Source organism: Scomber japonicus, chromosome 17, assembly GCF_027409825.1.
Source record: "Scomber japonicus isolate fScoJap1 chromosome 17, fScoJap1.pri, whole genome shotgun sequence".
NCBI lineage: Eukaryota > Metazoa > Chordata > Actinopteri > Scombriformes > Scombridae > Scomber > Scomber japonicus.
Genome location: NC_070594.1, coordinates 14533380 through 14659698, shown reverse-complemented (window position 1 = coordinate 14659698; position 126319 = coordinate 14533380). Strand labels below are relative to the sequence as shown.

At 41.0% G+C, this 126319-nt stretch overlaps 5 protein-coding genes across 5 annotated transcripts; 2 read left to right on the top strand and 3 right to left on the bottom strand.

Annotated features, from left to right (window-relative positions):
- Nucleotides 1-12018: 12018 nt before the first annotated feature.
- Nucleotides 12019-13483, bottom strand: rhov (ras homolog family member V). Its single transcript, XM_053337345.1, has 3 exons — nt 13279-13483; nt 12885-12943; nt 12019-12504 (listed from the first exon to the last, which is right to left on the bottom strand). The coding sequence occupies exons 1-3, from the start codon at nt 13481-13483 to the stop codon at nt 12058-12060; spliced, it is 711 nt and encodes a 236-aa protein (XP_053193320.1). The 3' UTR covers nt 12019-12057.
- Nucleotides 13484-14556: 1073 nt separating this feature from the next.
- Nucleotides 14557-20915, top strand: vps18 (VPS18 core subunit of CORVET and HOPS complexes). Its single transcript, XM_053337341.1, has 9 exons — nt 14557-14939; nt 15087-15228; nt 15426-15517; nt 15780-16030; nt 17099-17452; nt 17616-18878; nt 19103-19312; nt 19549-19785; nt 19979-20915. The coding sequence occupies exons 1-9, from the start codon at nt 14846-14848 to the stop codon at nt 20273-20275; spliced, it is 2940 nt and encodes a 979-aa protein (XP_053193316.1). The 5' UTR covers nt 14557-14845; the 3' UTR covers nt 20276-20915.
- Nucleotides 20916-21846: 931 nt separating this feature from the next.
- ino80 (INO80 complex ATPase subunit) lies at nt 21847-57751 on the top strand. Its single transcript, XM_053337340.1, has 36 exons — nt 21847-21872; nt 23608-23799; nt 24066-24223; nt 24458-24525; nt 24619-24765; nt 24863-24983; nt 25144-25349; nt 25464-25517; nt 25657-25860; nt 26039-26243; nt 26530-26597; nt 26679-26900; nt 27245-27325; nt 27754-27849; nt 28753-28812; nt 28957-29099; nt 29916-30000; nt 30140-30257; nt 30441-30526; nt 32447-32614; nt 32816-32943; nt 33218-33285; nt 33453-33546; nt 33734-33950; nt 36300-36440; nt 37053-37278; nt 45411-45538; nt 49967-50061; nt 50592-50664; nt 51224-51382; nt 51507-51609; nt 51710-51798; nt 52208-52363; nt 52903-53074; nt 54943-55158; nt 56147-57751. The coding sequence occupies exons 2-36, from the start codon at nt 23648-23650 to the stop codon at nt 56353-56355; spliced, it is 4716 nt and encodes a 1571-aa protein (XP_053193315.1). The 5' UTR covers nt 21847-21872; nt 23608-23647; the 3' UTR covers nt 56356-57751.
- A 3742-nt stretch (nt 57752-61493) lies between these two features.
- On the bottom strand, nt 61494-63351 carry chac1 (ChaC, cation transport regulator homolog 1 (E. coli)). The gene is made up of 3 exons (XM_053337346.1): nt 62708-63351; nt 62519-62554; nt 61494-62384 (listed from the first exon to the last, which is right to left on the bottom strand). Exons 1-3 carry the CDS (start codon nt 62876-62878, stop codon nt 62001-62003), a joined length of 591 nt encoding a protein of 196 aa, XP_053193321.1. The 5' UTR covers nt 62879-63351; the 3' UTR covers nt 61494-62000.
- Nucleotides 63352-69250: 5899 nt separating this feature from the next.
- dll4 (delta-like 4 (Drosophila)) lies at nt 69251-79046 on the bottom strand. The gene is made up of 11 exons (XM_053336583.1): nt 78629-79046; nt 78224-78484; nt 77776-77833; nt 76837-77100; nt 74711-74771; nt 73294-73424; nt 72912-73081; nt 72603-72822; nt 71425-72157; nt 70899-71007; nt 69251-70395 (listed from the first exon to the last, which is right to left on the bottom strand). Exons 1-11 carry the CDS (start codon nt 78680-78682, stop codon nt 70390-70392), a joined length of 2067 nt encoding a protein of 688 aa, XP_053192558.1. The 5' UTR covers nt 78683-79046; the 3' UTR covers nt 69251-70389.
- Nucleotides 79047-126319: the final 47273 nt, after the last annotated feature.

Sequence of the window (126319 nt, the reverse complement as noted above, 5' to 3'; positions counted from 1 at the left end):
AAAATGCAGCAGCTAGGCTATTAACTAGGACTGTCCGTAGATCTCACATCACTCCTATTTTAGCCTCACCACTTTTAATCACTTATGCTACTAAGCCTTTACACTATCATGTCAACTATGTTTTTTAAAAAGGTGCTTTATAAATACATTTTTACATTCTTACTTGTCCACAACACTCAAAATGTATCCAATCACTTCTCTGTCCAAACCCCTGTGTTACCCGTTAGTGTATTAGAAACTGTAGTGACAACAATTTTAATACAGTATATTTGTTTTTTATAGTTTCACTAACTGACACATTACAGTACAATAGTACATGTGCTAATTTACATAAAACAGTATCTATTCATGTTCAACAGTGCTGAGCCTCCTCCACACTAAACTATAATGTTTCTTCATTAATGACAACAGTGCAGATAAGACAGAGCTGCTGCCTCTTGGGTGGCATGGCAGAACCGGTCTTGCCACAAAAGATCACTTATCAAACTCTGGAACCTTTTTGGTAACGTGACCCTAAGGGCATAGCTGCTGCAGCTCATTGAGGAAATATAGGAAACCATGCATGTGCAATTTCTCGTCCTCACTGATGTTATTTCCTTCCCAAAAAATCCCTAACTTCTATTTAAATGATGCAACTGCTACAGAGTCCATAAATCAAACCAGGATGTGCTCTCACCAATATTTAATTTTGGCCTAGATTTTATATTTCATTATCTCTGCATCATTACTTCTCAGTGACTATGGGATACAGGATCCCACCCTGATAAATTACTCTAAGGTGATGTCCTGAAAATGACCTTGCCAATAAATTTCAGATATGTTTTAAGGCTTTGACATGTATATAATCCATCAACCCTTTAAATAAAGGAAATGACATTGTGTGGTTTGGTTTTAGACATCTCCAGTCAGTGTGATTGTTTTTTTCTTCAGAGGAAGACTTGTTCATATTTGCTCAGAGACCAGTTTCCTCCCTGGTCAGGAAAGTCCGGCACTTTGTCCTCCTTCAGTCTTCTCATAGAGGACAAAGTTGAACTTCAGTATCGAGGTTGCCAAAATGTATTTACACAAGCTTACCTGAACCAGCCTGCCTGTCTGCTTTAAACCTTTAAAAGATATAATAAATACAAGGTGATTATTGAGTTTAACTTCTGGCACGGTGACAGCCAAACTCCTTCCTTTTTTTTTTTAAACCAACCTTAAATGCATCAGGCAGTTAAAATGCTTTTTTATTTGCTTTGTTTTGTTTTAAAAACTACAATGAAACTGACTCTTCACAGGCCACGCCCTTTGCACGGTCACCTGGTAGATGTGAGGTAAGTGAGACGAACTTCTTGTCAGACCAGCTGGCAGCAGATAAGAGAGCGAGAAGCTTGCTCTACTGGTCTGTCAAGAAGAGTTGACAGCAGGGAGAGCTACCTGAAAACACACATCCGTTTTCTCTGTTTGTTTCGAAGGGGGGAAAAAAAGCTCTGCCATGGCCACAAGTGTGTATGCGGGATTATGTGCCATTGTGTTTGTATAAAAGCAGGTCTAAACTGTCATATTCAAATCCTCTGGTCATCTTTGTGTTGTTACAGCAATGCTTCTTGGTTTTAGAAGTTTATAATTTGATTGTCCCTCTTTTGTATGTGTATGTCTCATCATTACTTATTCCCACACTCATATTGTATTGCTGTTTGCCAACCCCTTAATTTCTTCACTCTAAGTAGTGCTGGATTGTCTGTAACCAGTGATTGAGCCAGAAAAGTGGTTTGCATGAAACTTTAAAGGCAGAAAATAGAAAGGCCATTAATAATTTTTATTATATCAGTGATGAGATTTTATTGCTTTTTCTAGGACATGGTGGGGACTCCCATCTTTAGCTTTGGTGTCAGTTATAATTATGAATCATCCCAGCACTGAAAAACTACCTTCAGATGGTTACTGACGTAATTATAGGCCCATTCCTTTGTGTCTGTTAATAGATATGCATGCACAGATAATGTATGTCAAGGAGAAGTATGCCTGCTCTGTAATCAGCTGTTACAGAGATGTGAATTTTGAAGATGCTATGTCACTTGTTCAGAAATACCCCCACATACCAATGGCACATGCTACACACGCGAAATGACATCATCTGTAGCAGACAATGGAGAGGATGAGTGAGGATTAGAATATGATGGAAATCAAAGATAGGATTAAGTCTTCTTGTGAAAATGATACAATCAAAATGTCTTACTTCATTGGAAAATGCAACACAAGAATCACCCACATAAATCTACTGTTACTTTTATTGTTCGGTTAACCCCTACCTGTATGAGCTCTTAGACATCCTGGAACTTTTCTCATGGAACATAAATAGCTGAGATTTGGGGAAATAAGATTGAACTGGATAGTGCCTTTATATCACTTGATTAACAATGTACCTGGCATTCTCAGTGAAGGACTCATTCTCTAGAAAATGATGTGGTTTCCCCTGGAGGCTGTCTGACTGTCCTAACTCCACTTAAGCCCCACAGCAAGTTTCTGTTGCATCATGACTACATGACACATCCACACTTCCTTAGAAAACTCATAGATCTTAGCAGAATGGAAACCTGTATCTAAACAAGTATCATATCATTGGAACTCCCCATGCACATACAGTATATTCAAACAGGTACTCGTCAGTCCCAGCAACATCTGTGAAAATCAAGTGAAAAATCAAAATCATCCACTGCACACTGAATTGACTTTACAGTGACTTTATTAGGAACAAGCAGTGCGTTTTGCCTGTAGCTTCTTCAGGTTCACTCAACAAAAACCTGAAGAAGATAGATAGATAGATAGATAGATAGATAGATAGATAGATAGATAGATAGATAGATAGATAGGTAGATAGGTAGATAGATAGATAGATAGATAGATAGATAGATAGATAGATAGATAGGTAGATAGGTAGATAGATAGATAGATAGATAGATATACTTTTATTGATCCCAAGCTGGGAAATTACACTGCAGCAGCAGCATTTCACACAGTGACGATAACAACATATAATATAAGAATATAAAGAACAAACTATACATAATAAAATAGCAAAATAGCAAAAGCAAATGAATAAAATAAATAAATAAAATGTAATATACAACAACATATACAACTAATTGGCAGTGTTGATTTTAGTGCAAAGTAAAAAGTGTGCGATGTATGTAACTGTGTGTAGAAAATAAAGTGCGTAGTGACTGTAATTTTTTTTTATCTGTTATTTTAGCTGTTATTATACAGTGTGATGGCAGGAAAGAGTTCTTGTAACTGTCCCTTCGACAGCGGATCTGTAGCAGCCTGTGTGAGAAGATGCTCCGCTGTCCGTCCGTTGTGTGATGGAGAGGGTGCTGGTCGTTAGTGTTAGCGTGTTAGCGTGTTAGATTTCCAGTCCAGTCTGTTGTCAATCAAGAAGCTACAAATGAAACATCACACTAAAGTGAAACATCACAGTAAAGTCAGTTCAGTGTGCGGTGGATAATTTAGATTTTTCAGGTATCATATCATATTTGAGGACCTCTCACAAGTTATTAAGCATGATTTAAAAAAGGTTGAAAAAACAAACAGCTGGGGGAGTTGGTCTAGTTGAGGAGTTTTGCAGTGTTTCGCGCTGCTGCACTTCTCTGTCAGTGTTAATCTACAGCTTAAGCTTCTTCTTCTTTTTGTAAAGCAAACAGTTGTGGTCAACAGGCCTGGTTTATGTTACTGCTGCTATGTTGTTGACATGGAATAAATTAACACTGTTTGTGTAATGTCACAACATGTACACCATGTTCTGCAGAACTGTGACATACCCTCTTCAGCTGTGTCATGCAGATCTTTTAGAGACTTTGGTAACATAAACACATGGAAATGCCAACTCATCCTATCCAACTGTTTCCTACTCTGGTTGCACATGTCCTAAATTTATGATCTCAACTAGAATAGTTAAGGGTGTAAAACGTTATGATTATGTGTGAATCAGATCATTTTCACTATACAACAATGGTAAAAAAAAAAAAAACCCAATTAAGTAGCCTATATTTATATTATTTTATACATTTGTAGTGAAAATTGGCTCCACCTCAACCAACTACAGTGAAAATGCTGCTCACACATGAATGCATCATCTTTTAATAGTCATAGAATATAAATACTGCTTTAAGTACATTTTGCTGATAATACTTCAGTACTTTTACATTGTTGCATTACTACTTTTACTGAAAAGGTCATAATACTTCTTCCACCTCTGCTAGGCAGTTATGGTTTGGATGTAAAAACCTATCATCAATGGAACGGGTCCTATTAGTCTGGTTTCATGATTATATTTCTTTATTGTTTCCTAACACTGAGAGGTCTGATGATGCTCAAAGTTACTGACTCATATGGAAGTAAACCCACAATTGTCAATAAAGGTACTCCCGCTCCCCCCTCCCCCTTCCCAACAAAGACACACTCCTTTGATGGTGACACAAACAGGCTGAGTAAGCCGATTTACTGTGCAGTGAGTAATCAGACAGCAACCAGTCACTCTCTATTGAACAAGTCCAGACACACCTTATCGCTCTCAGGTTGACGGAGACACACAATAACTATTGTCATGAATCCATTACACTACATCATGTGTTGGGAAATACTCGTCTGAGTCTGCCTGTCCAAATGTTGGGGACAATGTATGTGGATGAATATATGTGTGTGCCTTTTACATGTATACGTGCCCATATAGTATTCCTATTCTTATACATCATTTAACCGTGCACTATATATGTTTCTACAGGTGTGTGTGTGTGTGTGTGTGTGTGTGTGTGTGTGTGTGTGTGTCTGTTGTGTTAACTTGCATCGTGCCCTCACTTGCTTCACTGCCACCATGTATGTTGTGTAGATGTCACAACACCCCTTACGCCACTGTGAGAACACCTCACCCCCTTGATTCCCAGACGTGGACACACCCAATGAACAGACTCACAACCAATCAAATCCCACACTTCTCATATGCAAATGATATTATATTAGTCCTTCTTGGTTAACTGTCACTTTTCAAAAAAATAGAAATCAAAAACAGTTTTCATGTTGAAACTGTCCTCAGCTTATCTGCACACTCTGTCTCCGGCTTGGCTACGGATTAAGATGCAGGTTGATAAACAGCATGAAACCAAAATCAGTATCCCTGCCAGGGAGCTCTATTTACTTTGATATTACAGCATGCTGTTGAGTTATTTGGGACAACAGAGAACCAAAATTTACAAGATCAACCAGTACATCTTAAACCTAAATACTCTAATATTGGCCCTTTCTTTTTATCTTACCCAACCAAAATAATATTTTTTATTTTTTTATTTTTACGTAATCATTATACTATTCATGTAATTATTTTCTGGTCTTGTTCTAATGAGATCAATCTTAAATGTAGACAATCTGAATCAGCAAAAATCTGCAGACCAGTAGAAAGAGCCTATCCTGTCATAAAGGAACAAATCATTAAAAGAAACTTTTGTCACAAATACGCTTTGCAGCTGTTTTAACCCACAACCAATGTGTATCTCACACTTCGTAATGATGACGAATTGTAACAGTCCCCACATCCCCGGGACCAACACATTCAAGGCTTCTCCTGCTCACTCTTTTAATACAAATTGGAAGAAAGGTGTTAAGATTCCTGGTATAGAGCTCCCCTCCTGTGTTCTAGAAAGATAATGCAGTCGTTGACTGGCAATCTTCAAGAGAATGGGTCAGCAGATGTGTCTCTCAAATAGGACAGTGTGTTGATAAGATTGTGACACCTTCAGTGAGTAAACCATCACTCAGACTTTTGTCAGATTATGTCAGAATCTGTTTATTCGCCATGGGAGTGAGGTCGAATATACAGTGGGTCTGGACTTGATCGTTTCACAATGGAAAAAATGCAAATAGTACTGAGCTAGAGTGAATAATTGACAGTATAATTTGATAGAATTACCAAATTGTATTTTTTATGTAGCCTTTAAATATGCATCTATATTCTAACATTAATTAAACAATAAACTTAATCTATACCATGTATTTATTAATAATGTGCAACAATAAAGTCTGTATTTTCTTCCCAGCACTTAACAAGTAGCTGTTAAAACATCTCTATGAGGTGAAATTATAATTTGCCTCTTTGTAACAGACAATCATTTGTGTTGGCACATTTGTGTTGCTGTGTTTCTTCAACTATTTTCTCATTTTAGTTCTTAAATCTTGTGCTTAATGCAGGTCACATTGTATGCTGTTTGCTGCTGTATGGATTTTATTTGTGACTTGTGTTTTTATTGCATATTTGCTTTACTGTACCTAGCCTGCCAATCACCTCAGCGTACTGAAGACCATTAACTGATTTATGTAATAATGTAAGTGTGAAGTCAGTGAAAGCATATGGAAATAAGTATACAGTACACACCAATGTTCTGCTTTCACACCACAAAACACAGCATTTCACAGCTCGAGTATACATTCGGGTCCTGAGCTGTGGGCTGCTGATAGTTGTCTGAAAGTCTGCAGGTCGTCAGTAACATAATGAGATCGGAGACGGTCTGTTTGAAGTGTTAATTACATGATCGTACCCTGAATGCTAAATGAGCTCTTCACTTGCCTCATCTCAAAAGATGCATGCAATTCAGCTATGCACTACTTTGATCATGTGTGCTCATTGACGGTCATTCTAAAGTCATTATTTGTCTCTTGATGACTGCAGATTAAGATAAAGGTTAGGTAGACAACATACAATAAAAAAAACAGCATCTGATAATGCTTTGAATGGCTCAGGTGTATTTCAAACCCGTGCAACTGACGTTGAAGAGTCCAAAGACAAAAGCAGGCAAAGGCTTGTGATTATGCACTCCTATCATTTGCAAGTGTTTGATGTTGTTTGCATATTTACCTCCTGTGTATTACTCAACTGCATGAATGACAAGACCAGCAGATTTGTGGAGGCGAACGAAAGCTGTTGACTGGGACAGAAATAATCGTTGTTGCCTCCAGGCACAGTCACAGTCAGGAACTGAGGCGATTCTCACTGGCTCTGCCTGACATCGAAACTGACAGTTTATGTTTTGACAGAAATAATGGGAGGTTTTTTATAAACAGCTTTGATTGACAAGTTCATTATACTACATACAAACTCCAGATGTAAATTACATGGGAAATCATACACAATTGACATGGCTTTAAGAAATAATGTACTTTATTGTGCAATATAACCACTAAAGTATTAGGTTGCAGGTAAACTGCAAAAGAAGAAACATAATTCATATTATTGTTTCACGCCATAATCTGCATTCAACCTTATATTTTGACACAGTCACTTAATCTCAGTCAAATGCATCTGTCAGAGATTCTCAGAAACACATAAATCAGCCAGTAGGGAGTGGGAATACAACAATAACAACAACAAAATCATAATAGATTTTTTTTTTTTTTGGACTGTGTGAAACAAACATTGTGAGTGGTGCCAAGTCTTCCTCAAAGAATAACTGCTCTCAAACTGCCAATTTGGATGACCGCGAAGCAGCAATAGTGAGCCAATAGGCTTTTGTCCTCACCCAGGCAGACCTGTCGGTGCACCTGCTGATTCCCAGGCCTCCTTGCCAATCTTCGAACTACAGCGAAACCCAGAGAGGGTGAAACTGGCCCAGAGCCAGAGGAAGAGCTGGTTGACTACTCCTGACACAATTGCTAAAAAGCATGGGATCCTAGGAGGAGGACCAGCCCTTGGTGTGGAGATGAGAAAAAAAAAACAGAGATGACTAACCATGAGAAAAAGGAAAAGTTCACTGCTTGTAACTCCTGGGAACCCAAAACCTGTCCGACGTAGCCTTCATGATTGCTCAATGGGAGCACTATGACTACACAAACTGTTTCAATGTCTGTTTGCATCATGAGTGAGGGTACAACCAAATGGATATAAGATTTTTTTTTTCTTTCTTGTATCACATTTTTCAAAAGATTTTGCAAAGCATCTGTGTTTTGTTCCAGTGGAAGTCATAAATAAGATGTGACATTCAAGTGTGTTTCTTAAAGCAGTCTCACGGCCTGCCTTGACCCAGGGCTGCCACCTTTCAAGATGTTAATAACCATTGCGCTGCTGACCTTCACCTGCCCTCACACAAACCTGAGCATCCCTCAACTATCTGCAAAACACGTACACACACACACGCACACATGGTTTAAGGCTATTTCAACAAACTTAAACTGCACCTTTGACTCCTTCTAAGCCATCAAAACAAGGATTTAAGGATGCGTCTGTCCACATTTAGACGATATTTCCAATAAAGCCGACTTAATTTTGCACATACTTTCTATTAGACAGGACAACATCGTACTCCCAGATTGCTAAAAATCTGGGAACATGGTAACATTGCTACAGTTAAGTCTGATAGCAGGAACGACAAAACCTGTATGATCGTGGTTTTTTTTGCCCCATTCCTAGATTAACCAATGTTATTACTGGTATAAATAATGGCCAAAACTACAAAAATTAAGTTCTGATAAACCCAAATGACTTCTTACAATGGCAATAGCTTACAGGTTTGTTTTCTATCGGAGCAGCTGCCAGTTGTTCTTGAAAAGTATGCTGATGAGAACCGTGACAGTGAATCCTAACAGTAAAGTTGCATGTCCTCAAACTTAACCAATGAGCTAAAAGATGCTAAAACACTCCATAGAGCTGAAAGGTACTTCAGAGTCGGGTGATAATTTTCTGTGGGTTCATCACTACATCAGCAACACCTTTCACATTTCACTTAGTCATAAGTATATATTAGAAATATTCATAAGACCAGCATTAAATCCTGACATACACTTGTGATTTTCCTCGTAGTATTGCAGTTGATCTAAATTCTGGTCAGTCATGGCTAATACCAACTAGTCCCTGAAATCAAAGTTCATCATGGGTCCACTATTGTCAACGGTGTCAGATGACAAAACACTGGCCCTTCTCTGCGACCTCTGCATATGAGGTCATTAGCCCAAGACGTAGGATGACCTTATTGATAACAGCCGTTCAAACAGGACCTTGACAAATGACTGTGTGATGGATGGCACACACTAATGGCAAACAGATTGCTGACGTGAATTTGTGTTTCTTTATGGCCTTGCTCATCTGTGACTTACACACCCTGCTTTGGCAGTGTTTTATTACTCCTTTCCACTCTTTTTTTGTCTCTCTCCCTGTCATGTTCATTCAGATTTGCAATACAAAGAATCCTCTGTGTTCAGTGTTCTCCAACTCAGCTTGAAATGAACTTTTATAGCCCCTTTTCACTGACTTTTCATAGTCACACGTCAGTGATGTTGTTGAGTTTCATAAACAATATGCCTTTTCCATTGATGTTATACACCAGTACATTTCTAGTGTTTATTCTCAATGAGGAAATCTGACTCAATCAAGATATGTCTTCAGGTCTTCTGAAAAGACACAATCAGCCACATCAATCAGTCACAGCACGGCACTGCCAAACCCCATCAGTGGTCATGTGGATTGCATTAGAATAGGTCGGCTGGAGGCACAGCTGGAATCCAGAGGTTATTTATCATATGTTTTGACTGAATGATGGTTCAGGAAAAGTACCTGGAGTGGCAATGAGGATTATTCAGACTCCCTGTGGAGACCAGTGTTCACTGCTTCAGCACTTCCGGTGACTCTTTTAAAAAACTCTTCCCTGAATGTAAAGTAGCCTCCGCTATCAGACATGATAAGTGATTGGTTGTGAATTGAGTAGTCATAATATTGCAAAACATGCTGTTCTAAAAATATACATAACACAGGGGCAATAATTTGCACTTCATTTATTTGCATCACATCACTCTGACATGTAAAAAAGTCACACAGGTTAGAGCAGAAGATGGTCATTTTAAGATAAGTGACAGTGATACAAAATATAACAAAAATAGTTTGTGGAGTACAAGAATGCATTTAAAATGTATGTCTTATATAATATTCCAAATGAAAAACTTGACAAATGAACTGTTTTGACAAACAGAATAGCATATACATGAAGATAACTTCCACAAGAAGCATAGTAAAGTCTTCTGGTCTCGTCACTCAGGGTGAAGTCAGATAATTTGGGACATCAGGTAAAATGGGACGAATAAGGTTTTAGATTTTGAGCTCTTTAAATATCAGCAGCCAAAATCACCAAAAATGGTTATAGGAATTTGCATTTTATCAACATTTTGATTTATAATCAAAATATTTTCACAATACCCTTTACTTTTTATAGGAAAGGGTTTTGAGAAACCATCCCTTTGCATTAGGTAAAAATGGGACAGTCACAAATGGAACAAAAAATGTGGCTAAAATGAGACATTTATCTGCTGATTTTAGGCTACCAGGCATAACATCATGAATTACTAGGCTATTGTGTGCCATATCATATCTATTATTGTCATATCACAGGTTATAGAACATTGTATTTCATTTTAGCTTGTTTTTTAAAATGGTTAAATTCTTTCATCAGTTCAGTCATTAATTCATTACATCTTTTTATTTAACCTAACTATTCATTAAAAAAATGAAAATTGTAGGCTAATTAGACTTGCGAGGAAATTAGGCTACAATTTTCACATCATCTGAATTGAAAACAACCATCATTGTTTGTGCCATTATATCTTACCAGCTGTCCCATTTTACTTGAACGTGTCATTGGATTGAGGTAGGGGTTTTTGATGTGTTTGGTCCAAAGTTTCTAATGTATTTTACTTGGCAACACATGTTCTGTATAGACATATAGCAGAGATCCATGACAAGTTTTGAAAAGGAACAATTAAGGTAGTCTTCAAGACTTTAGGTAGTTTTCTTGGTAACATACCAAACAGTGTTTCAAATGACCTGACTTCACCCTATAAACATTTGTGTACCCACCAGATATTATGACACTATAGTACAAAATATGATTTTTTTTGCACAAATGTCAGAGGAACAACATACTTTGTAAATTACCATACAGTTTCAATCAAGCAGAGGCTGTTAAGTATCCTCTAACTGTACACACTGGGCTATTGAGGAGATAAAGAGTGTATTGAGCACATAAACAAAGAAAGGCAAATCAAAGCCAAGACTGGTGGTGGTAGTGGGAGAGTCTGCAGGGTGGAAGTCAACACTCCTGCAGTGCCTGCTTTTACAGATGCAGATTGATGAGAGACAGTAACAAAAAGACAAAGATTACTGCTCTCCTGCAAGCTTCCACCTCAAACAAGAGGATTTTCAAACAGGTCCCTGTGTCAATCTGTTGGTTAAGATGGAGGTTACACATTTGTTTCTGGTTTGTCACTAACAAATCATCCAGCTGTGCTTCTTTTTCACGATTGTAAGCCATCTGATAAAATTCCACTTTAAAATCAGAGCTAGAGCTGATAAGACTGTCAGATGACTAACGTGGAGATCTGTAAGACACCAACCCAAACCAGCCAGGGGAGCTTTCACATACAGGTAAGAATGTGACACTTAGCACTGCAACCTGAACTTGCAGCTGCTGCATATAAATAGGCTGGTGTAGCCAGAAAGCAAAAACACAGTAGAGAAGTAGCTAACGCCCATCTGCTCACACAGCCCTCACACTTTCTGTTTCTCTCTTGCTTGCATTAAAGGCTGCAGTTGGCAGCAAAGCACACTATGCAAATTTACAGCATTTACATGACGGCCATGATGGTCTTTTTTTAAATGTGTGCTCATCTGATCTATTCTCCCCCACAATTTCTCCCTTTCTCCTCCACTAGCTCAACAGTGGCTATGTTCTTCTATTGACCTAAAACAATCAAACATTTCAATGTAATGTAAACAACGCTGCTGTCCTGAGTTATTTCTCATAGTTTGAAACCAGACCCTGGCTGAGACTGACCCAGAGTCCTCTCTGCAGTCTCCACAGATGTTAGTTCCCAATGCTCACTGTGCTCATATCTTGTTTCCCTTGCACCATTTGGCATCCGAGAGTAAAGTAAGCCAAATACTTAGCAGGGAAGGATGCAAAACTGCAGATCGGATCGATGGCATCAAGCGAAAGTAAGACTTTGAAATAAATTAAAGTTCTGTCCATAACCCACAGGGTTAACAGTCTGAGTTCAGACGAAGCAGAAGAACTTCTTCCAGCTGCACCTGGAGAAAGCTTTAGTGCGTCTGTCAGAGGACCTCCTCTTCTTGACCTTGCGGGTTTTGCTCTTGATGGCTGCAAAGATGGCTGCATCAAACGCCTCTTTCAAGTTCTTTTGCGTGAGTGACGAACACTCTATGTAGTCTGTGGCCCTGATCTTTGCCGCCATGCCCCGTGCCCGTGAGCTCAGAACTGGTTTGACATTAGATTGGTCCAGGTTAATGAGGACGTTCACATCCAGTAAGAGGTCCGACTGAGTCCCAACCAGAATAATTGGCGAGGATGGATTATAAGCCCGGATCTCTGGAACCCACTTCTTGGTGATGTTGTGAAATGAGCTGGGGTTAACCATGCTGAAGCACAGGAGAAAGACGTCTGTGTGGGCATAGGAGAGTGCTCTGAATTCATCAAACTCTTCCTGAGAGGAACATGAAGACAAGAAAGTACGAGTTAGTGTCAATCAAACTGTGACCAGGAATGATCGAGGAATGAGTGGAAAAGTCTGACGAACTAAAATGTCTAGATAAGATCATTCATCAGTCAGGGTGAAATCTTGTTACTGAGTCACAGATAGAATGAAGATAACACGTGACAGGGTTTGTATCTGCATAGTTCATCACTTATACTATTTTAAAAACCAGAAACCATCCCATATTATGTTTATAATTTATGTAAAAAATAAATGATGAATCACTACTTAAACACTTGTAAAAAAAATAATAATACTGTAAAAATTGCCTACATAATTTCTTGAGAAAAAAAACAACAAATATTTAACATACAAACTAAGAGTCTTACCTGTCCAGCAGTGTCCACAAGTTGAACTTTGACTGGAGATCCTTCTACTTGGACCTGACCTGTAAGAAAACAGTTACCAGTCAGTTTCAATCAGACATAACATTAAGTTTCAAACAGCAAAATGACAAACACACATACATTAAATCAAACACATACACATACAGTTAAACCCTAATATCAAATTATTATGTGGCAATCAAGTGTCAGAAAGCACATTTTATCCTCTGAATGTTTTCAGAGTAACATATTATGGTATCATATTATATGGCTATAAAACTTGTAAGCATCATTACTTATAAGTCCCTAATAAAATCGGTATTATCCCCACACTAAAAGTAAAGTAGCAGAATGCAATATTTAAATTCATGTAGGCTACTTGTGTATGATCACTTACCGGAAAATACATCAAAGCCAGTTTGTTTGTACTCTGTTGGGTATCCATTGGAAGTATAGCTCACAATCATACTGGTCTTCCCGACGGCTCCGTCTCCGACCAGCATACAGCTGATGACGCCGGGCTCGAGCTCATCCTCCCGGGTGAGCCCGCAAGCAGAGGGGACTCGGGACTCGTGGTAAAAGTAATCCATGTGAGGTGGCATGTCGAGCCGCACATTAAACTTCTGAATACAGACTTGCAGCTGCTGTCTCTGACCTCTGCGAGACTGAATACTGAGCGAGCTGAATAGTTGTGCGTCTCCTACAGCCTGTCTGTCCTGCTCTGGCTGACATGTGAGGTGCGACGTTTTAGGGCAGGTAGTGATTTGCATAGACACACCCACCGAGAAAAAAATAAAGAAGAGTTTACTAGATAGGACTAGGACTAGGACTAGATAGATAGATAGATAGATAGATCATGTAATTGTCGGTGCATTTTATGGATGGGTTCACAATTTTTTAAATCGGTCATAAAACAATAGTCAGTTTTTTTCGTGTGTGGTCTAAATAACCCCTCCTGATCATAATGGACATCTTAAGGCTTTATCACAATGTACTTATATGATGTGGACCAAACTCCACAGACCTCCTTGTGTGCAAAAAAGTTTATCTGCAGCTAATATGAAGTTTCAGTCATCCAAATTAGACAAATTAGCTATATTTCAACTTTACATTCTTTTTAGTGCCTCTTTTAGTTAATATTGCCATATTGAAGCTCAACGGGGAAGCACTGTCTGGGGATCCACAAAGAGGAACTTTTATGCTATAAAGACTGTCATACATCCACTTGGTACCCATTTTACATTGAAAGCAAATTTGAAGGGGATATTTTAACAGTCAATATTAACAGGGGGAATGATTACAGCAAGGAAAACCTCTTTCAGTTTTTACATAGACACCTGACCCTTGTGTTTAAGAATTAAAACGTTGTGAACCTATAATTTAATGTGTATAAGAAGTATTGAGGTGCAGCTAATTTTAACTTTACAGGCTATATGGGTAGTTCTTATATAAATGTGTATATGAATGCAGTTCAGGATTAAATTCACTCGAGTTAGTGGTGAGTTATATCTCACCACTGTTTATTTGTAATCCAACTTTCTTTTTAATTAGCTATTAGTTCATGACAACACCGCTCACTCTATATTTGGGCAAACTGCGCCCCCAAGCGCCAGAGATGAGCGCTACATCAAATGTGATCACATGATTCATGGGTCACCTGATTGTCATGGTCCACCCTGCGTTGTGCACTCGGAAGCTATGCTAGTTGTTACCATGAATGATTGAAATTTCATATATTCCCGTGTTTATGCATGCTGCAGTGTATTTTTGTATCTCTATTATCAGCACAGACGCAGGTGAAGAGAGGAAAGACGCTGGTGAGTGAGTCCTGAACGGGTGCAAGCTGTGATAGCTGGTTAGCTGGTTAGCTGTTTAGCTATGTCGTCTTAGACTGTCCGCCTGTCTCCTGGAGAGTGAATTCATTTTCGGGTATCGACATTAGTTAAAGAAGGGAACTTTCAACTATGGCTTCAATTCTCGATGAGTATGAGGACTCGCAAAACACCAGACAAAGTGCGCAGCGCCTTTCAAGTGCCAACATTGGGATAACACATTCAGGTAAGACGGGGGGCTAGGTCCCCTCCCAGAAGATGCTGTGTTTGATTAGCTGCATGCAACGATTCTTAACATTTTTATTAGTGTGTATTAAATGGTAACGCATAATGAATAATGCAGCCATCTTGTTGACTTGTTCCCTATCGTCAGGCTTTGTGAATGTGAGACTTGAGGAAGAGAAGCCAATATTCAACAAGCAGAGGATCGATTTTACACCACCTGAGAAGATAAACCACCTGGCAGTGTGCAACAATCAGCTATGCATGAGTCTGGGGAAGGACACCCTGCTGAGGTAAATAACACTATCATAAGCATTGAAAACACTGATGGGTCACTAGTGTTTGTATATTTATGATTGGATTCGTTGTAGTTAATGACTACCATTCACTGTGTTTAGTACTCATCAACTGTTAACTATTGTGTATTGAGACCTCTTACAGAGATGTTAAGGGTGCTGATAGATGTGTTTTCATGCTCTATCCCATCCAGGATTGATTTGGCCAAACCAGATCAACCTAATCAGACTGAATTGGGAAGAAAAGATGACAGTAAAGTGCACAGACTGTTCCTGGACCCCACAGGTGAGTGAGGCTGCAATGTTAGTAAGTTGGTTGATCCAGATTTTCCTCCTAAAGCATAGTCCGGAAGCTCCCTGTCGGCTCTGCCCTGCCCTCTATCATCATTTTTTATTTAATTATAATATAAATGAGTGAGAGCAGTAACAACAGTGCCACAGGCCCTCGAATTATGAGCCTAATGCAAGATTTATGACTTTACTGTCATGTCATGTTATTACTTATTAACCACAACAGCTATGTCCTCCTCCATATTTTCCCACTGCAGGCTCCCATCTGCTGATCAGCCTGACCACCAGTGAGTGTCTGTACCTCAACAGGAACACCCAGAAGGTGCGCAGTCTGTCACGGTGGAGAGGCCACCTCATTGAGAGTGTGGGCTGGAACAAGCTGCTGGGCAACGAGACCAACACAGGACCCATCCTGGTTGGCACCAGTCAAGGCAACATCTTTGAGGCTGAGATCTCTGCAACTGAGGGAAGTCTTTTCAACACCAATCCAGACCAGTACTTCAGACAGGTCAGAGCATGTGTAATCACCTTTAACAATCAGTGTTTAGTATGTGCTCCATGGAGACATTTTATTATTGTGCCATCACTAGATTGGTTTGATCTTTGTTAGCTAGTGTCAGCACACAGTTTATCATATTCATAACTGTGGTTTTGACTGTTCTAACTACAACAATATTCCCCAGTCATCTGAATGTGCAAAACTTTGCACTTAAGACTGCAGATGTTGTTTTTACATTTATTTCTATCTCTGTGGAACATGTCAGGCTCATCCATATGGCTGTATTTAAAAATAGTGACCCACATGTTTTATTTCTTCCTCTTCCTCTGTAGCTCATTCAGAACGCTGCAGCTCGAGTTTTAACCAGAACAAAGAGATCAGAGCACATTACTCCAGTTCTCAAGTCTTTACACTGGCTCCCAGTCAGCTATAGAATAGATTTTAAAGTTCTGCTACTGGTCTACAAATCACTGAATGGTCCAGAATACATGAATGCAATGTTAGTAGAATATAAACCCAGTAGAGCTCTGAGATCTACTGACTCAGGTCAGATAGTTGAGCCCAGAGTTCAAATTAAACATGGTGAAGCAGCTTTTAGCTGTTATGCTGCACACAACTGGAACAAACTACCAGCAGAACTGAAATCATTTTTAAATCCAGGTTAAAAACACTTCTCTTCTCCTGTGCTTATGATTGAGCTCTTTTAAAGCACTTTACATTTTAATCTTTCATTTGCACTGTATGTCCTTTTATTGATTTTTAAAGCAACCTTATATTTAATGCTCTATTCTAGTCTAGTTTTTATTTTATTTTTCTCTATTTTTCTGTACTTTGTTTTTTATTTGTTTTTAATTGTATGTTTTAATGTTTCCATGTTTCTACTATTATTGGTTTTTAGTTTTATTTTTAAAATTGCACATTTTTATGTTTTTTGTTTCCAATTCTCACTGTTAAATGTTTGTTTTATGTAGCACATTGAGTTGCCCCTGGGTATGAAATGCCCTATATAAATAAAGCTGCCTTGCCTTGTCTTGCCTCTTTGCATGCAATTAAACAACACTTCTTCTCCTGAGGCAGGTCCACTACCTGGAGGAGGATGGGAAGCCAGCACCAGTCTGTTGCCTGGAGGTTGAGCGAGGTCTGGAGAACAAGTACTTCATCATCGCCACAACCCGCAAACGCTTGTTCCAGTTTGTGGGTAAGGTGGCTGAAGGGTCAGAGCAGCAAGGCTACAGCTCCATCTTCAGCCAGAACCAGGACCTGCTGCCCAGTTTCCAGGAGTTCCCAGCTAACATGGGCTACAGTGAGATCACTTTCTATACCTCAAAGCTTCGCACGTCCCCCAAAGCATTTGCCTGGATGATGGGTAATGGAGTTCTTTATGGGCAGCTGGACTACGTCAGGCCTGACTCCCTGCTGAGTGATGTGCAGGTAAACATCTGTGTGTGTGAAAGTTAAAAGACAATACACAATAATAAAAGACAATAATATTTAATTCTACCCTCCCTTACACTCACTTTGGTTCTCTTTATCTTTATGTTTCTCATAATTTCTCTGTGTTTCCTTCCCTGCTGTCTCTGTCACAATCACACAGGTGTGGGAGTACACCCCGGACATTGACCTTAGTAGCAACAAACCTATTTCCATTGTGCTGACACAGTTTCACTTCTTGCTCCTGCTTCACGACCGAGTTAAGGCCATCTGCACTCTGAATGGACAGGTGGTATATGAGGACGTGTTCCCAGATAAATTTGGTTCCCTTAAAAAGATGATCAAGGACCCTGTCGGTGGGTTGGTTTGGATCTACACCGAGCGGGCAGTCTTTCGGTACCACATCCAACGTGAGGCCAGGGACGTCTGGCAAATGTACATGAGCATGAATAAATTTGATCTGGCCAAAGAGTACTGTCGTGACCGGCCTGAGTGCATGGACATGGTGCTGGCCAAGGAGGCCGAGCACTGCTTCCAGAACAAGCGATACCTTGAGAGTGCCAAGTGCTATGCGCTGACACAGAACTACTTTGAAGAGATAGCGCTCAAGTTCATCGAAGCCAAACAAGAAGAGGCCTTGAAGGAGTTCTTGCTGAAGAAACTAAATAATCTCAAACAGAGTGAGAGAACACAGATCACCTTGCTTGTCACCTGGCTAGCAGAACTGTACCTGAACCGGCTCGGTCTCCTGGAGAGTGACGGGAACACCATCATCTTCCAGGAGACCCGTGATGAGTTCCGCCAGTTCCTCAGCACCTCCAAGCACAAGGAATGCCTGTTTAACAACCGCACCACCATATACGACCTGCTGGCCAGCCACGGTAACGTGGACGACATGGTTTACTTCTCAGTCGTCATGCAGGACTATGAGAGGGTGATATCCCACTACTGCCAACATGACGACTACAGTGCTGCTCTGGATGTGCTCTCTAAGCACTGTGATGAGAAGCTTTTTTACAAGTTTTCCCCAGTGCTTATGCAGCATATTCCCAAAAAAGTAGTAGATGCCTGGATTCAGATGGGCAAGAGGCTGGACCCAAAGAAGCTCATCCCAGCTCTGATGAACTACAGCCAGATGGGCAGCACCCAGCAGATCAGTGAAACCATCCGTTACATGGAGTTCTGTGTGTACGAGCTGACTGTGACTGAGGAGGCAATCCATAACTACCTGCTGTCTCTCTATGCCAAATACAAGCCGGACTCTCTGCTGTGGTATCTAGAGCAGGCAGGAACACATGCCTCAGAGATCCACTATGACCTGAAGTATGCTCTCAGGCTGTGTGCAGAAAATGGCTATCTCAGGGCCTGTGTCCTGGTGTATAGGATTATGGAACTGTATGAGGAGGCAGTGGATCTTGCTTTGCAAGTAAGTCATGTATGTTTTGGGTCAGTATTGTATTTAAATCAATACAGTTTAATTGTAAAACATATTAAAAACAAGCAAGCATAAAATCTGTATCGATTTAATCATATATGGAGTAATTATTCTGGATTATTGTCAAAGTAATCTTTAAAAGAAACCCAACTAATTGTAATCATTGATGAAAGTTGACAAGTGCCACTAACTGGGTTTGTATTTACTGTCCATAGGTAGATGTAGACTTGGCCAAGTCATGTGCAGATTTGCCTGAGGATGACGAGGAGCTGAGGAAAAAGCTTTGGCTGAAGATTGCCCGGCACGTAGTGCAGGAGGAGAAAGATGTGAAGAAAGCCATGAACTGTCTGTCCAGCTGTAACCTGCTCAAGATTGAAGACATCCTGCCATTCTTCCCAGACTTTGTCACCATTGATCACTTTAAGGTTTGTAACAGAGTGTTTCCTCACCTTCACATTAATAAGGGAAAAACATGAAATAAATAAAATATAGGTCTACTCTTTTAATCACTTTATTGACCAATCAGGTGAGTTCAGATGATAGTCCCTTATTGATACCAGGTATTAAATTCCCATTCAGTCAGTAATGATATATGTAAAGATTGCTTAGTGTATGGTAAACATTCAGATCAACTTACCTAATCATCTGTTTGGGTTTTTAGGAGGCTATCTGTAGCTCCCTGGAGGAGTACAACCAGCACATTGAGGAGCTGAAGCAAGAGATGGAGGAGGCCACAGAGAGCGCTAAACGTATCAGAGAGGACATCCAGGAAATGAGGAACAAGTATGGCGTGGTGGATTCCCAAGAAAAGTGTGCAGCTTGTGACTTTCCACTGCTCAACAGGCCCTTCTATCTCTTCCTGTGTGGACACATGTTCCATTATGACTGCTTGTTCCAGGTAACTGTCCAAGGCTGCTTCCATACAGCTTTTTCACTAGTGGTAGGATTGAATCATCAATATATGCCTATTTTATTTTACTAAAAAAATACTAACTAACTGTTTTAAACTTTATTTAAATTGTTTTTTTCAAAGATGTTACAGCAGTGTGATAATAATTCCCAAATGCCCATTTTTTTCTTCCACCTTCTAGGAAGTGACCCCTCAACTGTCAACATATAAGCAGAGTCGTCTGGAGGAGCTGCAGAAGAAGCTGGCAACATCCACGCAGTCATCCAAGTCTCGCCACCGGGCAGCAACCAGGGACGATGGAGACACTTCCAGTCTGGGGAAAGGCAACGCAGGCACTAGCCGCGAGCAGATAAAATCAGACATTGATGACATCATTGCGTCTGAATGCGTGTACTGCGGTGAACTGATGATCAAGTCCATCGACAAGCCTTTCATTGATCCACTGAAATTTGAGGAGGAGAAATCTAGCTGGCTATGAATGAGGCCTCCCCTTCTCTCACTGTGAAAAGACATGTCAGCCCACCATCCATATGTCAGTGAAAATGCACCATCCGTAGGACAGATCCCTTTAGAGGATACAGACATCCACCTGATTGCCTGCTGGTAGTGACTACTACTATAAACTGTATCAGCTTCAGTTATTCTCTACAGAGTGCACTTATTTTGTTGACAGTACTTTAAGCTGCTTTTAAGATCTTTGCACTTTGTATGGGAGCTTCTAGTGAAAGATACACAAGTCTACATTGTGGGCAATGATACAAGACAATATGGTAATGTAAACTGACGCCAGGGTTGCACAGTGCTCACACGTGCCTGAACCTATAATTATAATGATGATTAAAATGATTTGAAAGCTCAAATCGGATATAACTGCACTATACATCTATTCACTGCATTAGATTATGCTCTTGTTTGGTCCAAAAATGAAACATGCACGTAGACAATATCTGTTCCTCAAAGCTCAGCTCAGCATCTCCACTCTACTGCTCTGTGTTTATCTAAAAAATCAAACTGGGTAAGATTAACAAACTCTACATGTATTGACTGTTTTGCAATTCAGTTCTGTTATATTAAAGCTTGTCAGTTCTGATCACTCTGGTTGTTAAATGTGTAATAAATATTTAACAAAAAAATGTCAGGTCTTTTTAACCAGTTGTAATGAGAAAAACAATTCATCAGTTTCTCAGAATCAAAATCTGCAGCTCCTTGGAGGAGTACAACCAGCACATCTAGGAGCTGAAACAGGAGAATGAGGAGGAGAAACACATTAACTACATACATGACAATACTAATGCAGCACAAGTGAAAATGATGTGTTGAAAGAGTATAATCTGTGCAATACAGAGATTTAGCAAGGGGGGAGGTTTGGGTGTCAGCTTTAGGCCACCGTGACAACAAGCATGATTGTTTGGATCCCTAACAGCTACATGAATCTGCTGGTGTCATATAATCATTACCACTGTGAATGTTAATACATTTATATAAACAATTATATATATATTAAGGAGTTTACTGTCAACATATATGTATATGTCTTGATATAAGATAATGTATTTTCCTAAAATAATTGTCATATTTCTCTGTGGGTGTCCAACTACCTCACTTTGTCATGGATGTACAGCAGCTTACCTAAAACGGAGTTCCCTTCTGATGACGTAGGACGTCGCTCGGTAAACTTCGCCATGAGCAGACACTATTAATCGACTTCGGAAATCATAGACACATTTGTAGTAGTTGAGCATATGCGCCCTGGTACGCCATCATTTTTCACAGTGTAGTTCACTGCATGAAAAACAAATACTGCTGGCATTTATCGGCTGAGTCTTGTCTCCGGGGACGTCAAAGAGCAAGCGTCCCTCTCTCTGGGATTGATTAAAATGCCTGCTCCTTGCTGTACCCTCGCCATGGCGTCGTGTCTCTGCTCTCTCAGTAACAGAAAGTGGCCGCCTCTCCGCTGCTGCTGCCGACTCAAAGCTCACAGACTCGCTCGGCGCCTCAAACCGCCATTTTGGAGTCAGAGAACAGAGAGTCGGCAGCGGCGACGAGAGACGGCAAAGGGGGGACACGGGGCCGAGGTGAGAGACTCCTTGGTGGTTGTTATGGCGAAGGAGCAACGGGGGGAAGATGGCCGGGAGGGAGAAAGAATTAAAACATGGGGATCATTCGTTCACCAAGGCGACCGAGTCCCCGCTCGGGTCCGCAGCGAGGCTACCAGAGGCGCGGGCAGAGGGCCTTGCTACGGCCGCGACGCGACTAGCCAAGCTAAAGAAACGCTATTAAAACCAATATATCTTAATAGATTGTTTAGGCAGGGAGGTGGTGGCCTTAAAGAGACAGGGCCGATTTGAATACTTCATATTAATGGTGTGAGAGGACGTCTGTGTCAAAGCGTCTCGGTGTTTCATATGCTAACCATAATGATGAAAAGCTTAGAGGCGAGTTAGCAAGGAAGCAGTCGCTCTGGTAACAAAGGCTCTAAAGGATTAGGAAAACGACCACCGACGCTCTTTTGATATCATTAATTAGGTTTACTGGAAGCAGTAAACTGTCTGTGTGACCCTTGACTATCATTGATGGTAAACTAACGGTCGTTAGCTTGCAAGCTAAAATAGCTACAACCCTAATGCATCATCCAAGGTGGCTAACGCTAGCTCGGATTTGCTAACTAGCTAGCTCACCTTAACATAGCGACATGATAGCGACATAAATATGTTAAGATTGGCACAGCTTTCATCCCCCCACCCCCCTCATTAAAAAAAACCCTTCATGCTCTTGTATGACTTTAGTTCTTGCATCTTCACACACGTGATGTAGTGAACTTGTCTCATAAAAGTCAAGTAAATATGTAACATAAAGAGAAGAGTATTGACTGAAGTTTATCATGCAGCTGTCAGAACAATCACCTGTGCGCTTAAAAAATGACACGCTAAACTCAAATTTGTGTGTAATTAAACTATTTACATTTGAATATGTCTAGTTTGACTCGTTATTAAACTAAAGTGCCATGAAAATTGTATGCAATGTAATGGCTAAACTTACATATTTATTGTTTATGATAAAAACAAGATTGGGAAATTAGGGGGGGAAATGAAGCTATCATGCTTTAAAATACACTTAATCTCTCTCTCTTCCATCCAGTACAATTATCTTAATAAGGAACTTTGCACATTATAAGTTAAAGTAGTAGTGTGCTTTTTGATGTTTCATGTATGAACAAACTGACAAAAAATTGTTTAAAAATCATTAGCACTCCACACTTTGTCAGTATTGCACAATAATCAAACTCATAATAAACAGAACCTATAACACATCCATAGAAAAACTTTATTATTGTCTTTTGGACATGTGTTTGTGACTGAGGATTTCTTTGTTTTTTTGTAGGTTTTTTGACCTTTGTCTGACCATTAATCTTGGAATCAAGAATAATGACATTCTTTACTGGGAAGGTAGGTCCACTATATACATATATCATATGATACACAGGGCCCATACAGGCACCAGACTCAAAGCCCAGCCATTGGAGGAGAGCAGCCTGATATTCTGTCTAAATGGCTATTTCATTACCATAAGAGGATCTGAGACATAGATGGTAGTAAAGGGGTCTAGAGCCTCCCATGAACAATTTCCAAATCCTTTGAGTGGCATGAACCTTCATACTTAAAATTCTGGCTAATATTAAGGTGCATTACTATAAAACATCAGGGCTATTAGTTGTCTTATAGTCTTCTGTGCTGCTTTTTCTGACCATCTGAACCATCTGCGTGTCTTATTTCATGTCTCCTCTACCCCTCTCCACTTGTCTCCCTTTAGTAAAAGTTCCTGCCCAGCTGGGCAGAGGTATCCGTGCTGTATGGCGTCAGGGCAGGGTGGCCGGCTGGATGCTGGAGCATCAGGGAGCTGTGGCCTGGCCAAACCTCTCTACCTGCAGCGCTTGGAAAGATCCCTGAGGTTGGATAGCTTCCTGCGCCACACTGCCGCAATCTTCAACAGAGACATAACCAGGTACAGGCAAAGAGGGTTGGGGATGTACACACACTTGTTGCTCTTAGACACAGATTTATTTCTGGTCACATTATGGATCAGTTTCAGTAAGCGCTCAAGTTGAAAGACAGCACTTGTTTGAATGTGGACAAGCCACGATGTAATTACATTGTATCCCACATGAATGCAGTATTTATTCAATCACACTCATCACCAAAAAGAGGAATAAAAATATACAGAATGAAACGAAGAACACTGGGCTTACAGCTACATATTTCATGTTCTAGTGATGACAGTGATGACAGCGATGGTGCACTGGGAACAGGCCTTTCCCTGGACCCCTCCACTCAACATACAGCTTTGACAGTGAAAAGTGAGTCATGTGAGCAAGGGGAAGGGTTGGCAGAGGGTAAGCCCCTCAATGGAGTTCTTCTGCAAGGTAAAGGTAAGATATATCCATCTCTCTTTTTGTACTTCTTTCTGATCAGTCTGCCTTTGTCACCAAGCCTGTGTCATGCTCTGCTGAAATACTTTCATTTCTGTTAGTGACATAATACTAAACAAGCACACCCCGTTGCTGCTATTTCCTCGCTAAAATAGATACGATTCGTAAACATTCATCCGGCAGTCTTCGTCAATCTGTATATGTGATGATTTACCCTCTCTTTAAAATCCACAGACCAAAAGGCAGATAAAACAAGCCTCTACAATTTCTCAAAGCTAAAGAAGAACAGGAAATGGCTGAAGGTATAGAACATTTTACTATTGTGTTCCTCTTCCTTACACACCACTACACATCTTCAGCTTCTTTTAACCACATTCCTCCTCTGTCTCATGCAGAGTATCCTGTTGAGTGACGACACCACAGATTCGGACACGGACTCCGATGACTCCGACTTCAGTTTGTCCCGGGAGGAGCTGCATGACATGCTAAGACTACACCGCTACACCAGGCAGCATCAGAGCAAATTCCACAGTGACCGCGAGGTACACATGCACACAGAGTTAAATACAGCACTTAATGATATAGAAAATCCTCCTGATGTATTTTTGTCTGATTTATTTTTGTCTGTCTCTTCTACAGCTTCACCAGTACCAGTTTTACAGCACTGGACTCCTCTCCACTCATGATTCCTTCTATGAACAACAGCGCCATCTACTGGGCCCAAAGAAGAAGAAAATCAAAGATGAGAAAAAGTTCAAAGGTAAAGACAAAAAAAAAACATCAACATTTATCAGGAATCTTTTGCAGTCATGATCATGTAAGTGCAGCAAAGCAAAATAATTGGGTAATTACTGGAATAGCTGGCAAGATTAAACATGTGTTATCTATCATTTGTTATTATTAATTTGTTTATCTCTTAGCCAAACTGAAAAAAGTGAAGAAGAAAAAGAAACGGGGAGAGGGAGATTTTCTGGACGAGGGGCGGCCTTATGTCACTAAGATCTTCGCAAAGTTTTCCCACGATGCTCCGCTGCCCATGGTGAAGAAGAAACATCTTACCGTTGAGCAACTGAATGCACGGAGACGCAAAGTGTGGCTCACCATCGCCAAAAAGGAGATCCCCAAGGTTAGTACGCATGGACCGAGAAAGAGGTCAAAAATGATTATTGTTTTTAAGTGTTCTGTACCATTTTTCCAAGGCTTATTAGTCTCAACTGTCCTATTTATACTTATTTTGCAGACTTTTAAGCAGAAGACCTCTGCTAAGAACCTTGTCTTGACCAATGCTAAAAAGGTAAGTCACAGTACCATGGTGTTTAATTGTGTCAAAACTTTCTGCTGATGCTTGAAACTAACTCTTTATTTCTTGATTATGAAAGACTAAATTGAAGCTCCAGTACAACATTTCAGCTGGTTTTGTTTTTTTTTTCCAGTTGGCTCACCAATGCATGCGAGAAGTCCGACGTGCAGCTATCCAAGCCCAGAAGAACTGTAAAGAGACGTTACCTCGGGCTCGCCGGCTCACCAAGGAGATGATGCTTTACTGGAAGAAATATGACAAAGTGGAGAAGGAGCACAGGAAGAGGGCAGAGAAGGAAGCCCTGGAACAACGTAAACTGGACGAGGAGATGAGAGAAGTAAGTAGAGAGGAAGGTGTTGTCTTTGGAGCCACCTCATTTAGCCGCACATTTTTCTCGAGCAATATTTTCATGCCACGATACATGAAAACACAGGTTTTAGAATGGTTGGAATGTAGGCTATATTAACCATCTGTAGCAGTGATATTAAGCATTTTTTTGTCTTTGTCTCTTGCAGGCCAAACGTCAGCAGCGTAAACTGAATTTCCTCATCACCCAGACAGAGCTGTATGCTCATTTCATGAGCGGTAAAGCCACCAAAGGGGGTCCAGGGGGAGACGCAGCTCAGGAGGAAATTCTGAAAAAGCTTGAAGACTCTGGGGCGCAGAGACAAATTGACATCGGAGGAGGCGTTATGGTCAATATGGGACAGGAGGAGTATGGTATGAACCGCTCATTCAAGTTTATTCTGTAACTGGAGCAGAGCCAGTTAATTAGTGAAAGTTGTATGGCTCTACCCACTGAGTCACTTTTAGGGATTGGTAATGACGATTATTTATAATTAATTTTCTGATAGTAATTATTAAAGTAGTAGTAAAGCAGTATTTTCTTTTAGAATTCCAGTGTTTCTTGCAAATTTTCCTTTACGTGTAGGGTGATGTTGAACTGGATTCTATGGTTTTATGCACAAACTGACTGTATATGATGTATATGATGATACGATTTCAGATAGTGAATACTACAAGTCCCAGGCCTTGAGGAACGCTAAAGAAGCCTACAAGATTCATCAAGAAAGAGTAAGTATATAATTCAGGTCTGATTGCACTTCCATATACAGACAAACTGCCCCAGTCTAACTACCAAATCTCTCCCTACAGACGCGAATGTTTGACGAGGAGGCAAAGGACAGCCGCAGTGCATCTCTCCATGCAGCTGTTGCGTCGTTCTCAGGCGCCATCTCCGGATTTGGAGAGAGCTACAGCCTTTCCAACCCATCCATACACGCAGGCGAAGACATTCCTCAGCCCACCATCTTCAACGGCAAGCTCAAGGGTTACCAACTCAAAGGCATGAACTGGCTCGCCAACCTCTATGAACAGGTACCACTGTCCATCTCTGAAATGAAGGGTCCATCGAGCTTCCTGGGGGGAATTTAAAAAAAAAATCTGTAACCCTTAATGTTTCTCATAGTTGTTTGATGTTTAAATATAAAAATTGCATCTGTTTATTTTGTGGCAAGTTTGAAGTGCTAAAAGAGTTTCAGTGCTAATGTTTTAGTCAGGCTACACTTATGTCATGGTATTACAACTCCCTGGAGTTTCTTATAGTTTTACAGTTATTTCAGAGTGTTTTTTTGGCATTCAAGTGATTCCATATTATTTTCTTATTTATATACATTGACTGATTTTTATTTCCTCTTTGTGTTTCTCTCTCCTTTCTGTAGGGAATCAATGGAATCCTGGCAGATGAGATGGGACTTGGGAAGACAGTCCAGAGTATTGCCCTGTTGGCCCACCTAGCAGAGGTGAGAGAGCACTGGGCCAATGGGTTTCACTTCCAAAAAGCTTTGTGGAATATCCAATTGTCTTTGCTGTTGTTTCTGACAAAGGAAAACATCTAACCCCCAAATTCTTTGTGCACCTGCATCCTTTAAAAGAGTCCCTAGTTTCTGGCTCTTTGCAGGTGTTGGAATATTTCATTGAATGAGTCATATGACTTATTTCATTGTTATGAAAAGCTGATTTGCCCGCTCTTTAGATCTCTCTTTCTCTCATCATTCCAAAGGGAGCGAAAGTAGAAATCAGGGGAAATGGGAGCATTTCAGTGTTGAAGTATCGCTGACAGGAAGATGCATGCTGTGTTCCTCCAGATCTTCCTGTTATTGGGTGCTCACACAAAGACCACCTGTTGTTGCGGCTGACCGTGTTTTCTCTTTTCTGTCTCCCTGCACAGAGAGACAACATCTGGGGTCCATTCCTGATCATCTCTCCCGCATCCACGCTCAACAACTGGCACCAGGAGTTCACCCGCTTTGTGCCCAAATTCAAGGTGAGGATCCATGACGTTACTGAGTGAGCACGTCAGCGGAAACACCTGTGAAAAACACGTATGCAGGAATACTGGCGTCCTCATTTCTACTGTTTACTGGAGTCTTTTTCACTGCTCTAATAAACCCAGTGCTGAGTGGCTTTTGTGAGAAATGCTGAGAAACAATAGAAAGCAAACACACTCAGGATAAAGTGCTCAGAGATGCAAACATTTTTAGAACTGCTCATTAGAGGGCAGTATTGTATTAGGATAGTTGTAGCATTGCCTGGTTTAAAAACGTAAGAACAAAATTGTTCCTACTTGTGCGTGTGTCTGCGGGGCTTTGGAAAAATCTTTTTGCATGCTTTTAATCAACATTTGACAGGCTGTTGTAAGCTAAACACCATTTATCAAACACATTAGTCATGCTTCAATGCACACAGATGCACTCATGCACAGTATAATATGCTTAACTCCATGTTGTGGTCAGCACTCAAGTATGCCCACTTTCTCAGCTAGTTTAAAACAAAAATCAATTCCAGTCTGTTTTGCTAATGAAGTGTGAAAAGACCTTATTACACAATTTGAAGATAAGCTTCCTGCACACTCAAAGCAAGACTGACTGAAAACAATGGAATAACAGCTGGTGTTGATAGATGTAATGATGTGTAAAACATTTCACATCACACACTACATCAACAGCTTTTGAACTGAAGCAGTGATTTATACATGATGCTGTGCCTAAATATTTTCTCTGGGAACATCAGTGTAGCTCGGCATGAACGTAAGCGATTTGGAAGAGCTGAGTTTGAACGTAGATCAGGGGAAATTGATTCATACAAGTGCTGACATCGATATTATTGATTTTTCTGGATAGAGACACTTTTTCCTACTTGTTTTTAACTTTACTGTTTTGTCCATCAGGTGTTGCCATACTGGGGAAACCCTCACGATCGCAAAGTTATTAGGAAATTTTGGAGCCAGGTAAGGAGAGAAATGAAGCTGATGATACATTGTCACAAATGTGGCAGTGTGTTGTGTTGTGTTGTCAGTAAATGTTTTTCTCTCAGTTCTTTTCTTCTTCTAGTCTGTAATTCTTTCTCTCTTGCCATTTGTGTACACGTTTAGAAAACCCTTTACACTCAAAATGCACCATTCCACGTGGTAATCACAAGCTACCAGCTCGTGGTCCAGGACGTCAAGTACTTCCAGAGGGTCAAATGGCAGTACATGGTTCTGGATGAGGCCCAGGCACTGAAAAGCAGTACCAGGTAAAGTGTTAACTCCGCTCATTTTGTGTAGTTCTTGATTCCCAAACACATCGCAGAGTTGCCATGTGTTAAAATGTTAACAGGCAATGCTTCACAGTATTTACAGATTTATTATACTTGTCAGTTATGTTGATACTTATCCAGAGTGTAGAGGATATTAGTGGTGAATTTGCATGTGGCAGCACCCTCACAATGAATGGACTCCAGTGTACTAGTTTTGTATTTTCCCTCATGTTTTGTAGATTGATAATAGCATTTTTCCTACTCCTGATTCAACCACTAGTTTCAGCAGATGAAAACACCATTCAAAAGACTTTTCTATATTAATTTGGCTTTATTCTGTTTTACAAACTATCCAATAAAAACCTAATTTTTTGATATCAATTAGTTTTCAAGTCTTTACAAGTTGATGTCTTTATACTGTACTAGTAACACAGATATACCCTGTTAGCTGCTGGAAGTTTGGAACAGCAACGTATCTTTTAAATACATTTGGTAAATTATGATTTGTGAAATTGCCATCAGAAACAGAGTTTGTAATTAACTGCATACGTGCAGAACAGAGATAACGTTCTTTGAAACAAAAAGTGTGAAAAACTGTGGGAAACTATAATTGTTCATCTGTCCAACAACACAAGTATACGTCATTTCATGGACACTAGCCAAAATGTACAAATTTTGTCACACAATGTTCTCAAAGACTTATCTTGAAACAAGTCATTGGTGTGATTGTAGTATGGCAAGTATTAAATACAAATAATAAACTCATCATTTTTACACTTTATCTCCAGTCACCATTTCCCTTAATGTTTTTAGTGTCCGGTGGAAAATCCTCCTTCAGTTCCAGTGTCGAAACAGACTGCTGCTCACTGGGACGCCCATTCAAAACACGATGGCTGAGGTGAGTTGTGTGTGTGTGTGTGTCCGTGTGTGTGTGTGTGTCTGTCAGTCGGTCTGTCCGTATGTCTGTCTGTATGTATGTATGTACATGCGGTTTGTGTAAGAACCGTTGACAACTGTATGTTATTATTGTCTCTCAGCTCTGGGCCCTGCTCCACTTCATCATGCCTACATTGTTTGATTCCCATGAAGAGTTCAATGAGTGGTTTTCCAAGGACATTGAGAGCCATGCTGAAAACAAGTCTGCCATCGATGAGAGTGAGTATGACTCTTAGCTCCTGAAGAAAAAATGTTCCACAGCTACGTTTTTCCTACTCTTTGAGCCAACAACATACAGTATTTTTCAGCTCACTCGTGAGGAAATATTGTTTGTGTGCCAACATTTGTGCTCACTGTTGCGTGTGATATGTAAAACACAATTGTTCGATGTTTGTGTTTCAGACCAACTTTCCAGACTGCATATGATCCTAAAGCCTTTCATGTTGCGCAGGATAAAGAAGGACGTGGAAAACGAGCTTTCAGACAAGGTATGACAGAACTTTACTTTCTGTGATTGCTCAAACTAAGTTTCTCGTCCAGGATTGGTTGCACCTGCTTTATTCATCACTATTGTTGTGCATAAAGAGTCCTTCCTTGGTTCTTATAAATTGCTAGGCAGTTTTAAACTACAGATTTACTAAATCAGGTTGCACCATTAAAACTTTTAAATCCCTCTCCTCTCAAAAATCAGTTTTGCTTATTGTTCCTTCAGTTTGAAGTTTGAGCTTCACTTTGCAGAATGATGTGTATGCAAAGTTTTAAACTGGAAGGCTGCTTTCACATCATCTGCAGAGGGAAGAAAGTTTCTCTGTACTCATTAAAGTGAATTTTTAAAAAGAGTTTTAGGGGTGGCCATAGGAGTATGCAACCTACACTAAGTGTGATGTGGAAACTTGAAGCAACCAGTGCACACATACTGAGAGTGGGTTTTTTAAAGTGAAGGAGGCGACATCTTTTATCAAGCAGTTAAACCTTTGAAATGAATATTTATTTATCAATTCTGGGTTTTTCAATGAGGGGGTCTTTAAGAAATGTCTACACTAATATGTGAACATTAAAATGAATTATATTGGGTGAGATTTTAAAGATAGTCTAAATGTATAAGCTCATGTACAGTTCTAAAAATAATTATTTATTATTTTCTATCTTTAATTCTTTATTTAATTTAAATATATATTATATTCATTTATTTTTCTTCTATTATTAAGTGATATTACCATTAATATACTGTATGTGAAGGGACTGTAAGTTTTGTACAATGTTTTTGCTTTGTATGAAAAGACAATAAACAAAGTTTAGATAAATAAATAAATAATAAAAATGCAATATCATATAATAATGTCAATATTATATAGCCGTACTTCTTTTCTTTTCTGGTTAAACCTGCACCCTTCCTCCATCTGTCTCCCTGTAGAGCTCACTGACACCTAAAGTGTTATAATAAGCCTGTGAGTGATGCTTGTGCTGGCAGATCCTCTTGACAGATGTTGGACTCAGGGTCTCTTGCTGTCACACCCGGTACACACATACTCACTCATACGCTGTGGGAGTCTCGAAACACAGTGAGAGTCAGAGGAATGGCAGAGTTCACCACTCCCCCACATCTGTCTTTTTCACTCTCCTAGTTCGTACCCACATGCAGTTCTGCCAGCCCACTTCCTCTTCTGTTCTCTTGTTTTGTCAGCATACTGAAAGCCAACGGTGACTGGTGAAGTTCACTCATGGTTCATGGTCGAGTTTTATGGTTTGTTGTTGTTGTTGCAGTTTCCCTGCTTTCATCAAAACATGACACTAGATAAAAACCACAGATTTGGATGTGTGTTTTAAAGAATATTGGTCAAGCAGGGTATGAAGTCTGAACCCATAAATTTATGCTCATGGTCCCATAGCCCATGTGTAAACACTGTATGTGACCTAAAGGAGGCATAACATCATAGTAATGCTAAATTGAGAAACGAAATATTTTTGTTCTCACTGTAGGCTCATGTTACGTATGTCAACCGTCTTTTAAACTGTGTGTGTGTATATATATACAGGCGGATGATAAATTAAAACTTGTACAGGTCTGAATGCTTAACCCTTACATTGAGGGGATCTGGTGGCTCTGTTATGCTATGGGGGGCATGGTTTGTGTCCACTTTTCATCTTAGAAGAAAGGATCACTGCAAATCAATACATGAGGTGTCACTGAATGGTTTAATGAGTATGAGAATTATGTGAATCATATGCTTTGGAAGAAAGGAAAAAGTAAATTTGGTGGGGATCCGAACTCAAGCTGTGCATACAGGAATTTCACAGTTAATCTCTTTTTTCTCATATTTACCCATCCAGGAGAAACAAGATGATGGTTAGGGTAGGCGTTTTATGAGTTCGGTTTTATGCACACTTGCTGTTCTTTTCCTCTGCAGATCGAGATCCTGACCTACTGCCAGCTGACATCCCGGCAGAGGTTGCTCTACCAGGCTCTTAGAAACAAGATCTCTATTGAGGATCTGCTTCAGTCCTCCATGGGAACGGCCCAGCAGTCCCACACCACCACATCCTCCCTCATGAACCTGGTCATGCAGTTCAGGAAGGTAGGACCTAAAATAGAGAATAGAATAAAATATTACTAGATGAGTGAAGCGTTTATTAGTTTTGATTATCCTGTCACTACATTTACACTGCATTTTTATTGATGGGAACAAAAATCAAGATGTTTGGTTTGACAGTCCTATAACAAATATGAGTAATGCTGGTTAGTTTGCTTATTTCCTAACTACACCATCTGTGTGTAGGTGTGTAATCACCCCGACTTGTTTGAGCGCCAGGAGACACGCTCTCCTTTCCACATGTCCCTCAAGCCCTACATCATGTCTAAGTTCCTCTACCGTCATGGCCTCACACACAACCAGGCCAAGAACAAGTAAGTCACACCACACAGATGCTCTATCTGCACACAAAATCATACACATCCAAGTAAAACAGCACTGTCAAAATTCCTACAAGTATTGTTTTGATAATGTGAAATTACTTTTTTCCCAGTAAACCTTTGTTCTTGTGGACATTAATTTATTTGGTAGTTTCACTCACCAAAAGCTATTATCCCATGTATAGCTATTAACACATTTTGTGGGTCTGACTGGGATCGGATTGTCTTTTGTACATGTCCAGCGATTTAACCCAGCCTCTCTCCATAGATTACTTCAAGTGCTGTTGTCCCCCTTCTCTCCAAATCACATCCAGCAGTCTCTGTTCCACAGGAAAGGTGAGCACATTTAGTTTCCCTATTCTGAGAATCTGAGAATCTGAGAGTCTTTCATTTGACATTCAAATCTCAGTTTCTCTCTTCCTACGTTAACGTCTCCATCATTACCAACTGATATTTAGCTTTTCTTTCTGCCTCGGTTTATTCTCCTATACTTATTGTTCCAGGTGATGACAAAGGAAGTTGTTTCTCCTTCCTGCGCTTCATCGATGTGTCACCAGCCGAGATGTCCAATCTCATGCTACAAGGCACCTTAGTCAGGTGGGTTTCATCTTCAGATCCGTTACTCTCTTTGTTTTCGTGGGTGTTATACCCTAGCTGACTCTGTACTCTGTTCTCACTGTAGAGAAAGGGCAGTTAAAGAATTGATAGTGGCCAAGTTTACATTGCAGAATTCTTTATGAAGGATTCATATGATTATTTTTTCCTTTCCTTTCCCCGTTTACAGATGGTTAGCCCTTTTTCTGTCCCTGAAAGCTGCATATCGGCTCCACTGTCAACGCCTGTTTGGCCTCGAAGAAGAAGGGCAGGAGGAAGACAGAGAAGGGGAGGGGGACACGGGGAGGTTACGGCCCAGGAGCAGATGTCTGTCTCGCAAGGATCTGATTCTGTGGTTGAACAGACCCACTGCCTTCCCCAACACACACACTAGCCCTGTCCTACAGGTAGGAAAGATACAGACACACACACACACATACACACACACACACACAGACTGAGATGTACAGTACGTGCAAGAAGCTCTTAAGTAGCCATCTCCAGTACTTGTGGGCGTGCAACAGATAGTAATGGTGAAACTGCAGCAAGGAGGCATGTGCTTCTGACAATGCTGAAATTGTCCCCAGAGCATCAGTCAGTGTTTGACCACACAGCATGCTCTCTGCCCCAGGCTTCCTCACCCTCCTACGGGATCCAGTGTGGAACTTAATCCCCCCCCCCCCTCCTCGTAACCCTCTGACCCAGAAACACTGTCCGAGTACCTCCCTCTGTATGTCTCCAGGGCCTGTGTCCACTTTACTGGAGAGGGAAGTTCTGGGAAGACACACTACACTATCATTTAACACTTCTATTTCACTTCTATTTCTGCAAATTATGTCAAGTCACACCAACTCTGTCACATCATTATTGAACCCCCCCTTCCTCTCATTTGTATTTGTTTTAAAAGTCTTGCACAGTGAAGCAGCAATCCTCAAAGGCACAGTTTTTGGCCAAGATGCTTTCAGCACTCCATAGGCTGTAATGATGGTTCACATTTGTAATGACAGTTGGAGTTTATGTGGATTAAACAAACAGAGGTTTTTGGAATCACTTCTCCTTTCTGGCTTTCGTGAAACACCAGAAATGAGTGGTACATTTTGATTTATTTTTTAGTCCACCCACTATTTGTCCAGCTTGGCCGTGTGTATTGTCAGTTAAGGTATGTATCTCAGAGGGTGAACTCAAACGTTTTCATATGTGCAGGAATCTGCAGCTCAGACTAATAGGGTTACATTGAAATAGCACAAACAGTATTTCTACTTATTTTTGTATTATTTGGCATAATGGAGACTTGATTGTTAGCGAATTGATGCTGGTTCAAATATGCAGTCTAAGCCATGTGAAGAAAAATGAACAGCAGCAGCCTGATGATACTCTACTGCTGCTTGAGTGTTTTAGTCATTCTACTCAGATCTATTACCCAGCAAAAGGTTACCGATTCGCAGATATGCATCACATTATCATGTTCCACAAATTCTAATTTAACTTGTCGGGTGGAAGCTACTCAATAGGAGAAAAAAAATGCCATCAGGATAATTCCTGGCCTCATCACACTGAGTCAGGAGACAGCCCATGGTGTTAGGTTCCCCCCTCCGAGTGGCTTAAGGAACAAAAGAGCAGAAAATATGAGAAGTCCAAGTATGAGACAGAAAGCGAGAGAAACTTACAGACACCTGGAGAACTAATATGTGTTGTGTATGACTAGGCTGACCCCAGACTCCCACTTGAGCTTCTAGAAAATTACTCCCCCAGTTAATGCCAGTTCCTTTCCACACCTCATTTTTCTTTTGAATCTGTGTGTTGCTGGCACATAGCGCCTCTCCCCTCCACTTGGCTCATCTCTCTCTGGCTGGTGTTTTTGACAGTGTGGTCAGTATTGTTTTCAGCTCCCCCCACCCTGTTTGCTCCTGTTCTAGAAGCCATATGTTGTGGAAGCTGAAATTTTGATTTCAACATTTTTACCAAGATTATAGTTACTGTATGTATGTATGTATGTATGTATGTATGTATATATATATTGTATCCTCTTATTTATCTATATCCATCCATTTATTTAGTTCAATGTTTTATTTTTTTAAATGTTCTCATTCCTAATCACTGGTGCATTGCCGTTGTAAAGGTTAGAGCCCATCAAACCCAATAATAGAGAGACATGAGTATCTGCTGACCAGTGGTGGAGTTGTCTTTTTTACACTCTGCCTGTAGATGGCACTGTGTATCCAACATTTCAGTACAGACACAGCAACAAAACATCATATTAATATTTTCCGTTACCATGTCCCAGTGCTGCATTATTCATCAAAATCTTATCAGTGTTGATCTTTTGCTTAAAAATTGAAGTATTTATTCCACACTGAGTCTCGTCCAAAAAGTTCTTTGCAGAAACGATTACGGTACATGATGGGAGATCCAGTTTATCCGGTGACTTACAGCATTCAAATCCTATATGCTCCAGTAATCATACATTTTACATAACATTTTAAGCATCTAGCTAAAATGTTACATAACATTTTAAGCATATAGCCACTGAAACGTTAATATGCAGAGCTGTTTTCTAAAAACCATGAACGCTGCACTCAGTACCTCCTGTAGGTTTTGGTTTGTCCACCTCTTTTTCCTGCAGGAGGTATAATTGCAATCGTGATGTTTTTGAAATAACAAAAAACTGAACACATCTTACCACTCGGTTTTTGTTTTGGGCTTAATAAAAACACAAGAATGTCTTTTTAATGTCTGTGCATTTTTGTGTCCTTCAGGATCTGGTTTTCACAGCCCTCAGACCCGGCATGATGGGACACACAGATGCAACCATCCACAGTAGAAATTCTGCCACCTCCACGCTGCGGCCCTGCCAGCCCACACTGCCACCCAAGTTCCTCCTCACCGCCACACCCAGGGTATGTCTGTGTGTGTGTGTGTGTGTGTGTGTGTGTGTGTGTGTGTGTGTGTGTGTGTGTGTGTGTGCGTGTGCGTGTGTGTGTGTCCTGGCCTGTGTAAGACAGACCAGCACCTGGGTGGTCGTGGAAAGGGAAGAGGGAAGCACATTGCCTTTTGTAGGGTTGCAACAATGAAGCAACTCTTATCTGTGAAATATGTGTTACTGTGTGTGTGGTGGGGGGGTTGGGTAGTGGGGGGGGAGGGGGGGGGGTAACCGCAGTGACTTTCAGCCACATTTAAAACAAATAGAGCCTCTAAAAGAAGGGCTTCTCGCTTTTCAAATAACTGGTTGTCCAGCAGTTCTTCAGCTTCCTTTTACCTTCCTCTTATACACACATAAATACACAAAACCTGCTGATTCACTGACCCCAGGCTTCATGCAGAGACTTCATCCTCCACAGTATAAAAATGTCAGCTTTTGTGGAATTAATAGAATGAATGGCTCAAAAATGTATTTCCTAATTAAAAAAAAACCCTCATCAACATTCATCTAACATGTTATCCTAAACTGCTCCTCCTCCTTATCTTTTGTTTGTGTAAAAAAGCCTTTTAAAATTTTTTCGGTTTCCTAGGTGACGGCAGTTCCCATGGAGCGTTATTGTGACGACCGCAGTGCCGAGTACGAGTGGCGGGTGACACGCAGCGGAGGGGGAGCTGTCTTTAAACAGTGTTTCCTCTACGGCAACCCTGATCTTGCCTCAGACTGGCGCACAAGAGCCAATGCCTTCTACCCACAATGCCCTGGGGGTGTGATGGCCCTCTCCCCTCGCCATGGATGGTCGTACATTCGAATACCTGGTAAGGGCTTGTGTGTGTGTGTGTGCGCGCTCATGTTCGCTTTTCGCTATTGCTATACTTTGAAATGAGGTTTATGTGTGTTTTTGAGCTTTCCTTGTGGCTTTTGTCACCATAAATGAAAAAAATCTAATATGGCTTTCAGATTTATGTAATTTATGCGCTATATAAATAAACTGCCTAATGTGTCATTTGGCACTGCAGTTTAGTGTTATGTTCAGTCTGTTGCTGATTAAAGCTGTTAGATTCAGTTCACTACTAAACTAGGCCTATACAAGCATCAGCAGCCAGCTATTTATGATAGAGCTATCACATTATGTTTTTACTGAGGAAGGTAATGTACCATGTCCCATCATGCATCACGACTGCTAAAAACTACATTCCAATCACTGACAATGATGATTCAGTACAGTCAGTTCAGTTTAAATGTTCATTGTTAAAGACTTGTTTTTACATGTACTGAACATGTCTAAGGGCCCGTGGGAGAATCCGCATAGGCTAACCCAGGGTCAGAGGGGCAGAGCCGGGCACGTCGCCCTCTTCCATCTCTGTCTGTCTGTCAGGCTGAATCACAATCTAAGTGGAAAGGCTGAGATAAAGTTCTCCTGCACAAGTTCACTTTCATACCAGAGATTTGTGTTTAAGGTGTGAATACGTGATTGTGCCTTCGTGGGTGTACGTGTGCTCACAAGCACTTTATCAAAAGAGCTTGGCTCGTTGAGTTTAAGGGTCAGCTGGAGCAGAGTGGGAGCCGATTCACTGCCAGGATTCAGTTGACTGATGGATGTCCAGGGTGAGAGAGGCCATTACAGTTTTACAGACAACACTTCCCTTCTCACTGACCCGCTCAGCCCTCTCTACCTCTGATAAACTGTCTCTGTCATGGATTATGATGACTGCTCTCTTTTTACTTTGTGTGACAACAGGTTTCTTGGCACAGAAAATGAACATGTGTGTATACTTGTTGTTGATAAGCCTGCAGTGCATTATGTTGCAGTTTTTAGTATTTAAGGACACTATGACTTTGATTAATTGATTAGTATTCATTTACTACCCCCTCTTTTAGTAAACAATATCCATAAACAGAACATACAGTTCTTTAAATCACATAGACACTCTCTCAAGGTTGCCATGTTGATTCTTCGTGAATGCATGTGCTTGAGTGTGTTTGTGTAAAAGTGAGAAACAAAACAAGTATTTGTGTGTCTGTGTGAGAACAGTCTGAAAGCTCTTGTGAAGTTATACGGAGGCAGACAAAGCGAGGAAGTTTAGCTACTGCTCATTGTTCAAGTGCTTAGTTAGGTAACACTAATAGATGGTCCGTCTGTGTGTGTGTGTGTGTGTGTGTGTGTGTGTGTGTGTGTGTGTGTGTGTGTGTGTGTGTGTGTGTGTGTGTACCATCGAAGCCATTCAGGGAACTGCACAGCACTCACACGGGGCCTGAGGTGTCTCTCACCTCTCCCCTCACACTCTCCCACGCTCGCCGGCGTTGCATTCCCTCGCACACAGACCGAGGGCAAGCTTGGACTCAATCTCTCCCACTGACAGACAGCACCGTAAGCTGATCTGAAATCAGTATCTGGCTTTGGCCCCTCAGCCGGTCTGCTCTCCCACTTCTTTCTCAGCCTCTGTAGGAAGGAAGTGACCCAACACTCCGGCACCCGTCCTCCGCTGAACACATTGTTGCCACATCAAGGCCCAGATATGTACAGTAGCCCAGCTGAAGTTTCCCACCCTCCCTCTCCTCTGCGCTCCCAGCCCCACACCTTTAGAACAAATGGCAGAGCTGAATAACTGTTTGTTTTGAGCACCATGGCGTGAGTACGGCTGCCCACTGATATCGACGGAGGAATCTAATCAGAGGGTTTATTAGGAATCAGGCCATGGAGGAGGAAAAAACAATTGAGGCATGAGCGTATTGGGCCTCAGATTTTTTTGTTATTGATGTCATTGTGATGTTAAAGAATAGACATTTTTCATTCAAAATTTGCCATCTACTCTTATTATTCCACGTTGATAACATTTAATATTGTTGACGATGTGGTTCCCATCACAAAAGAAAAGTCACGCTCACGCTCCAGGGATCAGAGTGCAATGTCAGCAACAATCAAGTGTTTTGAAGTAGTGATCACAGAGAAAGCGAGATGCACACAGGGTAGTATCAGAAAGGGAACTGACTGAGCCACCAGGACGCGGTGAGAGACGAGGTTTTGCCTGTAATTAGGGAGACATTCCAGTCTTGTTTGTTTGCTAAATTGCCGCAGCTCTGCGGTCACATCTCTCTGTCGCACTCCGGAAATTTCTCATAAAGTTACATTTTGGTCGCTTTGTATTCAAACAGGAAAGATTTCATACCGAGGTTTTTGTTCAAGTTAAAAATCAGTCTGAAAAGAATAGTTTCAAACTTGCGTGCTGGAGGATTATTTTGGAGAACATTCCAGTGTGACACGAAAATAACCATCCTCAGTGTCTGTGTGGCCCCCGTGTCGCTTACAGTAATTAGAAGGAGCCACTCCACAAAATGACGGCCTTCTCACTACAGCGGCGACTCTGACTCTTTTTCTGGCTTTATTGTGAGTTGGGAACCCACTGCGGCAGGCGTGTGTGTGTGTGTGTGTGTCTATGTGTGGGTGTGTGTATGTGAGGAAACCGTGAAAAGATGTAACTAGAGGTAAAAGAGAATGTATTTATGTATGTGTGGTGTGCGTCTTGTTTCTTAATGACTGTATTTGAATGTATGTGTGTGTGTGTGTTTGTGTATATGTGTGTGTCTGTGTATCAATCAGACTATCAGAGAGAGAGAGAGAGAGAGAGAGAGGCCAGTCTGGTCTGGCCCAGCAGCCCACATCAGGCTGTGGGAAATGCAGTTCTGCCTTCCTGTCCCTTCAAAGAAACTCTGCTCTCCAGCAAAATGGCAGGAAGCTTCCCCCGGCCCCTCTGATAGACAGGCACAAAACAACACAGACGGCCAGCCTCACCACATCACCGTCTGACTCTGCCCCTCTCAATCTACATTAAACTGGCACAGGCAACCGTCTGCGGAATTCAGCTTTTTTTTTTCCAGCCGAGAAAAAAAAAACAAAGCAAAGCATCCAGCCAAGTGTGTAAAGGGACGTAGATGTTTTGATTTCCTTGTCTAATTTATGGCTATTAATGTGTCCAGAAGAAGGAGTGTTTCACTGATGCTTTAAGAAAACTCCCGAATCACAAAGTTGACTGAAGGGGGAGACATTAGCCACATGATGATTAGGTCTGGGAACATCATGGAAGCCACGTAATATCTAGCCCCTCTCTGTCTCTAGCCAGCTACCTTTCATCTGCGGTGTATGTCGAGTCACCACTGGCCAAGGGTAACTAACAGTAATCTATCTTAATGACAGAGTTCATAGTGGGCCGCGGTGGTGCGGTGAGTTCCCCCTGCGAAACTCAAGAGTCCTCATCAGACTGTCTGTCTCTTCCCCTGTCTAACGACTGCTGGGAGAAGCGAGAGAAAGTGCTCTCCTTGCATGTTTGAGGGGAGACGGTGATGTATGCGCAAACATGTTCCTATATATACACACATACACACAGTCCATCACTCACGCTCTGCCACACATAGTCACGCAGACACATTTTTGGGCTCTCAGGGGAGAGCTGAAGCATTTTTGCCATTTGGCTATTATCCAGAGCTCCAGATACTGCAGAGATACTGCATTGTGGATGCAGCCAGACTTTGGGGGGGGAATCATCTGTAAAATCTCAGCAGGCCCCAACATAAAGCTTCAATCTTCGGTTTTTCTGTCAGCGTTCTCGCTCCCAGCTTCCAAAACCTCCTGCTGGCATCTGGCTCTTAGCGATCCTGATGCTGTCACGGCGAGGAAATTAAGTTTAAGTCGGATTTTGTCAATACATGCAGGAGAAGCAAAGTAGTGTCGGGCTAATATTTCCATCATCAGCAGTGCTGAACAAGTGTTGCCCATTGACTTATTGATTGCACAGTGTAATGTATCATTATACAGTGAGGGGCCGGCGCTCAGTTCGATCGCTGATTCGACCTGTTCTGTGGCCCCCCATCTGTCTCTCTTTCTCACATAACCATCCATCCATCTTCCTTCATCAGCTTTTGATTTTTTTTTTCCTCCAGTCTGCTATCTCGCTCTTCTTCATTCCCTTTTCTGTTCGATCGCATCTGGCCCAGCTTCCCTCCCCGTTGAGGGCGGTTCCGCGCTCGGTTTCAGCAGCAGAGGGGAAGGGGGGACAGGACGGGGCAGAAGATTGTAGTGGCGTATTAATGAAATTAGCGCTGTAGTTGGTTTGGGAGTATCAGGCGCCAGGCACCAGGGCTGGGCCGGGGTTAATTAGCTGGCAGCAGGCCTCTAATTGGGTCAGGACCGTGTCAGGCCCCTGGCTCTGGCCCTACAGGGATTGGATTACACCGTCAGGGGACAGACAGTAGGGGGAGGGAGAAAAAGGGTGTGTGTATGGAGGGAGCAGGAGGGAGAGTTTTTAGTAGTAAAGGAGGGATGGATGGAGAGGGAGCTGGAGGGTGCAGTGGATGTGGGAGAGAGGGGAGACAGGGGAGTATAGCCTAATCTGCCAGCAGGAGGTAAGGATAGGAGGAGATGGGGAGGGCTGGCTGGCTGGTTGAATACCGCTGTTAGACTGGATTGGATCGAGGCGGGTGGGTGCTGTGAAAGGGGGGCAGGGCAGGTGGTGAAGCTTGATATGTGTATCCATAGCAACGACAGAGTGGTGTGACACCACATGGGATTTGCTTGTGTTTTGGGGTGTGGTCTTTAATGCAGTCCTTGTCAGTCCACAATTACAAAGTTGTTTTGTGTCCATTTCACTGTATTTTAATCCAAATGTCTATTTTGCATGTATCCTTTTGTATAATGCCCTTAGCCAGTTAATCATAAATGTATTGGTGATTTAACCCTTACATAATGTTCAGGGTCAAATTTGACTGAGAGCTGTAAAAATACTCTTTTGAATTTTTCTTTAGTCTGAAATGTTATGACTTTCCCTAATGCGACCCATTATATACAAAGAAGGAAATATTTCACCTTTTTAAAAATTATTTTTGTAGTGTGTCTGCCTCATATTTATCTAAAAAAATTCAAATATCATCATTCAAAATGTGTTCATTCTTCACATTTAATATTATTTGTTGAAATTGGACCATAATATAATGTTTTTTATACAGTTTTTCCACATACAAATTTAAAAAATAAACACTCTGCTTACTGAAAGCTTTATTAAGGATTAATCATGTTTATTTATGACTGATGATGTCTTTATGAATGACTTGTGGTTCAAAAGTTTGGTATAAAGACTAATGATGAGGAAATACTGTGACGGGTCAGAATATGAACAGTATGTGAGGGTTAAAGCGCCACATGAGTTAGATGTATAGACATACCCATTTTTAATCCTCTGAGGCCTTCATAAGTCATGTTACTGCATCCAGTTTGCTCATGTTTAGGACCCAGTGGTCATGCATTTCACAGCAGCCACATGTAGCTTATAATGTAAGCCATAAGTGTTATGTTGGAATGAGACAGACCACCGAAGCCCTCCCAAATCGCAATTATTCATTTTCTTGGCTCAGCTTTATAGGGTATGGCAGAGATATTCAGAAATAGGGATTTTCTGTATGCTGCACTGAATGTTTTGAACTCGGCCACCTCTCTCTCTCTGTGTAAGCCACATCGTTGGGCTTTAGGGAGTTTGGATATGTGCTTTTTTTTTTTCTTTTTTTTCTTGCAAGCTATCTCGTCATTTCTGTCTCACATCTGTTTCTCTGCTTATCTTTTGATTATTCAGCATCTCTTTTGTACAGGTAATGCTCTCGCCACTGAGCCTCGGATATATTGGTGCCTCTCACAACAAAAAGAGCAAAATGTGGTAGTCATCCACTTAATATGGGATTTTTTCAGATTTTGTGGATATGTGGATTATGCCTCCCGAAAATTCGTTTAAATACTTGCGTCATTTAGGCCTGTTGGGTGCAAAAATCTTCAGATGGGGGCTTTAACCCATCCTCAAGCATGACATCGGAGACTGGAGGCTTAACTATAATCTGCTAAACAGAAACAGATTGGTGGCAGGGGTTGAGCAATATTGCCTTTTTATAAGAGCATTTGCAACTTTGCCCAGCAGTGGTTAGCATCTGGGTGGGTTGGCAGTGTGGCCAGAAGCACTGGTTGGTGCCCTTGACTGAGTAGCTCCATGGTTAGACTGGCACCTGTGGTGAGGAGGCCTGCGTCTGATCTAAACCACAACATCACCGCCGCCGCCACCAGGCTAATACCGCCTCGCTGAAGCCGGAGCCACCACAGACCCCCTTCAGTCTCCGCCTGTCCCCCTCTGTCTGGACCTTTTTTTTGCTTTTTTTCTTTCCTGTCTACGTCTAATCCTCTGCGTGTTTCACTCTCTCTTCCTTTTTACTTTTCGATCCATCCACTTTTTCGACGCCAATGGCAATTATAGGGATACAGTGTTTGTATGTTTCGAGGCTTGGGGGTGCGCTGGTCTGCTTCAGATTTACTTCACAGTCTCTTGCTTTGAGTGTATTATCAGTATCTTCTACTATCACCTTACATCCCTCTTCCCTTCTTTCCATCCTTTTAGTGAACTTCTACCATTTTTCTCTGCCAATTTCAGAGAATTAGTCCAATTTATCCTGGTCACATTTCATAACCGGAACAGTAAAATGAGGAAAACATTGATATTCTTCCCGAGATATAACAATTATCTGGAGGGGAAAAGTGAAATACAACATCAAACTCTGAACCCACCCTGTCAACACTTGGCGACAGGGACATCTCAGCCTGCGTGTGACCAGGACCAAATGTATCTGGCAGGCTGACACCACTCCACAGTGACCTCTCCAATACCTCCCCAGAGTGTTTTCCCTGTTCTTCTCTTCTATTAGTTCCTCTTTAACACCTCGGCAGGGCCTGACCTTTTTTTGGGGGGCTTATACAAGAGGGTCACAGGTCAGGGTTCAGCCTGAGTACTCATTAGCATGAAGTGCTACTGGTTTAAAAGTCAAGAAGGATCTAGTTGATTTTGTTGGATTATGGAGTCATTCTTTAGTGCTTCCAGAAATGATTTCATATCAGGGTTTTACAGATATTGCAGTAGGACGCTGTTGTATGTGTGTGTTATTACAGCCTCAGTTTAAAGTTTCTGATCTTGTGTTTTGGATTATTGGAGTGTGATTTTAACGCAGTTGGTTACATTACTTTGACAAAGCAAGGAAATAAGACTTGGAAATATTTATAAGTCCAGGTTTTCGCTGTACAAAAGGCCTTGGAAACAAGTGTCCCAACTCGAGTGCAAGACAGCTCAACTCTCCCATAGGGACTCTCTTGTAACCGTGGTCCGACCCTGTCACCTGACCCTGGACCTGGCCTTAGGTTCCCCCACTCAGGGTCACGACCCTTTGGTCAAACACCATAGTGTGTCTGTCACTGGGTCGATGGCAGCCCCAGCCCTTTTCTCATTCTGCCATTGTGCCAGATGACGTTAATTCCTCATCAGCTGGATGTGGAGAGAAGCACTTGAACAGCGGACCCAGGGTCAGATTGCTCCCCATTTGCTTCATGCAGTCAATCATGAGAGGGCCACAGAGTACCTGATGTGCCAGTAACGTGACCAAGACCAACTGGCAGGCCTGTTTGTTCATCTTTTGTGCCATTACGTAAATCACTTTTTCTCACACTTTCTGTGTCTTGTTCTCCCCCTCTCCTGTTCATTCTCTCTCTCTCTCTCTCTGCTCTCATCAGCTGTCCAGTCAATAAGGACACATGCTTTTTTTAAACAATCACCCGTTCAGGGACAGATTTAGGAGGATTGATCTCTGAGCTTATCCGTTATCCTAGAGACTATGGAGTCTTATCGAAGACTTATATTGATTAGTGAAGAGTTTATAACCTCTGAATAGAGTGGGCTGCTAGTCCAAAGAAAAGGCTTTCATTATTGTCTTCACATGTGAAAAAGTCATTATCCTGTGAGCTTACATATTTGGATACAACCTACAAACTAAATATTTTTAATTTGTATACTGACTGCGTGAAATGGGTGAATAATTGATCTCCATCTGTCTACTTAGTTTGGGTTTTTACTCTTTGTCTTCCTCTCTCTCTCAGATAAGGAGAGCCTGATCACGGAAAGTGGCAAACTCCACACCTTGGATATCCTGTTGAGTCGTCTAAAGGCCCAGGGACACAGAGTCCTCATCTACTCCCAAATGACTCGCATGATAGACCTGCTCGAGGTATAAACACACACACGCACACGCACACGCGCACACGCACACACGCACACACTTTGTTAACATTCCCATTCATGTTATTAAATCCTGATCCTTCTTGAAAACACAACTTTAATCTGTTAGTTACATATATCTCAGTGGTTACACGCCAGTTGTTTAACTGGTAGGTTTCCACCCGTGAAGTACCTCTCCAGTACCTCTAATCAGTCTGCCTGTCCCTCGTTAGTGCATTCATTAGACAGCTAATTAACAGGTCAGGGCTAATTAGCAGGGTCTCATCTGCAGGGGAAGCAGCCAGATGGGAGGGAAGACTAGAAGGAGAGAGGAGAGATGGAGGGGGAGAGAGGGAGAGGAGGAGGTGGGAGTGGCAAGGGGTTAACCCTTGGGGTTAGAGGAGAAAGAAATTCAGCAGAAAATCGAAGACAAAGGTGGTTGAAAGGACAGAGGGGGAAAGATGGGAACAAGAACAGAAAGATTAGCATAAAACTTGTTTTTCCACTCTGAGCCAGAAATGAGAAGAGCCAGGTTGTTTTAGCAGACGATGGTGAACACCAATGGGAGTCTTTTTATTCTTATCTTTACAGGATAAATGCTCTAAGCTGCTTGTTTGGGCACTGAGTCAGTGCAGCTGTATCATCATATAATTTAAGTAATTTATAACAAGAACTGTGAAGTTCATACTGCAGAAAACCATTACACCCAAGTCAGAGACACTTTATCTATGTTTAGCTTCTTGGCTAGCTATAATGTATTTCAATGTCAGCAGCAATTTAGAGTTGAAGTCTAAATAAAATCTGCGTCACCTCGCTCTCTTTAGAAAAACAATGTTACAAAGCCATTCTGCCGGCAATCATGTGCCGACAGCCTCCGTGCAATACTCTATTGTTGCCTCCATATTTGTTACAAACATCACTATGGAGCCAAAAGCCTCTGGCATGATGTCACTGGGAATTCCTTCCCCGTTCACACAGCGCTGTGCCATTTCCACAGCCAAATCTTTTGATGGCAGATGGACCCACCCAGGTGGTTAAGCGCTGTCTTCCTGTGTGTCTGGAAACACTGGGAATGCCTTGTGTCAGAGGCCATACAAAAAACAGCAGTGGCGTGAATACTCACACAGCAGTGCCATGTGTATCGCAGAAGTGCGTGTTTATAAGTGACCTCATACAGTTACCGCTGGCTGTGACAGCATCTCCTCTACTAATGGGTAAAACGATTGAAATCATAGACTCGCCCAATCTGGCCTCAGTTTTCCTTCATCGTATTATCTTTCTCATTGGTACAGGGATGAAATTTTTGCAGATGGAATTGATTTCCTGAACATGAAACCCAGAGAAAGAGTGAAGGAGAGGCTGATGCTAATCTGTGTCATTAGCGTCATTGTTTTCGTCGCCAGTCGGCTGCCGGTTCTCTTGGTGACATCACACAGTTGGGTGATGGATTGTTGAGATCCGGGTGGCCTGAAGAAAAATAACATTGTTGGCTTTCTGTGGCAGTGGCCGAGATCAGATCGGGACCGCCAAGACACTGCCCCGCTGCATGAGTTGCGTGTTTGTGGCTGCTTAGATGGTACTTTACTGAAATTGCAAGTCTGTGGCTTAGAGTTGGCAGGAATGCCCGCACTGAGTCTTTGGTGAGGCAGCCAGAAATCAAGAGAAGATTGTATGAAGGAGTTTAGATTACAGATATACAACTGTGGCTTAATTTGCCTGTCAGTTCCTCTTTTTCATTATTAACCAACATACTGTGGGATAAAGTGACCCATTACTCAATACAAAGCATGACTTCAATTTGAGATTTGAGATTTTGAATTTGATGCATACCAAGTGTTTTATTATAAGTTTCCGCCACACTGTGATTGTAAATAAAGTAGAAGTGAATGAAAAGCCACACTCAGACATGTTTTTAAGATGTGTATAAAACACTGTACTTTGAATAATAATTTGTGTCTCTTATGGTTTTTTTTGGTTTTGGAAAAATGATCAATTAAAATCCTTAAAATAACATTTGCTCCCTTTGCCTCTGGACACAAGATGTCTCCTACTTCACTGAAAAGTCTCTTTTCAATGTTTGTACACTGGAGGCTTCAAATTTCCAAATCACACTTGTGTAAGTCGTATACTGCAACACAACAGGCTCTAAACTACTTGTGATATCATAAATCAAGCTCATTTAATAGTCTGCACATACATCAGAGCTCAAACATCCAACTTGAACTAACAAGCAAAAAGCTAATTTTGCGTGGACTTTTAATATTATAGCAATCGTGAGCAGTGGAGTTTTATTTATTACAGTCATTAATTTTTCGACTCTGATGGATGGATTATATAGCACATTTTGAGCATGTTGGTACTCGATGTATCATGGCACTTGAAGCAGTCGAAGTTGAATTCCAACTCAGACTTCTGTTACAACGTTGGCAGTCTTTGCTGTTAGCTGGTTAAGAAAGTATTTACAGTCCCTCTACTTGATGTTCTTTTCTTGTAGTAGTAAGCACCGCAGTTGGGAACAGACCGTGACCTTGCACAGTGTGTTCCCAGTTAAGAACTGCAATAAATACACAATGTATTCGTGTACTTCTGAGAGTTCTTTTTTTTCTCGACTGAAGGGGACTTGTTATTGTTTGGGAAGTTAAGAACAACCTGACTGCCCGTTGCTTTTCGGCAACATCAACGTGCCAACTCCGAAGAGTACAAATGTAGTTTGGAGCTGAGAAAGAAAAATTAGACAGGAAACAGGAAACATCACCGTGGCTTTTAAACAGATTTCTGTCCTCTTCCCATACATTACTTTAGCTCACTAAGAAATCACACCCATAAAAAGTTTTCTTACTAAATATGATTCATAATTAGCTGCTGAAAGTTGGTTGAATAAGATAAACGTTTTGTCCAGTAAAAGGTTCACCTTGATTTATAACATTAGCAGTGGAAAATATTACAAAATCTGTGAGTAAATGCAGAAATATAACAGTGTGAGTGATGATTAACACAAACTCGTGCAATAAAGAAAAAAGAAAATTGCCAGCTGTTGAGGTAGAGATCTCAGTGTGGCAGCACTGTTGGAGAAAGTTCATAATGTAGGATGCAGTATTGCATCGTAGGACCAGGCAGGTCTCAACAAGCTGAGTGAGTGTGAGAGATCTCAGGTGATCTTCTTCTGAAACTTTTTTCAGATAACTTTAGATGTTGATTAATTTTTATTATTAGGAAGGCTGACTAAGGCTTTCCCGTAACAGTATCTGCAACATCCTGCTGGCAAGATATCAAACCCCAATTCAACAAGGTTAGCAGCATTTTGGCGAGCACCGGGCTAATGGTCCCTAATGTAGTGTTCACTCAGAACAGATGGGGCAGTTGGGATCAGAGCCAGACATACTGAGAGGAGGGCAGGCCCTGCCGGGACAGAGGCCCCAAGTGTCGTGACTGGGCTTTGAGGGGTCACAGAAAACATAGTGTCAAGTCATTAGTATCATTGGTAATGATTGTGTGAGGTGAGTTTTGATATGTGCCAGCAATTGTAACCGGCTTATTGGTTTGGGGGCACTGATATATTCAAGGCAGTGCTTACAGAGAGATCATCATGTCACCTCATCAGTACTGTTGCTCTGACACCTGCACTTTGGGGGCCCGTCCCATCAGACCTAACACGCCCCCACACACACATACACACACACACAGAACATTTTAGGGGATATGGGGTATTAAATATCAATTTCTGCATTTCTCAATGTCTCACTGGGCGTAGGATTAAAGTTTCAACCTCACAAAATGTGCTTAAGTAGTTTTTATAAATTGGACACAAATTTGTGGTCAGAAAGACATTCTTAAATGTAAGATTAACATTTGACTTGACCCTTGGAATTTAACAAATAGACCTGCAGGGCTTATTTGATCCTTGGAGAAAGACTTACTTAGCATTGCATGCCTGAGAACTTATTAGATTGAGTGTAAAGTCGCTGGTGACTATTCCCCGAACAGAGGCTGAGAAACAGTCCGGCATTCCGATTTCCTCAGATTTGGATGACAAGAGTCAGCATGTTGCAAAATTAGTGGTGAGGGTGACCCAGGACTGTTAAACAGCAAAAAAATGATCGAATTAAAATAAAATTCATGAATTCCATGTGGGGCTGGATCCACTCCACTTTTTGATCAAGCATCTTGAAAAGTAACAACTGCAATTCCTTTGGTATTCAGCAACCATTCACACGTATTACTTCCCTTATTCTATGTGACATCTCTGTTAAAGCAAGTTGTATCATTTCCTCTGAATTAATGGCGTGCTACAGTTAGCTCTGGCACAGACCAGAATAAATGAAGATATATAGTATAACTAAATCCCACATGGTGATATTACTGTACTGTGTGTTTGGCATCCATTTTCACTATTAGTTGTTTTTTTTTGTTTTTTTTTTTTTTTTATCCCATTTTCCAGGAGTACATGGTTTATCGCAAGCACACCTATATGCGCCTCGATGGATCCTCCAAGATTTCAGAACGTAGAGACATGGTGGCTGACTTCCAGAGCCGGTGAGTAAAGATGACTTGAAGTGTGTGTGTGTGTGTGTGTGTATGTTTGGATTTGCCAATAACTTGACTGTAAATCCTCTATTTTGTATATTGCCTCAATCAGTGAACAGTTTAATCTTACACAAGCATGTGCAAAACTAATGGTTTTGTGTATCATGTGTGTGTTTTTCCTTGTGAGTTCACATGCTCTGGTTTACATTAGTGCATAGCTCTGTGGCGCCGGTATTTCTCTGGTTCTAGTTGCGTGTGTAGGTGAGAGTGTCTCTTAGGTTATTGAAACCGCTTCAATTTCCGTGCCTCTCTTCTCTTAAAGTTTGAACAGTCTATAGCACACAGGCTCAGTTTTGCTTCCAGGCTGGTGTCAGGTTTGGTTTCAGTTTGAGTTGATGTTGTTCGGAGTTCTTCTAAATTTACATTGTAACTTAATTTTGTGCTATGATGTCTGGATATTTGCACTGCAGTTGTAAATGATATATTTCTTTCTTATTTTGTGCGTCTCTCCCACTCCTCCCTTTCTCTTCCATCCACAGGACAGATATCTTTGTCTTTCTGCTGAGCACGAGAGCCGGAGGGCTGGGCATTAACCTGACTGCTGCTGACACTGTGAGTCAGCAAAACACTGACGGAAAAACACTTAATTGATTTGTAATATCAAGTATAGGAAACACTAATACTTTTAAGTGTATCATACTGTACTTTGTGCTCTGTGTGTGTGTCTCAGAAAAGGGTGTAGGTGATGTGGGAGCATTAATATGTTGACATTATGACACTATAGTATGGGTGCACATACTTTTGAAGGGGGGTGGACATCTCTGTGTACCTCTCAGCAAAATTTCCCCCTGTGTCCCTGCAGCCCAATAGTTCAAGTGGGATTAGCTTTAATGACAATGAGCCTGAAGTGATTGTCAACACAGGACATCTGTCATGTTAAAGGGCAATCCACTTGGGACACACATCGCCATAATTAGTCTCAGAAATGACAAAAAAGGGAGTGTTTGCTTCATATTTGTCATCACATCGTCACCAATAACAATGCAGCAGGATTAAAAGTTGGAAGTGGACCGAAGATGATCTTGACCTCGTGGATTGTAATTTATTTTAGAAAGAAATAACTTTGGTCTTAATATTAATATGTCACTTTTCTATCTCTCTCTTCCTCTAGGTTATCTTCTATGACAGCGACTGGAACCCCACGGTGGACCAGCAGGCCATGGACAGGGCTCACAGACTGGGTCAGACCAAGCAGGTCACCGTCTATCGCCTCATCTGCCAGGGCACCATTGAGGAGAGGATCCTGCAGCGGGCCAAGGAAAAGAGCGAGGTCTCAAATTCGATCATTTTCCTTTTAAATATATCCCACCAATAGGGATATTCCATTAAACTGAACTCAGTTTGAGTGTTTTTGTGAATTGATGAGAGTTTATTAATGCTCCCTGTGTGATTAGATCCAAAGGGTGGTGATCTCTGGAGGCAACTTCAAACCAGACACACTCAAACCCAAAGAGGTGGTCAGCCTGCTGTTGGACGATGATGAGCTGGAGAAGAAACGTGAGTGTTTGAATACATCATAGGCACGCACCTATTACCAGGAAGTAACCGTAAGTGTGAAGGAACATTTTTTTAAAAATCAGTTTATGTTTTCCCGCAGTGCGTCAGAGACAGGAGGAGAAGAGGCAGCAGGAGGAGTGCAGCAAGGTGAAAGAGCGCAAGAGAAAGAGGGAGAAGTACGCTGAGAAGGTATGATCAACAGAAATCTCAAGGACTGTCTTGTGCATAAATAGAGATTTTGGGCTGATGGTGAAGCTACAGCAAAGGTCACGGGGTCACTAAAGATGTCAAGATTTATTCTTAAGGGATTGTCCACACAAAATTCACAGAAATCTAACCATTTGTTTGAGATACCTTGACAGGGACTGAAGTAGTGTTTAGCTGTAAGGTCGAGGGATGGACTGAAATCATTAGAAATCATCCTCTGGGGGATCATATCCATACCAGATTTCATGGCAATCTGGCCAGTAGTTGTTACGTTATCTTCCCCTGGACTCAAGTGTTGGGTAGGATGTGAGATATAACATCCTAGGAGAGGAATGGAAATGTATTAAACACTTACTGTCTTATTCACTTGGTTTCTGCCTCTAACCTGCAGAAGAAGAATGAGGAGTCAGAGAACAAGAGGAGAAAGGAGGTGAACTTGGTCATCTCTCATGCACCTTCAGCCGACAACTCCAACCTGTCCGCGGACGGGGACGACTCCTTCATCAGTGTTGAGATGGACTCAGCCATGCCCAGCCCCTTTAGTGAGGTGAGGGAATCAAAGAGCGAGATGTTCTCCTTTTATGGAAGTGAGGGAGAAGGGAAATACGAGTGGATGAGTGTGATTTATGATGAGAGGTTGGTTAGAGACTGCTCCATTATGTCCATTTGGCCTGTATCCACAAACTCACTCTCTTCTCTATTCTGCATCTTGTGCTTTTAAATTATGCTGCTGCCTTTTTCATCCTCTTTTTCTTATCCTCTGTTCCCTTTTTAATCCTTTTTTTTTTGGTTATTTATTATTCTCTCTCCATGTGTTACTTTCTACTTTTTCTCTATCCTTCTGTCCTTCTGTCTCCCCGGCTGCTTCTTTACTTACCTCATCTCTCACCTTTTTTTTCTGTGTCTATTCAATCAATCTCTTCCTCTGCCTCCCGAACTCCTCCCTCGCTTTCCTTCTCCTTTTTTGTTCCTTTCACTTTTTCCTCTATGGTTCCCCTCTATTGCACCGGCCTGGTTCCCTTGTTTCCCTGTGGTGCTGACCCCCAGCCTCTGTGTGTGTCTGTGTGTGCTCCTGTACACCTCCAGATCTCCCTGAGCAGCGAGCTCCAGCCCGGTTCGTTGCCGCCAGACGCTGATGCAGATGAGAGCAGCAGCGACATGTTGGTCATTGTGGACGACCCGGTTTCATCTGCGCCGCAGTCTCGTGCCACCAACTCTCCGGCTTCTGTGTCCGGATCAGTCTCTGACAACATGAACGGTGAGAGATCAAATAAGTTTCGGCCCTTTGTGTTTTTATTTATTAAATGTTTATTTGCATATGGTCAAGTCTAAAGCATGGACTAATGCCACATACCCCAGAATTTATAGCCACAGCTAATTTGGAAAGCCTGTCCCTAATTGGGCTTTTTAAAAGTACATAAAACTTCAATAAAATCCAAAACTCAACAATACATATACTCACATAAAAACACAAAGCGTATCATAAAACAACAAACACCAAATCACTCATGACCACAGGACTGATCGCTCTTTAATTTGAGTATAAAATGATCCCAGTCATGGTCCATTTTGGGGTCTGTGGGTAAAGAGTTCCATATGTTGATCCGCCAAATAAATAAAAAAACAACATCTGTCCAAGAGCAAAAGCGAAAGAGCACCTTACAATTCCCACCTCATTTTAGAGCCAGAAATTCTGAGAGGTACCAGCTGGTCACTGCGCACCCTAGGATGATGTGTCTCATAGCTTAATTCCAGTTTGAATACACTATTAAAACAATCTTTATTTGACATACCCCAGAATTGTTGAATATCCACAGCCTGCGTCCAAAAATACAAGTATCCATCTTTAAACACCTACACACAAAACCCTAATAAACTTTAAAGTACACATAGAATGTAATAAACTTGAAATATATATGTAATTAGTGTGTAAGATTTGTTTGGTTACTAGGGGGACATTCTTTTTCTGCTTGTCTCCACCTGCCCAGCCCACCGCCTTATGACGCACATCGTCAAAATGTTCATTTTTGATGTTTTTCCCAGCTGAAGATCATCTCAGTGCATGCAATCTGTGCTGCTGCCCTTCATCATAAGATGACTCCAAACTTGCCAAGCAAAACTTAAACCTAGTACTATCTCTATGAGACAGTATTATCGCATTACATTGTGACTTAAGTGAGGGTCATCACTGCTGGCTGTTATGGTCTCTTGCATCCATTAAGACAAGTAGTTTATTCTCTCAAATGTTTCAGTGTGCTTTGGATCCTGATAGTGAACCTATAGTTGTTATAGTCTCCACAGTATATCTGTACTTTGGATGCACTAGAATAAGGTAATCCCTCCTAAATACTCACTGGTTCGTTGAGACCCGTTTTGGATTTTCACTGCCATGCTAAGAGGCTCCTGCCAGAAAGGTTATTAATGGCCCCTGTTAACTAGGCCCCGTGAGTCGGGAGGAAGTTTCAGAGATTCAATAATGAAAAGTTGAGAAGGTGAAATGAAGGTGGGAGTGAGGGAGCAACTGCTGAAATTAAGACAGATGAGTGAAAGGGGAGGAAGAGTGACATTAAAGAGGGGAGAGTACGAGTCAGAGATTTGTGGAGGATTTTCATCTGTGGCGGGGTGTTGGTGATAGGAGAGACTCATATCCCCCCAGAGAGGGCTTGTATACCAGAGTTTGGCTGGAAACATGCAAAGAAAATGCAGACCAGTGGAGAGACTGAGGAGTCTAGGTACTGGAGGCTTATGCACATTATCAGTGAGGCAGACACAAACTCTAATTCTGCAAGCAGCACGGAAAATAGGAGTAGAGTTTCCGTTTTTGCTTGAGCCTGTACTTAGGGTAATGATGGGTAGTGATGAATGTGTAATAATTCTGGTGCATTACCGTAAAAATGACCACATCAGTATCTTTTGAGGACTTGAATTAAGACCAAGCCAGACAGAACATCTCTCTTCCAAAACTCTTTATTAGTACTGTTTATTCCTTCCTGACTTCATTTCTATCTGCAATATGTTCATGTATGTATTCAAACAAGTGAAAATACTTAGGCAATTATTAAAAAATGAATAAATAAAAAATAGAGCATTTTTCTGATTTTTGTTTTACTTTCCTTCCTTCTTCAGGTGTCTCAACCTCAGACACAATTAGTCCTGGCAGAGGCAGGTCGGGGCGGAGTCGAGGCCGCCCTAAAGGATCAGGTGGCGGAGCAAAGTCGGGAGGGAAAGGACGTGGGCGCAAGTCAACAGCGGGTAGTGCAGCAGCTATGGCAGGAGCAATGGCTGGTGCAGCAGCTGCATCAGCAGCAGCATATGCTGCTTACGGCTACAGTGTTTCTAAAGGTTAGAAAAAAACTGAACTCTGTATGATCTCTGTTGTGTTGTTTCATGCCTTTTATTTACAGGTTGTCATAATTTCTCTTTGGCATGATTCATTTTAAAGCTGGTAGGGGTACACTGATGCCGATGTCTGGATTGTTATCAGAGCGGACACTGACCAGGGACTAGTTGCATAAACTTGGTTCAATACTAGTCTTGGTGTTAGTCTGGTTTGAGATTGTCAGGTCAGACTAGTCTAATTAAGCCTATCCGTTGTATAAATAGTGTGACTGATTTAAGTTGAGGTAGGAAAGTTAACCACCTCTCCCCCTGGCTAAACCTCTGGAGAGAGCTTTGTTGCTATGGCAAGAGTCTGTTAGAACTTCAGTTAAAAGACACAAAGACAAATGTATATTGATTTCTGGACAAGAGAGGAGTACATTTTACATTGGTGAGAGTGAAACTTTCATAGTACATAGTACTTGCTCCATGCTGGAAATGGCAAATGGTTGGTTATTGGAAAGAGTCTTAAGAGAGAGAGTCTAGAGGGATAGAAACAACCCATTAGAGAGATGCAATTAAGTGGCTACTAAAAGTTATTACAAACAATCATCAGACCTCACAGTAAAGACAGTTCAACTTTGGAGTGAAATTAAGCCCTTTTCCCAGTAAGTTACCATGACATATCAGTATCAGTGTGTTTTTACCCCAAAATGTAATCAAAAATGGGCTTCACTAGCCACACTGAGAATAAGTCAGAACTGAAGAGAAAAGGCTTTGTTAGCTAGCTCTCTGTCAGTGTCTGTGTGTGGTCTTTTCTGCTGACTTTGCTGGGATTATTCTCAAAGCTTCTTCCTCCAGTGATTTTGTCTTTCTGGCGAATGGCTTGAAATATTTTCTCAATAAGAACTTCATAATTTCACACTGATTTATAATGTTTTTTATAGTCCTGATCAGAAACATATTGTCCACTGTCAGAGTTTAAAAATCTTCATGCCTGTCTCTCCCCCAGCTGGCCTCACTGCGTCCAGCCCCCTGCAGCCTTCCCTGGGCCGGTCTGGTACCAGCCCCGCCTTCAACCCCAGCAGAAGCTCGTCTCCTCAGGCCAAAGGAGGCGCCTCCACCCCAAGCCCACACAAACAGCTGACCCACAGCCACCACCACAGCAGCCATGGTGCAGTCAGGAAGGGGAAGGGCCCTGGTGGTCCTGGCGCTCGATGATGGATGCACTCATACATTCTGAACACGCATGAATGTGTACTCACACACACGCACATGCATAGATAACTGACCTACTCTCACTGTGATCCCCACAGATGTCCTAAGCCTAAACTAATAAATAGGGAGTACAGTATTTATAGTAAGTGAGGCTCACTACCTGGAGGACCATGCTCATGCCTGCTGACTCAGCAACTAAAAGGACCCTCTTCACAACCACACACACACAGTCATTTTAAGGTACAGTCCCTACCAGCCTCCACATTTTTTGTGTAAGTTTTATTTTAATGTGTCCAGGTCAGTGGACAAACTCTGCCTTGAGTATTTTTTATTTGCGTCGTGACGAGTATTTCCAAGTGCTTTTTGAGAAGACAAACTGAACTTTTCTACTCATGACCGGAAGCTCTTTTGATTTGCTACCTAGCTACAACAAAGACGTGAACCGACACATGTGGCTTAAAGGGCTTTGAAATCCTCGTGTTTGCCAGGGTAGTGAAGCAAAGAAGTTTCTGTCAAATGCACTGAGCCACGTCTTCCTTTTTTTTTTTTTTTTTTTTTTTGGGTCCCCTCCCGTGTGTGTTATTGATTGTCATACATGTACATTAGGTTATTTAAATGTTCTATAGATATGCTCAGTGCAAACTGGTGGATAATTCTGCATTTCACAGAGTTTAAATGTGAACCTTACCAACCAATACTTTACCAAACAACACGTCTACAGCTTTTGTACTAATAAAGCTTATTTTTATAATTAAAAAAAAGTGAGTACCCATACCAACATGGCAGGTCTTAACATTTTGTGCAAAAAATGTATTCCAGTACAGCAAGAAATGAAAATTGATTATATATATTTTGTCTAATGGGAAAACGAATGGATAATGTAAAAAAAATTATATTCCAAAATGAGGGTTACTGGCTGATCCGGCATTGCTGCTAAAGTAAATTTATGAATTCATTCATGATTTGGTTGTCTAATATTTAAGTTATTTCCGTTAAAGAAAAAAGAAAAAAAAAGGCAATTCATCACAACTGTGAATGGGATTATCACCTGTAAAACAGTGTAAATTGTACTGAAGCCATTTCTATTTTTCAGAAACTGCTCTCGTGCTGAGGAGTCTGTGGTTCTCGTTGATGTCATTGATGTTTTAGGAAAGGTTTGCATCGGTGTCCTGAGTTGAGCACTACATCTGTTATAGGTTTGTTTGTTTTGTGTTAATAGTGTGATTAAAATATGATGTTCTATATTGATGTACATAATGATGAGAGCAACATTTCCTCTGGCTTCCCCCGCCCCCATTTGCCTGTCTATTTTTATAGGTTGTGTGTACATATGAATAAATGCATCTGCCATTTTACTAACAGGAGGAGCCAACTGAAAATAAAAGAGTGCTAAATCAGCTGCCCTGCTTGTTTTATTACAATTTTACTCTTTTTGTTCATTATACTCAGTATACACTACTAAGTAATAAGTAATAAAATATAAAATAACTCATTCTTCTTAAAAATTTAAATTTGAATTCTTTATTAATGAAATGATTTACTAAAGGCTTGCGTGTATAAAAACGTGTGCAAACTTGACATCACTTGTAAAATATATGCAAGCTGAACTACTAACGCAGCGCACTGAGGTTTGCGTCCTTCAACTGTGCAAGATAATACGCACTGTCCATTTAATACGCCTGCCATAATGAATATGTAACATGGGGCGAGACTTTAGAGGCCATATCATAAGTTTGACTTAGTCCTGATATTCAGGAAGCTGCTGTGGCCAGTTCTGGAAAAAGGTTTCTTATTCCTTGGCTCTACACAGGGGTCACCAGAGGTAACAATGAGATGGATGCTCATATATCCCTATCACATCCAGGATAAAATGACATCCGTCAGCTGAAGAGCACCCTTTGGCATGCACTGCAAGGGTAAGAAACAGTTCATCAAGCCATATCACTTTCCTCTGTTGCTCAGAGATTCTTACCACAAGTTAAACAACATTGTGCAGTGGCTTCTGCTATAAATATCAGTTCTATGAAGCTCAAAAACTCTTTTTGGTGAGACTATCACCGAGGTATTGAATCAACTGTGGCTTTTTGAAACCATAACTATGCTGTCTTTGGCAACTACCTGTAAAGTGTCTGCTAGTCCTTGTTGATGAGATTCATGTCTCAGACTTCTCCCCTCTGATACCTGTAATCACAGAGTTTAGAAACGTGCTTGCAGAGGCTCAACAGTCACTGAAACCTGAAGGCCAAACTAAATCCCTGCATCAAATCTGCAAACTACAACCACATGTTTTGCTTTGCTCTCTGTGTTTGAAAAATGCTACACACAGTTACAGTGGTGGAAAGTAACTAAGTATTACTAAGTATTTACTCAAGTTCTGCACTTAAGTACAATTATACTTGTACTTAGGTATTTCCATTTTAGATTAGATTAGAAAGTCTTTATTGTCTCCAAGGGGCAATTTGATTTGCAACAGCAGTCGACAACCAAATTCACAACATAAAAAAAACAACAATAAAAAACAACAGTACAATACATAGAAACATAAATATAAATAATAAATGTCATCAGGTGAGTTATAATGACCATGGGTGCACAGTACAGGAACATCAGCCCAAAGCTTATTTAGAAACCCTACAGCCGAGGGAACAAATGATATGAGGTATCTGTTTGATTTGACCCTCTTAGTATATCTCTTTCCCGACGATGAAAGTTGAAACTCAACATGGAGAGGGTGATGTGGGTCTGCCAAGATGACCTTTGCCCTCTGAATGGCTCTTGCTTGATAAACACTGTCAAGCTGCTGCAAGCTAATGCCAGTGATCTTTTAGCAAAGTTTAACGATACGTCAATTTTTGTTAGTGATGCTGAGGTTCCCGTACCAGCAAATCACTGCAAAAGTTAAAATCGACTCAATAAAAGATGCTTTTCATATGAAGGTTTGACACAATGAATAATATAACAAGCTTTTAATATAGAACTCATTGTAAAAGATAAAACCAGTGGTTTCCAACCTTTTTGGCTTTTGACGACTTACAAAAAGCAGTGTGTTTTCAAGGTCACATTTCAGATGTCTGAGTTGTTTACAGCTCCACCAAATAGTGATTTTTCCCTCTAAACTTCTCACATGGTTTCATTTCAATAAATGTTCAAATGATCCAATATTTAACCAATTTCAAAGACTAGAGAAAATTTCCAAAAACTGGAAACAGATTTGTTTATCAGAACTTTTTTTCGTTTTTTCTTCTTTGCTCTCCCATTAACCATCTCACGACTCCTCAGATTGGTTTATTATTTATCACTTAGAAGGGGTGCGAGCGACCCCTAGTTTGGGAACCACTGGACTAAACTAGTTAACTACCTCAACATCCTGCAACTGCAACAGCAACATGTTGCTTGCAGACTGATGCTTCAGTATTAATGATGTCATATATAATAATATATCAGTCAGAGGCACCAAACCAATACTTTCACTGTAATACTTTATCTACATTTTGCTGCCATGTATGTATGTTCACTTCAACAGGATTTTTCATGCAGGGCTTTTACTTGTAATGGAGCATTTTTACATTGCTGGATTTATGCTTTTTTACTTCAGTTAAGGATCTGAGTACCTCATCCACCACTGTGGTTTCTATTTTTTAGACAACATTCAAAAACATAATCTGATTTGGAAGACCTCCCTGGACAGTTCTAATTTCATTTATGGTGGTCCAACATTCAAAAATTAAATGTCTTTCCAGAAACAATGCCCTGAATATACTTTAGATAATCCACAGACCTCACTGTGGACAGTTTTCATTGGAACTACTTTCTACAAAGAAATAGTCCCTATGAAAATTGTTGACAGTGAGGTCTCAGGAACTGGGACATTGTTCTTGGAAAGACATGTTGCTGCTGAGTTTTCCAGATGTAGTTTTTCAATGCTTTGAGCAGCACAGACTACCTTTTATTTAGGTCCATTGTATTGGGTTGCAAGCAGAAATATTACAGGAAAACATTATTTTTAAACAGTACTACATTTAGGGATGAGCTTTTCTAATTTTAGGCGAACTGACCCTTTAAGAGATACATCATACATAACATTTTGCCCTGACTAACTTTAGCACCCCTCACACAACCCTATCAAGGCAATCTATTTCAAATCTTCTGGGTGGCAAAGGTCTGGGACATCAATATTTTAAAGTGCACCTGAATTCACAGCAGTATATTTTTACATGGATTGGTGCCGGGCCAGTAAGATTTCATCTAGATGAGTGCCTTCAGCATGTTCTTCCTGGTGCACTCTGACATGACCACGGAGCAGACTGTAAACACAGGACTTCCAGGTCTGGGCTTGTTCCCAGCCAGCAGTTATATAAGCCTGTGCACCTAGATAGACTCTTGACTTGAATCCTGTCCAAGGTACAAGCTGCTCCAGCCAATGTTTGGGAGTGTCCAATGTATGTTTGTATATGTGTAGTCCCGGGAGCTGTTCCAGAAGTTATCTGGATAATGCTGCTGAGTAAAACCTGCATCCCAGTTAAAATGTATCTGGTATGAAAAGAAAGGTAATCTAGGCAAGTGTAACTCTGTAGCCTGTTTCCTCGAACGAGCCCCAGGCATGTACAGCGTGGCTGTCAACGTGTACGCAGACGACATATCCATATAATCTCTCCATATCCATCTGATATGTAGAACTGTCGTGGTTGGTGGTTTCCAAATATTTTAGCTTATGACCCCTCAAGATAAATGTGTCTCCTTTACTGCAGGTTATAATATTAGTTTGTGTTTGAAGCAATTTCATTACGTTTTTAGAAAAGCACAAATGACCAAATATATTTTCTGCTCCCCCTCCCTCTTGAAGCAACACTTGATACATCTTGATCTTGGTCATGCTTTCTGAATTTTGCAAGTCAGCCATCATGGATTTTCCACACATGGATCCAAATACACCATACTCCATGTTCCACATTTAAAATTAACAAAAAAAAAAGCAGAGGGGGGGGGGCACCATTTCCTTCTTGGGAGTGATCCCAAGGAGGAAATGGTACCCAACAAGCCATATCAAATCTTTGATACAATCAGCTAAAGATGTTGGTTTGCACCAGATTAAAGAAAGATATCCCACTTGCTCACACAAGACAAACAATAAGTGTTTTTGTTAAATCTTTTATTTGCCTTTACAGTGAATGGAAATGTTACCAGGTCTTTAAAAAAAAATTTTAACAAAAAAATCACAGCAGCAGTTTGGTGAATTGCAAACAGGTTTAACCATCACAATTAATTGCTGAAAATGTCTGGACGGAATCTAGACTGTGCAAATGAAAAAGCATCAATGAGCTTTTTATGACAGAACTGCAACAATGTATACAAGCAACAATCTACTGCTATTACAACTCATGTACTAATGCATCCGTTTTGACATTACAATGTAAACATGAGGTCATGCTTCAGTACCCTTCGAAAATAAAAAAACAAACACTGATGCCTCCCTTGTGATATCACTTCAGTAGCATTCAATTACACTGCATGGTAGTCATGAATATATTGTTAACATAAAACAGAGGGGGACTACATGACTGATGAAAAGCCTCAGTGTTGTATATGTGTGTTTATTTGTGTGTGTAGTGTATTCATACACTATAAGCTAGTGAGACAAAGGGTACAAGCTACTGGGCTGCCAAGAGATAGGACACCATGGTCAGGGCCGCTGTCTCGATGGAGAACAGGTGATGGTCTTCCACCTGTGGGCAGCTCTTCCTCATGAACTCGGCCAATCGGAGCAGGTACTCCATGTTGTGGCCCGTCTTCCCTCTGCACACAGCGATCTGGGCACCGATCTCCTCTGGGCTGGCTGGCCCCAGGTAGAGGGCGTTGTCAGCGGTGGCGATGTACACCAGCGCTTGAACCGGAGACTGGCCCTCCCCCTCGGGGTAGAAATCAACCATCTTGGTGACGTAGCCACCGCAGACTGTCTCACGCACATTCAGGTACTTCAGGGACTCCTCAACTTGAGCGCCCGTCACCTCGAACGCCACACCCCAAGTGCTCTCCTGTGAAAAGAAAAAAAAAATGAGTAAGACATATGATTCAGTGAGGAAATAACACTTGGAACTGCATTGTAGTTTCTAACCTGCAGCTTAGAAACTACAAAAACAAGCAGGAAGCAACATGAACCTTTACTTACGTCATCATCCTCAATGAGCGTCACCACTCTTCCGGGCTGCAGAGGAGGAGAAGAGGAAAAAATGAGTCAGTCGTCATGGACACCGCCTGTCAGTAAGGCCTTAACCAGCAGCTTCACATCGGCTGGTTTAACACCAACACAAGCAGAACATCATGTACCAAAATAAACAAAACACACTCTCGGTCTTACCAGCTCGTCGTTTCCACGGTGGAAGTTATCTCCGTGCCAGAAGCGTCTCTTGTAGCCGCTGATGAAACCCACTTTGCTCCTCTTGTACTTGAAGTCGGGTTTCCACACCAGCGACCCGTACCCGAAGATCCACAGGCTGCTCTTCACAGAGGTTATGTCTTGAGGCTTCATTTTTGTTTGGTAGTGTAGACGGCGTTAAAATGAATCTATGGATCACTTTCTCTCTCTTAACACAATGCTAAGCTAAGGTGACTAGCTAGCTAACGTGAGCTTCCTCCGGTCCAGGAGCAGAGGTACCGGCTGGCTCGCTGGTATACCGCGGACGGTATTGGAGCCCAACTGCTTAGCAGTTGCGAAGATGGAGTTTCGCAGTTTTTGCCTTGCACTATGCATTGCCATTGCATTACAGGTGCCGCATTATGCCTTAAAAATCCATGGCAGCCGGTTAGGCCCTTCGGATCTATTAAAAAATATCAAAACCGTTTGGACCAGCTGTTCAGCCGGTCGGTGAAAACGCGACTTTAAAACTAACAAATGAAAAGATTGAGGCCTGATTAAATATTATTGTTAAAACAACTAGCTGGTAGTCTAGTCGTAGTCGAGCAGTATCGGTGGATTGAATGGTTTCCTCGATAACAAGAGGCGAGTTAGCGACGTTCTTATAATGCGGACGTGAGGGTGGGCATATTTACGTCACTGCTTCTGACCAATAGTAATTAAGAGATTTTATTCCTTGTCGTGTTTCACCCAATGAAATTTCGGTGCGCCGAATAAGGCGGGACTTTTAAGACAAACTCGTTACATTATAGGCTAAATTTTTACTCAGGATTGACCAATGAACTGTCTTCTTTAACTGACTAAATATATGATTGGAGCAACCATCTTGTCACTCTCTGAAGATATTTCCATGGCTGATGCAACTTCCCACAGCATTACAGAGCAGTAGCAGCAGGGCAACACACCAAGACATTGCATCAGATGGGATACAAGGGGACAATCCTAAATAGGGTGGGGTATTTCTCACAAGATGTTCCATAAACTAAAGAAAGATCAAGATTCAAAATTATTTTTAAGTTAAACTCAAAATATTAAATGACCAGACACAGTCATGACAGGTTGACTAACTAACACCCTACATGGATGTTTACATGAGCCAGGGATTGTCAGGGATGTAATCTAGTCACACAGCTCAAAGATAAGACAAAGATCACTGACTACTTAGGATCCCTCACTTCAATCCTCAATCATTTCAACCCTTCACAACAAGGGAGAAATCTGTTAAAGTGAAGTGGGCAGGCTTTTTTGTTTTACAGTTAAATCTATGTATAAATAGGCTACAGGTCAGATATTTGTTAATGTTTTTATAGCTGCAGCAGGTAGGGTAACTTTGACAGGCCACATAAAATAGCACACCACTGGGGATAGCTATCATGGAAAATCCATAATCCACCTTTGTAATAACACATAGCAGCAATGTTTATATACTTTACTCAACAAGCATCTTATTTGGACTGCCAGATCAATGTTTGTAAAAAGAATGGGGGATTTGTGCCTGGGGCAAACATGAACTGCTGCTCCCCCCACTCTCTTGTGAAATGGCATTCTTATAGGTTACTCTTGAAGGTCAAAAATGCCCCTCTTTAAGACAGGGCCTCAAGATTGGTGGAGCTTTAAGAATAGGTTCACAGTTTTTCAAGTCTGTCCTAAAACAACAGTCATGTGTCCATATGAAGACTGAAAGAGGTTTTCTTCACTGTAATCATTCCTCCTGTTCATACTGGCCAGTAAAAGACCCCCTTCATGAATTTAAACATTCACCCAAAGTTTCTATGAGGCTTCAGCAGTCTGTGAATATCTGACACATTTACAGTCTTTTCTTGTATCAAATTCCCTATTTGTGTTTCCCTGTTGAGCTGCGGTGCAAGTACAGTAACATAAAGAGGGACTTTGGCAATATAATGTTGTAAGATATCCACTTGATTTGATTAGTTTGGATGGAGTTTAAAAGTTGAAGCTTCATATTACCTTTAAATAAACTTTCAAATACATTTTTACACATGAGGATGTCTGTGGATTTTGCTCCCCGTCACTTACATTGTAAATGCATTATGAAGGGGTCTTTTAATGGCCAGTATAAACAGGAGGAATGAGTAGAGTAAGAAACATGTGGTAATGTTCATTTGAGCACCTGGCTATTGACTCACAAGACTTGACAAGAGAGACTTGAAAAATTGTGGACCTATCATAAGATGCCTTTATTGTCAGTGTATTTATAATACAATGAAATTGCAAGTGCTCATCACAGTGGTATTTAAACATAGCCTACTACTAGATTCATATGTTCAGCATCACACACAATCAATCATGATCCATCATAAAACTATACAATATTTAAAAAAACAACAACAAACAAATACAAAAAAATAAAAAACAAGGCAGGTAAAGTAAAAAAATAAATTACTATGAGTGCAAGTGTCAGATAAAATATTGCACTAGTAATATATTGGCTTGTGTGTGGTGTCGTCAGAAACAGGAGAGGCTCACGGTCGTAAACATCTAGTCACGTGTACTCTGAGATGGACGTGCAGGTCAGGAAATGACGTAAACGGACCGTATATGGTTTGTTATTTGTGTTATTACGTTACGTGTTGGACTAAATACATGGACATATTGAGGAAAGTATTCCGGTTTTATGGAAACGGATTTCATATTTCACAAGAATGGATACTTGGCGAGCTGTACAGAAAGTCCTGCGTCATAAGATGAACGTTGTGGATAAAGGGAAGACTTTGAAGGTATGTAGGCATTATAGCTTTTCTTACTTAGCTCAGGGGCTAGCCGAGCTAATCGCTAATGCTATTACGTCTGTGAGCAACCATATAAGTCGTGAGTGGTCTTGAATGAATCAGAACAATCTAAGCTTTCCAACGATGTACGGCATGAATATATATGTTTAAGGGTTGGTGTTTAAAACATTCAGAAGAACTTGTGGCTACCTCCTAACATCCGTCCTGTCCCGTGAACGGAACAGCGTGCGTTAAGTGGTTAATAGAGGGTTTTTTAAGAGTGGGTTGCAGAGTCAGTGTGTGTGTTTACTTGGGAAAGAAACTGTTCAAGAGTCTGAATAGAGGTGACCGCAGTGTTCTTTGCTCTGGAGAAGTAGTGCCTGTGCCTTTAATAATGTGGGTGTCACTTTAAAGTGTGTATCATGTGTTTGATATGGTGCTTTAGCAGTGTTTATTTCCAACAAGAGTTTTAGTTAATCATTTCACCAAAACATGTTGATAAGATAAGCACAGAAGTTTCAGGGCCACTGTAGCCTCGACCTTGTAGGCTTAGATTGTGAATAATAAAGTACATTTGTGAATCAAAACATTATCCACAGCCAAGACCCAACAAACAGACAGGAAGATGATCAGGATTGGTGGATCCGATGTGATAGCAGAGGCTCATCTGTGCTCAATAAATAGATTACCTATAAATAGCTGGCATTATCTGCCTTGATAAGAGGCCGAACAACTGTATCAGCTCTTCATAAAGCTAAAGCACTACACAATCCAGGCCTTTCGGCAACCCCGTGTCATGGGCAAGCTTCCATCCTATCATGCTGTGGCCTTTCATGTCCATTCATTCCCCCAGCCTGCAGATCCAGTATTGCTGGCTTCACTGCACTGCCTGTGAGCTAGTGTGCTGCTTCTTCTCTAGTGAATTTATGATCCATCAATCATATTTGTCATTGCAATCTAAAAGACGCATTTAAATTGGAAACGTTTAGACTCGCGATCTTGAGTGTAATTTACCCTTCGGCACATTCCCAATGTTACAGCTCACGAGGCATGACGTTTATCCCTGCAAACACGAGACTGGCCTGTTTACTGTGACACCCCTACAGCAGTGAAGGGTGGTGGCTGTCCTTTAAATATGATGTTGTTGAAAACATTACCTCATAGGTCAGGAGCTAAACGCAGATCCTACAGTATACGACTGCACACAGTCGTGATTTATATTTTAGGAGTGTCTCAAATTCTGCCAGCAGGTTTGTCCTAATAATTGGTTTATTTTTTTTATTTTATTTTTGGTTGAATGCTACATCATTCAAATCAGAATTTGCATGTTTGCATGTTTTAAATGTAATAAAAAATGTTGTCTAATGATGATGATCTAGCTCTAGACTTGAATTTGAGTGTACCTGATGTGTTATTTTGGCATGTACTGACCACTTATTTCCTGTGTGTGGGTTTCTTACTGACACCTAGTGTTAATTAATGAGACGGCTACATTTCACAGCACTGGATGCAAATGCAGCACATCATGCATCAGTATAACCTGACTATATGTATATGTTCAAAAACATGTGTGGTCAAAAGCTAAATGAGGCTTTTAAAAATGTGTATGTAGAAGTGAAATAAAGCCAGAGCAAAGTAGCAGATTCAGACTCTAAAGAAAACCTGTTTTGTTGAGGAATTCTGAATTTGCATATACTGTAGGGATACAAAGGTTGGTATTTCAAATCTGCTTCCTGTTTCTCCTCTTCTGACATCATTTCGCATATTTTCCCTTTTTCCTACTTGAGAATAAATAGTGCTGATTAGGTTGTTTGTCTGCGCTCTCACATGTTTTGAGGTTGTTTCCGGAAAACTCAAAGTCATCTGCGTGAGCAAGTGCAGACAGAAGAAAACGATGTGTGAGAAAACCAGTTGGCCTGCGCCGGCATGTTCTGAATTTTTTAATCAGGGAGGAAACAGGAACTGATGTCACACGCTCACAAACAGGATGCTGTGATTATAACACAATGAAAATGCCTGGCCATGCTATGGAGACCCAGAGGCCAAAGAGCAGAGCCCTTAGCATGTGTTTGTCACTGCCATTGAGTGTGAATGAGGGTGTGTGTCTTCTTAAAGGTGTGAGTATGATTATGGTGGGAAGAAACTTCAATTGCTATCAGGCTGGGTCAGGTAACAGACCAAAGCTGGGGGGGGGGGGGGCTTTAACTTGATGACTAACTGTTGTCATAACAAGTATGTTTTTCTTGAGCCAGGCAGGAAGCTTTGCTGCTCCTAGTACAAACGTTTTTTACGTACACACGCACACTTGCACACACGTACACATGTACACACGTACACACGCACGCACACACACACACACACACACACACACACATACACATTAGCCCTTAGATGAGGATGCCTAGGTCAACAGGCTAACAGGATGTGTGTGAGGGAAAAGCCATCTAGATCCTCTGCTGAGTGTTGATTGCTGCTGATTAGGGGGTGTTGACTGTTGCAGGATTTCTGTTAATTGGAGTCAGGAGAGGTTTTGATAATGTGGATGACACATTTGCTTGATGAAAAAATGGATTTGCAAACACACAATAGCAAATTTAAACACTGATCCGTGGATTCTTGGATATCACAGTGTATAAGAATGAAGCTGTATGGTGCAATTTCCAAAAGATGATGAGGGCAAAGGGCAATAAGATTGACCAGATTGCTCTGACAAGTCAGTTTCTCTAAAGTATAGATCTTTTTATTTATGTGGATTCATACCAGATCCACTGGCTCCCATCTGGTTTCCCCTCCCCTCTGGTGCCAGGCCCTCTCCTCAGCTTTGTTTGCAGGAGTGGGTGGTACAGAACTGGGCATTGAAATATTGCTCTTAACCCTGAAGGGGAGGCAGACAGTTGGGGAGCCTGTAAGTGCTCGAGTGTGCATGTGTGTTTTTATGGGAGGAGGTCTGTGCACTGTGTCATGCACATGGGTGAGAGGCCTGGCATATGCTGTTGTTTTTATGGCACTACAGACTCACTCCTTGCACCCCCACGGCATCTGTTTGGTTGGCTGTGTGTGTGTGTGTGTGTGGCCGGGTGTGTGCGAGCATTATGAGGGGTGGTGGTGGTGGGGGGGGTGTTCCCCTTTGCCCTGTGCCTGGCTTTGTTTCGCCATTTCCAGCTTGAGGGGTGGTATCTGTGGAAACGGATTTGAATTTCAAGCCAATTTAGGGAGAGAGAGAGAGAGAGAGAGAGAGAGAGAGAGAGAGAGAGAGAGAGAGAGAGAGAGAGAGAGGAGAGAGAGAGAGAGAGAGAGAGAGAGAGAGAGAGAGAGAGAGAGAGAGAGAGAGAGAGAGAGAGAGAGAGAGAGAGAGAGAGAGAGAGAGAGAGAGAGAGAGAGAGAGAGAGAGAGAGAGAGAGAGAGAGAGAGAGAGGTGGGAGCCAAAGGCGTTTCCAGGAATTACTCAAAGTAGTGATGCTGTAGTCGTGGGGCTTTATATTTCTACCTAATGTCCAAAGCATTACATGTGATGTGTGAATGTAGGAGAGCGGCTGGATTTCATATTCATAAGCATGGCCACAATTTAATAGATCTACTTGTGCAACATGAGTTCAAATTTAAAGGCTTCAACGCCCTTACTTTAAATTGAGGCTAGATAAAGAACAAAAACCAATAAATACAAGACACATCTGATTATCATTTGTACTCAGTTTCATTATTTAAAAACACCTAAAAAATAATACCCTTTTCCATTTACTGACAGCAAATTAAAAACTGTTTTCAAGGAAGTTTTATTCTTCAGAAGTTTGGTCCATATAAATATGCATTATATACAAAATAATATTATAAAACATATAAAGAACAATGTGTCATATTTAAATTAAACTCTGGAAATAATCATTTTTAAAAAATTACATTATTGGTTCTGTAGTTTTGAAATTTATTATAGGCAGGCAGTGGTGTGACAGTCTTTTCTCCTTGTGTCAAGTCTCTTTGCTTTCCTCAGTTGGGTTGCATAAAAACACTTTCTATGCACACTTTTCCTTTCTCTTGGATCCTGCTGGCACAGCACTGACTAGTTTGCTCCTGTGGTTTTCTCTTCAAATCCCTGTTGATTAAAAAGTATTTTCCCCGCTGTTTTTTTTTTCTTTTCTTTTTTTTGTAGTGCAAATGATCCAAGAACAGACAAGGGCACAAATTTAGCATTCAAAACCCCCACTTTTAAGGCTTCTAGTGAATTTGGGCTGCATACAATCTTCACCGTTGCATGGAAAAGTCCAACCAGTTGTTTTCACGTGATTGAAAGTTGAAGATTATTTTCAGACATTCGTTACTCTCAGTGTTTGTGAGGTTGGAGTTTTGACGGTGGGTGAGTTCACTCGTCTCGACCCTGAGTCTTGCATAGCAGGCGAAGCTGGCAGGAGTGAGTGTAAGGGGGATTTGGAGGGTTGTCAAATCTTAGGCACCTTTTTTTACTGATTGGTTGGCTGTCAAAGTCATCATGATTATCATACAAGGCTGGGGCAGATGTGAGGAGCATTAAACCACCTCCACCTCCTTTCACTGTCCAGGATGGCTGAGATTACAAATGAATATTTTGCCGATGCTCTGTCAGTCTCCACACCCTGTGTAGTCAGTCTTTACGCCAGTCCATTTAGCCATTGTCACAACTGAGAGAGGTCCTTCACTGTACATGTTTTGCATACAAACACTCGGTCAACATAGAGTTTCTCAGTTCTGTTCTTTTTGAAGAGCAAAAGTTCTGCCCTCTCCAGTTCTCAAGTGTTCCAGAGCAGCAGTGGACATCTAAAACAATCTCCAGTCTCTTCTCAGTATTTGTAAACAATCCAGAATATTATATTCTGCCTCGATTGTGTCTTTTTTTTTCGTTCCTTCACTTTCAGACCCCTCAGTTTATACCTGCAGAGAAAAGGAGAAGAAAAATTTGAGTTAATACAACAAATTAGAGTAAAACAATAATTTTGCAGCTAAAAGCTTTCTTAAGTGTTTTTGCAGCACTGTTTGACTCGTTATACTTCATATGTTAAAGTAACACCATCTTATTTTGCTTGGAAATAAACATCTGAAAAATTCCACTGGATGCCACAGCAGTAAAGCATAGCACCTCTGAGACCAAACTGAGCCAAACATGTGTGAGGAATCAGCGCAAGTTCAAATTCTAGGTCATCACAGGGCCAAGATAAAGAATAGCCAGCGTAATTTACAGAAACCAATAATACAGCTGATTGGGTTATTCCCATCTCAAGTCCAAACATCAGAATGCAGTTTTTCTACAAATAGTGCTATCCCCCGTCATAAATATTGGAGCAGAAGGGAGGGATAGTACACTTGGGACAGCCTGATGCATTTAAATGAGGGGATCTACGGAAATGGTGATGAAGATGTGATTTTTTTTGGCTTACCTCAGTTGCTATGACGCATTCGCTCCTCTCCTCCCCTATAACAAATACCGACTGGTACATGGAGTCTCTTGAGGAACATATCGTTGATATCCTACACTCTGGCTTTTCACTGCAAACACAAATCACACTTTGTGTTAACACAAACTAGAAGCACATGGCAGAGCTATGCATTGGGCGGCAGCAGAAAGGATAGAGGCGGTATGTAGCAAAGCAATTGTCAAATATATGTAAACTCTGCATTAGTGAAGAACAATGTCTTGTTTCCAAGCTTGGGAAAACAAACGGGGCTCATCGTTTGGTTTAAACAACTGAACTAAGGCAGTGTGTGATGGAGAATTATCTATTACGTGTAATTTCCACTCAGCAGGACTCCATATACACTACTGTATGAACTCAATATATAAAAATATACTATAAAAATGTCCTAGTAATTTTGATAAATATTTTCACATTATATTTTAGTAGCACAAGCAGGGGGTTAGATTTACATGATGGTGAAAGACATTGTGAATATGGTTCATCTTACCTGTAGACTCTACTCAAGGGCATTTTGTCTTCTAAACACTTGTCGTAAATATGACTTTTGTCTTCTTGTGACTTCTCATCCTTGAACTCCTTTGATTTAGAGTTGTAAGAGTCCAAGTGATAGTTTTTATGGATAAAGTTTGATTTCTCTGAATCACAGTCTACCTCCAGGCCAATTTTCTGGTTGGTGTTTTTCAGTTGGGATGCTGGGATCAGGTTATCCCTCTGAACGTTTGACAAGTTGTTCATAGTCTCTGTGTCTCCCCTCTCCCTCTGGGCCTGCCTGTGGATGTGCCTCAAAGCCAAGCCCACCATACACAACAGCATGAGCAACGCCACCAGCCCCACAGCCAGAGAAACTGCTGCCCACTGGAAGCCATCTTGAATGTCTCCCACTGGTAAGGTCACGGCGGAAAAGAACTCGCATTTCGACCCGGTAAAGCCAGAAGTACAGATACAGGTGGCTGGGGGGTTGCCTGGTCCACCGCCTCCAGTGCAAATACCCCCATTTTGGCAGGGATGAAGGGAGCACTCGTCCAGGACTCTGTCACAGTTGCGTCCACCATAGCCTGCAGGACAGGCGCAGGTGTAATCGTTGATTCGGTCTAGGCAGGTGCCTCCATTAATGCAGGGGTTACCGGCGCACTCATTAATGTTGATCTCACAGCGCTGGCCGGTAAATCCTGCACGACAGCTGCACACACGAATACCACCGTGGATCAGGCACAGACCACCTGCAGAAATGGAGACAAGGACAGTTAGTATCAATGTAAACAGATAAGCTAATGTTAGCATCCAGAATGAGGCATTTCAAAATCAGGAGGAACATGATCTCGGTAAATCTTCCCACGAGGCCCCCCTCAGTTCACTCATCTCCATCAAATCAAGTGTGACCACAACGTTATGTATTGTTCTCTCAACACAGAACAATCCCAGAGCCTTCCAATGTTTACAAGAAGACAGAAATCGAGCTACACTGGATATTTGTCCCCTTTCATCAACAACCGCAGTGAGCTGTGGTGACATTTACAAGCCGCTGCTCTGAGCTGCCGAGTGTTTATATGGAGGACAATAGACACCAAGTTCCCACCAATTCCTGTTGTTCCACACTGCTTCCAGTTGCAGGAATTTGAGGGGGGAAGTTCAGAAAGGGGGGCAAAGAGGGGAGGAAGACCGTACCATTAGCACAGGGAAGCGACGTGCACTTGTCCACTCTCTTCTCGCAGTTGAGTCCAGTGTAACCGCGGGGACACTCGCACATGTAGCTGCGGCCATTGTCCTTCTCCCAGCATTTGCCACTGTGGAAACAGGGTGAATCAGCGCACGTCAGCAGGCTGTGCTCACAGTGGGAACCCTCGAAACCATGTACACACTCGCACATGTAGCCGCTCTCTAGATTCTAGGGAAATGGAGAGAGAGGAAAAGTTAGTCAGACAGTCAAAATGTAAGAGTATTAAAAATATAACAATACATCTACTTTCAACTTACTGTGCATTTCCCGCCATTCCTGCAGGGGTTGCTGTCACACTCCTGCATCTCCAGCTCACAGTTGACCCCTGTGAAACCTGGCAGGCATGTACACGTATAGCTGCCCTGGCCTGTGTTCATACAGGTGGCGCCATTCACGCAGGGATGGTGATGGGTGCAGAAGTTCAGGTCTGGGGGAGAGAAGAGTGTTTGTTTACAAGGAGCCTGCAGGGGGAAAAAAAGCTATCCATCCCGGATGTGTATAGAGCTATGAATGGATCACTTCAGAGGAAACCTAATTTACTAATGCTTTCAAGATAATTCAAATGAAAACACTGTACAAGTAATACGAGATCATCTCTTAAAAAGGAACAGCAGCAGTGGTCCAAGTTGTCTGGTGTACCTTGGTCACATAATAGGCCTCCCCAGCCCTCTTGACAGTTACACTGCCATGGCAGCTGGCAGGTACCGTGCTTGCAGGCCGGGTACTTCTTACACTCATCACAGAATGGGCCTTGCCAGCCGTCTCTGCACCTGGAAAATGACAAAAAATATTCTTTGATTAATCACTCACTCCTTATATTAAACATCTTTCCATTACATTATACACATCTTTATTTCAGTTCAGTTTCAGTTCTACTAAACATGCAATAATTCTACTGATATGGAAGACAACTATGCTTTGTAGCCTTGTCATGGATTTGCTGGCGACTACATCAAGAAAGCAGTCATCAATCATCCTACCAGACATTAATAGAGTCCTCACAGTTGGATGCAATAATTAAATGCTCAAACAAATCCATCACAGAAATCTGAATAATTATAAAGTGCTACATATGGGGCTACAAATCATGTTTTACAATGGTTATTCATTGTGAGAGGGTCATATGTTAGATGCAACATAAAATCATGCATCAACACTGTCAATTATGCGTTTTCCCCAAACTTATTAAATCATTACATATCAGCTGTTACAGAATACTGTGGTGAATAATGGCACTTTTTACTTTTTACATGATATAAAGAGGCCACCACTGGGAGTCTCAACAATCAAGGATGTAAGTACAATAAAAAAGATAAGTAACGGTAATATAATAATATAAATGTGAAATATAACTCTAAAGATTTTTGGCAGCAAGCCAACTGCTAAGGCTTTTTTTTTCTTTTTTCATGCTTCCCATGAATATCCATTTCTCAGTGCAGTCTGCAGAAACCTTGTCAATCCGTGAGATTGTGGGACTTAAAAGTACTTTTAAGGTTCCAACTTTTTTTTGCTGAGTAAGCAGACACATGGGAGCAGTGGTACAGTGTGGGGTATCTGAAGGGTTTAACCTCAATTTGGGTCAGTTCTAGTGGTGGGAATGATGGATTTGTGTCTAAAAAGAGGGCAAAAAAAGGATTCGGCAGGAATTTCTCACAGCCTGAATTATTCTTACTGGGCGAGTGAGTGAGTGAGTGAAGAAGAATGAGACAGGCTAGTGAGATGAAGGGGACATGGGAGGCAGGGAAGCCAGTGAGTGACGCAGGGAGACAAGAACAGGGGCTGGACTGAGGTTTTGTTGATTTAGTGGACTTGGCGCTCTCTTAATGAATGATACAGATGCAAGAATAGCTGATGTGAATCTTCAAATGATGAAATATACCCCTGCTGTGATTAGCTGTATAAATAGCCATCATTTATAGGAGACAGAGGTGCTAATATTAATATGACAATGAACTTGAAATGAAAGCAGTTTTCCACATGGATTTAACTCCTTCCTACACAACAGCCAATTTCCAGCCACCTATTTCACTTCATACATTTGAATGGGTCTACTTACACACACTCGCCAGGTTTGGAGCAGTTCCCATTTCTCTCGCTGCAACCCTCCAGACAGATAGCTGAAACAAGAAAAACACAATTATAGGCTAAGTTTGCTGCTCTCTTGCTGGCGCTCCCTCATAGGTGTTTTAGCATGACTGTGCTATCTGATACAACAGTGCACACTGAATATTCATAAGTTACAGTTTCACAACCTTGAGAAGTGTTACAAACAATCACAAACATTTCTGATCCACATGCAACATATAGGCCTAATTAAGAGAATTAAGTGTATTACTTTAAACTAATATTGAATGAACAACAGCAGAACCATACATAGCCCCCCCCCCCCCCCCTTTTTTTAAATAGCCAACTGTGAACAGTTAAGCTGAGGTAACTGAACCCTCAATCTGTCTCCACTTTCCTCACAAGCTTTCATTTGATCTAAACCTGTCCGCCACACCCCCAGCTGCCACGGGTGGGTGGGTGAGTGAGTGGGTGGATTGGGAGGGGGGAAAAATCGGTTGAGGGTTTGTTTGTCCTGTTTTAAGTGTACCGGTCTTGCATGTCTCTGATTCGCAGAACAACATATCAGGCGAGTGACGGTAAGCGGCCGGTTTAGTCCAGAGCAGATGCTTGCTCTCAATAGCAGACAGCTGTCACTATTGTTGTTTGTGGTCTGCCAGAACCATATTTGCAGCTGCTACTACCGCGCGCCCAACAATGGAGGGGACTAAACATCGGTGGCGCGTGGCAGATAATAATGCCGCGATTAACCTTGGCGCGTGCAGTCGCTCGGGCTCCTCCTATCAATGCACGCGCAATCCCCCCCACCTACCTACGGATTATGATACCGGGCACGCGCGGTACAGTACTTTCAGAAGCTACACAAAAATGTGTTTTTGTAAATGAACATTAGACTCCATTAGAACCCAAATTGGACATGAATACCAGGTACATGCACACCTGTAGGTATAAGCTAATTTGAATATTCACAACTTTAAAGGCATTTATCATTAAACCTCTACACCTGAGCCATCTTAATTTTATCATAACATTACCATCAAAATGTACAATATGTGTCTGCAGTGTGCTTTATAACTGAGTTCCTGTAATCTTTTAAAATTTAAGGCACATATGACCAGGCTTGTTTAAATTGATGTATGGGAGTGTGTGAGAGAGAGAGGGGGTAATTATAGTGTCTGAAAGATGCCCAATCTATCTTACTTGTGTATATTTTCTGTAGTCACCGTCGATGGATGTGTCTGTAATTGCAACACGTGAGCCCATCTGGTTAGAATTTGGCGCCACAGTCAAAATAGCACATGCCAATTTCTCTTTCACCACGAGTGACATGGATGACAGATCCGTTGTCACCCATGTGGTCACATATTCAGCACATGGTAACTATTACTCTCATGGTGCCTCCTTCCAATCTACTCTTTGATTAATTTGTTTTGGTGAAAAGGGCCCTTGGTATTGTGGAGCCAAATGGCATCGGGCCTCCTCATAGGCCCATTCAGAGCTTTCCAAAACATGGGAGTGTTGGTCTACTATTTGGCCAAGTGGATTTGCACAAGTATAATGTGCCTGTTGTCATGCTTAGCTGTCTGTCCTTAAACCAGTATGCAATGATGGTTCACCAACCCACAACGAATTACACATCAATTATATGATTACATCCAATAAAGAAAATATCCGGGAAAAGTCACTCTACACCAAAATTGCATATTCCCAGATTTCATTACATCATGCCTGGTTATAGCAAGGAGCATCTTGTGGCTTTTACTGATCTGATCTGTAACTACTGCACACTCACAACTCTTTTCTAATTTTAGGAAGAAACCATAATGACGATGGGCAAAGGTGACACACCGTTAGAAGACAAAATCATCAGAGCCTCTCATAAGTAACTCTTAAGGTAAGCGTTGGTCACCAAATCCTACCACGGATTGTTATCGTACAATTAATCTGTATCACCCTCTTATGTTAAAAAAATACACAACCACTAGCTCATAGGAACACAATACAACAAAGTTTTAGTTTTAACAGGCAGACATTGAAGCCAACATGCTATAAAGAGCAGAAATGGCTAATTGAATCACCCAGGTGTGAATAGAGGAGGATATCTTATTGGTTGCTTACGTTCTTCGCAGTATTTCCCCTTCCATCCAGGCAGACAGGACAACAGCCCGTCTCGGGTGCAGGTGTAGTGGCCAAATCGGTCGTCCCTTGGTGTGCATTTTTTGGAGCAACTTTCTCCGTAGTAACTTTCATTGCAGATGAACCGGTAAGAATACTTGAGCTCTGTCTCCTTCCCGGACTTTGTATCCTGAGACCAGTCAGTCCCTACACCTAGCTGTCTTTGGATGGCGAAAAGGCTAATCAGAAATTCTGGGTTGTTGGTATCTGAAAGAGGAAAAGAGGGAGATAGAAGGAGGAAGAAGTCAGAATTAATGTGGGATATATGTATGCTTGCAACCTATCTGTGCCCTAGGATGATTAAGGTTTTATGTCAAGATTTGTGTCATGAATGGTTACGGGTTCAAAAGTCATCAGCTTTCACTTTAATAATCTGCCCAGTAACAAGCTGCATCCCTTATCAAATCCCATACAGCTGAGATGAAAGATAAACTCAGGTTGAAATTTCCTCTTTCTTTCCGTCAGCAAAAACATTCCCAGGCCCAGTCCCCTCTTCCAAAGGGCGGAACAGAGTAAGGTGTAAAATACAGGAAGATGTAGTCAGGGGTTTTTGGCAGGCACTGTGTATTCTCACCAAAGCCCACAGCTCTTTCCCACGCCAAAAATAAACTAGAGGAAGTTCAATTGTATTGGGTATAAGAATGAAAAAGGTGTTCTGAAGTTCATAACAAAGAGGTGAATAGGCGTGAAAATGTGTGAAATTATGAACAATTAACAAGAGGTGGAAAGAAACATGTTGCGTGACTAAGCTGCGTTTGATAGCTCAATCTTTGCTTTTTTCCCTTGCTTTTAACTGTGCAAAATGGTAAACTAGTTGCAGAGCCTCATGTGTTAAATGTACAGACAGAGCTCCCTCCTGTGGTAAAGAAATGTTGCACTTACCTACAGGTAGATTTCCATAAGGTGAATGCCAGGCTTCAATTATTAAAGAAAATGACCCCTAAAGAGAAGACACATGCATTTTAATTAACATCCAGGAGACTATATTGTTTACAGATCTCATCATTTAATGAGTAAAGCATTGTTGTTTTCTTTTTTCTGTTGTATTTGATAGGCTACTGACTACTGTGGTCAACAGCTACTGCAATTACACTAAAAGCTTCATGAAGAAATATATAGTGATCACTGCATGGCCCCCTGGGTTTTGAAATAAACGAAGCTGTAGCAGTCCAATCTGTTTGACGCCAGGGTATTACCTAATGATATGGATTAGATGAGCTGACCAATAACCGGTGCGCTCCCAAAATGCATAGCAGTTCTGTGAAAACAACATAATAGCTGCTCGCTGTAATAAAACAAATAAAGTGGATGTGATGCTCCACGCTCTTACCGGCCACCCGAAGCTGAACGGTATTTGAATCGGTCTAGGTAAAGTGCCACTGTCCTTGGCGCTGAAAGAGTTTGTCCCCAGCACTGGTGTCATTGTACTTCCAAAGATGCAGTTACCTGGCGAGACCACAGCCTGGTAGTTCTTCAAGCAAATTCTGAAATAAGTCCTACAGTTGGGTTTGCATGCGTTTCCGTTTGCCAGCAAACCTTTGTGATTTTTAAATTCGTGGAGATCAAGCTCAAAAACACCGGTTCCAAATACCTAAAAGAGAAGGAAATATGATTTAAGAAAACGTCGTTGTGGTTACATGCAGGTTATTCTTAAAAAGGAAAGAAAAAAACATGAAACAAGTGGCTTTCCATTTGTCTCAGGACCACCGGGGAGATGTATTATCCTCCTTCATACCTGTGTTATCAACGTGGTGCTGAATGCGATGGTAAAGGTGAACCAGGCTGCCATCCTTCTCGCTTCTCCAGGGCAGCCGCGTCACCAGCCAATAAAGCAGAAAAGCCTTGCTATTCCAAAGTATTTACACCAAGGTAAACAAATGGAGAGAAAAAAAAATCTCTAAAACAGGTATAAATCCTTCTTCACTCCCAGGGAGTTCTCCGTAGCTCCTTGTAGGTGTGCGTTAAAAGCGTCCAGAGAAAGCGTTCCCAATCTCCAAGTTATCCAAAGGCGAGGGAAGACCAATATCCAAGCCCTGCTTCTCTCTGTCAGCAGGCGTCCCCTCCTTGCATGGTACTGTACTCCACAATGGTCACTTCGTTGTGTGTGCGCGTCTCAGAGCTTGTTTTGGTGCTGAACTTGGTGCGTCAGTGCGCCTCGGATGTTCATCACTCGTCTTATACTAGTGAATGAACCGTAGTGTGCCTCCCCCCAAATATATAGACTTGCACTGCGCTGCTCATTACATAAACTGCCAATCACTCCACTGACACCGCCCACTTTACATATTCAACCCCCTTCCCTTCCAACCCAACAACAATTATCCAGATTTAATACCCACTGGCACTGTGCGGACTGACCACCATGGATACTGGGCGATTATTAACAAGCCCCAACATCTGTTGACTTATTTTTAGCGCACAATACGCCGGACGCACATTTACACATTGTGGACAGTGGGTAAGGACAATGAAGGAGAGCACAAAGTTTGAGAATAGAAGGATGGAATTCAATTACTGTCTTACTCAATGCACCCATTTTGCCCTTGTTTCCGCCCAATTGCTCGCTTAATTAGCCCTACAGCTTGGAGCAGTGCGCACTAGTTCCTCTCGGACCCCTCACTCTCAGTGAGGTCAGATATGCCTCTCCCTCGAGTTGTATCACAAACAGTGAAATTTGAATTAAAGGACAAATGACGATTTTTTGTTTTAATGGCTGTTGACACTGGATTTCCCTTTTCCTCACTGTTGCTTTTTTACGCATTGAGAAGTAAAACTGTTCCATAGCATGTACCACCACCGTAACCTATACAGAACAAATATACAAACAAATATGTTTTTTTGTTTTTTTTTACATTAAATAATACATTATATTCTACATTTATTGCTTATTAAATTCTATTTCCCTTGACTCATAAAAAACATGAATTTACTTGTAATTATGAATACATCCAGAGAACTACTCCGTTTCCGTTTTCTCCCCCTAAACGTGTTATTTTGGGTGTGTTTCATGTGGTTGGTGGCGTGTGCTCCTTCATGCCCACCCATGCGTTTTACGGTTTAGTGGCAGCGTGCCTCCTATTGTTGAGGCGCGTGTCCCTCTCTCGCCCTCATGCGGGTGTAATGTGCGGGACGGGAGACATAACTATTCAGCTGTATGCAAATGAGCTCTATCTCTCCATCTCTATCTCTCCATCTCTCTCCTTCGCGTAGTCTACACACACACACACACACACACACACACAGAGTGAGTGAGTGAGATAGAGAGAGAGAGAGAGAGAGAGAGAGAGATAATGAGAGAGAGAAAGAAGCGTACATTATCACCTGCATCCGTAAAATTGGTTTATTCTTCCTTTTGGCCTTTAACAGCTAATAGGAGTGACACGGGCCGCGCTGCGAGGTTCCCATGATCGGGATAAAAGCTTTAATTGAATGGCCTGAAATGGACAGTGATGATGTGCAAGACCAACAAACTGTCAATTTCTCCTTCCCTGAATCACCATGTCAACGAAAAATAACGTTACACACTCTAATAACAGGGGAATGCTCTTGTGGCAGCTGTAATGATTAATAGCCTAAATGAGGGCCCTCATAAGTTAAATGCATTGATTTTTGCTTACTCACAATGAATATTTGTATAGTTCAAAAGGAAATAGCTCATAAAGCAATTCAAGTATCTTCAAATACAGCAATTCATACAGCCAAATTAAATAACCGTTGAATTGTATGAATATCTGGTAAATAATTGCATTTCCTCAGTGTTTTTCCAGTAGACATGGTTGTTTTTGATCATCTGATTGGTTGTATTTGTTATTCCATCACTGTGTCTCTCATTTACCATCTGGTGGGAGACTAGCAGCCCCCGACGCACCGTTTTCTGTCGTCTGTTCATGGAAAGGACTAGCCAATTTTCTCCAACCTGTTCATCTAAATTCTGTCTGGCATCAGTTGTGCATTTGTGGAAAGGAACTACAGTAATGCTGTAATAACATTTAGAGGGGTGTGTTATTTCCCATGTTGCAGACACTATGGCAATATCACAAAAACCTTTCCCTCTCCCTTTATTCCACACGGATACAGAATTGTAAAATGCAATGGAGCATGTATTACTATAGTTTTTTATTAGTTTACAGCTGTTGAACTGTGCAAATGTGCATCTAATTTATATTTCCAAAGTGAGTAAAGTAGAACAAAATGATTTCAAACTTATCATTCACACAAACGACACCATTCTATCCAAGTGAAAGAATACATACAACCACATATTTTGTTTGTCAGTTATATTGTTATTGTGTCACTGACTAATTTGTGGTTTCAGTTTTGATCGCTACATTATGATTTGAATAAAACTGAGTTTGTCAGCTCACATGGCTTTTACTTATAATAAAAAAAGTCCCCTAACAAAAACCAGAAGTTTCCAACAGATTGCAAACTCTTTCGTTTTCCCTGCTCATGGTGAGCCATGAATAAATGATGACTTCATGCTAATAAAGATATAAATTATTATTTATGAAGGGACAACAGATTATTGTGCCTTTGGTTTGTCCCTTGAACTTCACATGATCCCTGAATGTTTGCATTTCATCTGTTGTTTTATAGCTGTGAGCTGCAGAGAGTGAAAATGGAGAGCATCTATATTTATTCAGTGTTTATATGAGGCAGACATGGTGGATTGGTTGAGTGCTTGTCATATTGACACACCTGTTGTGTCTCCAGTGAGTCCACAGAGACACAATGGGCTTAGGCTCGGAGAGACTGTATGCCATGCAGCCCTTTTTTTCTGTCCATACACTCTCAGCTGCTAATTTTGTTACTATTATATCTCACTATGAAAACAACCTTTGGATGTTATTAAAAGTTTATTATGAGGATGGAATTACTGGAACTCTAGTAGTAATAGTTGTGTTTGATGGCTCACTTACCATGTGTCTTATACATCTGCACTTCATCTATTTGTTGTTTTTTATGGATGGTTGAACTGAGCTGTGATTTTAGGTTCATCCTCATAATTGTATTGCCTTTTCTGTCAATAATGGTGTCTAATGGTGACTATTACCCATCTTATCTCCTTTTATAGCCATATGTGTCCAGTCTCCGTTAACATGAAACTGCCATAAAAAGTTTGACGCGTGCAGTTTATAGTTGAACAGGTGAGCACAGCTGATAACACAAAACTCCACGCAGCTGAAAGCAACCGTATGCAGGCTATACTTCAACATAATGCTGTCAATGTCAGATGGACTCTGATTTTATGATACTGCACTAAACACACCTCACATATTGACTAAAGTGCACGTTCTTTGCAAACTGTGTGCTCAGTCAAAAATAGATTTAAAGTAAGTGATAAAAGCACAATTCATAAAATTTAAACCCATGTCTCATGATGTCTACAGTCTCAAACATATCCGATAGAGGAGCTGAGAGAGAGCTGAGCTGCTGTCAACGAATGCTTTCTGTGGTTTTATTTATAACATCCCTCACTGAAAATGCATTGTATTATTACACTCTTATGCAATGCCAGGCAGCAACTGGAGCCTACAACAAAACAACTGCTCTGGTGAGCCTCATACCGAGGCTATCTGGACCCATTCACTAAACCACAAGCTGCGACCCTGCATACATTAAGATGTTGCATCAAAGCTCCCTGCTTTCCAGCAACACAGCAGGGTCCGACTGACCAGACTTTAGTTCATACTAGAGCCTTCATCTAAAAGCTTTGATGTTTGCATGTGTGTGCGAGTACAAGCTATGTATGTGGGTGTCATGGTGAGGAAAGCATCTCGTCTCATGTCTCCTCTGCTTCCTCTTTGTTTTTTACTCTTCAGAGAGAAAAACCCATGGGTTTGCAGGTCCACTTCAGATTGTTCTGTCTGCTTGATGGATGCTTTTCCAGTTGTTTGTGGATTTGAGGGACTCTGCAGAGAAAGCCACGGTTCCTGTTCTCACCATTTTGGCCAGTTCTCATGAATAAACTGTGATCTTCTGACAAGGAAGTGTAAACAGGTTGATTGGTCAGAGAGCGGACATGAGAATATCTATTGTTGTCGATGGAATGTGAAGAATGCTGCTGTATTAAATATGAAGAAAGAATGCCGCCATGACATCAGCGTCTCCTTTCAGCACCTGCTTTTTATGAGCCATTTAAAAACAAACAGTGACAGCTTATGCATGTATTAGCACAACCACACTGTATACAACTTTTAACCAAATATGCTCTCTCATAAGCACATTATGCAACAAGAGGATCAATATCAAACGCAACTTTGGTCCATCTATGTGCCAAAGGTGCAGCATGGGTGGGTTTTTGGAGCTCAAGCCCCAAATAGTTTTAGCAAAGCCTTGAATCTTTACTACTCATCACAAGTAGTGTTTCTGTACTAAACCCAAATCATAGCTACTAAGGTTTTTTGTGTTTTGAGTGATCGGAGCAAAGCACTGATGGAACAGAAAACAGAGACCCTCCCCAAGTTCAGCTCAGTTACAAGGAGAAACATCTGGGAGAGTTACTACGAAGGAAAGGCTGTTTTTTTATAGTTATCTGTGTGGTTAAAGTAAGAAAATATAAAATAGTTTATTTACTTATTGATATTGAAATATTTATTGACTGAAACACAACTCTGTACTCATTCTAAGATTTTTGCATTAAGTTGTGCATTTGCACTGGCTCTAGAATGGCCCCTACCATACGGAGCAACATTTTTATAAGTGAGTTGCAATTGTGTTTGTTGAGGATGCAGTAATGCAACAAGCAGTGTTCACACTGTAGCAGAAAAACAAGGCAAGGCTTTTTTCTGTGCAGGATTGTAATTTATTGGCAAATGTTTGCAATTTCTCCTGATCTGTTCTTATTACTAGCTTTCAAAGACCTGCTGGTCACAATATAAAGATTACAAGCTGTATAGTTCACAAACTCAAACTGTGCTTTTGTAGGAAGGAGGATTTTTCAACCAGCAAACATTTTTGGTTTAGCCTGAATTTAAACCCATGTCTATGGCTTGGCTCAGGGCCGCTTGGGTCAAAGTTCAAGAAATGTGAACATTCTTTGTATTCCCTCTTCAAAAATCAACTTTGCAAATGTGCATTTTTGGTGAGACGTGAATAACCATAACTTTGTTCACAAAAAAAAAACTCCACATGGTATCCACACAAAATACTTAAGTACAAACATCTAATCTCTTCATAACAAAATGAAATCAAAGAGCTTATTTGTCAAAAGGTTTTAGTATATTCATTTGTTTGTACAACTCTTTGTTGATGATACATGCATAATCCAAATTTATTTCTCCAGACATAATCAGTCTTTTTTAGGCTTTCAGACTGCAGACAGTGTGGAAAAGAAAAGAACAGATAACACATGGATTCATTTAAAGCTTTGACACTTTTTTTACATGTCTTAACTGCAGAAAAGGAACAGTTACAGGAGCACATCAGGAGAAACAGATTTAGACTTCACATTGTGCATATTTGACAGCAGATTGAGTTGGTGCTATATAATACATGTATATAATACATACAGGCGGTAAGTCATATTTACCTGATCCTGTAAAGCTGACTGATGGGCCACCTGTTATATTGATCAGGAGGCCCTGGCCATATTTGCTCTGCTCTGTCCCTGCTCAATGCAGCCTGTGTTTGAAGTCCAGCTGGGCTTTATCGTAAAAGTATTATAAATCATGATTTAGGGAGGGAGGCCAATATGTTGCAGCAGATTGACAGTGACGTCGGCAGTAAGACCAGAGGAGGAAAGTAGATTTATGACCTGCTCTTCAGAGGCACAGGTTCAGTTCCCTGCTGTATGCTGGGTCCCTTGGAGCCACACCTGAAAGAGCTCCTTTAAGGAAGTCGCTGGTGACCCACATAAAAGAAAGTCCGAGAAAATCAGTCATCAGATTTGAGTCTCTCTGCATTTCTCATTTGTTCCAGTTGCAGGTGAAGGGAAACGACCTGCAGAGGTTGAGCAGTTAAAATGTGTTGCTCCCTTTGATGAAAAATGAATGTATGTGTAAGTTTAATATTGTGAAGCATTCCAAAAGCTGAAGTCTTTCATTCTGTGTTTGACCTCTGAAAAACATGTTTCTAGTTGTCTACCATTGCAGAGCAATAGTGCAACCCTTTGAATGTAAGCAATTGGAATACAGCATACATTCATAAGTGAATACAGATACAAAAGTAAATATTTGAATTTCAATACATGCTGAAAAACAATTACAACAACTAATGAGTAAGATGACCTACATACTATGAGAAGTTTTAGTTTCTTGGGCTTTACAGGAGCAAAACGCTCATCCATCTGCTTTAATAATGTTTCCCTCATGTTCTGTTTTGGAACTTTCTTTTCCTTTCTCTGACTTTTTGGTGTTTACTACAAACAACAGTGTACCAGCACTGACCTGGCCTTTTAGAGAGTACACCGGCAACATGAACCAACAACGTTGTTGCGCTGCCCTGCTAACTACAGGGGAAGGTGTTGTTGTCTTCATCATCATCAGACCTTACCCTTTCTGAGAACTTCATGATCTGTAGCAAGGGGGTCAGGGTCAACTTTATAAACGGGGGTTGCAGATTATTTTTTAAATGTTTTAATTATCTTTTAGTTTGATCATACAAAGCACACAAAGAGTTTGGTAAGAATTAAAGCTGTCTTGAGTTGAGGCTTAACTTTTGGCTGATTTTAACGGACTGGATCTGAGTGTAACTAAAGAGGGACTTTTCAGAATTCATTCAGCCTACTTTCAGTGAAAGTCTGACCAAAAACTCAGCAGAATATCAACTAGATTCCCAGTTTTGGGGTTTTAAATAAGACTTAATACTGCATGGAAAAACCTAAAAAATATGGCTTTTCTGAAAATTGGTTGAGTGGGCTAACTCTGTTTTGGAAAACCCCTTCAAATTGAATGCAGTGTGTGGGTGAGCTAATGGCATTTGGGTGGGATTGTATTATGGAACCAAGGTGGAAAAGATTAAAGTCTCATGCTGTTATTTACTGACATGATCTTTGAGTATATAGATTGTATAAATTTGCTGCCTTCACCACACTTTAACTGTTGTAGCCATGGAAACACAGGCTATTCTCTAAATATAGTGACAGCAGCTCCCGAAGTTGATAAAAGCATTGACTATCATTCACTGTGAACAGAGAGCCTTCATTATTCATTCAGATAAGTGGAAGGACTCAAACCACTCTCTGATAATGAATGCTTAGATTGAATTTATGAAGCATGTCCAGCATCAAGACCATCAATAAAATAAAATAATAGGTTACCTACTTTTCAATACCAAACTCAACCATAGTTGCTGCTTGTTTTGTATCAAATGAAAAATAAAATGATTTGGCAGTGATACAATTCTTTTCAGCATACCTTAAGCACATTCTTGTGTTTATTTGTACAGTATTTAGTTTATATGGTTGTCTTTCAAGAGTACATGCATCACAGACATTCAAAAAAATCAAATTATAACCACCCATAAGATGAGCAGTGAGAGAATCCACTACACAAATCCCTCCTCGGGCATAAATGTCCCAGTGGATTGGTGCCACAAATATGAGTGTTAGGGAGTGAGAGTGAAGTGGGTGTCCACAGTCTCTCCAAAGCCTTAACCACAATGAGATTAGTGTCAGTCGACAGCATTAATCCCAATAGTCTCCCAGCAGCACCAAGCTGGCCCACCGTAGGCCGAGGAAAACACCACAGGGAGACTGAAGGGAGTGGGCTGTATAGCGACTTAACCAAATAATGGATTAATCAGATACAGCTAGAGGAGGAGATATCTTTTTGCATGATAATGTAAAGCAAAACAGTGATACAATAATGTCAGATGATATCAGGGAGGAAGGGTTCGGTAAAGTGCTGGTTTTTAATTAGGTTCAGTTCTGAGGGCTATGACCTTAAAATAGGCTTAGCAAATCCCATTGACACAAACACTGTGAACTCCCAGAAATGATAGTTTTGAAAGGTTTTCTCATTATGATTAATTCATTTTGCTTTTATGTTGATCTGTGTCATCTGCTCAGTCTCTTTGTAACTTAGTTATAAAATACTGTATAGTATTAGTCAATCATTTAAAGATGTTCTGTGCATGAAAAGTGCTTTAAGCTTGAGCCAGTGTCGGTGACCCACAACTTGGTAACACACCTATCTGTTGTTTTTTTTCAGAGATTATAAGTGCACTGCTCTTTTGCCTCTCTGCGCTGCAAAAATCTCTGTTCTACCCACTGATTCCCCACCAGAGACATCCCCTGGCTTCTGTCCCCTCCCTTCCCCTCCGACGTAGGTACGATCCAAAAGCCCAGCGGTTTGTTTTCCTAGGGAAAGGAGAGTATCCTCTGAGGTCAAGTCAAACAGGATGTGCTAGAGTGTGGTCCTTCGCTCCTATTGGCTCTTTGTAATAACGCTCTCAGTGGGGCCGAGACACACACACACACAAACATGTATGAACATGTGCACGTTTTCTTGTGCACATCCACGTCTGCAATGCCATACCTAACAACCACAAACTTAGCTTTGTGAAATGCCTATCTGACAGCCTATCCAGTTGTATTTATCTTAAAAGAGGAGTTTGTGATTAAAGCGGCGTGCTTGGAGCAGGCTTGTTTAAGTAAGACGTTGCGTTGGGAAAATGTCAAACACTAAAGCTAATAAACAGAAACCGCTGCAGATGAAGACGCCACATATTGAGAAAAAGAGTGGGACAGCACAATCAGAAGAATCGCTGCATCAGCGACTAGTCATGGCTTACTTGAAATTACTGATTTTTTTCCCCCTTAGCAATCCTATAAATATTTGTCTAGTTTATCTAGGCAAACATGAGACTTTATAAAACAACCTCTGAACAGTAATTGCCACAAAAGCCAGAAATTATTTTTTCACCTTAGGCTGAGTGCCAATAGTATAGGAGAAAGACAGAACAAGCAAATTAAAGTTGTTTATTTTCGGCAACATTGTGGTCAGCAGTTTTTGTCAAACAATTGCACAATACACATATTTTGCTGATGAGGCCTTTTCTCTGGTATTTCCATGGGGTATTATCTGGAGTCTTTTTATTAAAGCCTAGTTTTTATGCTTTCTCATCTTGCTAATGTCTATGGATTATGGTTGCAGACCGCCATTTGCCATGATCTTCCTTTACACCCACACCGGTTATTATTGTTATTAGTCATATTTCCATTATTGTTATTATTGTTGTTGTTGCTCTGCTTCTCTGCCCCCCTCCCCCTTCTATCTCAAACCAAACATTTAAAGCAAATGGCCTCCCACCCAGAGTCCATTTCTGCTCAAGGTTTCTTCCCATTTAATGGGGGAGTTTTCCTTGCTGCGGTTGCCAAGTGTTTACTCATGGGGGAAAGTCAGGTCTCTATGATATTAAGTGCAGTCTAGACCTGCTGAATGTGAAAAGTGCCCTGAGATAACTTCTGCTGGGATTTGGCAGTATGTATTTAAAATAGACTTGACATGACTCCAGGTGAAACAAAAACTGTGAAGACCATAGAATGAACCCATGTTTAGTAGTGCTTTGACTTAAGATAAAAGTATTCAGGAATGCAATGATGAAACACATCACTCATCCAAATTTCAAAATGCAATCCATGCTCATGCTCATCCTCAGGCAATATTGTGAAATTCTGAGGTGCAGTGCTGAGATGTTTAAGCCCCATCAGAGGTTTTGTCAAATCTGATCAGTGGCTACACATGTGAACAAATGTATTAAGTAAAAGAATGAATAAACAGACATAAGAACAACCAGAAGGAGCCCAATCTGGAGCCCCCATAACTAGTTTAATTACCCTGATGTCATATTGTGTTTACATGCACACATAAACGGGTCTGACATGGGTTGAGCAGTTTATGGCTGTTACAACCCATCTGACATGTTTTCTTCATACAATTTATTGTTCAGTAAGTAGATCTTCATCACAGAAACTGATCCACTGCAGGACAAGAAAACCTGCGACAGAAAGGATTATGTTCACGGCCCTTTCAGCATATCGAATAATAAAAAACATGCAAATGCTCAAGTTTTTCACAATCCGCAAATTAAGTATCATTATTGTGACGTAACTGTTAATGCACGGTCACCACATATACATGTGACTCAAGTGACACTGTCACGTACCTGGTGTGCGGCAGTCAGCCTGGAGCCAAAGACATGCAGCGCCTGAAGGCAAAATAGTGGTCACCTGGGGACTGTCACTGAACTTACTGCAACCTATGACATGGGTTTGTTGGGTAAATGATCATATGTAAATTTACAGTAATCTAATGACAAGAGAAGAAAGCTTACGTAGTGGAAAAAGTATCATCATTAACTCCATTATGTACTGGAAAAAGTATGATCACATTTAATACTGCAATTAATTCTTAATGTTTCAAAAACATGAGAAGGTTGTCATTAATGTAATATTATTGAAATGATACAATATTTGATATCTTTGAAACCTTATAAATAATAGTTAGATATTGTGTATATATATAGAAATCATAACATAACTACTATTAGTCTAGAAATATAGTAAATAACTTATTGAACTTTATTTTCTCTAAAATAATTTGGGCTCAAAGAGGTTAAGCAGTCACAATTAAGTGTCAGATTATTAGCAGAATAGCAGACAAACTATTACATTCACCAGGTAGATATGTATGATATTAAATAAACAGTTTGCAGTGGCTGCTCTTGTCCTCTGATGTGAATTTTATTGTGCAGATCAACATTTTCAGATGTGAACGCAGACACTGTTGCTATGTGTTGTCTTTTAGTTCAGGTAAACAGGTGATGGCTTCATCACCATAGTTTCCATTTGCTGTCCCACATCTACTGCGTTCTACCTTAACCCATGACATTACTGAAAGGTTAATTATGTCATTGAAAGGTTATGGACGTTTTTAGAGTTGTGTGTTACTGACATCACATGTGGGTAGGATGACAAAGCTGTACTGAGTTCTACCAAGTGGAGAGCATGAAAATGTCTGTTTTTAGAGACAAAGGAAAGAGGATATTGTATGGGAGGTTTGCGTCTATTAGAACATCCTAATAGGAGACCAATGGCTAGGAAAATTGAATCAATTAGGAAGAAGAGGTCAGAGGAAATGACCTCAGGGTCAGTGAACCCTAACCTAACTCTTAGCCACAGGAAGGACTCTGTCATGGTGGTGTCCACTTGATCAGACAATCTCATTAACTTATATCTGCTGGACAGAGCAGATCTTAATTAAAAGCTTATATATTAACTTCCATTTAGAGGATGAAGGAAGACCCAGCCTTTTTTAATGAATTCTAGCAACCCACATATCACTTGTTTTCCATAAATACATCACATGCATGCTCACACATTTCAGAAGGAGCATCTGTGTGCAGCTCTCAACCTTGAGATTCAAGATTCAATACTTTATTGCCATGTCGACATAGTCGATTGGAATTTGTTCCGGTGGGTCTCACAAATACACCAACATTCACTCTCAGCATTCCAAGATAAAATCCAAGTAAGAGTAAAATAAATAGAACATAGAAAAACAGTACCAAGGCACCTGCTGAGGGAGAGCAGCAGCAGCTGAATAAAGTGCATAATGCATGTTAAAGTGCACAATGCGATATAATAATAATTAAAATCATACATAAAACTATTGGTTATTAAAAAGTTGTATAGCTTGGGGGTATGTACTGTTCTTAAATCTTGTTGTTTGTGCTTTTATGCTTCTTGAGCTGCCTGCTTGTGTGACCATGGTGCAATGCAAACCCTTATAAGTACAATAGAATAGAAAAAAGGGTATAGTGTACTAGACTATTCCTCCACTGGCAGGGTCAGGGGCTGTCTGGTCTGCTGTTGAAGGACTCAGTTGCTCCACTTAGCGCTGATTAGCTCAGGGCCTAATAAGGTGCGTAGTTAGACCTTCTGCATGACTTTCCTGACCGAGAAAGGCTGGAGAGAAAGATCTGAGGAACAATCAGTCTGGACAAATGTTAAGAAAAAAAGTTTCCTCGATGTTGAGTAACCAACAGCAGAGTTGAGGAGGAGAGGATGAGATGAAGGAAGTATGTAAGGAAAACTGTCTTGAGCTAGAGGATGAGAGTAATGATATTTCTGTTTATCTGCGGAGATGGTCCTGAGGTATTTTTGGATGGCCGCTGTTTTTTCCTCCGTAAATTCCAGGTTCCGGCTGTTTTTCCTTCTCCTTGTTCCCAGCCTGTGAATGCAGCACCGCTTCCTCTCCCTCCTTCCTATTCTGAGCCTCTGATTGCATGGAGGTGGGGGTGGTTAACAGGATAGCGTATGTGTGTGTATATGTGTGCGAGAGCAGGAGGGAGCTGTGCGTGTGCGCTGAGAATCTGGAGGGAGGAATGTTGCAATATGTATTTTTTCTGTCAGTCAGTTTAAGCTAATGAAAGCTTGTGTGTTTGAGTGTCTCGGGCGTTGGGTGTGGAGGATGTAACCATTAAAGAGATCAGCGTGTCAACTGTTCCCCAAGTGCTGCTTTCTCCGATCCAGCTGGCGATGGGAGGTGTGTGTGGTGTGTGGTGTGTGTGTGTGTTTGTGTGTATGTGTGTATGTGTGTGTGTGTGTGTGTGTGGTGCACTCTATGCCCTACACGCTCCTCTCAGCACGGAACAGACAGATGGATCTTTGCTTTGGCCAGTGTTGTCTGAGTCTGGCTGCTGATCTAACTGTACAGTCGTGCTGCAGGCCAAATTACTCTGCATCTTTCCCTGTAAATTAACCCACTTTTATCTTAATGAGCAGAGAGCTACAAACACAGAGGAAATGATAAATGCATGTAAATACAAGGAGATGATGCATAGTTATGTATTGTCAAAGTCAACTTTCTGTGACTGCATTTAAGCTTCCTGATATTTAGTTTGCATGTACCTAATGTGGGTGCATGTCAAGCAATAAATATCACATTAAAAAATATGCTTTGATTTCGTTTAACACTGGATATTATCTACTGATGTTTTCATTTTGAGCTTATTACTTTAAAAGCTCTGCTCTTTAGAAGAAGAAGGCTTCAGGCAAAAATAAGAATTTGGATATCTACATTTGGCTGGAAGATTAAAGCCAAAAAAATCATGCTGGTTTTCCAATTTGTAAATGTTTACATAACTAATCTCAATAGATCATAGAGTCACTGCTCTGTAACCTTGGATCTTGATTGCTGGATGTTGTTGTACAAACAATTGAAATAATCGAGTCTGTCAAAGTTGTGCACGGAAACATATTTCTGGTCGTCAGCTGTGGGTTTGTTGGGATTCTCCAGTATCAGTCCAGAAAGAACAATGTAGAAGTATTCCTTCCATTGCACAGGTTAAGTGTACATGACTCATACTGTACACAGGACAAAGTACAAATGAATTTCTATTTGGGTTTCAGGGAAATGAACCTGACATGTTGGCTCATTCATTAGACAACCAAACTTTTGGTCAGAATTAGTTAGTTTTTATCAATCTATGAATGTTTGTATGATCTCAGTCATACCTTCAGGTGCTTTATCTGTTCGTTCAAATAATTTTTTCTATAATAATTAGTTCTTTTTCAAGTTTTAATTGAACCCTATTGAAAAGATGTATTATGTAAGCTTATTTAAACTGTTAATATCTAGTAGTGGTATATTTAAATAATTTATACTACAGTAAATTACTTTTGAAGTAGTTGACATAGGTCAAAGTGGAAAGATGGAAAAAGTCGTGTGTGTGTGTGTGTGTGTGTGTGTGTGTGTGTGTGTGTCCTTTGGTCCTCTGGATGAACAGCTCAGTGTTGATATAAAAACAAAGGCACACTGCAGCTTGCTCCTCTGTTTATTGCACAACAAGCTACCTAAAGAACTGCCATATTGGATTTTTCCTCTGTCTGCAGTTTTTAGTGTAATGATGTAGTTCATAAAGTATAAATGCAGAGGAGCACCCGCACAGACACACAAGTTGTGTGTGGAGCTACTCTGTCGGGGTTGTTTCTCTTGAGGGGGTCTCCAATTTCTAATCTTAATTTCTATAAACTGCACTAATTGATTTATGTGTATTTAACAGATTTATGGTTTGATTACTCTCTCTAGCACTTCCAAAGACAATGATTTCCCTGGAAGACAAGTGTAGTTGTATGTCCAATAAACAGCACAGTGGTGTTTCCCCAGCTCTTCTTTTTATGATCATTTGGCTTCCCTGTACAGGAAAGCACACGTTAAATTTGTAAAACTATTGTTTGTATCTTTCCCGTCTATCTCACACAGTAACTCTTATATTTGCTTTGTCTGCTTCCTCTCAGGGACTTTCAGGGATATTTGGACCGACAGCAGAGACACTTGAACTCTTTCTCATTCCAGTTATATCTAGACAGGAGATAGACACTGTAACATTTTTTGGAGATTATGAAAAATGTTTCTTTCTTAGACAGGCGATGATTTTCTACCTCAAAACATATATGCTTATCCTTCTTCACTATCAGACGGTTGTCTGGAATTTCCAGCTGAGAGCAAAGTGATAGGGGTGGTGTTATCTGTGTTTAGACTATAAATGTTTATGAAGGATATATTTTGGAGTGTTGCAAAAAACAGACCTTGTTTTGGTGTGTGTATTTTAATGTATGTAAGTGTGCAACACAGTCAGGTTAGAAATGGATAATCAGGCAGCTCACCATGTCTAAGGTTTGTTTTACAGGGATAGAAGGAATTTGTCTTTTCCTAGACTCATACATCAATATGGCAGATATTTCCTAAAGGATGGATCCTGAGGCCTTCAAACAGATTCACAAACTACCTTAATTGCTGTTTGTTTTGTCTCCCTCCTCCCCCCACTTTTGGTCTTGCGTCAAACATCTGAGAAGCATTTTCAAGAACAAAAAGGAACTCATATTGCCGCTGCATATTTGGCTCTCAGACACATGGGGAACTGCGTATTGTTTCCAAGCTTTTATGCATCCACCATTTGATCTCCTCTACCATCCACAGGCCAAGCTCTCTCATTTTTAACTGAATAGCGAATCCCATTCATACTAGTCATGGTGTTTTTCCATGCCTGAGATGGGTATTGGGTGCTGATAGGATATCAAGCACACCTAAGTGCTTCCCTTTCCTCCCTCTCTTTATTTTCTTTCCTTTTCTCATCGGCCTCTGCCTCTCTATCAGGCCCCCCACACATGCTCTGTGTCACGTCCTGTAGCGAACAACACCCCTATACCTTCCCTGGAAGGCACAGTGATCGCTGCCATAGATCAATCTGCTACATGTGTACAGGACTGATGGGAAGATTGGAGAAAGATTTACTGTAGACGTTTTTTTGGAAGACAGCAAGATTAGTCATGCCCCCCCCCCCCCCAACTTTCATGTGCTGGCTCACTCTCTGCTATTTTCTCTCTCGTTCACACATTCAAAGACACACTCTTTCCTGCTTTCCCATCCCCCATGAGTCCTGGATGCAGTCATTGTATAGATTTGAAGCATTTAAAGCTCACCTCTATTCCACCTAATTCTGTGTGTTTATTGACCAGCAGCCATCTTTCAGCCCTCATCATCACGTAGGATTCTGTTCATTGATGTTGTCTTGGTAACAACATGGGTTGGCAAGAGTCATCTGACCACTGCTGATAAAGAGGAAGCTCCACAAAGCGTTATGTTTTAAAATACTGTCAACTCTAAGACAATTTTTGTTCTTAAGGAGGATTCGATATCCACTAAAACTTTGAAGTTGTGCAGACCTTATAAAATGAACAGTGTCATCACTCAAGCTCAAGTGGAAGATTATCCATGAGCTGTCTCTTTTTGAAATCCTGGCCAATGCTGTGGTGAGACACAAACCGCGAGGGCTTTGCCAACATTGTAATGAACAGGACAAACTCGATGCTGACTGGCATCTTGAGGAGAAATTACCTCATGCTGAAGTGATTCAACATTTTGTCTTAAGCAATACACTCTGCATGCACGGGGATTTCGGTAAATGCGGCATTATACTGAAATAAACTCCTGAATGATGCAGTCATGCATGTGACTGACCGGCATTGCTTCTTCAACATGGCATCAAGGGGAACGAAAGTAGCTCATTGTGCAGTGAAAACCATACTGAGTAATATGAATGTGAGTTGGGAGTGTAGTTTATAGCTTCTGCCAGCCCCTCGCCCTCTACGTGGCAGCGGTGATTCATGTGATTGAGAAGAGTGTGGGAGGGGAAGTGGGGTGGAAGGGGAGGAAGAGAGGCAGGAAGTAGGGGGGAAAAGCTGGTCTATCAACGAGGCCTGATAATGGAGACCCACAGGAAACCGCTGAGGAGGATTTTCCACGATGTCGCACAGGAGCCCTGGCACTAGAACACACACACACACACACATACACACACACACACACACGCACACACACACACACACACACACACACACACACACACACACACACCACTTTAATTTACTCCTTCCCCACCCCCATCCTACCTCTAATCCCACACAAACAGGGCCACCCACACCCACATGGGTGTAATACAGCAGTGTCCTCTTAGCCAAAAGTAGCCTTGCATCAGCCATCTCAATCAGTGTTTTAAGTTGATCGGCAGATCTGTCAGCATGTTCTCCTTATCTCCTATTCTGGCTGCACCTGCTCCAGCAGGGCACTGTGCCAGCTCCCATCCCGGGTCTGTCATTGGCTGGCAGCTCTCAGGACCACAGGGCATGTTGGCCAATAAACAAGATGAAAAGCGAGTGTACACAGAGATAGATGTGGCCCTCATACTCCTCGTAATCTGAAACTAGCTGCTTAGGACGCACGAGCTGAGCTTCACCGCGTGTCTGATGTGACATCAAAACATATTCTTCAAATATGAGACTTAGCCAACTAAGAGAAAGGTGTCCAAAAGGAAGTTGGCTCCTCTCCAGATCAGCCTGAAAGGAGAGTGAGGAGGCATGTGTGTTAATGTGTGTGTGTCGAACATGTTTGTCCCATACTCGGACAGGGAGGGGTCCTTGTTTTCCTTCTGCTCTTCCCTTTGGTTACACTGTTGTTTCCCAGACCCCCCCCCCCCCCTGCCATATACAACACATCCCATTATAAAAGCTTCTGCTGCTGAGACTTCTTACACACAAACACTCTCTGGCACACACACACACACACACACACACACAAACCTACACACACACCTACCCACACACACACACACACACACCACGGACCCAGGAGGAAAATCAATGCTGAAGACCTTGTTTCTCTTCCTATGGTGCAGTCGTTAGGGAAATGGAGAGGCTGTTCCATCTGCGTACTCCTGCTGCTAGGCCCTCCGTCACTGTTTAGCTGCTGCTTTTCCAGCCAGTGATCATAGTTACAGCATCATCTGCATTATATAGATGTATTTCCCCCTCATTAACATAAACATCTGCTTTTTGAATATCTGCCAGATGGAGATTTAAGTGTTACAACTCCCTCGTTGTTAACTTATTGATATTTAATGTCTTTTTTGATGGATGGGACATTTTCCCTTTCATTTTCGCCTCAGCTATCATGCTGTTATGTTAGCCTTTGGGGGTTTTATGATCATTTATATTGCATGTAAGCTCTTGTTTTCTGTGTTTCTGTACGTATATGACTTGACGTGGGGCACAGCTCGTCCCCCCTGTTTCAGAAGCTCACCATTCTCAGGACGTCCTGTAGGGTAGCCTCCCCTTCCCCCCTCCTCCAAAAAGAAAAACACACACAAACAGACACAAACATGCACACATACTTCATCCCAGCGACCCCCCTCCTTCTCTCTCACAGCTTTAGCTCCTTATCTTCAGCGTCCAGGCAGCTGCGTGTTTGTGTGTGTGTGTGAGAGAGAGAGAGAGGGGAGACAGAAGGAGTATGTGTGTGTGTGTGTGTGTGCATCCATGTGTGTAAGTGCTCTTGTGTGTAAGGCAGAGAAATAGGTGTGAAGTACAGTCACTGAGGTTGCCTTTCAAGTTCTCCTTCCTCCTGTGACCGTAGTCAGTAGTCTGAGTTGGAAGGGAACAGTATTAACAGCTGCACAGTTTTGGTGAGTCTGTGGGACACAAATGAAGGAAGGACTATGAATCGCTCCAGACAAACGTCTACTCGTGAAACGTATCATAACCAGAGTTCATCCTAGGACTTTGTCTGCTATAACAGAAGAGTCTAGAATGATGTGATTTTGGATAAATATGAAAAAGCAAGGCAATGTCTAAATCCTGCATGATGTTTTACAGCTCACCGAATTTGTCTTCCTCTTTGAATGTACTGTTCTCATTTGAATCTCATGTAACTTATATGCCAAAATGTAATTAAAAATCATTCAATTTTGGATGCTTGGGAATCTAGAGGCTAAGGCACCCATCATGAACAGCAAGACATCGACAGCGTGTTTGGCCGATGACCTGTGTGGCAAACCATTTTTCATCTCTGTCTCCACATTTCCTGTCATTTGTGTCTACTGTCCACTGTCTGATAAAGGCACACAATTTCCCCCAAAATTGTTTTGAGTTCTACAATTAACAAAGTGATATCTTCATTTTAACTTTCTTGTAGTGTTAGTGAGATGTGTTAGATGGAAAGAATGATATACCACCTAAATTGCTCTATTAAATAATTTACCACAGGCACATAATTAGCTGAGCTCAATATAAAGTGAGTTTTAGAGGTTTGTTACTTTTAGACAGAATCATGCTAGTTGTTTCCTCCTGTTTGGACTCTCTACACTACGCTAACCATCTCTTGGCTCTGGCTTCATATTTGGTGTCTGATTTTCTGTCCTTGAACCTGGAAATGTTTTTATTTACCAAATATCTGACATAGGTGTTGCAGATAATGACTGCCCCTACACAGCAGGTGAATAAGTAACCATATAAAAAGGCTGTTTTTTACTATAGACTGTACAGCCATGTACAGCCTTGATGTAATCTACAATCCATTAGTTGCAGCCGTGCATCGCTTTTGACCAAAGGGGGGAAATAAATCAGTGTGTCCCTGCAGTATGTCCCTGCAGTATGTCCCTGTCTTTTGGAAACAGAAGAGACATTGTAGCTTAGCAGTTGTAGCCCCCAAACTCTAAACACATTGCCTTTACATAGTGTGGCCCCTACACTACTTGTTTTGAAGTCCCATCTTAAAACACATCTTTATTCACTGGTGTTTAACTCAGTATAAGATTTGCCTTTCTTTGTATTTTTGTCTGTTAGCTTTAACTTGTCTTTGTGTTTATATTTGTTGTTTTATGGCTTTTTACTATTTTGAGTGTACTATGCCTTTTGGCCTAAACTGTTGGTGTCTTAAATGTACTTTGTAAATAATTTGACTTGACTTGACTTGACTATCTGTGTTTGCAGTGTATTAAAACATTGGCTCCAGCTGTTTACAGGCAGAGAGGGAGAGAGGTTCAAAATGGATTTATGGGCCCTGAGACATATCGGGTGGCCAGAGAGGGATTTTTGCTGTTAAAATGAAGGAGAAACGGCTGTCCTGACTGCTGCCAGTACCGAAATGTAATGCTCCAGTGTGATTTGTGGGGTTCTCTGATACAGGCCTAATACGTAAAGGAACATAACGCTAATGTAGGAAAGACATGATGTTATCAAATTGGTTCTACTGTGTTTGTCACAATATCCTATGTTTATACCTTTGTGTATCCTTCTCTGCACACATGTCTGCTTGTTTCTACATGTCTGCTTCTCTGTTTGCTGGGTTGTTTGGGTTTCCCTGTCTTTGATTTGGTAAATTGGTGCATTTGATGTTCTCTTTTTCAAGCTGCAAGGTTCTGCGTGTGTTTGAATTTGTTTGTATTCCTCTGGCGTGCTGCTTTTGAGTTTGTGCTGTGGTGCAGGGTCGCTCGTCCGTGTTATCTGTCACTTTGTGTCTTGCTGTGATTTTAGATTGTTTGTCTGTGTTTTTGTCTTGATTATTATGGGATGCAGCTTGCTGCTGAGCCACTTCCTGTTTATTGCCCTCATCCTGGCCCCGGGATCATCACTGACATCACAAGGTTGTTTACGGTGTGGGAACCAAGGTAAGCTATATTTACCAAGAGTGTGAAGCCATCTCTTAACCTCTGACATTATAAAAGTCAACTGTAGTATTCTTTAATAGTGAATGGGGGCTGTGGGAGAGAGGAAAAGCATATACTCAGCGGATATACTATAGTGCTCTCCTCATCCCCAACTATAGCAGCAGTATATTTAATCGCTTGTCTCTCTTTTTGGATCAGAAATCACTCACTGAAACAAATAGTTTGTTCTGTTTATTCATTCATGTCTTTCTTCAACTTGCAGCCATCTGTCAGAATTTTGGGAACATAGTAAATTTTATGAAAATGTCCCAGAGCAACATATTTAACATGTCTCAATCCTGTTCAGACAATGTCTCTGTTTGGTGTCTGCAACCATGCTCATAAACTTCAGTGTATCATATAAACAAGTAGCTTACCTATTTAGCACATTTTATAGAGCTTTTCTCCCCACCACATTAGGTGATGACATTAACTAAAATGTATTTCCTATCATATGTACTAGCTCAATGCTTAATGTTATAAATACTAAAAAATAAAATAAAATAAAAAGCTACATAAGTTATAAAGTTGAAAGCTGACATAAGGAGCCTGCTAGCTACTGTAAAACCCAGCTTGTAAATAGTATTTTGATGGGGGTCGGTCACTTCAGAGTCTGGAAGCTGAGTAAGCATTCTCAAAAAATGTAAAAGAAGGTGCAAGCAATTTTACAGCTAAAGTGTGTCAGGACACAAGCATCCATGTGCGTCTACAGCTAGCTGTTCATCCCAAGAGAAATATGAATGGTCATATATACTGTCCTGTTGAATTTGAATTTTTAGAGCAATTAAGCAACTTAAAGAAATCATTTGAAAGTCTGAGAAATGCGTTCATTCTTTTCTTGCCGATAGTCAGATGCGAAGGTTGAAATATGAAGCACTTAGCACTTAGCACAAAGAGCAGAACAAGGTCTATGAGCAACAAAATCCACCTACCAGCACCTCTAAAGCTCACCAATTAACATGTTATGTCTCCTTTTAACAACATTTTATGGTTTAATGGGGGATACATGCTGAACTATTTTTTGGCAGGGATTTTTTCTTGGAGTCATCAACGGCTGCTTGGCAGTAATACGGCATATAACTCCCCGTAAAACCACAACACGCTGTTTTTACAGTTGGGTTTTGTCCTGAATAAACAGACAAGACATAATCTGTTAATTAGTGTGCTTGAGAGGAGCTGGTGGGTGGATTTTGTTACCTTTGGATAGACCTGGTTACACCGTTTCTAGTGTTTGTGCTAAGCTAAGCGGCTGCTTGCTGTAGCTTACCATATGAATATAAAAAGAGAAAATTTTGATAGCAAACAGAAAGAATATCTAACAGAGCAGAATACAGGATAATAATGGAGTGTGGGAGAGAGAAAATAGAGAAAGTAATGAGAGAAAGTTTGGCAGCACAATGTTAATTCTGAGGCTCCAGCAGAGTGAGTCACAGTGCAGGGTGGAGACCGTTTGCTGCCTTGGTGCCAATCAGGTTGGGCGATGTGCTGCCAACTTCTGTTAAAACAAAACAGAGGAATGGGGTGCAGGCAGCCGCCTTTTTCTTCCTCCTCCTGTTCCTCCTTCGATTGTCCTGCTTTCATTCCTCACCCCATTTCCTTTAAGATCTCAGCCGGCCTCTTTCATGTCTTGCCTTGTCCTGATCCCATCCACCTCTACTGTTCACCCTGACATCTGTGTGTAATGCACCGGGAGGAACAACAAATCCCTCTTTAGCTGGCTAATTGATCTTTGGAAAGATTTGCTCTTGATATAAATATAGTTATTTTTTTATGCAGTGATGGGCAAAGGATGTTTTATTACTTTAGCAGAACTGCCCTTACAATATCAGTCATCCATGAATTTAAAGACTCAGTGTTTAACAAATCAAAATGACCATGTCACCCTCTCGTGTTTCTACACTGTGCCACCCTTAGTACCCATATTATTGTCCCAATCAGCATGTTTCGTTGTCTGCCTCTGAAGCGTAGCTTATAAGCGATGGCTGCCAAACTCACGGAGCCTGTTCTCTGCCTGTTGTTCAGGTCACTGTGATCACTGTGGAAAAGTAAACACAGAGATACCAATGAATTTAATGCAGTATACAGTAAATTGTGCTGAGTGACGTTACTACAAACATTGGCGTTATTTATTTTCCAACTCTACACAGTGATACAGCACACAAACGTGTGATGGATAACAACACCTCATTCGCTCCAAATGTCTTTAGATCATATTTTAAATCTTTGTCTAGAATGCATGTGAGGATGCCAAATCCTCCCTCAGAGAGCCATGAACATACAGGGCCACGTTTTCTTTACGTTATTTATGACCTTTCTACAAGATCAGCGCAGATTTTACTGTTGTTTTATGCAAACACTCCAGGTACACAAGGGCATATAAATGGTTATTGTGTGAAGCAAGCATATGCTGCACTAGGGATATAATATTACTGGCAAGGCTATTAAAGCAGTACAACAGCATAGTTTTGTGGCTGCAATAAATAAATTATTGCCTGATGCTTTTTACCCTCATACTTCTCAGTTTGACATGATTCAGCTGCTAGGTCTCATCAGATCTGGACTTGAGATGAATTGGCTTAACAGGAGATAAGGGATCAATAAATTTAGATAACATTGGCCACAAGTGTCTTCTGAAATATAGGACCATAAAGTGATGTTGCTTTTTTTATAGTTTCAAAAACATAATGAAGTACATACATGACCAAACACAATCTGACATAAATATAAAATACGATATCATTTAATCTCATTTTTGTATAAACTACAGCGTATTTTGTATGGCTATAGTCACTTATGTGATGACTATACCTCTGTTTTTGCTCTGCCTCGCTGGTCTGCTTGTCTTTTTTTCTCCTATTCTAAAAGTCCAGACCAATTAGTCAATTAATTCAATTTTGAGTCGCTTAACGAGAATTATGATTTATCACAATTTGTGTGTTGTGCTCACCACTCCCACCATTATTGCTGAGATTTGCAAATATGGCAAAATTGCTCCAATAAAGTCAAGAAAAATACAGGATCAGCCAAAAGCCGAAAGTTTAGCCAGGTCATTTTAATGATTATTTAAAAAGAAAAACAAATGTCATCGCGCCAAGTGTGATGGATGTTTTGGGTAATTTGGATCATGACTTTATCCTTCGCCTTTTTTTTTTGTTCTCTTCCATATAAGTTTGAAAGAGGAAAGAAAAACAGTATCCAAACCTATTTTTAACCACTCATTTTCAAATCTTTACTTTTTGAATGTCAACAGCCAACAGTTTTCCTGGAGGCCACCCTGGTCCCTCCCTGCTGGAACTTGCTGATTTCTGCCAACCAGACGAGCAGCTGACGACTTTGCTATTGCTCTTTTAGGCCACTTTAGGGAAGTAAAGCATTGCGTGCCAATATCACATCTTCTATTACAACAGCTGATTAGTCTGATTAGTTTGTATACAAAGAGCGGGAAGGGGCAACAATGTAGTAATGAGCAGGGGAGTGAATGTGAAACGGGCTGGGGACGGGAGAGAAGGGGGCGGCCCTGTGACAATGCAAGAAGTCGGAACTGTGGTTTACTACAGTTCACCTGGCAGACTGAGTGCCCTGTCTTTACTCCCAGCTGGTTGATATGACTGGCTGTTGGGACGCATGATTTTAAGAGCACGCCTCCTCCTCTGTTGAACTAATCAGCTTCAGGAGTTGTAGCTTACTGTAGGTCGCCATGGCTGCAAAACCTCAGTGTAGCATAGGTTTCCTCTCCCCTCTTACCTTCCCTGACATCCCTCTCTCTCTCTCCCTCCCTCCCTTATACCACCAAGCCTGGGAGCGGAATTCTGGGAACATTTTTCCATGTGAAACAGCGAGGGTCAGCGCAGGGGTGTGACGCCACAGCATTGTTCCCGCTGCGAGGAGAGGAACCGTGCGCCGTGAGGCCAATTCCTGTCCGCTCCAAAAAAACAGCCACTTTCTCACACCGTTTTCCTTCCTCCGCCAGACAGCTCAAAACAATCCCAGAGTGTTTGTGGGTACGAGGTACAGCAACGCAGGCCAGAGAACAAGCGAGCTGAGGGAGCGGGAGATGCAGAAAAATTAATTTAAAAGAGGAGGAGAAAGAGGAGCTTTTTTCTGTTTGGTTGGTTTATCCAGACTGTTTATGGGCCATTGAAAACAAACAAAGGGGGAAAAAAAGATCCCACTGTGCCCAACTGACTCACTCAAACAAACGCCGGGCTGACATTATATCACTCTAAGTGGGCCTGAACAGCCGGCTGTCATCCCGGCCGCCTGGGTCACAGTATAATCTGTTTTGTTGTAAAAACAATGAAACATTCTTGTCATAAAAAATGGTTTCTGCTCCCTCGGCTGTGAGTTTTTCATTTTTCCTGTCACCCACATTCTCATAAAAAATCATCTGTGTATATTCAAATTGCTCCTTTGGGCAAACCTTTATTAAATTTAAAGAAAAAGTCTTTTGCATGCATGGGAGTGTGTAAAAGCATATATAAATGAAGCTTTCCAGAGCATCCTCACATTTTTGGTGCTGGCCCCTTTGACTTGTGGCCAAACCCATTTTTGCCCCGTTTCACCATAAATAGTCCTGTGAGAGCCAAACTAGTGGCTGTAATCATATCTTAGAGAAATTACCATAACCCATGAGCCCTATTTCTGTCAACAGCAAAGCTACTATTAAAGTTGTTGGGGATGACGCACTGACAAAAGGATGCACTTCTGTTAACATATATAATTAGTTATTTCCCATGATTTGGTACATAGGAGCACTGGGTTTCTTTTTTCAGGCTTCCCCAGAGTTTTAGTGAAGCCAGTGAGACGTCTAGCCCAGTTTAGGTCGGAATGAGCAGTTACTCGTCTTTGGTTGCAGCCTTCCTCAGGTCAGAAGTTTAATAAGTTCCAAATGTGTATCTGAGCATGCATATGGGTTCTGTGTGTTTAATAGGGGACAAAGCCTTGCATACGTGCACCTCTCAGCACTGAGTCAGAGTAGCCCCCCCCCCCTCTCTCTATTCTCATCCCTAACCCCAACCGTCTCGTCTCACGACCCCCTCGAGAGCTGTGATGGTCCCATTGTTTTATTCTCCTATGCAATCTGCACGTATGGACACCTCGCAAGCCACATTCCTCTGTGCTTTATCATTCTTCATTCACTGTATGGAGCTGATGCTGGCAGAAGTCCATTACACTGTATTCGATGTATTCTTTCCTGCAGACACTAAGGAGGAAACAAAATAGGAAGGATGAGCCATCCAAATCCCTCTCATGCGTAAAACAGGAGGCATTCCTATTTTGGTGCTCAGTTTCCTTTTAATTCATTCTTGAAGGTTTATGTGACTTTTTTTTTTTATCATGCTCCCTGTTTACCTTGTGTTTTTTTTTCATGACTGTGTTTTTTTCCCCTACCTGTTTTGTTCAAAATGGAAACTGAGAGTATTGAGTAGGAGAGAAAATAGCCGTGGCTGCTCTCTAGAGTTTCCTGCCTGTTGTCAGGCTTGTCTGCGTGCGTGCCCTATCCTCCGTCCTCCTTGGCCTGCTTGTCCTCCCCTCCTGCCCCTCCTGTCTGAGGATGCATGTGTGTGTGTGTGTGTGCATGTGCGTGGGCTGGATGTCTGGGAAAGCCTCTGTCACAGCTGAGGAGATGAGCAACAGGCCTAATATAGTTTCCAACTGTGTGTGTGTGGGTTTGTGTATGTGCGAGTGTGATGTGTATCATTAAGGAAGCACCTGTCCCGTGTGACCGTCAGTTCTGTAGCGTTTATCTGACCCCTCTCACATCAGGTGGCTTCCTGGTTTACGTCAGATGCTGCTCCCCAAGGCCTGCTGGGATTGGCTGATGGTAGCTCCTCCTGTTCCTTTGCTGGTGTTCATTGATCTTCAGAGGGTTGTTGCCTCCCTCACACTTCTTCCAAGGCCCAACGTTACAGCCCAGGCGCTTCTTTTCATTCATCCTTCAAAAATTTGAGTCTGTTACATAAGCTAGACCCGGGAGAGTTTGAATATAAAATTGAATTCTGCATTAAAATGGTATGATACACATGATTTTAAAAATTGCTAGTCTCCAAGAATGCTCATATTTTCTGAATTTGTGTTTCTTATAACAATTTTAGGCAAACTGTATGACAAGATTATACATTTTCTCCAACTACAATCACTTTAAATCCCACTTAAGACACAACAGAGACTTCCTTGACCCCTGTGATGCTGAGTTTTTACAACTTCCATCAAAGTCTGTCCTGTCTTCACCTGGTAAACAGGACACTCATCTCCTCTTCCCATCCGTCTGTTGATTACCCTCGCGCTCTACCCCGCTGGCTTGTTATTATGCCCTACTGATCCGGCGGAGAACTGTTTCCCATAAGGAATGCAACAATTTTCAAGTCTTCTAAGAAAGATTTCCTGTTTCTTGTCTAGTTTAAAACCTCTAAAACTGTAAATGTAGATGTTAGCATGTCGTTGTTGAAGCAAGTGAGTGCAATCTTTCTTGTAATTCTTGTAACTGTGTCATTCACCATGTGTGCTCTTTCTCATCCTCTTTTCTCTCTTCTTTCTTTTTGTATGTGTCTCTGTCTTGTCATTGTATTGGTCCCGTCATGAAAGCCACCACAGTTCTTTAAATTAGTCCGACCCTACCCTGTTTTTTAACCTCCAGCCAGCAAGGTTTTGAACTCTGTTTGTTCACCAGCAGGAGTCTTTTCCTTGATCCCTTCAAAGGCAGCCTACTGTATTCTCTGATCCAAGCCCAGGAACAGAACAGCTGGGTGACTGCACAGATCATTTGGGGAATTAAATGATGGCGGGAGCACAGAAACAGCAAACAGCAGACCTCCCCTAACTCACCCTTCCCTCCTCCTTCTAACCTCCAGCCATCAGACACAATTAGGTACTTGTGTGCCGGTGTTTCCTGCAGAAACAAGAGGATTGTCTGCTTTGTAATGCCATACATTATTGATCCTTATAATGATATTCTCTTGCCTTTTACTTTTCTTTGAGGGGGCAAAGAGTACACTTCCCTGTAGTTGCTCAAGAACACATAAATTGTGCAAATGACTGCAAACAGACTCCTTTTCCTTGGAGAGCAGTTTCTGTTTTTGAACAAACTTAAACACACTGAATTCTACAGTGACTATCTTGGCTGTTAAATTTATACAGTAACCTCTGCCTTCATATTCTTTTACATTTGAGTTGTTCAAAGAGCTTCAGGCCCTTGTGATGCATATTTCCAAACAGGCTTGAAGCAGACATCATGTTAATGTCAAGGTCAGAAGAGAGGTGCAGATGTGAGGAAGTAGACAGTAATAATAATTTCGTTGAAAAAGCACTTTTTTCTTCACTGTCCTTGTCAAGGCAAGGGCACATGCCCCTCCCCCACATCCCACTCCCATCATCTAGCATTGTATAAAAAGCTACTATGACACTGTATTTTAACAATAACTTTTCAGTGACAATCCAACATTGTTAAATTATAACTACTGTTATTCCTTAAGAGCATCCTGACTGCTGCTCTGACTTGATAAATGGACCCAAAGGACAGCTAACCTAAGTCAATTTATGAGTGGCAGTAATCGAATATGGCTTAAAGGAAGTGATTCAATTACTTTTGTGTGTGACACAGCGTGCCCTCTCCCATTTTCTTTCTCCCAGTCTAATGGTATGGTGTCTTTAAAGAATGCGGCCCGAATAGCACCCTGTCATTGCACTTAAGAAAAGACTATACTTGGGAACTGCAGAGTGCTTTTCAATAGTCTAAAGTGCCCTCAATCTTGTCTCTCCATTTAAAGATGAGTGAATGTTAATTTCTTGTGTGCATTGATCAAATACTCTCAAATTCTCTGTGTTTGTATTACAATATACAATTTTATATTAGATTATACAGTCTGTGTCTTAGACCCCTTCAGCCATCATGATACCCCATACATTATAAACCAAACCATGTGTTTACATCTGACATCAACAACTTGATGATATTGTGGTATATATTCCAAAGTATACTAATTCATTTGATTGTTTAATGTTTTTTTTTATTAATTTTTATTTTTAAATCTATTGCTAAAGGATAATTCATTGCAGGCTACATTATAAAAATATCAATATATGGCACATATTATAAAATAGATGTTGAAGTATCTATATTTAAATTGTCAATATATATTTTAATGTATATACATTCCTGTAATATTGTGCACCTCAGTCTTCATATTTCCTTTCATTGGCGCTGTGCAGACTTAAAGCGAGGGTTCGTCATATGCACCATGAGGTCTATCCATAGACTGTATATAAGAGGGTCTATCTAATCAGCGCCACGCTCCTTTTTTTCATTTGGTCGCAAAATAGTGGAGTAGAGCCATCAGCCGAATTGCTTAGTACAGGCGCTAACGAGACCACCAGTGTATCTCGTACATTACCCTACTAATAATGCCTGGATTGTTATCAAACTTCTACAGTAGTACAAATGGGGTCTGTACTCATAATTCGATGCATTGAAAAGTTTGTAAGTACCCCAGGAGTTTATTAAAATAAACACTTATCTGATGGCTTTGACTCTGCTCCTATTGCTAAAGCTGTAAACATCGTCGAAATATCGCGCAATCACTGAAATACCGCGTGGTCTCGCGAGACACCTGCACAGCACATCTAGAGAACTGTGCGTGATCACGCGATATTTCGACGATGTTTACAGCTGCGGTCTCATTGCGCAGCATGGGCTCTGAGATTCATGGATTCAGCAGATAAATATGTGGCTCGGAGCAAGCGGGAGCAAGCCAAGCAACAATACTCCAGCCAATTAGGAGACAGGGAGCATTCATGCGCATTCACGGCATAGACTGTATGGTTCATGGTCGGTCGGTCAGTCGGGTTCGGGTGGGTGTTATGTAGTGTACGCAGTCGGAGCGAGAATCGTCTGGTACAAACATAGTGGAGACGGAGAGGTGACCAAGAAACATCCAGAGACAAAAGGAGACAAGGACCCGCGGACACATCGGTGCGATTTTATAACGGCGGAGGGACAGACGGAGAGAGCCGGCGGAGGGACAGATGGAGAGACCCGGCAGAGGGACTGACGGAGACCCGGCGGAGGAGCGGAGAGTGAAGGCGCATGATGATCTGCCGGACAGGTGAGTAACATCAGCGCTGCGTCACATAAACTGTTACGTTACCTGCTGTTAAAATAGATAAATACTTTTGCAATACATTTTATATTTGTTCTTAAAGGTAGAATATGTAGAATGAGCAGAACAACGCCATCTAATGTCTCGAGATCGTAGTCGCAACAACCAAAAAGTAATTCCAGCAGTCGGGTTGCCAGGTCCGGTGCCGGATTTTATTTTAGCTCTAACTCTGTAAATATACCACTTTATCCACATGTCTAACCTTTTTAGGCGAGAAAGTAGCCCTTTAGATCCACAATGTGACGCTAATTTGTCCAAATAACATCTGCTTAAAGTTTTGTTCCTGCGAATTCGGAGCCACTCAAGTTAGCCGTAGCGAGTAATGCACTTCCGGTCATTTTCACAAAATAAAACACCCGTTGCCTTTTATTATTAAGAAAACCATAACGATAGAGTTGGTGCTTTTATTTTGAAAACAGGAAGCGAACATACCCTCGCTGTAACTGACTTGAAACCACCGAGGTACATTACATTGTAACACGCCAGTGGGAGTAGCAGCAATGTCTCTGCATGTACTGCCTAATCCTAAACACCGATTGGCTTGTGTGTGGTGTCGTCAGAAGCAGAAGAGACTCACGGTCGTAAACATCTAGTCACGTGTACTCTGAGATGGACGCGCAGGTCAGGAAATGACGTAAACGGACCGTATATGGTTTGTTATTTGTGTTATTACATTACGTGTTGGACTAAATACATGGACATATTGAGGAAAATATTCCGGTTTTATGGAAACGGATTTCATATTTCACAAGAATGGATACTTGGCGAGCCGTACATAAAGTCCTGTGTCATAAGATGATCGTTGTGGATAAAGGGAAGACTTTGAAGGTATGTAGGCATTATAGCTTTTCTCACTTAGCTGAGTGGCTAGCCAAGCTAATCGCTAATACTGTTACGGCTGTGAGCAACCATATAAGTCGTGAGTGGTCTTGAATGAATCAGAACAATCTAAGCTTTCCAACAATGTACGGCATGAGTATATATGTTTAAGGGTTGGTGTTTAAAACATTCAGAAGAACGCGTGGCTACCTCCTAACATCCGTCCCGTCCCGTGAACGGAACAGCGTGCGTTAAGAGGTTAATGATCAAATATCAAAATCCGAATAGCGTCAGAAAGTCAACCCACTCTCCACATTTCCATTGCTACCGTTTTGATACTTCATGGTACACAAACAAATAGCATCTCATATGAAAGCTAAGACCCTGGCGAGTTCAACAGTACCACTATTATTGCGCTAAAAACTCAGTGAACCAGCAGCATACAAAGGTAAACAACCACTTATTTACAGCGACTAACAGATATTCTGTCTTACCTTCGAAGTTTTGTGATGAAAAGTTGTACTTGAGAGCAAAAAACGCTGGTTTTAGTAAGTCCAACATGGCCGTGTTTTTTTACAAGTCCATTTCACCCAGTGCCAGCCTACAGTAGCTGCGCCGGAACAACAGGCAACCCGCAATTCCGGCCGCTAATTGGCTGGTACAGTGTACACAGAACGTCATTGTCGAACCCGTCAAAAAATTTTAAAAATATTAATTCAGACTAAATATTTTTTTTTATGGAAAAGCAATACTTTCATTCTGTACCCCTCAAAACGCCCCGTGGCTGTATTATTTTAAAAAATATATAGCTTTTAATAAATATTCTACATATTCAACCTTTAATTTTGGTCAATTTGCAGCGATTTCTTTTCCCTTTTCCCTTAATAAAACATAGGGAGGTGAAGAATTTGGCCAGGCGTGTTGTTTTGGTCGATTAGCATACCTTTAAGAGATCCTCAACCTTTTAAAAATGAAAGGGGTTTTATTGCTGTATGCAGTAAAAGTATTGTGTATGTAATGCAGTATAATAATACTAGGCCAGGACAGTCTGTTGTAGTAGATAACAGACATGACAGTTCAGTCTGTCGGGAGAAGAGCCTGCGCAGAGCCTTATCACATCTAGATAGATTCTGATGTTGTCACTACAGTCTGGTTTTTAACAAAGGCTAAGAAAATCTCCCACTGCAATCACAGCAGCCTTGAGCTTTGTCAACAACCAGGAACGCTGCTACATGGCCTCAATTGGCCATGTTGCTTTCTGTTTCTAATCAACAACACGGATACTGCGCACGACAACAAGCATGTTGCCTCTTCCTTGTAAACCGGCCTGTTTTCTGGTATTTTCCACAGTGACATGCATGTTGTTATCTAGCAGGTGTTTGAAATCCCCCACCTCCTCCTGTTCTTCTGACCTCCAGTGACACAGTCTGAAACATGTAACTGTTAAAGGTGGCCGGATCCCTTTTTGTACCCCACCCCCCAAAGCTGAAGAAAAAATAATGAGCCTAATTGACTTAGGGGTAATTTTCGAGCAATTTCCTTTTTAATGGGCAATGGTTTGATGCCATTTGTTTGGTAAATGGCATGTGCCCTTAATGGTCTCTCTGTGAATGAACCCTCCCCCTTTGTCTCAAGTCCCAAGTTAAAAAAAAGGGTCTAATTTAAAGCTGAGCTCTATACCCAAGTGGGACAACAACGAACGTCACAGTGACTGCTAATTGTGGGCATAGAGATGTTTCTGGATCAGGTTTCAATGCAAGCTGATTAGGAGTCAAGGTGGTTACCCTTGCTTTTAAGTGTTCACCTCTACATCTGATGCTTTGTGTTGTCTTAATTGCAGATGTAGTGAGGATTGGACCTCCTCTGATCAGTCTCCTAATAAAGTTGTTATTGTCTTTTGCGACATTTGATAAAGGGATTTGTGGGTGTGTATACATGTGTGGGTACGGCTGTGGAGGTTTTCTCATCGGGGGGCTTGGTTCCCAGGGATATTTACTCCCTGAGGCAGTAGAGTGACATTGGCCAGAGTTTGATTTGGTGGGAGAAACACAGTCTCTACATCATACAGTGGAACACATGGCCTCTCATGCACACACAGTCACACACACACAGCCATCTGGGCAAGGCAAACGTCAATTATATCCAATTCACTTCATGTCACTCAGGAATTGAAGTCATAGTGTAGCATGTTTAAAACAATGATGTGTACTGTAGTGGGGACAAATGAGCAATAAATCTATTTTCAGCTTACCTGCAGAGGATGAAAGACACACCTAACACTAAAATGTGGTGATAATTGACCCACATAGATGAATAGCATGTCAGTCTTCGGCCTTGTTTCTGTCTGCACTTTAGTGGATCAGCTGTATTTGGTGATGTAGTGGCTCAATTATTTAAAAAATGACCCAGCTGTGAGTAATCCTTCACCAGTTTGATGATGTCAGATTTATGAATGCAGAGGTAAAAGCAGTTTCCTTGAGTTTTCTGGGAAACATTTATCTAGACAAGCCAAAACCTTTGGAGCTGTTGAGAACCACACGCCCTTCGTTTATGGGTAATTCGGTGACACAAAAGATAAAAAAACCCTGTAACCAGCAGGGCCTGTGTGATGAATGCCACTGAGGAACAGTTTCCTTTTAAATGGCCTGGGGACTTTTGAACATAGAAGTGATGTCATCTGAACTCCACAGGCTTACATTGCTGTAGAAGGTGTTTTTTAAAATGTGGATATTAATCTTTGAAAATAAATGAAATTCTTAAGCCTTGCTTCAACTTGAACGTCTACATATTTCTTTCCTCAATAGATCAAAATCAAGATAAAGCAAAGGCTCAGAAGGCACATGTATTTTCATTATGCACTATTCATCTTTTAATAGAGAAAGTACATTGTGTTTTGGCACAGGAAACAGGAACTCTGTGCACTGAATAAAATTTGTCCCTGTAACACATGTGTGCCAGTGAGCAGTTTGTCAGTTTTTCAATTATATTAAATTCAAATTTAATCCCAACAATTTTTTACTTTGGAACGCCTTATTTTGAGCTCTTTGTATAGGGAAATTGAGACATTCAAACACAGAAAATAACACTACTCTAATTTCCATTTCTATTACTGACAGGAAACAACATGAAAAAATACATAATTCTACTAATTCAGGAAAGAGATATAGTTTTCGTATAGCAGGGAAACATCAGGAAATATCAGTTTAAGTATGACAAATGTGAGTAAATTAACTATGAGTCATGGGACACAAAATAATAATAATACTACACTATTCCTTCCCTCTAAATTTCTGTCAGGTTGACTCACACACAATCTTGATTCTCTAGAGCATACATGTAAAAACTCTTGAGACCTAATCTTTACAAGCTACCATCTTTGCCTTATTCAACACCCTCCTTCTTCTTCCAGCAACAGTTTCAACATCACAGCTGCCATCCTGCACTGACTTGCACCGCGTCTCATATGAGAATCGCTTTGTCATTTCTGTCTGATTGATCATAGATCAATGTCAGGGTACTTTCCTTATTCTCTGTTTTGTTACAGTCCCACGCGGTGTACGGACACTATACTTATCTCTTGTCCTGCATGTGGGATCTTGTTATGCAGCATTCTTATCAGTGCCTTCCAAACCATGTACTGCTTAGATCTTCAATCTGCACACAGCTTGAGGGATTCTCTGGAGTTTAGGGTATTTCACTGAGGAGAAATTCAATTAAGTACATGGACAGCACTGTGTAGTTTGACTTAACTCAAGCAGTACATATCCCCTGGAGAGCTGGAATGACAGAAAGATTGATATTTTGTTTATTTTAAATCCATTTGCTGCAGTAATGAAAGAAACTAGAATAGTATTATAAGCCAATCTGCCAATTGAGACGTTCAGACATAGAAACCCTGCAAATGAATGTCCATCATTTTTTGTCAGGCCTTGATTTATGATATGTGAGCAGGATTTGCAAGGTTTTGCAGTAGAAAAGTGGTGCAGTATGTCACAGCCTAAATGAAAAAGTGTAAATGAATCGTGTGTGGCAGCAGACCATCGTTTGTAGACCCACAGTGCTGCCTCTGGCTTGAATCAGCCAAAGTCAAAGCGAGAAGTCCCCTTCCTGTCTCACAGTGGACTTTTTGTGGCAGTATTTCACACACTAATGTGGATGACATCGTCTTCTAATCATTCGGGACCATTATAGCTCAGAATTGGAGTCTGTTTGAGTTGATGCCAAAATGTCACAAACAAAGCAGTGCCGTTTTTTCCCCCTCCCGCTCAATCTTTTTTTTTTTTTAAATAATGTGTGAAATCAACAGGAGGCTTTCAGACATTCCAGAGGCTGGAAGAATGACAGCTCGCCTGGTGATTGTCTGGATCTGGGTTTTGAGTGGAAGAGAGAGAAAAACATAGCAGGCCAAAGAGCAACAAGGGAGGAACCTCCGAAATGTAGATTTCTCATTAGATGGTGAGCGACAGAGAAAGAAAAGCTTGCTGTTTTTACAAATGCACCGCCACATGCAATATAAATCATACTTAAGTTGGCCCTAATGGTGCAGATAGGTTAAATATTACTCCTTTGAGATCAATTAATAAAATAACTTCTTGGAAAGAATTTCTGAATGTCCTTTCTCCTAAGTGACAACAAATAGTTTTACAAACAAATGATACACAACATGTCGCTCTGTGTATGAGGCCTTAGAACAAGTGAACCATCAAAAATAGTTATTTCATCTTGAATGTATTATCACTGGCCTAAATGTTTCACACGCTTGAAGAAACATAAAAAGAATTTCCCCATAGGCGAACACAGCTGTGAAGGGTCATCTCAAATATTCATATTCATATTTTAGGAGCTGCTTGGAAGCTGTGAGTTGGTGTTTATGTCTAACAGACACTACATCCAAACCATGACCACACTGTGTGAGACCCTGAATCTTGGCACTGCTGTGCTCTGGCCCTTAAATACTCAGTCATATACTCAGAGTGTGGCTGAGAAATACAATGAAAAAAGCGTTTGGCATACTATTATTTAAAGATGCTGCTTTGTGAACTGAACACAGCTGCTGTGGGTCGACTGTATGGACTGTATTGCTGTATGGATGGTCATTTCTGTGCCTGTTTATCGAGAACAGTCCAAATAGTTTACATTGTGCCTTATCAAAATATTGCATGCACATTTTAGAAACGCTCTCATAAATTGTTTTTTGCCACTTGCATTGCCTCATGCATTGTTGTTCTTATCTTCCTGACACCATGCCCCTGAAACAAACAGAACATGGCACAATGAGAAATAAAAAAAAAAAAGGGAGAGAGAGAGCGAGAGAGAGGAAACAGTTGTGATCTTTGGGTGCCCTTGAAAACCGTATTGTATTGCTGTTTTCGAGCATATATTACAGTGTGCGCATGTGTCTGTGTATGTCTACGTGTGTACTATACACCGGCCTCCCCTGGCAAGAGTAGAAAAGCTCAGCCTGTTGACGGTGATGACAAAATGACAGGTCAACTTGGAGTTTATTTTTCCACTATTTTATCGTAAATACAGCTCGGGGCTGCAGTGAACACACTCTGCTCTTACTTAGAAAGTGAAAACATAGGGCAGGCACCTGGAAGCAGCAGCAGGAGGAGGTGGAGGAGGGGCGGTGGTGGGGATGAATCATCAAAATGTTCAGTCAAACAGCCACAAAGCAACTCCTATGTCAATTTCAGCGTCTTTATGGGAAACACCAGTGCAGCACCTATGATTGGATTTCAGCTTGTTGAGCATCCTCTGTGAAGTGGATTAAAATCTTAACATTATATACCAATCATAAAAAAACTTTCCTTTTAAACACCTTTTATTGCACTTCCTGTCTCCTTCCAGAACCACTGCAGCTCATTTATTCTCAGGTTCATTCTCTTCCATGCTGGGACTGAAACACTTTATTCTTTCTTTCAGGTGGCTCTCCTTCTGTTTAAACCATTAGTCTAGAAATCTGGTGAGCACAATAAGCGAAGGTGGGACACAATGGTGCCGACATATGCAGACAATAATGGAGTGAATTTATATAGAGCTTTCCCAGCCCCTTGAAGCACTTTATATTGTAAAAGAAGGAGAACTCACACATGGAAAGCTTAGCACAAAGCAGTTCAGGTGGCTTATAAAGCTTGGAGGTACAGCATTGTTTGATGCTAAAAAGACTAACGCTGACGTCTGGAAACCATAAGCCTTTTAAAACTGTTTTAATGTTATAGTACAGGTCAATATAATCTACTGGATGAGGCAACTTCCTTTAAGATCAGTGATTTCTGTTTGGGAGAAGTAGGAAATTGTAGTTTTGTTGAGTTCAATGGTTATACAGTAAGAAAAGTTGGCTTCTTTTCCCCCTTTAAAAACTTTGAAATGAAAGGCACCAACTTTATGTTTACACTCCACACAGAAGTGAGAGCTGCAGAGGTTGAAGTTTTACCTGTGCCTGACCTGACTGACCTGCCCAGCTGTAATTTGATCCGGCAGCACGCGGTTCAGCTCTCATCGCTTGTTAAGCAACCTGGCCAGATAAGAGACGCAGCAACTCAGGCATCAAAAGCTGTCTTAAATAACAAGCTGAGCAAAGAAAAAATGGTTTGCGTTAAGAAGGCCCCAAGAGGTCAATGAGTCATAAGAGAGACTTAGGAACATTTGGAGAAGGACCAGTAAAACATTTGTCATCACCAAGGCGAAGACAGAAAACACCTGACGCTGCATCTGCTCCATCCTCAAGTGGATCCAACTACTTTTTTTCTTAGTTTTCCATTTCTGTGTTGTGTCTCTCGTCTGTAAAAACCAGAGTAGAAGAGTTTGTTTAAGAACTTGGACACAGTTCGGAAAACTCCTTATGCAATGTGGTTTAGTGTTATCTTCTTATTGTCAGAGCTAGCAACATGGCTCTAGGGATACTAGTGTTAGTTTGTTTGGTCAGTCAGTTGATCACTTTGTTCCAAACTGAAAAAAAATCACAACTGGACGTATTTCCATGAAATTTCAGAGAATTGTGGTTATCAAATGATGAACCTAATAACTTTTGACAAATACTTGCAAAATTAGTTCCCATCCCCATTCTCCACAGCTGTATTAGTTAGCATATGGTACAATGCTGACATTAAACTAAGACTGTGAGCATGGTAAACATGATACCTGCTTAACATCAGCATCTTAGCATTGTGTGTATGTTATCATGCAGTAGACCGTATGGCTGTTAACAGTCTCGTTAGCCTGAAGCCTCAAAGTGCAAATTTGTTCAGTTAAATGAGGTCAAATGAGTACAAAACGAAACAAATACTTTTATACTGGTAATCAAAGACAAACATATTCCTCCTGGTAACTTGAGCTGCACTATAAAAGCCTTCAGTAGGTTCTTATTGCTATAGCCTATATTTCATGCCAAAACTGTGTCTAATAAAAGTTAATGATGAGCAGGAAAATGAGAAAGTTCAAGCTCTTTTATTGTATTTTTTTCTCAATAGATGCATGGAAGCAGCAAACTGAAAACAAGTGTTTCCACTCCATTACAATTCAATGCTAACTAGCAACGTTAAAAGTCTTTTCCAAAATGTGAGTGATTAGTGCACATTCGCTTTTTCTTTAAACTGCTCACCCAGTGTGATCCCTTCTTTTCTCAGGTACTTTTCTTACTCACAGTCAGGCATTTTTAGAGGCAGGTAAATAAAAAACAGATGCCGGCTCACACACGGGAAGCACTTTTAAAAGTTTGGATCTAACAGTTTGTGACACACTGTGACGATGCGCCAGGCTAGCTGAGCCAACTCCGTGTATGTGTTAGGGAATGATAATGGGTGTAGTCTGTGACATTGCACATATCTTCACCTGTGTCCAATATAAGGATGAAGTTTTTGATGAGGGTATCATGCTGCAAATAATCCGTGACCAAAACCAGGCAGTGGAACAAAAGGAGCCAAGCTTAAAATGATTGGTTTTGCTGGGAGGAGGGAATACTGCAGGTATACTTCAATATATTGAAATGTGCACACAAGGTTTTTAAAGTTTATTAAAGAAGATGTGTGGGAAAGAAATGCTTGTTCAATGTTTCTGTGATTGAATCATCATACTTACGTGGGTGTGGGTTTATGTGAAAAGTGTGTGAATGTGTGTGTGTGCGCTGAGAAAGATGTTTCTGATGTCTATATCGTGTTAGTCTGTTTGTGTATGTGTCACTACAAAATGTGTGTATTTGATTGAGCTTTATGTTGGGATTTTGAGATAGTCAGATTACAATTTGGGTGTTCCTCACTGGTCACAGAGAGTGGTGCTATCATCAAACAGATACACATTGTTCTCATTTAACTTAGCATGGGAGAGTAGAGGCTTGGCAGAAAGCAGTGGAGGCCCCCTTTTGTTGATACAAAAAGATCATTTAATTTAAGATAAGTGATGTTTAACTGGAAACATTTGACAAAAGACTCATCACCATGACTAAGTGATGAGCTGAATGATAAATATGACTTTTTTTTTCTTTTTTCAAATATGTGCACTTTGCCCTAGTCTGCTTATTAAATGGTGATTCGCAGTGTCGCCTAATTTGACTATTTTATCCTTCATCTAATCCCAGAGACAATTTGTTTTCAATAATTGTTAATCAGTGTTTGACTCATGGCTGATTATAATTATGTTTTCCCTTTGTGAATGGTTTCATCATCACTTAGGGAGGAGGGTTTATTCCACTTTGTTGTTTGGATTTTTTTTTTGAAGAAGAAAAACTGCTTTAATGAATGACTGTTGTTCAAAATCACTGTAAAACAAGAATTTGCATGTCATTTGTCAAAACAGAAGCTATAACTAGCTGTCTAACATCTGATGGGTGGAAGGTACACACCATCTCAACTAAACTAAATCTCAACCCTCTGTGGGGGCTATACCATCTGTTGCAGGACTCCTTGATGATCTTGTGCTTTATGACTTTGGCTGTATGTTCGGTGTCATTGCAGTGCTGCAGAATGAATTTGGGGTTTATCAGATTAAAAAGAGCTATAAAAATGTGGGGTCCATTTCCCACCATGCAATGTGATAAAAACTTTACTTAGACCATGGCTGACTGCTAAATGCCCTCATCATTCAAACTCCATCCCAATAGTTTGTTACACTGACTTTATAAAAAAAAAAGTTTGGAGCACTTACTGTACTGTATGTCCAATCTGAAATAACCCTTAAAGGATGAATGTATAGGATTTAGTGGTATCTAGCGCTGGCCCCTACGGTGGCAGCAAATTCACAAAAAACAGTGTTTGGTTTGTATGTTCTGGTCCACGGTTGAAAAATGGAAAAGGACCCGTTCCTTATGTAGACAGAAATAGCTCATTCTAGGGTAACAAAAAAACAAAACAATGCACTGTACCTTTAAGACATTATTAGTTTGTTTTTGTGTTCTTTTAAAAGCTCCTCTGGAGTCACAGAGGACACACAGTTGTTTTCACTGGCTCAATAGTACTCCATGACCAGTAAACTGACCTTTATTGGTAAAAACAGTAGACTGCTCCATTAATCTTTTCCTCTGCATTCTACTCCTTCATCCATGTTTTTCACTGATGGAGCATGAAAACTGATACTAAATTATTAAAAAAGGAAATGGTAAACCTTGGCAATATTTTAGGATTCTCTCTCTGACGTACAGATTTGGCACATATTAACTACTGAATTATGATAATTTTCCAGTGCTGTCTGGCCCGTTGTCATCATCTCTGGATGAAATACTGTAGCGCATCCCTGTGCGTCATGCTGTTATTCTTACAACTAGGTGATCCACTCATTCACATATTCAGGCATGCATGCATGGAGGCTGAGATTACAAACAAGCAGTGTAATCCTTCTGTGATTACAGTTCTCTGTGTGTATTTGTGACAGAGTGGTTGGAGTCTTAAGGAACAGCCACTGCAGTATTGTGGTCTGCCTTTTCTTTCCAGAGACAGCTGGCAAACAGTCCCTCCTATGACTCACTCAAAATGATGCTCCAGTGGTTGATGCCCCAAGCATTTATGACAATCATACAAAATACTTTTTGATGTTCAAGAGATTGAGCTAAAGGATATTTTAATAAACATTATGTGCACATATTAGGAATGTATCTCCACACACAATTCTTGCCTGGATATTGTGTTTGCCCAGATTGTTTGTTGAAAGACCTCAAAACAAAGGATGAAACTCAGGTTGAGTGTTTGCCGATGTGCAGAGTAGTGGTCCATTAAACTGGTTGTTGAGAGTGACAGTCAATACGTGGCCAATGAGTGTAATTGAGTGGAAAAGCTGTTTGTGGTGTGCTGACAGGGGAGAACAGCAGGAGTTTACCTTTCACTCAGGGCTCAACTCTTTTTTTTAACGGGTATTAGTGCCCCACTGCTACACCTGTTCCTGCAGTGGAAAACAACTACAACAAAGTGTTTGCAAAATACTGACTCATACACTGTTCTGTTTGTGGTGCAGCTGGACCTCTCACTACTGTTTTAGAAACATATTCATAACAGAGACAAAGCTTCTACTTTTTTTCTTTTTTCTTTTTTTTTAGAATGACTTGCTTTTCAGAGGGTAGAAACAGATCGCTGGCTGTTGACAGCTGAGTGCTCTCTCAAGGGCCGAGATTTAAGCTGCTAATAGAAGATGCAGCCTTTAATGTACTAAGCAGATTTTACACATTATGCAAAAAATAAATTAAACTAAATTGTTGTTGATCGCCTCCGCTCATATAGCATCCATATCACAAGCATGCTGTAAAGGAATAGTTTTACATTTTGGGTAAATGTGCTGAAATTGCTTTTGCCAGGTAGTCTATTTGAATTAAATAAAAAAGATATTATGTGTTAAGTAGTTTTATTCCCTTTGGACAGAGCCAAGCTAATTGTTTCCCACTGTTTCCAGTCTTTGTGCTAAGCTATGCTAACTGGCTGCTTAATGTAGCATTGAAATATAATCAATCTTCACATCTAAGTCCCCATGAGAAAGAAAATGTCAAAGTGTTTGTTTAATGCATCCTACTCAAAGTGAAGTCTAAACACAGTGACAGCTTTTTGCGTCTGTTGAATGTGAAGTAATAGGCCAACAATGCCGGCCAAGAAGAAGAGCAGCAGGGTAGAGTGAGTTAATGGCAGTGGGGCTGATTGTTGAAAGGATTTAAAACAGGGTTCAGAAAGATCTCAGAGCTGATGAAATAAAATTACAAATATCCGCGTCACGCCAAAATGTTCAAATAACGTCTATCATCGAGCCCCACTCTCTGTGCCACAGTAATGTAAACATTGCCTTGCCAATAAATTTGACTCTTTGACTCTTGCACCACATATTCCAAGGAGTGTACCAAAACTGTTTGGTAGTCTTTGTTGTCCAACTGGCAGCCAACATTTGGCACTCCAGATCGACAATAGCACAATCTGTCCTGTCCCAGTAAACCACAGAGAGGTCACACTGAGGGCACAGGGGGCCAAAAGACATGGGCTGCTTTCTCACTTACTGTATCATCTATGCAATACACCCACTATTTTCCGTTATAGTGTGATTTAAAGCTATTGTGTGGGAATGAACTTTTACTGGTTACAATAATGCCATTATAAGATTTGCAGCTCCAGTGCAACTACAGCGCTCACACTAGTTCTCCCATTCCCGAGATGTGGAACTGTTGTGCTTGGATTCACAGGGGAGCTGTTTACTGTGGCACCACTCATTCTAGCCATTGTTTCTGCACTCTTAATGACAGACTCAGTCACAATGGAAATCAAAATGGAGACTGTGTGCCAATGTGATTTGCATGCAAAGTACAAGTTCATGGGGCCAGAGGTGAGGAATGGGCCTAGAGTAGGATTAAAAAAAAAAGGCATAAAAGCTCATTAAGAACAAAGAGAAAAATCAGACAGATTAAACATATTGTATAAATATTGTGGTATCATTCACCTCCACTGCCTTAAGCTACATTTCTTTTATTTATAGATCACAAAATATTTTTCCTCTGCTTTATTTCATTAAATGTGTTTTAGCAGATGTATACTTTCTTCCACTGAGTGATGACCATAATTATCTAAAGCAATGATGTCCGCATTCTCTGAGTAATCTGCTCTGTTTAGTCCCTGGGATATTTACATGGTCTTATAAGTGAATCAGTCAGCACATCTGCAAATTAATGAGGCATGCTGTGTACAACTCCATGGTTTCCTTGCACATGCAGACAATCCGGAGTGATTTCTAATGAAAATGTGTCATTGATGATGATTGAGAGCTTTGCCTCAAAAGAAACAGAGCTGACATTTCTAATATATTGCTACAAAGTGTGAGGCAGGTTGTCAAACTGGGAATATACGTCTTGGAATTATTATGTATAGGAGCTCAGCCGCTGCACTGCCAATCAAAGTTTCACTGAAGTTTACACACTGTCACCCTCACATACGAAGTAATAACTACATTTCAATCACAGTTGTATGCCTACCACGTCAAGGCCAAGCACTGCAGTCTGACGTGTGACTTTCTGTGGGGAGTTCCTCTACTTCAAAGCTATTAAAAACATTGGTCTGACAGGCGGGTCGTCCCTGTAGGGCTTGTCAGTTACCCAGCCCAGTCATGTTCTCTAGCTGCTGATGGAGCTCCAAAGCTTACAGAAAACAAGTGGTGAATTTTGTGAGACAGATTTCAGTGACCTGCTATCCTATGTTTCCTGATATATCAGTTTTTGGTTTTCACTCTGACTCAGAGACTTAGAGTTTCAAGACAAGCAGAACAAAGAGGAGATGCAAATGCTAGCCAGCAGATAAAGGCTTGTGCCAAGGCTTGAACAAATAAACAAGGGGATGATTATTTCAGCACACACGACTCGCCTAATTCAGAGTGAATTAAGAGTGCCCCAGCTCACAGTGCCGATAAGCCAAACCCCTGTCGCTCTCAGCCCTCGCCTCTGTTTTCTTAACTAATGCCCTCCTCGCTCCTTCCCTGGGCCTATTTAATCAGTTTAAGATCTGCATTGGATCTGCTCACCATTCAGGAATGGAAACGTCAAAGCAAATTATGTGAATGAGCCAATTCACACATCCTATGTGTGTTTTCAGACCAGATCAGTGTGTTGGATCTCATTGTGTATTTACTGTAGCTTTCTGCCATGCTTTATGCTTTTACTTCTTTTGCTAACAGACAAACCTGCAGCAGGAGCTGATGACACACTGACTTGCACATTCAGATTGGGAGTTCCTCTCCTCTTCTTCAACTACAGACAAAATGAAAAATGTGTCTTTTGAGGATTTACTTTCTATGCTAACTTCTTCTCGTTGTTAAAGTGACATTATTCTTTTACATATTCCTGGCAAGCAGGATCCGGATTTAGTTTGAGATGATATGTTGCAGTCATGCCTTTCTTGCTCAATATTCTTTAAATAATGATTCACTTAATGACTACAGCAAACAACTACTCCTCAGAGTAATCCTATTAATCCTCCTCTTTTTGTGCAAGTTCCTCTTATTTTGAGACTCATTCCAAGTGGATGGTTTGCAGATGTTTCCTCCCGGAGACTCATCAGTGAACTTCACCCAGGCTCAGTGCTGTACCAGGGCTTGGATTACACTCTTTTTGGTTTTTTCTCATGGTGAGATGGAGTTGAAGGTAGATAAAAGACGGATTGTTATTGTATGATTAGAGCTGGAGCAGCTCCTTAATGACCTCGTCTTCTCTCCCTCCCCCTTCCAGATCAGTCATCGGCCGTCTGGTCTCTCTGGCCAGCATCACGTAGACCACAGACCTCTGGTCCCCATTAGTGACACCCCCCCCCCCCCCCCCACACCCCCAGCTTGTACAGTATCTCTGAGTCCGATGGTTAAAAGACTCAGGCGGGTTCCGTTCCACATTAGTTTTGGCCTGGTATCTGGCCTCAGCAGTGTGTTTGTGGCGCTGCCCTGCAGCACTCCATGATGATTGAGCGGCACTGAGTTTCCCCTGCTTTGATGCCCAAAAAGTTCCTCTGATAAAGAAAAGGATACTGCAACATTTATTACTGACCATTTGTCCTGCAGTCTTAGATGGGGGGAGGTACAGAAACAGTTAGTTGGAAGAGTTAGCAACTCGTATGTGCTTATGAATTAACAATGTTGGTGAATTTGTGTATGTATCTGTGTGTCTTTCTCTCACGGTCTACACTCGTTTGAGTCAGAGGAAATAGAGCACAGGGGAAATGAGACTGTTAGTCAGGTCCTGTTCCTCCTGCCGATGTTGTCACCATGACCAACAAGAAGCAAACAGGAACATATGACTTCATCACTATTACATGTGCACTTCCACACCTTTTTCAAGATCTGAATTGATATCACAGTCCATATCTACAGTAGACATTTATTGTCCTATTCGTTTCCATTCATTATACAAATTCCAGGAGAACAACTGTAAAGACAGCCGTTAAAGACACTTTATTGGTTAACAACCCTTTTTGTGGACTGGAACTATGAATATTTTAATATTATTTTTTCAACACTTTATACCACAATTGTAGAGGGGAATGTTGCAATTATAGATACTTAACCCATAGCTTGTGTGAGCCAAAAATCAAATATAAACAAAACAGAATGGGTTTTCTAAGCATAATTCGTTTATAAGCATAATCAAGGAAAAAATGAAAAGAATTACATGCAGCATAAAACCAATATTTGTTCAGTTCACTGGGATTTTAGTGATCCAAGAATAAAACTGGAATTGCTCTTGGCAGCACTAACATTCATGTTCATTATTTTTGGGAGCTTCAGTATTCATATTTCAGTCAGAATATTATTTTCACATTGTAAGTTAAATTTTTTGAAAAGTAGATGGCAAATACTATAGAAATAATATATTGTGTGTATTCTGTACAGATTCTTGATATGCCTTACCATTTTAGGAAATATAAGTGTTTTTTGTGGTTATCCTCCTGGCAGAAGACAGTGTTTGTGGATGGGGCAAGTAGGTATCTTATCAATGGTCTTTGGCATGCATGTCTGATTGTAGGTCAAGTGGAAAAGTGTGTGTGGTCATCAGAGCTGGTAAGGTTTCATTCCTTCCTTCTCTGCATGTCTCTCTTTCCCCACTATTACCTGAGCTTCTGAGCAGTTTTTTTTACCCCTTTACATACCAGGAACAAGTCTCTCTGCTGATAACACTGAACAGAGGAAGTAGGCTCCAGACAAAATATTAATTTTAATTTATCTTTGATCTCACTTACAAAACAAACTGCAAAAAACAATATGAAATAATTTCTCAGTCACAGATACAGTCAGTTCCTTTAGGGGATGTTTTTCACCGAAAATCTTTACTTATATTTTCACAGATCGTATGAGGGAGCACATGGTGTTACTTGTGGTGTATTTAATATGCAAATGAAGGAGACATTTTCCTGCAGCTACTTAAGCTGACATTTTTCCAATTCAACAAGTAGGATCAGCCAGTATTCACAAATGTGCATATTCTAATTGTTCAGTTGCATAACAACAGTGTCTGTGATTGTTGTGAGTACCGGCCCTGTGTCTGTTGGTCAAAATAGCACAACAACCAATCAGAAAGCTCTCCTTATCTCTTTTCATCACTGGAAATCTGCTGAGTGACAGTGGCCATGGCAACAGCCCGGCTCTTTGCAGCTTCCTAGTACCCCCGCTGTGCAGCATTTGATGGCAGTTAAATGTGTCTGTGGAGTAATTGGGCTGTGGATCAGATGAGATATGTCCCCTAATGTGTGACAGAATGTGAGAAATGGAGCAGGTGGTACTGTAGGAGCCCAGAGGCTCTCCTATACCCATCACAACGCTCAGCCAATAGTTGTTTCCTTATCAGGTGTAAAACCACTCCACTCTGTCATCCTATCTGTGTGACAGCACCGAATGTGCACGTCTGGAAAATAAAATGAAGTTATGCTGTTTTAATATGGATATGACAATAAAGTGTGGCAAAATTTATTGCGATACAAAGATGTGAAATAAATATATTGCAATATGATCTAAATGTACCGAGTTCTGACTCCAAAAACAGTACACGTTATGGTTTGCAGGCACTAAAATGCCAGTGGGTGGAATTAATGTCATTCGCTTTAGGCTGTCAGAGGTTTCAATTGCTGCCTGAAAATTTTGACAACCTAACCTAACCTAACCTAAAATCAGTTTGTGCAGAGGTATTTAAATTGGAGTTATTAGTCTGCTAAAATGTTGAAGACATGTTCAGTTTATATCTGCTAGTAAAAACTGTTTTATCAAATCCTGCTTCAGACCGTACAGTGCACATTTGTTTTCTTTTAGGCCTATTAAACATATAATGATTGTTGAAGTTTGAACCATAAGCTGGCTATATTGTTATATTCCTCCTACTGGAATTTTTACCACGCAAATACATTTGATGTATGAATTACAGTTACCAATAAGATCAAAGCCACTTTCAGTATCATCCATACAATGTATAGGTCAAATTTAGCAGCCGCCAGGATCCCCAAAATACATAAGTGCCACACCTGATACAACAATTGACAGAAGTGATCCAAATGGATCTGTGTTTCCTGTGTCCTGGCAAGTGAAGAGTGCTGTAACTGAGTAGCATAAGCCTATCAGCGTGTGTAGAGACGACATCAGACGGATGCCATGTGAAAGGAACGCGCTGTCACATTACACTTGTACCAACATCTATGAACAGCGCCAAGGCCATGCCAAACATGATCAGGTGTCACACTGGCAGTAGAGGCCCGCCAGGTGCGTGACATCACCCAATATCACAACCCACAGGGGCAATGCCAGCCATACTGCTATGTACAGTAGCACAGAATGATGGGCAGGGCCAGGAAGTATATCAAAAGTTTTTCCCCTTCTTTTTTTGTTTTAAATAGGAATCATGTTAGAAATTCAGAGGTTGATATTTATCCTGCAGGTTTTTACATTGATACTAGATATTTTAGAATGGTTTGAATCAGTCTAAAGGTTTTGAGTCATTTGTAGAATCTGATGTCAAATGCTACCTGTAAATAGAAATTGCAAAATTTCATGGTACCAATAGCATGCAGTGGGGTACTGAAGTAAATTTAGTCAAATGTTGTACAAGTTTAAAGTACTTCTACTCTACCACATTTCATAGGCAAATGATGTCCTTTTTTATTCACTACATGTATATACCAGCTTTAGCTACTAGTTACAATAAGAAATGATGTTATACCATAGAAATGCTGCAAAACAAACAATCCAGCAGTTTATAAAGTAGTTAACATTGGCTCCACAAAAAATGATGTCATGTAAAGGAGCCATTCTGCATGAGGTCCTTTTCTTCAGAGACTGACTCAATTGTTGCTGATGATTCTTCTTAAGGATGTTGAGTTGGGTTGACTATTGAACGCAGGACTTTTTCTTGAACTGTAACTGTTTAACAATATGGAATTGGTGCTTAAATTTAATTAAAAGATCTGAATACTTCTTTCAACATTGATGACATGGCATTACATAACATACGATATATCAGATCCCAGTGAGGACCCTCAAAAGATTGCAAT

What these genes read in the sequence shown, in the direction of transcription:
- rhov (XM_053337345.1), bottom strand. Translation starts at nt 13,483, where the DNA reads ATGCCACCTCACATGGATTACTTTTACCACGAGTCCCGAGTCCCCTCT. An exon ending in TGGCTTTGATGTATTTTCCG is followed by an intron (nt 12,944 to 13,278) that starts GTAAGTGATCAT and finishes GTTTTCTTACAG; the next exon opens with GTCAGGTCCAAGTAGAAGGA. An exon ending in TTGTGGACACTGCTGGACAG is followed by an intron (nt 12,505 to 12,884) that starts GTAAGACTCTTA and finishes TGTTCCTCTCAG; the next exon opens with GAAGAGTTTGATGAATTCAG.
- vps18 (XM_053337341.1), top strand. Translation starts at nt 14,846, where the DNA reads ATGGCTTCAATTCTCGATGAGTATGAGGACTCGCAAAACACCAGACAA. An exon ending in CAGACCAGTACTTCAGACAG is followed by an intron (nt 16,031 to 17,098) that starts GTCAGAGCATGT and finishes CTCCTGAGGCAG; the next exon opens with GTCCACTACCTGGAGGAGGA. An exon ending in ATTATGACTGCTTGTTCCAG is followed by an intron (nt 19,786 to 19,978) that starts GTAACTGTCCAA and finishes TCCACCTTCTAG; the next exon opens with GAAGTGACCCCTCAACTGTC.
- ino80 (XM_053337340.1), top strand. Translation starts at nt 23,648, where the DNA reads ATGGCGTCAGGGCAGGGTGGCCGGCTGGATGCTGGAGCATCAGGGAGC. An exon ending in GCTTTGTGCCCAAATTCAAG is followed by an intron (nt 27,850 to 28,752) that starts GTGAGGATCCAT and finishes TTTGTCCATCAG; the next exon opens with GTGTTGCCATACTGGGGAAA. An exon ending in TCCTCACCGCCACACCCAGG is followed by an intron (nt 36,441 to 37,052) that starts GTATGTCTGTGT and finishes TCGGTTTCCTAG; the next exon opens with GTGACGGCAGTTCCCATGGA.
- chac1 (XM_053337346.1), bottom strand. Translation starts at nt 62,878, where the DNA reads ATGAAGCCTCAAGACATAACCTCTGTGAAGAGCAGCCTGTGGATCTTC. An exon ending in ACCGTGGAAACGACGAGCTG is followed by an intron (nt 62,555 to 62,707) that starts GTAAGACCGAGA and finishes CCTCCTCTGCAG; the next exon opens with CCCGGAAGAGTGGTGACGCT. An exon ending in CGCTCATTGAGGATGATGAC is followed by an intron (nt 62,385 to 62,518) that starts GTAAGTAAAGGT and finishes TTCTTTTCACAG; the next exon opens with GAGAGCACTTGGGGTGTGGC.
- dll4 (XM_053336583.1), bottom strand. Translation starts at nt 78,682, where the DNA reads ATGGCAGCCTGGTTCACCTTTACCATCGCATTCAGCACCACGTTGATA. An exon ending in GGAATGGCGGGAAATGCACA is followed by an intron (nt 72,823 to 72,911) that starts GTAAGTTGAAAG and finishes CCATTTCCCTAG; the next exon opens with AATCTAGAGAGCGGCTACAT. An exon ending in CCCTTGAGTAGAGTCTACAG is followed by an intron (nt 71,008 to 71,424) that starts GTAAGATGAACC and finishes TTGTGTTTGCAG; the next exon opens with TGAAAAGCCAGAGTGTAGGA.